At 44.7% G+C, this 144,179-nt stretch overlaps 1 protein-coding gene across 1 annotated transcript; it reads right to left on the reverse strand.

Annotated features, from left to right (window-relative positions):
* Positions 1 to 26,657: 26,657 nt before the first annotated feature.
* LOC143767221 (uncharacterized) lies at positions 26,658 to 103,859 on the reverse strand. The gene is made up of 11 exons (XM_077255371.1): positions 103,780 to 103,859; positions 89,417 to 89,566; positions 89,108 to 89,287; positions 88,905 to 89,028; positions 88,730 to 88,821; positions 65,488 to 65,637; positions 65,184 to 65,363; positions 64,978 to 65,101; positions 64,801 to 64,898; positions 63,492 to 63,582; positions 26,658 to 29,469 (listed from the first exon to the last, which is right to left on the reverse strand). The coding sequence occupies exons 2-11, from the start codon at positions 89,492 to 89,494 to the stop codon at positions 27,857 to 27,859; spliced, it is 2,730 nt and encodes a 909-aa protein (XP_077111486.1). The 5' UTR covers positions 89,495 to 89,566; positions 103,780 to 103,859; the 3' UTR covers positions 26,658 to 27,856.
* Between the last annotated feature and the right edge of the window lie 40,320 nt (positions 103,860 to 144,179).

Genomic DNA, 144,179 nt, shown 5'->3' on the forward strand with positions numbered 1-144,179 from the left:
GGCAGCCCCACTATAGGCAGATCCTGAAGTATAAGGCAGCACCCCATAGGCAGATCCTGAAGTATAAGGCAGCCCCCCTATAGGCAGATCCTGAAGTATAATGCAGCACCCCTATAGGCAGATCCTGAAGTATAAGGCAGCCCCCTATAGGCAGATCCTGAAGTATAAGGCAGCCCCCCTATAGGCAGACCATGAAGTATAAGGCAGCCCCCCTGTAGGCAGATCCTGAAGTTTAAGGCAGCACCCTTATAGGCAGATCCTGAAGTATTAGGCTAAATAAAAAAAAAAAACAATAAATAAATACTCACCTCTCTTCCTCCTTGTTCCAGCGGTGCTCCGACCTCCCGCTCATCTTCTGACAGCGGGCGCTGGGTGGTGACGTCATCGTGCCCACTGTCAGTGTTGGTGACACCAGACGCTGACGGGGATGATGGGAGAAGGAGCGCAGGCCAACGCTCCTTCCCTCATCAGTGCGGTGATGGGCGGGGGGGCCCACCCACTACTGGCACCAGGCCCCTGGGCGGGGGGCCCACCCACTACTGGCACCAGGCCCCTCCTGGCCTGCTCAGGTCAAGTGCGGTCTAACCAGAGATTTGTACAGAGGCAGTATAATGCTCTCATCATGTGTATCCAGACCTCTTTTAATGCACCCCATGATCCTGTTTGCTGCTGCCTGGCACTGGCTGCTCCAGGTAAGTTTATCATTAACTACACCATGCTCCAAAGTATTATGCAAATTATATTTTTCTCGGATTTTCCTAAGTAGTCAGTGCAAATGACAGTCAGTCTAGTAAAAGTCATCACCCGTTAGAGTATACATCGAATTTTATTGAAGAAACCTCCCAGTGATAACAGTATAATCTCCAAAACGCATGAAAACTCAAAATGCACTGTTCCAAATTATTAAGCACAGTAAAATTTCTAAACATTTGATATGTTTTAAAGAACTGAAAATGCTCATTTGTGGAATCTGCAGCATTAGAGGTCACATTCACTGAACAAAAAAGCTATTTAACTCCAAAACATCCTAACAGGCCAAGTTACATGTTAACATAGGAACCATTCTTTGATACCACCTTCACTATTCTTGCATCCATTGAACTTGTGAGTTTTTGGAGAGTTTCTGCTTGTATTTCTTTGCATGAAGTCAGAATAGCCTCCCAGAGCTGCTGTTTTGATGTGAACTGCCTCCTCTTAGATCTTTTGCTTGATGATACTCCAAAGGTTCTCTATAGGGTTGAGGTCAGGGGAAGATGGTGGCCACACCATGAGTTTATCTCCTTTTATGCCCATAGCAGCCAATGACACAGAGGTATTCTTTGCAGCATGAGATGGTGCATTGTCATGCATGAAGATGATTTTGCTTCTGAAGGCACGTTTCTGCACTTATACCATGGAAGAAAGTTGTCAGTCAGAAACTCTATTTACTTTGCAGAGGTCATTTTCACACCTTCAGGAACCTTAAAGGGTCATAGGCAGCATCAATAGTAAAAAGTTGGTCACACAGGGTTAATAGCAGCGTTAACGGAGTGCGTTACACCGCGGCATAACGCGGCCCATTAATGCTGCCATTAACCCTGTGTGAGCGCTGACTGGAGGGGAGTATAGAGCGGGCACTGACTGCGGGGAGTAAGGAGTACTGTGCCCGTCGCTGATTGGTCGTGGCTGTTTTGCCGCGACCAATCAGCGACTTGGGATTTCCGTGACAGACAAACAGAAAGACAGACAGAAAGACGGAAGTGACCCTTAGACAATTATATAGTAGATTGCTGCTGAGCCCTTGGTGGCTGTGATATGGAGAGATAGGGACACAAAGGGATTTAGATATGGAAACTATGAAGAAAAGATAGCCCTGTACGCAGACGACGTGTTATTGTTCTTGGAAGATGCGCAGGAGTCTTTGGGGCCGTTATGAACAGTATTACAAAATTTTGGGCTCTCTCCAGATTATCTATTAATTGGGATAAGTCTTTGTTGTTGCCCACGGACGTGGCAGCAGCTCTGACCTTAGACCCTGCGTGTACCCTTGAGAGTGGTACATGAGTTTAAATATCTGGGCATCATGGTTTCGGACAAAATAGAGGATTACAGTATGTGCAGCTCAACAAGACTCCTTTGCTTGGGAAGTTCCAGCAGAAGATTGGGGCCTGGATGAAGCTAGTTCTGTTCGCAGGTAGAGTAAATTTGATCAAAATTATACTTATACCTCAGCTCCTATATATATTGCATAATGCTCCAGTGTGGCTGCCTCAGAGTACATTTTATAGGATCAATACTCTATTTAGGGACTTAATTTGGAAGGGTGGACGGGCACGCATCAAATTGGAACATCTGCAAAGGGCAAAGGATGAGGGTGGTCTGGCAGTCCCTAATCCATGGATCTACTATACAGCATCCCAATGCCAACATATGGTAGGTTGGGGAGAACCAGAACAAAGTTCTTCAGTGGGGATAATCATTGAACACGCAGTAGTTAACGGCCCATTGTTAGCCAGTCTAGAAGCAGGCAGATTCAGAATTAACTCTGTCATGGTTCCCAATGGCAGGGACATAGGCAAAAACAGGACTAGCTCTAGGAAGATGGAATCTAAGCTGACCGCGATGCTGAACCTCACGCACAACTACCAGTGGCCGGGGAACGTACCTGCGTTTTATCCCTAGACGTCTCGCACCAGCCGGAGATCTAGCTACCCCTAATAGAGGAAACACAGACCTGGCTTGCCTCCAGAGAAAACCCCAAAGTGATAATAGCCCCCAACATATAATGACGGTTAGTTAAGAGGAAAACACATACGCAGGATGAATACAGGTTCAGCAAAGAGAGGCCCACTAACTAGATAGCAGAAAATACAAAAGTGGACTTCGCGGTCAACTCAAAACCCTACAAAATACCATCCTGAAATGACTTTAAACTCCGGTATCAACTCATGACACCGGAGTGGTCATTTCAGTTCACTAGAGCTTCCAGCAGCAAGATTCATATAAATGCACGCTGGACAAAAGGTACAACTGATCCAAATGGACGCTGGACAAAACTTTCACAAAAGGTACAGATGATCCAACTTATCTGAATCAGCAGACTAGGAGCAGGTAGCAAGTAACAGAGGAGCTCTGGCAACATTGATAGCCGGCAAGTAAATGACTGAGAAGCCAGACTATATAGGAGACTCCCATTTCCTGATAGGAACAGGTGCACTGGAGATAAAAGACAGAAGTCAACCAGTACCACCAGTAGCCACCAGAGGGAGCCCACAAACAGAATTCACAACAGTACCCCCCCCTTGAGGAGGGGGCACCGAACCCTCATGAGAACCACCAGGGCGATCTGGATGAGCCCGATGAAAGGCGCGAACCAAATCAGAGGCATGAACATCAGAGGCAGTCACCCAAGAATTATCCTCCTGACCGTATCCCTTCCATTTAACCAAATATTGAAGTCTCCGTCTGGAAATGCGAGAGTCCAAAATCTTCTCCACGACATACTCCAATTCACCCTGCACCAGCACAGGAGCAGGAGGCTCAACAGAAGGAACAAACGGTACCTCGTACCTCCGCAACAAAGACCGATGGAAGACATTATGAATAGTGAAAGCTGCTGGTAGGTCCAAACGAAACGATACAGGATTAAGAATCTCCAAAATCTTATAAGGACCTATGAACCGAGGTTTAAACTTAGGAGAAGAAACCTTCATAGGGACAAAACGAGAAGATAACCACACCCAACGCGAAGACGATTACCAGCACGACGATGACGATTAGCAAACCCCTGAGTCTTCTCCTGGGACAACTTCAAGTTGTCCACCACATGACTCCAAATCCGGTGCAGTCTATCCACCATCGTGTCCACTCCAGGGCAATCCGAAGATTCCACCTGGCCAGATGAAAAACGAGGGTGAAACCCCGAATTGCAAAAGAAAGGAGAAACCAGAGTGGCAGAACTAGCCCGATTATTAAGGGCAAATTCTGCCAACGGCAAAAAGGCGACCCAATCATCCTGATCAGCAGACACAAAACACCTCAAATAAGTCTCCAAGGTCTGATTAGTTCGCTCTGTCTGGCCATTCGTCTGAGGGTGGAATGCAGACGAAAAAGACAAATCAATGCCCATCCTGGCACAGAACGCCCGCCAAAATCTAGACACAAATTGGGATCCCCTGTCAGAAACGATGTTTTCCGGGATACCATGTAAACGCACCACATTCTGAAAAAATAGAGGAACCAACTCAGATGAAGAAGGCAACTTGGGCAAGGGTACCAAATGAACCATTTTAGAAAAACGGTCACACACCACCCAGATGACGGTCATTTTCTGAGAAACCGGAAGATCCGAAATAAAGTCCATAGAGATGTGCGTCCAAGGCCTCTTCGGAATAGGCAAGGGCAACAACAATCCACTAGCCCGAGAACAACAAGGCTTGGCCCGAGCACAAACATCACAAGACTGTACAAAAGTACGCACATCCCGAGACAGGGAAGGCCACCAGAAGGACCTGGCCACCAAATCTCTGGTACCAAAGATTCCAGGGTGACCTGCCAACACAGAAGAATGAACTTCCAAGATGACTCTAGTGGTCCACTCATCTGGAACAAACAGTCTCCCAGGCGGACAACGATCAGGCCTATCCGCTTGAAACTCCTGCAAAGCACGTCGCAAGTCTGGAGAGACAGCAGACAATATCACCCCATCCTTAAGGATACCCGTAGGCTCAGAATCACCAGGGGAGTCAGGCTCAAAACTCCTAGAAAGGGCATCCGCCTTCACATTTTTTGAACCTGGTAGATATGAGACCACGAAATTAAACCGGGAGAAAAACGACCAGCGCGCCTGTCTAGGATTCAGACGCCTGGCAGACTCAAGGTAAATCAGATTCTTGTGATCAGTCAAGACCACCACCTGATGCCTAGCACCCTCAAGCCAATGACGCCACTCCTCAAAGGCCCATTTCATAGCCAAGAGCTCCCGATTACCAACATCATAATTTCGCTCGGCGGGCGAAAATTTTCAAGAAAAGAACGCACATGGTCTCATCACCGAGCAATCGGAACTTCTCTGCGACAAAACCGCCCCCGCTCCGATCTCGGAAGCATCAACTTCGACCTGAAAAGGAAGTGAAACATCAGGCTGGCGCAACACAGGGGCAGAAGAGAAGCGGCGCTTAAGCTCCCGAAAGGCCTCCACAGCCGCCGAGGACCAATTGGCAACATCAGCACCCTTCTTAGTCAAATCCGTCAAAGGCTTAACAACACTTGAAAAACCAGTTATAAATCGACGATAGAAATTAGCAAAACCCAAAAATTTTTGAAGACTCTTAAGGCAAGTAGGTTGCGTCCAATCACAAATAGCCCGAACCTTGACAGGATCCATCTCAATAGAAGAAGGGGAAAAAATGTACCCCAAAAAAGAGATCTTCTGAACCCCAAAAATACACTTTGAACCCTTTACAAACAAAAAATTGGCCCGCAAAACCTGAAAAACCTTCCTGACCTGTTGAACATGCGACTCCCAGTCATCAGAAAAAAATCAAAATATCATCCAAATACACAATCATAAATTTATCCAGATATTCACGGAAAATATTGTGCATAAAGGACTGAAAAACTGAAGGGGCATTAGAAAGACCAAAAGGCATCACCAGATACTCAAAATGGCCCTCGGGCGTATTAAATGCAGTTTTCCACTCATCTCCCTGCTTAATCCGCACCAAATTATACGCACCCCGAAGGTCAATCTTAGAAAACCATCTTGCCCCCTTAATACGAGCAAACAAATCAGTCAACAGTGGCAAAGGATACTGATATTTGACTGTAATCTTATTCAACAGCCGATAATCAATACAAGGCCTCAGGGAACCATCTTTTTTACCCACGAAAAAAAAAACCTGCTCCTAAAGGGGATGAGGATGGACGGATATGTCCCTTTTCCAAGGACTCCTTAATATACTCTCGCATAGCAGCATGCTCTGGCACAGACAGATTGAACAGACGACCTTTAGGAAATTTGCTGCCAGGAATCAAATCTATAGCACAATCGCAATCCCTGTGAGGAGGGAGCGAACTAAGTTTAGGCTCAGCAAAAACATCACCGTAGTCAGACAAAAATGCCGGGACCTCAGAGGGAGTAGATGAAGCAATGGAAACCAAAGGTACTTCCCCATGAGCCCCCTGAAATCCCCAGCTTAATACGGACATTGTCTTCCAGTCAAGAACTGGATTATGAGTTTGTAGCCATGGCAATCCAAGCACTAAGACATCATGCAAATTATGCAACACAAGGAATCGAATCACCTCCTGATGGTCTGGAGTCATACACATAGTCACTTGTGTCCAGTATTGAAGTTTATTCCTAGCCAATGGCGTGGAATCAATACCCTTCAAAGGGATAGGGACTTCCAGAGACTCTAGACTAAACCCACATCGCCTGGCAAAGGACCAATCCATAAGACTCAGGGCGGCGCCAGAGTCCACATAAGCATTCACGGTAATAGATGATAATGAACAAATCAAAGTCACAGATAAAATAAACTTAGACTGCAAAGTGCTAACTGCAAGAGACTTATCAACCCTTCTTGTGCGTTTAGAGCATGCTGATATAACATGAGCAGAATCGCCACAATAGAAGCACAACCCATTTTTACGCCTATAATTCTGCCGTTCACTTCTGGACAGAATTCGATCACATTGCATATTCTCTGGTGCCTGCTCAGAAGACACCGCCAAATGGTGCACAGATTTGCGCTCCCGTAAACGCCGGTCAATCTGAATAGCCATTGTCATGGACTCATTCAGACCTGTGGGCGTAGGAAACCCCACCATGACATCTTTAACGGCGTCAGAGAGACCCTCTCTGAAATTCGCCGCCAGGGCGCACTCATTCCACTGAGTAAGCACAGACCATTTTCAAAATTTTTGACAATATATCTCAGCTTCATCATGCCCTTGAGAGAGGGCTATCAAGGCTTTTTCAGCCTGAATCTCCAAATTAGGTTCCTCATAGAGCAACCCCAGCGCCAGAAAAAACGTATCCACATTGAGCAGCGCAGGGTCCCCTGGCGCCAATGCAAATGCCCAATTCTGGGGGTCACCCCGCAGCAAGGAAATAACAATCTTAACCTGCTGAGCGGGGTCTCCAGCGGAGTAAGATCTCAGAGAAAGATACAATTTACAATTGTGCTTAAAATTCAAAAAACGAGATCTATCTCCAGAAAAAAACTCTGGTATAGGAATTTTAGGTTCAGACATAGGAGCATGTATGACAAAGTCTTGTATATTTTGAACCTTAGAAGCGAGATTATTCAGATTTGAAGCTAAACTCTGGATATCCATTTCTCAGCAGCTGAGATCTGAGCCATTCAGGGATTAAGAGGAGGGAAAAGCAGCAGACAGCAATTAAGGCTAGACAGACTTCAGAGTAAAAAAAAAAAAAAAAGGTGTCAGAAACTTCTTTTCTCTCCTTCTTCAGCCAATACTTTTAACACAGTTAGGCCGGCTATACTGTCATGGTTCCCAATGGCAGGGACATAGGCAAAAACAGGACTAGCTCTAGGAAGATGGAATCTAAGCTGACCGCGATGCTGAACCTCACGCACAACTACCAGTGGCCGGGGAACGTACCTGCGTTTTATCCCTAGACGTCTCGCACCAGCCGGAGATCTAGCTACCCCTAATAGAGGAAACACAGACCTGGCTTGCCTCCAGAGAAAACCCCAAAGTGATAGTAGCCCCCAACATATAATGACGGTTAGTTAAGAGGAAAACACATACGCAGGATGAATACAGGTTCAGCAAAGAGAGGCCCACTAACTAGATAGCAGAAAATACAAAAGTGGACTTCACGGTCAACTCAAAACCCTACAAAATACCATCCTGAAATGACTTTAAACTCCGGTATCAACTCATGACACCAGAGTGGTCATTTCAGTTCACTAGAGCTTCCAGCAGCAAGATTCATATAAATGCACGCTGGACAAAAGGTACAACTGATCCAAATGGACGCTGGACAAAACTTTCACAAAAGGTACAGATGATCCAACTTATCTGAATCAGCAGACTTGGAGCAGGTAGCAAGTAACAGAGGAGCTCTGGTAACATTGATAGCCGGCAAGTAAATGACTGAGAAGCCAGACTATATAGGAGACTCCCATTTCCTGATGGGAACAGGTGCACTGGAGATAAAAGACAGAAGTCAACCAGTACCACCAGTAGCCACCAGAGGGAGCCCACAAACAGAATTCACAACATAACTCCCAACAATACCTATGATGGGGAAAGTCTGGCAGAAAATTAAGCAATGGAGGGGAGTAACAGAATTTACGAGATATATGCCGATTTGGTTTGATCCTAGATTGGCAGAGCTTATGAGATTACGGGGGTTCAGTCAGTGGAGGCGCATTGGCATTTGGTTCGTGTCTCAGTTGCTTGATGGGGATGTTATTAAAACATTTGAAATACTTAGGACTGAGTTTCCTTTGACTCGGAAGATGTTCTTTCAATCTTTGCAGTTGAGACACGCCTAAATTGTTAAAATGGGGGGTCGCGCGTGATTCTGCAATCCGATAGCTTGTTGAATCTTATTGTGCCTCGGAGGAGTACAAGGGGATTTATTACTTTAATATACAGGGGTCTGATGGATACCTTTTTATTGAAACATCCGTTAAGGATAAAGTAAAAATGGGTGGCAGAAGTGGGTCCCTTGTCGGAGTCCCAGTGGGAGTCCATACTTCAATATATCCCCAGGGCTTCCTTGAGTGAGGCTAAGAGGGTGTTGCAGCTATACCTGGTTTATAGGGTGTACAGGACCCCGGTATGGATGAGGAAGGAAGGACTGAGAGGTGACTCGTAATGTCCATGGTGCAGTGAGGAAGGTGCAGGTTTGCTACATATGATGTGGTCGTGTGTTCGTCTCCAACCCTTTTGGGTGAAGGTGCTTAAAGGGAACCTGTCACCCCCAAAAGCGGTTTACGCATTTACTCCTGTCAGCTCCTGAATCAAATTAAAGGAAACCTGTCACCCCCAAAATCGAAGGTGAGCTAAGTCCACCAGCATCAGGGGCTTATCTACAGCATTCTGTAATGCTGTAGATAAACCCCCGATGTATCCTGAAAGACGAGAAAAAGAGGTTAGATTATACTCACCTAGGCGGGGGGTCCAATCCGATGAGCATCGCGGTCCGGTCCAGGGCCTCCCATCTTCATAGGATGAAGTCCTCTTCTTGTCTTTACGCTGCGGCGCAGGCGTACTTTGTCTGCCCTGTTGAGGACAGAGCAAAGCACAGCTGTGCGCAGGCACCAGGTCTCTCTGACTGCAGCGTGAAGACAAGAAGAGGACATCATCGTAAGAAGATGGGAGGCCCCGGACCGGACCGCGACACCCATCAGACCGGACCGCAGCGGGACCGCCCCTGGGTGAGTACATTATAACCTTTTTCATATCTTTCAGGATACATCGGGGGCTTATCTACAGCATTACAGAATGCTGTAGATAAGCCCCTGATGCTGGTGGGCTTAGCTCACCTTTGATTTTGGGGGTGACAGGTTTCCTTTAATTTGATTCAGGAGCTGACAGGAGTAAATGTGGTGCGTAAACCGCTAACGTGCCTTCTGGCTGTATGGATGATATTGCTACAGATGAATGTGGAAGGTTGACTATTGCTAGATTGTTGTATGCTGCGAGGAAGCTTATTGCGATGCATTGGTTAGATGAAAGACCACCGAGTAAAAAGGAATTTATTAACAAAATACATTTTATTGTCCTTATGGAAAGAAATAGCTACATCAAGAAAGGTCAGAAAACAAAATTTGAAAATGTGTGGGGCGGATGGATGGATTACTCAGGCGTGGCGTCTGCTGAGTTATTGCAGAGTAGAAGGGGTGTTGTTTAGTTGCTTCTGGAGGGACTTCTACATGTACTGTTGTGCTTTTGTAAAGCTTGGTATCATTTTTCAAGAGGTGATGTCGTCAGATGGTTTTATTGGATAATGAGCAGGGGATGGGGGGGGGGTTGGTTATGGGGTAAGGGTCCTGCTTTCGTAAAATGAAAATGTATTAATAGGTTTTGCATTCATTCTACCTGTCTGGAAAATGTGTCAGACTGTGTTACTGCGTGTCATATGCTTTAATAAAAACTATTTGATTTTAAAAAGGGGTGGCCGAATAGTAGGTTTATGCACCACAGCAAGCCTTTGAAGGATTCTACACCTTGAGGTTCGAGTGACTCCAGAGGCACCAGCAGCTACAAATAACTGCTGCTTTGTAATAGTATTTTGGCAGCTGCTCTCTTAATCCAATGAATTTGACTGGCAGAGTCCTTCCTCATTATGCCTTTATCTGCATGAACTCTGTCCTGTGTTTCAGTCACAAATCTTTTCACAGCATGATGATCACTCTTAAGTTTTCCTGAAATATCTAATTTTGGCCTGCTTAATAATGTGGAAAATCATTTTTAAGTAGTTTTCCTTTAATTAGAATCACCTGGAAAACTAATTATCACACGTGTTTAAGATTGATTTCAGTGATCCATTGAGCCCTGAGACACAATGCCATCCACGAGTTTATTTGAAAAACAAAACAATTAAATCTTTATGACACTAAAATCCAATTTGCATAATAATTTGGAACACATTGTAGGATCCCCAAGCCCTTCTCCATGTCATATTTACCCAGTGATTTCACATTCAGTGTGTAATGGTGATATTGATTCCTTCTTCCCATGTGTATAACCTTACATTTATCATTGTTAAACCACATCTGCCACAGGAGAAAAAAATTGCGAACTTTAGAAAATAAAGAACCATGATTCCCAGGAACTAATTTCCTGGCCAGAGGCTACTGTCATGATCTCTGCAGGCAGAGATCATAGCAAGCCTATAGAGGGACAAGCTCTCGGAAGATGGAACTATACTGACCATGAACTAAGCCTGCCGCGCAACTAGAAATAGCCAGGTAGCATTTCCTAATTATCGCTAGATGCCCAGCTCTGGCCTAAGACCTAAATAGCTAGCAGAGGGAAATATAAGACCTGGCTCACCTCTAGAGAAATATTCCAAAGAAGACAGTAGCCCCCCACATATAATGACGGTGAGTTCAGATGAAACAACAAACGCAGCAGGAAAATAGTCTTAGCAAATTTGAGGTCCGCTTACTAGATAGCAGAAGACAGATAGTATACTTTCATGGTCAGCAGAAAAACACTAACAAAACACCATCCAGAGATTACCTTAAACTCTGGCATTAACTCATAACGCCAGAGTAGCAATCCCTGATCAACGAGAGCTTTCCAGACACAGTAACAAAACTTCAGCTGTGAACTGGAACAAATAGGCAAAACGAAACATGGACAAAAGTCCAACTTATCTAGTAGTTGTCTAGAAGCAGGAACAAGCACTGAGAGGCATCAGATAACATTGTTGACCGGCAAGAAACCACCAGAGAAATGAGCTTAAATAGCGACACCCACTACTGATGGAACCAGGTGAAACAGGAAAGAGGATGACAAGTCCAATTCCACAAGCGGCCACCGGGGGAGCCCAGAATCCAAATTCACAACAGTACCCCCCCCTCAAGGAGGGGGCACCGAACCCTCACCAGATCCACCAGGGCGACCAGGATGAGCCCTATGGAAGGCACGAACAAGATCAGAAGCATGAACATCAGATGCATTGACCCAAGAATTATCCTCCTGGCCGTAACCCTTCCAGTTGACCAGATACTGGAGTCTCCGTCTGGAAACACGAGAGTCCAAAATTTTCTCCACAACGTACTCCAACTCACCCTCAACCAACACCGGAGCAGGAGGCTCAACTGAAGGTACAACAGGTACCTCATACCTGCGCAATAACGACCGATGAAAAACGTTATGAATGGAAAAGGACGCAGGGAGGTCCAAACGGAAAGAAACAGGATTAAGAATCTCCAATATTCTATAAGGGCCGATGAACCGAGGTTTAAACTTAGGAGAAGAGACCCTCATAGGGACAAAACGAGAAGACAACCACACCAAATCTCCAACACAAAGCCGAGAACCAACACGACGATGACGGTTGGCAAAACGCTGAGTCTTCTCCTGGGACAACTTCAAATTGTCCATAACCTGCCCCCAGATGTGATGCAATCTCTCCACCACCGCATCCACTCCAGGACAATCCGAGGATTCCACCTGACCGGAGGAAAATCGAGGGTGAAACCCCGAATTACAGAAAAACGGGGACACCAAGGTGGAAGAGCTGGCCCGATTATTGAGGGCGAACTCTGCCAATGGCAAAAAAGCAACCCAATCATCCTGGTCAGCAGAGACAAAACACCTCAGATATGTCTCCAGGGTCTGATTAGTCCGCTCGGTCTGGCCATTAGTCTGAGGGTGAAAAGCAGATGAAAAAGACAAATCTATGCCCATCCTAGCACAGAATGCCCGCCAAAATCTAGACACAAATTGGGTACCTCTGTCAGAAACAATATTCTCAGGAATACCGTGCAATCGGACAACATTCTGAAAAAACAGAGGAACCAACTCAGAAGAAGAAGGCAACTTGGGCAGAGGAACCAAATGGACCATTTTAGAGAAACGGTCACAGACCACCCAGATGACAGACATCTTCTGGGAAACAGGCAGATCTGAAATAAAATCCATCGAGATGTGTGTCCAAGGCCTCTTAGGAATAGGCAAGGGCAACAGCAGTCCGCTAGCCCGAGAACTACAAGACTTGGCCCGAGCACAAACGTCACATGACTGCACAAAGACTCGCACATCTCGTGACAGGGAAGGCCACCAGAAGGATCTTGCCACCAAATCCCTGGTACCAAAAATTCCGGGATGACCTGCCAATGCAGAAGAATGTACCTCAGAGATGACTCTGCTGGTCCAATCATCCGGAACAAACAGTCTATCAGGCGGACAACGATCCGGTCTATCCGCCTGAAACTCTTGCAAGGACCGCCGCAGATCAGGAGAAACGGCCGACAAAATTACTCCCTCCCTAAGGATACCTGTGGGTTCAGAATTACCAGGAGAGTCCGGGTCAAAACTCCTAGAAAGGGCATCTGCCTTAACATTCTTAGAACCCGGTAGGTATGACACCACAAAATTAAAGCGAGAAAAAAATAAAGACCAGCGCGCCTGTCTAGGATTCAGGCGTCTGGCAGTCTCAAGATAAATCAAATTTTTGTGGTCAGTCAATACCACCACCTGATGCCTAGCCCCCTCGAGCCAATGGCGCCACTCCTCAAACGCCCACTTCATGGCCAAAAGCTCCCGATTCCCAACATCATAATTCCGCTCTGCGGGCGAAAATTTGCGAGAAAAGAAGGCACAAGGCCTAATGACGGAGCAGTCGGAACCTTTCTGCGACAACACTGCCCCAGCTCCGATCTCCGAAGCGTCAACCTCAACCTGAAAAGGCAGATTCACATCAGGCTGACGCAACACAGGGGCAGAGGCAAAACGGCGCTTAAGCTCCTGAAAGGCCTCTACAGCATGAGGGGACCAATTAGCAACATCAGCGCCTTGTCTGGTCAAATCAGTCAGTGGTTTAACGACATCCGAAAAACCAGCAATAAATCGGCGGTAAAAGTTGGCAAAGCCCAAAAATCTCTGAAGACCCTTAAGAGAGGAGGGCTGAGTCCAGTCACAAATAGCTTGCACCTTGACGGGATCCATCTCAATGGAAGAGGGAGAAAAAATATACCCCAAAAAGGAAATTTTCTGGACCCCAAAAACGCACTTAGACCCCTTCACACATAAAGAATTAGACCGCAGAACCTGAAAAACTCTCCTGACCTGCTGGACATGAGAGTCCCAGTCATCAGAAAAAATCAGAATATCATCCAGATATATTATCATAAATTTATCCAGAAAATCGCGGAAAATATCATGCATAAAAGACTGGAAAACTGAAGGGGCATTAGAAAGACCAAAAGGCATGACCAAATACTCAAAGTGGCCCTCGGGCGTATTAAATGCGGTCTTCCACTCATCCCCCTGCCTGATCCGCACCAAATTATACGCCCCACGAAGATCAATTTTAGAGAACCACTTAGCACCCTCTATACGAGCAAACAAATCAGTAAGCAATGGCAATGGGTATTGATACTTAACAGTGATCTTATTCAGAAGCCGATAATCAATACATGGTCTCAAAGAGCCGTCTTTTTTTGAGACAAAGAAAAACCCAGCTCCCAAGGGAGAAGAAGATGGACGAATATGTCCCTTTTCCAAAGACTCCTTTATATATTCCCGCATAGCAGCATGTTCCGGCACAGACAGATTAAACAAACGACCCTTTGGATATTTACAACCCGGTATCAAATCTATGGCACAATCGCACTCACGGTGCGGAGGTAACGACCCAAGCTTGGGTTCGTCAAAGACGTCTTGATAATCAGAGAGGAACTCAGGGACTTCAGAGGGAATGGAAGACGAAATAGAAACCAAAGGTAAGTCCCCATGAATACCCTTACATCCCCAGCTCAACACAGACATTGCTCTCCAGTCCAAGACTGGGTTGTGAGACTGCAACCATGGCAATCCCAGTACCAAATCGTCATGTAAATTATACAGCACCAGGAAACGAATAATCTCCTGGTGATCCGGATTGATACGCATGGTTACTTGTGTCCAGTATTGTGGTTTATTATTAGCCAATGGGGTGGAGTCAATCCCCTTCAGAGGAATAAGAGTCTCCAAAGGCTCTAAATCAAAACCACAACGATTGGCAAAGGACCAATCCATAAGACTCAGAGCGGCGCCAGAGTCAACATAGGCGTCCGTGGCAATGGATGACAAAGAGCAAATCAGGGTTACAGACAAAATAAACTTAGACTGAATGGTGCCAATGGAAACAGACTTATCAAGCTTCTTTGTACGCCTAGAGCATGCTGATATAACATGAGTAGAATCCCCACAATAGAAACACAATCCATTCTTCCGTCTAAAATTCTGTCGCTCGCTCCTGGACAGAATTCTATCACACTGCATACTTTCTGGCGTCTTTTCCATAGACACCGCCAGATGGTGCACCGGTTTGCGCTCCCGCAGACGCCTATCAATCTGAATAGCCATTGTCATGGACTCATTCAGACCTGCAGGCACAGGGAACCCCACCATAACATCCTTAACGGCATCAGAGAGACCTTCTCTGAAAGTTGCCGCCAAGGCGCACTCATTCCACTGAGTAAGCACAGACCATTTACGGAATTTTTGGCAGAAAACTTCAGCTTCGTCTTGCCCCTGAGATAGTGCCATCAAAGTTTTTTCTGCCTGAAGTTCCAAGTGAGGTTCCTCATAAAGCAAGCCCAAGGCCAGAAAAAACGCATCCACATCGCGTAACGCAGGATCCCCTGCTGGCAATGAGAAGGCCCAATCTTGAGGGTCACCCCTGAGCAAGGAAATCACAATCCTAACCTGCTGAGCAGGGTCTCCAGCTGAACGAGACTTCAGGGACAAATAAAGCTTACAATTATTTCGGAAATTCTGGAAGCTAGCTCTATTCCCTGTGAAGAACTCCGGCAAAGGAATTCTCGGGTCAGATACCGGAGCATGTACCACAAAATCTTGTAAATTTTGTACTTTCGTGATGAGATTATTCAAACCCGCAGTTACACTCTGGAGATCCATTATTGTCAGGTGCACACAGAGCCATACAGAGATTAGGAGGAGAGAGAGAAAAAAAGACTGCAGCAAGGCAGACTGGAGGGAGAAAAAAAAAAAAAAATTTCCAGCAGACTTCTTATAACTCTCCTTTCTCAACCTGGGTCTTTAACACTTTATTGGCCGGTCAAACTATCATGATCTCTGCAGGCAGAGATCATAGCAAGCCTATAGAGGGACAAGCTCTCGGAAGATGGAACTATACTGACCATGAACTAAGCCTGCCGCGCAACTAGAAATAGCCAGGTAGCATTTCCTAATTATCGCTAGATGCCCAGCTCTGGCCTAAGACCTAAATAGCTAGCAGAGGGAAATATAAGACCTGGCTCACCTCTAGAGAAATATTCCAAAGAAGACAGTAGCCCCCCACATATAATGACGGTGAGTTCAGATGAAACAACAAACGCAGCAGGAAAATAGTCTTAGCAAATTTGAGGTCCGCTTACTAGATAGCAGAAGACAGATAGTGTTTTTCTGCTGACCATGAAAGTATACTAACAAAACACCATCCAGAGATTACCTTAAACTCTGGCATTAACTCATAACGCCAGAGTAGCAATCCCTGATCAACGAGAGCTTTCCAGACACAGTAACAAAACTTCAGCTGTGAACTGGAACAAATAGGCAAAACGAAACATGGACAAAAGTCCAACTTATCTAGTAGTTGTCTAGAAGCAGGAACAAGCACTGAGAGGCATCAGATAACATTGTTGACCGGCAAGAAACCACCAGAGAAATGAGCTTAAATAGCGACACCCACTACTGATGGAACCAGGTGAAACAGGAAAGAGGATGACAAGTCCAATTCCACAAGCGGCCACCGGGGGAGCCCAGAATCCAAATTCACAACAGGCTACTCCTGTGGAACAAGATGAACCCACTAGGAAAATTAATAAAATAATGTAGACCCAGGAGAGATTACAAGAGGGGCAGAATCCAGAGCTTAACCTGCACAAAGGAGAGAAAAATCTCTAGGAACAAGGAAAGAATATCCTTTCCAGCAGGGCAAACCAGGGCTCTCCCTGTTAGGGGTCAAGTTCCCGCCTCTGCACAGGGGGAATCTCGGGCCATCTCCACTGCGGCCTCCCATTCTTCTCCTGCCGCAGTGGAGTTTGCTCAGTGGAGACGTCGGTCCCAGCATTTCGCTCAGTCTGACTGTGCAAAAGAGTTACTGCTGCCTTTCCAGCTTCTGCCATTGCAGCCAGTACTGGGCAGCGGCGAGCGGACGTTTTTGGGACCAAGTCCTACTTTTCCCCTTCTGAGCATGCCCAGGGTAAGATCTCTTGTTGGTCACATGCTTAGATACTGCAACAAATCCCATTGGTCCTCTAGGAAGGTCCTGAAGGTGCTCAACTTATGTGGCAGCCTAGCATTGGTCCTTCTGGGAAGGTCTTGTACATGCTGCAGCTATAAAAGGTTTGCATGACCGCACGGCCATGCGCTAGTGTACATTAGAAAACATGTTTGTGTTGATGAGTGCAAGTCGTTCTTTAAACATCCCCTCCCTTGTGTATGACTGCTCGCAAAAGGTGGATGTCTTGTCTAGCGCCCAACTAAGCTATCAACATTAAACATACCATACAGCGTCTATTGCTGTGACCACCAGTGCGGTGCCGCGTGCTAATAGAGCACTTCTCTAACCCAAGTCTGGGTGGTTAGTGGCGTCCGCTAGTGCGGCACTGCTTGCACTCTTGTGCTTTAACTTACTATTATTAGTTATAGTCTGACACCCAGTAGCGGTGTCGAGCGCAAGTGGTCTAGACGAACTCTATTCCCGAGTCTTGGGATTGAGTTCTATGACTCCTTGCTTGCGCTCTGTGACGTAACAGAGTTCACTTCTACCGCCACATAGTGCCACCATTTGCCAGCAGCAGGTTCTCTCCTGCACGGTGGACCCCGGGCTGCGAACGCACCAAATATCTCACTATTTACTCGGTGCGTTCCGCCAGTCATAACACATGTATTCACACCTTTGTATGTGGAATTTGTGGTGTGAACTTATATATGTGTGTCACTGTCTGAGTGACAGATGACAGATGAGCGAATGAGCAGCTGCTCACACAGAATGTAACGTAAGAGTAACGTGGAATGTATATGTATGAAAGAAGCCTCATGGTACAGTGCCTTGCGAAAGTATTCGCCCCCTGGAACTTTTCAACCATTTCCCACATATCATGCTTCAAACATAAAGATGCCAAATGTAAATTTTTGGTGAAGAATCAACAACAAATGGAACACAATTGTGAAGTTGAACGAAATGTATTGGTTATTTTACATTTTTGTGGAAATTAAAAAACTGAAAAGTAGGGTGTGCAATATTGTTTGGCCCCTTTACTTTCAGTGCAGCAAACTCACTCCAGAAGTTCATTGTGGATCTCTGAATGATTCAATGTTGTCCTAAATGCCTATTGATGATAAATATAATCCACCTGTGTGTAATCAAGTCTCCATATAAATGCACCTGCTCTGTGATAGTCTCAGGGTTCTGTTTGAAGCACAGAGAGAATCACGAAGACCAAGGAACACAACAGGCAGGTCCGTGATACTGTTGTGGAGAAGTTTAAAGCAGGATTTGGATACAAAATGATTTCCAAAACTTTAAACATCCCAAGGAGCACTGTGCAAGCGATCATATTGAAACGGAAGAAGTATCATACCACTGCAAATCTACCAAGACCCGGACGTTCCTCTAAACTTTCATCTCAAACAAGAAGAAGACTGATCAGAGATGCAGCCAAGAGGCCCATGATCACTCTGGGTGAAGTGCAGAGATCTACAGCTGAGGTGGGACAGTCTGTCCATAGGACAACAATCAGTCGTTCACTGTACAAATCTGGCCTTTATGGAAGAGTGGCAAGAAGAAAGCCATTTCTCAAAGATATCCATAAAGAGTGTAATTTCAAGTTTGCAACAAGCCACCTGGGAGACACCCCAAACATGTGGAAGGTGCTCTGGTCAGATGAAACCAAAATCAAACTTTTTGGCAACAATGCCAAATGATATGCTTGGTATAAAGGCAACACAGCTCATCACCCTGAACACACCATCCCTATTGTCAAACGTGGTGGCAGCATCATGGTTTGGGCCTGCTTTTCTTCTGCAGGGACAGGGAAGATGGTTAAAATTGATGGGAAGATGGATTGAGCCAAATACAGGACCATTCTTGAAGAAAACCTGTTGGAGTCTGCAAAAGACCAGAGACTGGGACGGAGATTTATCTTCCAACAAGACAATGATCCCAAACATAAAGCAAAATCTACAATGGAATGGTTCACAAATAAACTTATCCAGGTGTTAGAATGGCCAAGTCAGAGTCCAGATCTCAATCCAATCGAGAATCTGTGGAAAGAGCTGAAAACTGCTGTTCACAAATGATCTCCATCAAACCTCAGACCTCGAGCTGTTTGCCAAGGAAGAATGGGCAAGAATTTCAGTCTCTCGATGTACAAAATTAATAGAGGCATACCCTAAGCGACTTGCAGCTTTAATCGCAGCAAAAGGTGGCGCAACAAACTATTAAGTTAAAGAGGCCGAATAAAATTGCACGCCCCATTTTTCAGTTTTTGAATTTCCACAAAAATTTAAAATAACCAATAAATTTTGTTCAGCTTCACAATTGTGTTCCACTTGTTGTTGATTCTTCACCAAAAATTTACATTTGGTATCTTTATGTTTGAATCATGATATGTGGGAAAAGGTTGAAAAGTTCCAGGGGACCGAATTCTTTCGCAAGGCACTGTATATAATGAAATATTATTTACTCAACATATATTTCTATATTTCTTTAGAATTTATTATTTCTTGATGTAGTTAATAGTGGATAAGTGCAATCACACATCAATATGGTTTATCAAGAAAATCTACATCTAGAACATTTTTTCCAAATGATAATTTTATGGTATTCAGTGTTTTTTTTAAAATGGTTACATAGATGGGTAGGGTACACATCTTCAGACAAGTATATGGCATACAGCTGATTTGACAGTTATAAAATAATTATTTTTAACCCCTTAATCGCATATGACGTACTATCCCGTCAAGGTGACCTGGGACTTAATTCCCAGTGACGGGATAGTACGTCATAGCCGATCGGCCGCTCTCACGGGGGGAGCGCGGCCGAGTGTCAGCTGCCTATCGCAGCTGACATCCGGCACTATGTGCCAGGAGCGGTCACGGACCGCCCCCGGCACATTAACCCCCGGCACACCGCGATCAAACGCGGTGTACCGGAGGTACAGGGAAGCATCGCGCAGGCAGGGGGCTCCCTGCGGGCTTCCCTGAGACGATCGGTACAAGGGAATCTACTCACCTTGTACCGAGCGTCTCCTCCCTGCAGGCCCCGGATCCAAAATGGCCGCGGGGCTGCATGCGGGTCCTGCAGGGAGTACTTCCGGGTCCGGAGCAGGCTGCAGTTGAAAGCTGCAGCCTGCAGCGATGTGAGTGAGAGCGCCGATCTGATAGAGTGCTATGCAAACTATCAGATCGGCGATCTGTGATGTCCCCCCCTGGGACAAAGTAAAAAAGTAAAAAAAAAAATGTCCACATGTGTAAAAAAAAAAAAAAAAAAAAAATTTCTAAATAAAGAAAAAAAATATATATATTATTCCCATAAATACATTTCTTTATCTAAAAAAAAAAACACAAAACAATAAAAGTACACATATTTAGTATCGCCGTGTCCGTAACGACCCAACCTATAACTGTCCCACTAGTTAATCCCTTCAGTGAACACCGTAAGAAAAAAAAAAAAAAGAGCCAAAAAACGCTTTATTATCATACCGCCGAACAAAAAGTGGAATAACATGCGACCAAAAAGACGAATATAAATAACCATGGTACCGCTGAAAACGGCATCTTGTCCCGCAAAAAACGAGCCGCCATACAGCATCATAAGCAAAAAAATAAAAAAGTTATAGTCCTCAGAATAAAGCGATGCAAAAATAATTATTTTTTCTATAAAATAGCTTTTATCGTATAAAAGCGCCAAAACATAAAAAAATGATATGAGATATCGCTGTAATCGTACTGACCCGTCGAATAAAACTGCTTTATCAATTTTACCAAACGTGGAACGGTATAAACGCCTCCCCCAAAAGAAATTCATGAATAGCTGGTTTTTGGTCAGTCTGCCTCACAAAAATCGGAATAAAAAGTGATCAAAAACTGTCACATGTCCGAAAATGTTACCAATAAAAACGTCAACTCGTCTCGCAAAAAACAAGACCTCACATGACTCTGTGGACCAAAATACGGAAAAATTATAGGTCTCAAAATGTGGAGACGCAAAAACTTTTTTGCTATAAAAAGCGTCTTTTAGTGTGTGACAGCTGCCAATCATAAAAATCCGATATAAAAAACGCTATAAAAGTAAATCAAACCCCCCTTCATCACCCCCTTAGTTAGGGAAAAATAATAAAATTAAAAAAATGTATTTTTTATTTTTATTTTCACGGCACTGCGTTGTAAACTGTAGTTAAACACTTGGGGGTTCAAAGTTCTCACAACACATCTAGATAAGTTCCTTGGGAGGTCTAGTTTCCAATATGGGGTCACTTATGGGGGGTTTATACTGTTTGGGTACATCAGGGGCTCTGCAAATGCAACATGACGCCTTCAGACCAATCCATCTAAGTCTGCATTCCAAATGGCGCTCCTTCCCTTCCGAGCTCTGCCATGCGCCCAAACAGTGGTTCCCCCCCACATATGGGGTATCAGCGTACTCAGGACAAATTGGACAACAACTTTTGGGGTCCAATTTATCCTGTTACCCTTGTGAAAATATAAAACTGGGGGCTAAAAAATAATTTTTCTGAAAAAAAAAATGTTTTTATTTTCACGGCTCTGCGTTATAAACTGTAGTGAAACACTTGGGGGTTCAAAGCTCTCAAAACACATCAAGATAAGTTCCTTAGGGGGTCTACTTTTCAAAATGGTGTCACTTGTGGGGGTTTTTAATGTTTAGGCACATCAGGGGCTCTCCAAACGCGACATGGCGTCCCATCTCAATTCCAGTCATTTTTGCATTGAAAAGTCAAATGGCGCTCCTTCCCTTCCGAGCTCTGCTATGCGCCCAAACAGTGGTTTACCCCCACATATGAGGTATCGCTGTACTCAGGACAAATTGAACAACTTTTGTGGTCTAATTTCTTCTCTTACCCTTGGGAAAATAAGAAATTGGGGGCGAAAAGATCATTTTTGTGAAAAAATATGATTTTTTATTTTTACGGCTCTGCATTATAAACTTCTGTGAAGCACTTGTTGGGTCAAAGTGCTCACCACACATCTAGATAAGTTCCTTAAGGGGTCTACTTTCCAAAATGGTGGCACTTGTGGGGGGTTTCAATGTTTAGGCACATCAGGGGCTCTCCAAATGCAACATGGCGTCCCATCTCAATTCCAGTCAATTTTGCATTGAAAAGTCAAATGGCGCTCCTTCCCTTCCGAGCTCTGCCATGCACCCAAACAATGGTTTACACCCACATATGGGGTATCAGCGTACTCAGGACAAATTGTACAACATCTTTTGGGGTCCATTTTCTCCTGTTACCCTTGGTAAAATAAAACAAATTGGAGCTGAAATAAATTTTGTGTGAAAAAAAGTTAAATGCTCATTTTTATTTAAACATTCCAAAAATTCCTGTGAAACACCTGAAGGGTTAATAAACTTCTTGAATGTGGTTTTGAGCACCTTGAGGGGTGCAGTTTTTAGAATGGTGTCACACTTGGTTATTTTCTATCATATAGACCCCTCAAAATGACTTCAAATGAGATGTGGTCCCTAAAAAAAAATGGTGTTGTAAAAATGAGAAATTGCTGGTCAACTTTTAACCCTTATAACTCCCTAACAAAAAAAAATTTTGGCTCCAAAATTGTGCTGATGTAAAGTAGACATGTGGCAAATGTTACTTATTAAGTATTTTGCGTGACGTATCTCTGTGATTTAAGGGCATAGAAATTCAAAGTTGGAAAATTGTGAAATTTTCAAAATTTTTGCCAAATTTCCATTTTTTTCACAAATAAACACAAGTTATATCGAATAAATTTTACCACTAACATGAAGTACAATATGTCAGGAGAAAACAGTGTCAGAATCGCCAAGATCCGTTGAAGCGTTCTAGAGTTATAACCTCATAAAGGGACAGTGGTCAGAATTGTAAAAATTGGCCCGGTCATTAACGTGCAAACCACCCTCGGGGCTTAAGGGGTTAATTTTGGTTTTTACAAATGAATTTTTTCATAAAATAATATTTTTTGGGTATTAAGGGGAAATGTATTTTTTAATCTTGATTACATCATCACATTTCATCAATACTTCACACATTTTAGGTAGAAATATTAATAAGGTACTATTGGGTATAATAGCATTAAGTATTATAAAAGTCATTTTTTCTACTCTGCATTTGTCATCAACATATAAAGGCCTTATTTATATTTTTTATTTTTATTCTTACTTCATTTTTATTCTTTATCTCAAGAAGAAAAACATCAATATTTAATAAAGTAAGGTCTACTACAAGAATATTGCTTCATTAAATATAGTGATCATATGGTTTCATTATAAGAAAAATGTAAAATGTTTTAATTTTGAGTTAAATACAACAATTCTTTCATTCATTCATATATATTCTTATTTTGGTTCGTGGCTATACATTCTTACATATTAGTCTAAGGGCTCCTTCTCACTTGCGAGAAATACGTGCGAGTCTCGCAGGTTAAAACCAAGCTCTCGCATCAGCACTCCAGAGAGGAGCGTGCGGCTGCATAGCAACACATGGAGCTGCATGCTCCGCTCCCAAGTGCCGGCACCAGAACTTGGTTTTAACCTGCGAGACTCGTACGTATTTCTCACAAGTGAAAAGGAGCCCTTATACATAGAGTTTGGTAATAAAGCAGGAAAAACGTGTTAAATGAAAAAACACACTGGCATCTAAAGGTAATTACACCTATGAAATAAAAATATTCTACCTCATGAAGAATATGGTTAATAATGTATTATCAATTATTATTATTTTTTCCAAATATAATTTCCATATTAATGTTCTGATAATAATTATATGGATATTATTGATTGCTATGGTACGCTGTGATATTATAGGTTAGGAAAATTACCAGATTTGGTATAGAATAGGGAATGAAGACTTCAATCAAGATACTGGAGTTATGTTAATAAAGAGTTTTCCTATTCCTAAATTCAATTGATTCTTAAAAGTTGCAATAAGAAAAAGCCGCTATCCAAAAGTTCCACAAAGTAACAATGCTATGATTTCTGAGTAATAATAGACTGTGTCAATTGCAATTCATGTCACCACTGACAACTACAACTGCAGTATTCATCACTGACAACTACAACTGCAGTATCCATCACTGACAACCATGATTGCAGTATCTAAACTGACCTCAATTGGAGAGAACGATGATCCTATGATGCTAAAACGAACTGTGTTATCACGTTTTTATCACGTTCCAGTGGTTTCCTATCACCTATAAAGCTTCCATGAAAGCTGGTGAACAATAAGGTAATTGTCAGGAAGCTACAACCCTGACATGCGTCCTGTATATTAGTACCAAGAACTGGTTATGGTGCTATGTTTAGGAAGGAAGAATCAATATAACCCTTGCTGTGCTGACCAAAGATGTCACACCTGTTCCAAGACCAATGCGGATGATATGGAAGGATTCCAGAAATATCCAAGGCAAGCCAATGTAAGTCCAGGTCTCTAAAGGTGACACTGCACAAATATTAAAGCTACATTTCATCTACAAACTTTGTTTTCTTATCAACATTTGAATTTATGGACTTTGATTGACACACGGTCTCTACAATATCTACATGCTAACAGCCATTTCAAAAGAATTATAATAAAGATTGTTTTAAAAGAACCAAGAAGACAGAATACATCAGATGATGATGATGATCAGACCCGAGATGCTTCAATTATGTATAGGGAAGTATAATTATATATTTTATTGGTCACGGCTTACCATAACATGAATTTACATATCATTATGTTATTGATCATGTATAACAATATTATTATTATGGACATTAAATTATTTTACCAATGAAGAAAGAATATCTTATCAATATATCTACTTTGAGGGTTCCAATCAATGTCTGTCACCCTCAAAAGGGGGAATTGTTAAATATTAATTAAATTATTGAATTATTATTGTACTCAATTCTGTACTGAGCCTCTTGGAAGGTTTTGCTAATATTACAAAAGCTATTTCTGTATATTTAGCTCAGAGTAAAAGTTAACACCATATAGAGAGAACACGTGCTCTATTGGACATATATAATCATGGCTCTTAGGAAGGGGGCTGTCACCTTGGGGCTGTCACTTGGAGGCTATCCCTTTGGGCCTCCTCTTTTACTCTCTATGGACTTCAGACTCCACACAGAAGGAATGAACAGCTGGTAGCCATGTGCTTATGAAGACTTCTACCATACTCCATGACAGAGACAGATGCCATTTACCATTCAGGAAAGATGGGGAACAAACTTTAAATATGGAAAAATAGATAATCTCTTTGTAACTATTTCATCTATTTTTATGTTTTGCTGCAATGATGCTTTTTGATGGACAATCCAATAAACCACTACAATTTTTTATGATATCGCACCTGGTAAAGAGTCCTGATTAAATAAATATACAAAAAAAGTATATTTAACATGCTTTAGCCTTAAATTTAGGATTTTCACAGTGGATAAGAGAAAACAGACACCATAATTTGTTATGCAATTTCTCTTGAACGCAATGATACTACATATGTGGTCAAACACTTTCGTTTGGGCTCGTGTCAGGGATAGGAAAGAAAAGAGTTATTCGTCTGGAATATATTGAAAATGCCATGACGTATTAGGAAAGCCCCTGAAATATGAAAAAAATCAGAAACCCCCAAACAAGTGACCCAATTTTGGAAACTAAACCCCGCAAGGAATTCATTTAGGGGCATATTGAGCATTTTTAACCTAAAGGTGATTGACAAAACTTTAAAAATTTGAGATGTGAGAAAGAAAAATTACATTTTTTCCACTAAAATACTGTTAGCACCAAATTTATAATTTACACGAGGGGTAATGGGAGAAATTGGATCCTGCAATTTGTTATGCAATTTTTCCCGAATGTGGCAGTAGCTCATATGTGTTTGCACAGTGCTGCTTGACCACAAGCAGGGATTTGATGGGAAGAAGCGCTACTTAAGGCCCCGTCTCACTAAGCGATTTACCAACGATCACGACCAGCGATACGACCTGGCCGTGATCGTTGGTAAGTCGCTGTGTGGTCGCTGGGGAGCTGTCACACAGACCGCTCTCCCCAGCGACCAACGATCAGGGGAACGACTTCGGCATCGTTGAAACTGTCTTCAACGATGCCGAAGTCCCCCTGCAGCACCCGGGTAACCAGGGTAAACATCGGGTTACTAAGCGCAGGGCCGCGCTTAGTAACCCGATGTTTACCCTGGTTACCAAAAAAAACAAACACTACATACTCGCCTTTCGGTGTCCAGGTCCCTTGCCGTCTGCTTCCTGCTCTGACTGAGATCCGGCCGTACACTGAGAGCAGAGCGCAGCGGTGACGTCACTGCTGTGCTCTCACTTCTCACTGTACGGCCGGCAGTCAGTGAGAGCAGGAAGCAGACGGCAAGGGACCTGACGGACATCAGATGGTGAGTATGTAGTGTTTGGTTTTTTTTACATTTACGCTGGTAACCAGGGTAAACATCGGGTTACTAAGCGCGGCCCTGCGCTTAGTAACCCGATGTTTACCCTGGTTACCAGTGAAGACATCGCTGGATCGGTGTCACACACACCGATTCAGCGATGTCAGCGGGGCCTCAACGACCAAAAAAAGGTCCAGGCCATTCCGACACGACCAGCGATCTCGCAGCAGGGGCCTGATCGCTGGTACGTGTCACACATAGCGAGATCGCTATGGAGGTCGCTGTTGCGTCACAAAACTTGTGACTCAGCAGCGATCTCGCTAGCGATCTCGCTATGTGAGACGGGGCCTTTAGCTTTTAGAATGCAGATTTAACTTGAATAGATTATGGGCTCAATTAGCTGAGCCCCTGAGGTGCCAGAACAGCAGAAACTATCATAAGTGACACCATATTGGACACTTCACTACCTAAGGTATTCATCTAGGGGAGTAGTGATGGACATGGATAAATCAGAATGTTTTTCTCCATCATTCAACAATTGTGTCATAGTTCTGTTGTGTGTACTAGCCTCATACTGTATTGGGAGCATCATAAGGTGTGTGATGGACACTGTGGGAGGTCATCATATTATGATGTAGGACTAAGGGTGCTTACTATGTATAGGAAAATAAACCGTGGAGGCATAATACTATCAATGTGGGGGGCTTCAGTAAGGCTAAATGTAAAACCGCAAGAAACGAACTGGAATGTAAGTTGGTATACATGCAACGTGGAGGTGCATGCTCACATGGGCCATTAAACAGACAAGTCCTAAAATAAAAGCAAAATGAGCAAATAACTTGTAGTAAGTAAATAAATGGCAACAGTGCATGTAAATATAACACTGGATACTTAGTTATCATTGTTTAGGTAAAAAAAAAGACTTACAAGCCATCTCACCATGACAAAGTGACCCTAACAGACAGTCCTTACCTTTAATATTAAATCCTTGCCATGTGTCAAATGAAGTTAATATGAATGTATACCAACTTGCACTCCAGTTTATTTCATTTGTTTTTTTCTTTAGGCAGAGTCAATCGATATGTTTACACTGATTGTAATCCAATCTACTCTATAAAGTGATGAATGCCCATTGATCCCCTTGACATTTCTTTTTCTTCTCCTTACTTTCCATCCTTGGAGATTCTTGCTTATGCATATTCTACGTCGATTTCATGATATTTGCACCATAATTATCTCTTTATTCATATGCTTTGATTCTTTATGTAATTAAGTCTCTACATTACTATCTCTACATTTCTCTGCTTTTCTTCTTTAAGGCTTTGATTTTCTGTTCATTGTTATATTATGCTGTTATGAAATTTAAAAAAACTTTCAATTTGAGAAAAAAGAAAAATTGCTACTTTCCTGTATGAGTTTTCAGATGTGTAACAAGATTTGCTTTCAGATTAAAACATTTCCCACATTCTGAACATGAAAATGGCTTCTCACCTGTGTGAATTTTCTGATGTTTAGCAAGTTTTGATTTAGTACCATAATATTTCCCACAATCTGATCATGAAAATGGCTTCTTCCCTGTGTGTTTTTTTAGATGTGCAACAAGATGTGCTTTCTGAATAAAACATTTCCCACAATCTGAACATGAAAATGGCTTCGCCCCTGTGTGAATTCTTTGATGTCTAACAAGGGTTGATTTCTCTGTAAAACATTTCCCACAATCTGAACATGAAAATGGCTTCTCCCCTGTGTGATTTTGCAAATGTGTAACAAGATGTGCTTTCCGAGTAAAACATTTCCCACAATCTGAACATGAAAATGGCTTCTCCCCTGTGTGATTTTGCAAATGTGCAACAAGATGTTCTTTCCGATTAAAACATTTCCCACATTCTGAACATGAAAATGGCTTCTCCCCTGTGTGAATTCTCTGATGTGTAACAAGAGTTGATTTCCCTGCAAAACATTTCCCACATTCTGTACATGAAAATGGCTTCTCCCCAGTGTGAATTCTCTGATGTCTAACAAGAGTTGGTTTCAATGTAAACAGTTTCCCACATTCTGAACATGAAAATGGCTTCTCCTCTTTGTGAATTCTCTGATGTATATCAAGAGTTGGTTTCAATGTAAAACATTTCCCACATTCTGAACATGAAAAGGGCTTCTCTCCTGTGTGAATTCTCTGATGTTTAACAAGTAAGGATTTCTCACTATAACATTTCCCACATTCTGAACATGAAAATGGCTTCTCCCCTGTGTGATTTTGCAAATGTGCAACGAGATGTGCTTTCCGATTAAAACATTTCCCACATTCTGAACATGAAAATGGCTTCTCCCCTGTGTGAATTCTTTGATGTCTAACAAGACTTGATTTATCTGTAAAACATTTCCCACAATCTGAACATGAAAATGGCTTCTCCCCTGTGTGAATTCTTTGATGTATAACAAGACTTGATTTCTCTGTAAAACATTTGCCACATTCTGAACAAGATAATGGCTTCTCTCCTGTGTGAATTCTCTGATGTATAACAAGATATGCTTTCTGATTAAAACATTTCCCACAATCTGAACATGAAAATGGTTTCTCCCCTGTGTGATTTTGCAAATGTGCAACAAGATGTGCTTTTTGAATAAAACATTTCCCACAGTCAGAACATGAAAATGGCTTTGCCCCTGTGTGAATTCTTTGATGTCTAACAAGAGATGATTTCTCTGTAAAACATTTCCCACAATCTGAACATGAAAATGGCTTCTCTCCTGTGTGATATTTCAGATGTGCAACAAGTTGTGCTTTCTGAATAAAACATTTCCCACAACCTGAACATGAAAATGGCTTCACCCCTGTGTGAATTCTTTGATGTCTAACAAGAGTTGATTTCACTGTAAAACATTTCCCACAATCTGAACATGAAAATGCTTTCTCCCCTTTCTCCCCTATGTCAGCTATTTCATGTTCAACAGCCCTTTTGTGACTTTTGCTTTGCATAGCTGTCTTTGATGAAGCAGAAAAAAGGACTTGCTGTAAAGGATTAGATGAAAGATTTTTTCTGATGAGATCCGGAGGTGCATTTGGTATAATGACATGTTCTTCACAAGTATCTGATATGATACCAAGATTATCTGCTGAAAAATTTGAGAATATCAGACATCCCTCTGAGCTCCTGGTACAGTCATCTGCGAAGAGTCAAAAATGATTTTATTATTTGTCGGTAACATTACATTGTAATTATATTATTGTATACTTTATAGCATTTGTGTGCAAACTGTAATACAATACAATTATTGACAGACTAAGGCTAAGTTCACATTTGCGTATATGTGCGCAGTGTATCATCTGCATGCGCAAACGCATGCCAAAACACATGCAAAAGCATGTTTACGCAGCGTTTTTTATCCTCATCAGCTTACTAACGACGGCAAAAAAAGCGTGTGCATGCGATTGTATGCATTTTTGCCTACGTTTGCATTGTTTATGCGCATGCGTTCGATATCTCCAGGAGGGTATTATCAATGGGCATGTCTCAAAACAGTTCCTGGACACGCACAGTCCAAAGTACGCAAGCACATCAAACGCATGCGTACGCTTGTCTTTGTGTACGCATGTCTTTGCGTATCAATGCGTTCCCATAGACAGTAATGCGTTTTTTTAACTCACTCTATCCGCAATCATCTGCATGTGCATGGCTGCGCATAATTGATGCCTCAAAAAATGCAACATGCTGCATTCATCGGACACTGATGCACACCGCGAAACAACGCATGCGTACACATCCGCATGCGAACGCGTGCAAACGCATGTCCCTGCATACACCATGTTAAAAATATGTACGCATGACGAATGCGGATCTAATGCTGCGCACAGATACGCAAATGTGAACCGGGTCAATAGACAATAAAGAGGGACTAAGATTAAAGTGATAGGTCACCAGGTAATGTCCTTACTAGTGATGAGCGAAAATACTCATTACTCGAGATTTCTCAAGCATGCTTGGGGGTACTCCGAGTATTTTAGAGTGCTCGGAGATTTATTTTTTATTTCCGCAGCTGAATGATTTACATCTGTTAGCATAAGTACATGTGGGGATTCCCTAGCAACCAGGCCACCCCCACATGTACTTATGCTGGCTAACAGATGTAAATCATTCAGCTGCGGCAATAAAAACTAAATCTCCGAGCACTAAAAAATACTCAGAGGACCCCCGAGCATGCTCGAGAAACGAGTGTATTCACTCATCACTAGTCCATACAAATGTTCACTTCTCTATCATAGCCATCTTTTCAGTTCATGTTTCCCGGTGTCTGTCGTGAATCTGATAAAGTTAAATGTTGAGAGGAAACTCATAAAAGGGATCTGCAATCAGTTTTATTAGGAGATTCCTTCTCATATATTCTCCGACTGGTACAAGCACAGCACTATAGCACAGACCAAAGCACATTGGCGCAGATTGGTCATGTTCACAAGTCATGTCTTTGGAGAAAAAGTAAGGTTTTTTATTTTTATATATTTTTACTGACGTAATTAAACAGTGGATACAAGAAAGGAGAAAAAGTCCTTCATATTCTTATATATGTCATGCAAGCCAACAGAAACATTGGCTAAATATGGGAGCACCAGGGGATCTGAAAAAGGATTTGCAGCAGTGTCCTATGCAAACATAGTTGTCTGTCCCTGGTTCTTTTGTAGATTACTTAATCTTACATTGGTGCTTTAACCCCTTAACCCCCAAGCTTTTTTAGATTTTGTGTTTTCGTTTCTCGATCCCCTTCTTCCCTGAGCCATAACTTTTTTATTTTTCCGTCAATATGGCCATATGAGGGCTTATTTTGTGCGGGACAAGTTGTACTTTTGAATGACATCATTGGTTTTACCATGTCGTTTACTAGAAAAGAGGAAAAAAATTCCAAGTTTGGTGAAATTGCAAAAAAAGTGCAATCCCACACTGGTTTTTTGTTTGGCTTTTTTGCTAGGTTAATTAAATGCTAAAACTGACCAGCCATTATGATTCTCCAGGTCATTACGAGTTCATAGACATCAAACGTGTCTAGGTTATTTTTTCTTTAAGTGGTAAAAAAAATTCCAAACTTTGTTTTAAAAAAATTGCACAATTTTCCGATACCCATGGCATCTCCATTTTTCATGATCTTGGGTTGGGTGAGGGCTTATTTTTTGCGTGCTAAGCTGGCATTTTTAATGATACCTGACCAAACTTACTAACGACTTAAGGTACCTTCACACGAAACGACTTTGTAACGATATCGCTAGCGATCCGTGACGTTGCAGCGTCCTCGCTAGCGATATAGTTTAGTTTGACACGCAGCAGCGATCAGGATCCTGCTGTGATGTCGCTGGTCGCTGAATAAAGTCCAGAAACTTTATTTGGTCGTCCGATCGCCGTGTATCGTTGTGTTTGAAAGCAAAAGCAACGATACCAGCGATGTTTTACTCTGGTAACCAGGGTAAACATCGGGTTACCAAGCGCAGGGCCGCGCTTAGTAACCCGATGTTTACCCTGGTTACCAGCGTAAAAGTAAAAAAAACAAACAGTACATACTCACCTGCGCGTCCCCCAGCGTCTGCTTCCTGACACTTACTTGAGCGCCGGCCCTAAAGTGAAAGTGAAAGCACAGCGGTGACGTCACCGCTCTGCTGTTAGGGCCAGAGCTCAGTCAGTGTCAGGAAGCAGACGCTGGGGGACGCGCAGGTGAGCATGTACTGTTTGTTTTTTTTACTTTTACGCTGGTAACCAGGGTAAACATCGGGTTACTAAGCGCGGCCCTGCGCTTAGTAACCCGATGTTTACCCTGGTTACCCGGGGACCTCGGCATCGTTGGTCGCTGGAGAGCGGTCTGTGTGACAGCTCCCCAGCGATCAAACAGCGACGCTGCAGCGATCGGCATCGTTGTCGCTATCGCTGCAGCGTCGCTTCGTGTGAAGGTACCTTTACTTACAGCCAAAGCAAACAGACAATTCTCTATATTCCTCCTTCTAGACCTGTCCTCTGACTTCGACACAGTTGACCACTGCTTCCTACTACAGATCCTCTCTTCCTTTAGTGTCAAAGACCTTGCCCTGTCTTGGATCTCCTCATACCTTACCAACCGCACATTTAGCGTTTCCTACTCCCATACTACCTCTGCATCTAGCCCCCTCTCTGTTGGTGACCCTTAATGCTCTGTCCTAGGGCCCTTACTCTTCTCAATCTATACACTCGGCCTGGGTCAACTCATAAGGTCCTATGGCTTCCAGTACCATCTATATGCTGAAGACACTCAGATCTACCTCTCTGGCCCAGATGTCACCTCTCTGCTCTCCAGAATCCCAGGGTGTCTATCAGCCATATCCTCCTTCTTCTCCTCTCGCTTCCTCAAGCTCAATGTGGACAAATCTGAACTAATTATCTTTCCTCCATCTCGCACATCTACCCTACCTGATCTATCTATCAAATAGCTGCTGCTGCAGTGTGGTATCGTGCAACCTCCACCAGGGGGAGCTGGTTCAGGAAAAGAGGTTGTACACACAGCACAGCAATACTGAACAACAACACAGGTGTCACAGGTAATGCAAGAGAAGTCAGACAAGCCAAGGGTCATACACATAGAGGTAAGCGCAGTACACAGGGGAAATCAGAAGAATGGTCGGGGACAAAAAAGAAGTCAGAGCCTACCGGGAACGTGGTAACAAAACGTGAGACGTAAGACGAAGTCGGGATACAAGCCAAGGGTCAGAACAAGTCATAAACGGGTACAGGCAGTCAGAGGCAAAAAGGAACACTAGTACTAGTGACCAGGTCAGGTGATCAAGCCATGCAGCATGAACTATAGCAGACACTGGGCCACAGACTGCAGAGGACTTAAATAGCTCAGCCAGCTTTAAAGTGAGGCAGAGGGAATTAACTCCCACATGACCAGTCCAGAGACAAGACAGCTGAATATAAACACAGAACTGGATCATGACACCCTGTCCTTCAAACCGCACATCCAAGCTCTTGCCACCTCCTGTTGCCTCCTGCTCAAAAATATTTCCAGAATCCTTTCCTCAACCCTCAGGCTGTGTGCACACGTTGCAGATTTTTCACTTTTTTTCGCTATCAAAACGCGAAAAAAACGCATACATTATGCATCCCATCATTTAGAATGCATGCCGCAATTTTTGTGCACACGATGCGTTTTTTTCCATGAAAAAACGAATTGCGGTAAAAAAAACACAGCATGTTCATTAATTTTGCGGATTTTTTGCAGATTTCCCACTATATTATTACATTGGGAACCTCCAGAAAAATCCGCAAAACAAAACGCACCAAAAACGCGGTAAAAAAACGCGCAAAAAAAAGCATGCGGATTTCTTGCAGAAAATGTCCAGTTTCGCTCAGGAAATTTCTGCAAGAAATCCTGAATGTGTGCACATAGCCTCACTCTACCAAAATGCTTGTGCATGCCCTAATCATCTCCCGCCTCGACTACTGCAACATGCTCCTCTGTGGCATACCTTCTAACACTCTCGCACCCCTCCAGACCGTCCTTAATTCTGCTGCCCGACTAAATAATCTCTCTCCTCGCTACACTCCTGCTTCCCCTCTTTGCAAATCCCTTCACTGGCTCCCAATTTCCCAGCGTATCCAGCTTTAACTACTAACACTGACCTACAAAGCCATCCATAACCTTTCTCCTCTGTATATTTCCAAACTAATCTCTCAATATCTTCCCTCACGCAATCTCCGTCCTCCCAAGACCTCTTTGTCTCCTCCACGCTTATTCGCTCCTCACCCAATCGCCTCCAAGACTTCTCCCGACTATACCCCATCCTCTGGAATTCTGTGCCCCAACACGTCCGGTTATCCACCACATTTGGATCCTTCAAAAGAAACCTGAAAACCCACCTCTTCAAAGAAGCTTATAACCTGTAATGACCACACGGCCACCTCAACACCATCGGAGCTAATAGCTAATGCACCCCTCAACCTACTGTTGTATTTTGATGTAACCCCGTCTCATGTACAGCACCATGGAATTAATGGTTTATATATATATATATATATATATATATATATATATATATATATATATATATATATATATATATATATATATATATACATACATACACACACCGTGTGCAGAATTATTAGGCAAGTTATATTTTGATCACATGATACTGTTTATACATGTTGTCCTAACTCCAAGCTGTTCAGGCTTGAGAGCCAACTATCAATTAAAGGGAACCTGTCACCCCCAAAATGGCTGGTGAGGTAAGCTCACCGGCATCAGGGGCTTATCTACAGCATTCTGTAATGCTGTAGATAAGCCCCCGATGTTACCTGTAAGAGGAAAAAAAAGAGGTTATAATATACTCACCTGGGCGATCCCGCTGCTGGTCTGCGGTCAAATGGGCGTCTCAACAGGGCAGACAAAGTACTCCTGCGCCGGAGTAGCGGCACGAAGACCAGAAGAGGACGTCATGGAATGAAGATGGGAGGCGCCGGAGCGGACCTGAGACACCCATCGGAGCGGGACCACCCCTGGGTGAGTATAATCTAACGTCTTTTTCTTCTCTTTCAGGTAACATCGGCGGCTTATCTACAGCATTACAGAATGCTGTAGATAAGCCCCTGATGCCGGTGAGCTTACCTCACCATCGATTTTGGGGGTGACAGGTTCGCTTTAAGTAAATCAGGTGATGTGCATCTCTGTAATGAAGAGGGGTGTTGTCTAATGACATCAAAACCCTATATAAGGTGTGCGTAATTATTAGGCAACTTCCTTTCCTTTGGCAAAATGGGTCAGAAGAGAGATTTGACGGGCTCTGAAAAGTCCAAAATTGTGAGATGTCAGCTGATGAACTCCGATGAACTTCCTCACTGCAACTAAGTGCTACACACTGCAGGATCAATAAACTCCTGTGTCATTGTGAGCCTCCTGTCTTTGAGAACAGTCACATATTTCAGTGAATGCTCTTAAAGTCATCAGGATTGTCATGGGGCATCATGGATAATCTCTTCACTTCGGACAAGTGAGTATATGGTTGTTTTTGGTACAGGGGACAAGGGCATCAGGGACTAGGCGTTAAGGTGAGTATAATGTGTTTTTTTCATTTTCAAATAAATGTGTAAAACCGTGTGGTCATTTATTTAAAATAAAGGACTTTATTCTGGATATTTTATTATTTTCAGCTTGAATATGTGGTCAGTAATGTGGACGTCTTCTAGACGCCTTACCATTACTAACTCCTGGGCTTCATGTCAGCTGCCAAAACAAGGCTGACATAAATCCCCCCCATCTATCACCCCGCTTGCTGCCGCATCAGAGCAAGTAGGAAGAGCGAGACTAAGCTCCAGATTTGGAGCATCTTATTGATGTGCCATTTCTGGAACGGCTGAGTGCTATTGTTTTTAGTCTGGGATGAGGCCATTAACCATGGTCCTTTCCTAGGCTGTCAATATCAGCCTGCAGCTGTCTGTTTAGCCTTTACTGCTTACTATTTTTTAGGGGAACCCTACGTCAATGTTTTTCTGGGCCCCCCTGTAAACTAGCCAGAAAAGGCCAAGCAAAGGGCTGTGAGCTGATATTAAAAACCTGGGAACATTTATGGCTATTGGCTCCTTTCCAGAATATTAACATCAGCCCTCAGCTTTCCATCTGCTGGTTATGAAAATTATGAGGAAGCACATAACATTTTTTAAATAAATGAAAAAATAAAAATGTCATTGAGGGAGCCCACCAATATGAACAAGAATAACCACACGTGCGTCATTGAGGTATTGAGGTGCACATAGAGTTCTGCCAGTTGGGGTACATGCCGAAATAGCAGCGCTTTAGACTTTGGACGCAGCTCACCTGCGCTGAGTTCAAACTGCTGCATTCTACAATACAAGCACAGTGGATTGGATGGTTTAAAGTGCTCACTAGTGATGAGTGAATGTGCTCACCACTACTCTGTACTCGCCCGATTATCACTATGCTCGGTATACTCGGCGAGCACTGAGTATTTCTGGGATTTTTCGGCGGGAGCACGGGTCTCCGCTCTGCAATTCTGGCGCTTTTTAGAGCACCAATGTCAGTGCAGGGATTGTCAGCCATGCACCGTAATGCCACAACCATCTTTGTTGTGGTATTACAGTGATTGGCTGGCCGCACAGGGTCATTACATCTATAAGAGACTTGGCGCCGCCCTGCATGCCGCATTCTGCTATGGACTTATCTAGTGTAGGGAGAGCTGCTGCCGAGATAGGGTCAGAATCGTCCTTGTAATAGTTAGTGTTGGTCTGCAACTGTTCAGTCCACAACTCCTGAGAAACCAACAGTCCTTTTTAGGGCTAATTCGGGGGTCCAGAGATTGCAGAGCTAGGTAGGCAGAGGAGTCTATGTGCACATATCCACATCAGTGAAAGGCCTGCAGGCACTGTATGTGCGTACATAGCTCCCACTGCATCCCTCCCAAAGCTCCATACCTGCCTGCTTCTGCTTATTTACTACATACCTAGCTGCAGTTTTCTTTTTTTTTTTAAATTAATCAGAAACCCCCCAAAAATGTATACAGTCTGTTATGTCAGACTGAGGCCTGGTGTATCTGTTTAAAAATCACAGTTTCGCAGGCATACGTAGCATAGTTCAGTGTGCTAGCCTTGTTCTACTCTTTTCTTTATTATTTCACCAAAAAGCAAAAAAAAATTTTTTAATACAGTCTGTTCTGTCAGGCTAAGGGCTGGTGTTTCTGTGTTTGAAAAATCGTATTTCGCAGGCATACGTAGAATAGTTCTGTGTGCTAGCCTTGTTCAATTTTTTTTTATTTTTTTTTTAAATTCACCAAAAAAACAAAAAATAAATTTATACAGTCTGTCAGGCTGAGTTCGGGTGTATCTGTGTTTGAATAATCGTATTTCTGCAGGCATACGTAGCATAGTTCTGTGCGCTAGCCTTGTTCAAATTTTTTTTCTTTAATTCACCAAAAACCCAAACTAAATCTATAAAAGTCTGTCAGGCTGAGTCCTGGTGTATCTGTGTTTGAAAAATCGTATTTTCGCAGGCATACGTAGCATAATTCTGTGTGCTAGCCTTGTTCTACTCTTTCTTTTTTTTTTATTTATTTATTTTTAAATTCACCAAAAAGCAAAAAACAAATTAATACAGTCTGTTATGTCAGGCTGAGGCCTGGTGTATCAGTGTTTGAAAAACAGTAGTTTCGCAGGCATACGTGGCATAGTTCAATGTGATAGCCTTGTGCTACTCTTTTTTTTGTTTTAAATTCACCAAAAGCAAAAAAAAAATTTAATACATTCTGTTATGTCAGGCTGAGGCCTGGCATTTCTGTGTTTGAAAAATCGTAGCTTTGCAGGCATACTGATCAGATATAATTTAGCTCCAAATTAATACACTTGTGTTGAGCTTTTGAAATAGTGCAGTAGTCCATTTAAAACGGCAAGGGACGGGGAAGTGGTGGTGCATGCAGAGGACGAGGACGTGGCCAAGCTGAAAGTGGGCCACAACTTCGACCTTCCTGTCCCAGTTTCTAGGGGAACGCAGCACACCACTAATGAAGCCAGAACAGTGTGAAATGGTTGTTGGTTGGATAGCGGATAATGCTTCCAGTCACTTAGCCACCACCACCATGTCTTCCGCACGGTCAAGTCGGAGTAGCCGTGAGTGTGGCCCAGATATGCCTCACCCTGATCCTCCTTCCTCCCACCATGCCAAGTGCCCTGAGACAACTGATCCCACACTGGGACACTCCGAAGAGCTGTTCAGCTTTCCCTTTTAAGATTCCGGACTCTCAGCCGGTCAACTTGAAGTGGGGCCAGATGAGATCGCATGTAGCGATGCCCAAAGCTTTGACCAGCCACGGTCACACAGAGGCGATGGTGGGAAAGTGTTACAAGAGGTGGACGATGATGAGACAATTGCCAGAAAGTCAGGAGGAGCAGCAGGGTGCAGATGTGGAAGATGAGGCGGAGGATGACATAGTGACTGCCCCAACCTGGCAGGAGGACATGCAGAGCGAGGACAGCAGCACACATGGGGAAGGAGGCATATCACCCCAACAGGCAGGAAGAAGCAGTGTGGTGGCCACAGACAGAAGGTGTGCATCCGTTCACTGTAACACCAACATGAGGGAAGTTGTCATTCCAACTGTTAGATCTTCCCAAGTCTGGTTATTTTTTAAAGACTCTAACGATAACCCAAAACAGGCCATTTGCAGCACCTACCATGCCCGCATCAGCAGGGGTAGCAAAACTACCAGCCTGACCACCACCAGCATGATCAGGTACATGGCAGCAAAGCACCCGACTTTGTGGGCCGAATCCCAGGCTCCAGGAACACTGTCTGCAGGTGACACCACTGCTTCTTCCACTGTTCTGCGTAGAAGCCAACCCCCGTCCACCATGCATGTAAAAATGCCTCTAGCCCTGCACCTGTTGTTGCCCACAGTCAAGCAGCACCATCATCAAACCCGTCCACGTCTTTGTCCCAGCACAGCCTTCAGTTGTCTATACCCCAGTCATTGGAACACAAGCGGAGATACCCAGCCAACACCCCACAGGCCAAAGTCCTAAATTCTAACATTTCTCTTCCACTTGCGCTAGAAATGTTGCCTTTTAGGCTCATTGAGACAGAAGTTTTCCGCAACCTGATGGTGGTGGCCATCCCAAGGTACTCGGTTTCCAGTCACCATATTTCTCTTGATGTGCCGTTCTGGCATTACACCAGCATGTGTCCCACAACATTACCTGTGCCCTCAATAATGCGGTTACTGGGAAAGTCCACCTAACCACGGACACGTGGACAAGTGCTTGTGGCCAGGGACAGTACATCTCACTGACGGCACACTGGGTTAACATAGTGGAAGCCAGGACCCAGTCGGACCTTGGGATGGAACACATCCTCCCAACGCTGAGGATTGCGGGCCCTAAGTCAATCAGGGTTGCTCCCCACAGTGTACAGCTCCTGCACCTCTTCCTCTTCAGCCTCCAACTCTGAAATCAACACATCAGTCAGAAGCTGGAAGCACTGCATCACTGCCTCAGCCAAAGGGCAACAGACTGCGCTGAAGCTAATCTAGCTAGGTGTCAAACCGCACAATGCAGAAGAGTTCTGGACAACGCTGAAAGCGCATTCAGATATTTGGATGACACCGCTGAACCTACAGCCAGGCATGGTCCTGTGTGACAATGGCCGGAACCTGGTGGTGGCTCTGAGCCAAGGTGAGCTCACACACACCCATGTGCTTAACCTCGTGGTTCAATGTTTTCTGAAAAGTTACCCGGAGCTGCCGGATCTGCTAGTGAAAGTACGCCATCTGTCTGCCCATTTTAGAAAGTCAGCTATAGCTTCAGCCACCCTTGCAGCTTCCGGCTCACCGACTGGTGTGTGATATCCAAGCGTGCTTGAACTCTATTTGTGAGCATAAGAGGGCAGTTGTTGACTACCAACATCAACAAGGCCGTCAATATTCAGTTGAAACTCCACACATAAGACCTTAGGAGTGGGCATGGATGTCAGACATATGTACCATCCTCCAAAACTTTGAGGACTGAACCAAGCTGGTGAGCGGCGATGACGCCATAATTAGTGTCACCATCCCATTTCTCAGCATTCTGAAAACCTCTCTGCTCACAATTAAAGAGGATGCATTGCAGGCAGAGCACGAGGACATGGATCAAGGAACCATACAGAGAGATTACACTCAGCACAGCCTCATGTCTTCCAAACATGGATTGGTAAGCAATGAGTAGGAGGAGGAAGAACAGGAGCTACTTTCATAAGCTATAGACGGTACTACAAGCACAGCTGTAATACTATCTGGTCAGCGGGGATGGCCTGAGGACAGGGAGGAGGAGGATGAGGAGGACAGGATGGTCAGTCGTCCTGATGGTGAGAACACGGAAGTCTTGCCTGTTAGACTACTTTCACACTAGTGTTTTTGGCAATGCGTCGTTTAGGAGAAAAAACGCATCCTGCAAAGTTGTCTGCAGGATGCGTTTTTTCCCCCTAGACTAACATTAGCGACGCATTGCAACGTATGGCCACACGTCGCAACCGTCGTACGACGGTTGCGTCGTGTTTTGGCGGACCGTCGACACAAAAAAAGTTACATGTAATGTTTTTTTGCACGTCGTGTCCGCCATTTGCGACCGCGCATGCACGGCCGAAACTCCGCCCCTCCTCCCCGAACCTTACAATGGGGCAGCGGAAGCGTCGTAAGACTGCTTCCGCTGCCCACGTTGGGCATTATTTTCACAATGCACGTCGGCACGTCGTTGTTTGATTTAATTATGATTTAGCTTTATGTTTCCTCATTCTCCACCACTAGATCACCACGCTGAACGTGTTCTGTGCTGCTACAGGCAGTCCATTTCTTGGCAACGGTGTCTATGAGGCCCATAGTATGTTTTTAAAAAATGTATCCCCCATGGGGAATTGTTTGTCAGCCTATACACTTAGTGTATGGGCATTACGAGTCTAGGAGACCCGCTCCTTTAAATTGGGCCTAGTTTTTAATGAGGTCTTCCTCCACCTCTCATCATTTTTCACCACTAGATCACCATGGTTCACGTGTTCCGTGCTGCTACAGACAGTTAATTTTTTGGCAAGGATGTCTATGATGCCCATAGTATATTGTAAAAACATTTAACCCCCATATGGGCATTACAAGTCTAGGAGACACTCTCCTTTGTAATGGGACAGTTTTTTCATGAGGCCCTCCTTCATGTTTCTTCCAAGGGGGGATTGGGGTGCGTGCAAATTTGGGTCAAGGCGGCCCTTGCATTCAATTCATAAAGAAACAGTATGGCAGGACCAACTGAAGAATGTGAAGTGGGATTTCCTGTGGCCATCCAGTACCTGGGTTCAAAGGCTTATTGGGGTGCATATGACTTGATAGCAGGGCAGGCCTTGCAGGTAATACATAAGAAAACAGTATGGCAGGACAAACTGAAAAATGTGAAGTGGGTTTTCCTGTGGCCATCCAGTACCAGGGTTCAAAGGTTTATTGGGGTGCATATAACTTGATAGCAAGGCAGGCTTTGCATTCAATGCAACATTTTTTCAGGAAGCCCTCCTGTACCTCTCGTGAAAGGGGTATTGGGGTGCGCTGTAATTGTTGGCAGCCCAGCCACTCACTTCATAGGCAATAACAGCATAGGAGACCCACTGTTTAATAATGGCCCTTTAAGAATAGTAATGCCGCCTGATGCCCCTCTAAAAATAGGCTTTGAGACTTTAAGCCTGAGTCCCTCTTTCATAAATAAAACAAGATGTGACTCCTTATGTGTCACATACCACATGGCCAGCTAGGGTTGTTAAATGTTGCAAGGACATTTCTCAGTGAATGCATTTGTATTGGTTGAAAGGAATATAAAAGTTGAAAATCACATCAAAAACGCTGCGTGTGAACATAGCCCAAGTGTTGGAGGAACATTTCGGTCTGGGGTAAATTATTTTGCCTTTTATACAAGTCATTAGCCTGGAAAGGATGTACCCTAACATATTTCCCAGCAAAATCCATTTTGGTTTTGTTTTTGTACGCTTTTTGGTGCACCTGTAAAGATGGTGTGAAATTCTGACAACATTGCTTTCAGCTGTGATCTAGGAGTCAGAAATGCTTCCAGGGGCGATCCCCATGATGTTCCTGTGTCATTTGATCAGTGTTTTCCATTTTCGTTTTTAGACTTTAAAAGGACCCCCAGGGGGATCGAAGTAAAAATACTCAGTTTTTCCATAGACTTACATTGGGCTCGTTGCTCGGGTCGAGTACCTGAGTATTCCAATTTGCTCGACTCGAGCATTTCAGTGCTCGCTCATTACTAGTGCTCACCACACACTAGATAAATTACTTGGGGTGGTGTCTATTTTCCAAAATGGGGTCACTTGGGGGTTTCCACTGTTTAGGCACATCAGGGGCTCTCCAAATGCAAGAAGACACCCACTAACCATTTCATGAAAGTGTGCGTTCCAAAACATCAATGCTTCCTTTCTGAGCCCTGTTGTGTACTCAAGAGAAATTGAAGAAAATTGTGTTTCATTTTCTCCTGTTACCGTTAATTTGGGGCTAAAATGCATTTGTGTGGGAAAAATGTGATTTTTTTATTTTCACAGCTCTATGTTATAAACTTCTGTGAAGCACCTGGAAGTTCCAAGCATTTACCACACATCTACATAAGTTCCTTGAGGGACGTTTCCACCATTTAGGCACATCAGGGCCTCTCTAAACGCTCTTGATTCCAGCCATTTTTCGGTTCAAAAATTAAAATGATGCTTCTTCCCTTCTGAGCCCTATTGTGCATCCAAACAGTAGTTTTCCCCCACATGTGAGTTATTGGTGTACCCAGGAGAAATTCCACAACAGATTCTGCAGTTTATTTTGCTTCTGTCACCCTTGTGAAAGTAAAAAAAAAAAAAATGTGTTTAACCCCTTTACCCCCCGGGGGTGGTTTGCACCTTAATATCCAGTACATTTTTTACAATTCTGACCACTGTCCCTTAATGAGGTAATAACTCTGGAACGCTTCAATCGATCCCGGTAATTCTGAGACTGTTTTCTTGTGACACATTGTACTTCATGAAAAGCACATCCAGCCCATAAATGGCAGCGCTTCCCAGGACTCACATTCAAAGATGATATTTCATATTATATATATTATATTTTTGAATTTTATACTAGTAGGATTTGTACTGTGTTTTTATGATACCTGAAGAAGGATATATACTGTATCCGAAACGTGTTGTATCTCTTCTATTTTAAGCTATGAAATAAAAAAATATGAAATATCATCTTTGAATGTGAGTCCTGGGAAGCGCTGCCATTTATGGGCTGGATGTGCTTTTCTTGAATTACTCATCCTGTGTGAGCCTTACTCTGGCTCTTTCACTTGGATCCACCCGAGGCAAGCTGCAAGCCCTGTATATTGAAAAGTATCTCAGAGGGAATTTTGAGGATACATAATCTAAAGCCATTTCAGTCTTTTATCAGGTGAGTGCATAAAATTGTGCACCCTCTAAAGACTATAATATTGTGTTTACGCACTTAGGGCGCCGCGATTTTTCTGTTCTTCTCTCCCAAACAGGGTTTTTTGTATATTGTACTTCATGACAGTGGTAAAATTTCTTTGATATGACTTGCGTGAAAAAAACTGAATTTTGGCAAAAATTTTAAAACATTTCGCAGTTTTCCAACTTTGAATTTTTAAGCCCTAAAATCACAGAGATATGTCATAAAAAATCCTTAGTAAGTAACATTTCACACATGTCTACTTTACATCAGCATAATTTTGGAAGCAAAATTTTTTTTGTTAGGGAGTAATATGGGTTAAGAATTGACCAGCGATTTCTCATTTCTACAACATAATTTTTTAAAGGACAATTTCACATTTGAAGACACTTTGAGGGGTCTATGATAGAAAATACCCAAAAGTGACACTATTCTAAAAACTGCACCCCTCAAGGTGCTCAAAACCACATTCAAGATGTTTACTAACCCTCTGCTTCACATGAATTTTTTGAATGTTTTAAAAAATGAACATTTTAAAAAAAATTTCACAAAAAAAAATTACTTCAGATCCAATTTTTTCATTTTCACAAGGATAGCAGGAGAAATTGGACCCCAAAAGTTGTTGTGCAATTTGGACCCCCCGAGGAACTTATCTAGATCTGTGGTGAGCATTTTGAACCCCCAAATGTTTCACAGAAGTTTACAACGTAGAGGCGTAAAAATATAAAATCATATTTTTTCCACAAAAATTATTTTTCACCCCCAATTTTTTATTTTCCAAAGGGCAACAGGAGAAACTGGACACTAAAAGTTGTTGTGCAATTAGTCTTGAGTACGTGGATATCGCATATGTGGGAGTAAACCACTGTTTGGGCACACAGCAGAGCTCGGAAGGGAAGGAGCGCCTATGACATTTTTAATGCAAAATTGGCTGGCATTGATATTGGTGCTAGCTGGGATCTCACCAAGGTCACGACAGCTCACACAGGCAGGGAGCGCAGCCTCAGTGACTGGAGGTAACCTCGATAACGTCACCAACAGTCACTAACGCTGTGCTCGCAACAGTTCATTCCCCGATGGTTCTCCAAGATGCGACCGTCCAGGCAGAAAAGTATTAATCCCCAGACATGGATTACAGCGTGGGACAGAACAAACGACAGGTGAGGGATATTGTTGTTTTTTTTAACTTTAGTTATATTACAGGAGAACGAGGGCTTCGGTGGAATAGATGTTAGTTTAGTATAACTGTTTGTTATTTTAAAATAAAAAGGAAAACTATGTTTTGTTTTATTTCTAATAAAGACTTTATTCTGGCTGTGTGTTTATTTACCATATAACTGTTGGATTAGTAATGGATAGGTGTATTATAGACACTTCTCGATTACTAAGCCGTGAGCTTCATGTCACTTGACAATACAAAGATGACATCAAACCCACAAATATGAGCCCCACTTGCCACCACTGCAGGGCAAGTGGGAAGAGCTGGGCAAAGCGCCAGAATTGGCACATCTAATAGATGTGCCTTTTTTGGGTAGCTGCGGGCTGCTATTTTTAGGCTAGGGGGGCAATATCCATGGCCCCTTGCCAGCCTGAGAATACCAGCCCCCAGCTGGGAGCTTTAGCAAGGCTGCTTGTCAAAAAAAAAAAAAAAATCGGGGGACCCCACGTTTTTGTAAATTATTTATTTAAATAACTAAAAAAAAACAGCGTGGGGACCCCCCTATTCTTGATAACTAGGATAGGCTGATGTGAGTAATAATCCCATCAGCTGCCACCTGCTGTCTCTTTTATCACTTAAATATAACTCTCATCATTCTACCCCAATCGCCGACAGAGCAGGGGAGAATGATGAGACCCTTGTTCAGCACCCGCTCACTGTAATGCTTCTTCCCTGGTGCCCGTCCATGTGGTACTGATGCGGCACGTGTGCCGCAAGGTTTACACACACGGACACTGAAATCTCCAGTACCGGAGGCCTTATAGCTGGTTTTTATGTTTGGCTGCTGTCAAACACTAAGATACGCTTTTTATTGAAAAATAGAATTATTCTTACCGTTAATTCGGTTTCTAGGAACCTTCCACGACGGCATACGGAGGTTGCCTCTTTGCCCTAATGGGGAACAGGAAATGGAGAGGTTAAAAGGCCCTCCCACCTCCCTCTCACCAGTGACTTATAACTGAAAACCATAGCACCGGTTTACCTTGAATCCCAGATTTAAATCCAGGAGTATAGGGAGGGAACTAGCGCCGTCGTGGAAGGTTCCTAGAAACCGAATTAACGGTAAGAATAATTCTATTTTCTCTAGTCACCTTCCACGACGGCATACGGAGGAATACCAACTGATTGGCGCTAGGGAGGGACAACGGCCTGGAGTACTTTCCGGCCGAAGGCTAAATCCTTGTTGGGCATTACATCCAATCTGTAATGCCTGGAGAAAGTATGCAATGAAGACCATGTGGCTGCCCTGCAGATTTGCTCTGCTGATGCACCTGCTCTTTCTGCCCAGGAGACTGAGTTTGATCTAGTCGAATGAGTCTTGATTCCCACTGGAGGAGTTTTGTCTTGAGCAAGGTATGCTTCTGCTATTGCTTTCTTTATCCAGTTGGCAATAGTACTTTTGGCTACCTTTTTTCCCTTATTTTGTCCTGATGGATGGATAAATAGATTGTGGTCAATTCTGTAAGAACTCGTTTGTTCTAAGTAAAACAATACAGTGCGCCTGACATCCAGCATATGGAATCTCTCTTCTTTTGAATTTGCAGGATTTTGGCAAAAAGAAGGTAGAATAATTTCCTGGGAGCGGTGGAAGTCCGATACGACCTTTGGAAGAAAGGAAGGGTCTAGGCGCAGTACTATAGAGTCATCTCGAATGGATAGGTATGGTTCTCTTATTGAGAGAGCTTGTAATTCTCCCACCCTCCTTGCTGATGTAATAGCCACTAGAAAAATTGTTTTGTAGATTAGGTTTTTCTGGGAGCAGGAGGATAATGGTTCGAAGGGGGGACCTGTAAGCCCCTGTAACACTAGGTTGAGATCCCAGAGTGGTACTGTTATTTGCGTCTTAGGGTTCATTCTAGAAGCCGATATCATGAATCTCTTGATCCAGCGATGATTTGCCAGATCCTGATCAAATATTGAACTGAGGGCGGACACCTGGACTTTTAAGGTGCTAGGCCTGAGGCCTATTTCTAAGCCCTTTTGCAAAAAATCTAGAATTTTTGAAATATTCGGGTTGAAGGGATCCGGCACCTCAGGGAGACAAAAGGATGAGAATTTCTTCCAGATTTTATTATATATTGCAATGGTTACCGGTTTCCTAGATTTTTGAAGTGTGGAAACCACTGCTTCTGATAGTCCTCTGGCTCTTAATATTTGGGCTTCAGTAGCCATGCCGCCAGATTCCACTTGTGGGCATCTAGGAGATGGATTGGTCCTTGAGAAAGAAGGTCTTCTTCCATCGGAAAGTGGAGCGGCCCATCCACTGGAAGGTCCACTATCAGGTTGTACCAACTTCTCTTGGGCCACATCGGAGCTACCAATATGGTAGGTGTTTGTTCCTCTCGCACTTTCTGTAAGACTTTCGCCAGTATTGGAATCGGTGGAAACGCATAAGCCAGCCGAAAATTCCACTTCTGGACTAGCGCATCCACTCCTTTGGAGCCGTCCCTGGGGTTCAGAGAGAAGAAAGCTTCGACTTTCGCATTTCGGCTGGATGCAAAGAGGTCGATTTCTGGGAGACCCCATTTGTTCACCAGCATTTCGAAACTCCGGTTGCTCAAGCACCATTCCCCCGGATGTATGTCCTGGCGACTTAGATAGTCTGCCTGAATGTTGGATGAGCCTTTCAGGTGAACCGCCGTCAGAGATAAGAGATGTCTTTCTGCCCAGGAGCATAGTCGGGCAGATATGTTCTTCAGGCAATTGTTTTTTGAACTGCCCTGATGTCTGATGTGGGCCACCGTGGTCACATTGTCCGAATATATCCGAACGTGATGTCCCTTGACAAGATGACCTCCTTCCAGTAGGGCTTCTTCTACAGCTTTTAGCTCTCTGTAGTTGGAAGACTTCTTGCTTGTTGACTGGTCCCAGAGGCCTTGGAAAGGGCTGTGATTTATCATGGCCCCCCATCCTCTTTTGCTGGCGTCTGTTGTAACTGTGGTCAGTGGGACTTGCGTCCAGCTGAGCCCTTTTTGTAAATTTTTTGGGGACATCCACCATGCCAGGGAGGCTTTGACACGACCTGGTGTGTACAGTTTTTTGTTCAGAGAACTGGGATGACCATCCCAATTCTGCAGGATATGTGCCTGAAGAATTCTGGAATGGGCCTGGGCCCATGGTACCGATTGAATGCAGGCTGTCATCGAGCCTAGAAGAGACATGCCTTCTCTGATTGTGGGGGATCTGGTGTCCCTGAATGTTTTGACCTTTGATAGAAGGGTTAGACGGTGTTCCAATGGGAGGAAGGACATTTGTCTTGCAGAGTCCAGGAGAACTCCCAGGAATTTCCTGCATTTGGAGGGTCGTAGGTGAGATTTTTCCAGATTCGGCACCCATCCAAGAGATGTCAGGATTTCGAGAGTCTTGGATACATGAGACTCCAAGGCCTGTTTGGAAGGAGCTATTAACAGAAGGTCGTCTAGATACGGCACTATACAGACGCCTTGCCTCCGGATAAAGGAGACTACCTCCCCCATTATTTTGGAAAATACCCTTGGAGCCGAGGAAATTTCAAATGGGAGGACGTTGAATTGATAGTGCTCTATCAGACGCCCTCTCTGTACAGCGAATTTGAGATATTGGCGATGTCTTTGGTGAATGGGGATGTGAAAGTAGGCATCTTTCAGATCGAGAGTGGCCATGAAGGAGTGTGGACCTATCAAGGCAATGGCATTCTTCACTGATTCCATCTTGAATCTTCGGTACTTTATATGCCGATTGAGATTCTTTAGATTTATAATGACACGGGACTCGCCTGATGGTTTGGGAACCAGGAATAAGCGAGAGTAGTGGCCTCGATCCCTCTCCGATTCCGATATCTGGGATATCGCACCTGACATCTTTAGGGCCCTGAGACCGGACGCCAATTTTGATTGATCTATCAGGGAAGGTAGGGAGGTGACTTTTAGACCCCGTGGGGGGGAGGAAATGAATTCTATTAGGAGACCCTCTTTGATGACATTGAGGATCCAGGGGCAAGAGGTGATGTTTTGCCACTGGGAGTAAAAATTTGAAAGTCTCCCCCCCACTGGATCGAAGTCACCGTTTCTCCTGTTGAGACTGCTGCTGCTGTTGTTGAGGGAAGAGGATGTTTCTCCCCCCTCCCTTCGGGTAACTCCACCTCCCGGACTTGCCTTTCCCTCTCTGAGAGGTTTGGGCCTGAAAGGGACGAAAAAACTTCTTTTTGGGAGTTTTTTGTTCTGGGAGGGCTTTCTTTTTATCGGTTGCTTTCTCCAAGATGTCATCAAGAGAAGGCCCGAAGACGTAGTTACCTTTAAATGGTATGGCGCATAACTTGGCTTTGGAGGTGATATCACCAGACCACATTTTTAACCACAGCGCCCTTCTGGCCGAGTTAGTCTGTACTAACGACCTTGCAGCAATTCTGATAGTTTCCATCGAAGAATCTGCTAGGAAACCCGTGGCTCTAAGGAGAATAGGAAGGGAGTCTAATAATTCAGCTCTTGAAGTGCCCTGGGATATGTGAGACTCCAGTTCACCTATCCAGCGGAATAGAGCTCTAGCCACGCATGTTGATGCGATATTAGCTTTGAGGGCTACCGAGGAGGTCTCCCATGATTTCTTTAATAGACTCTCTATCTTCCTGTCCATCGGATCCTTTAATTGTGACGAGTCTTCGAATGGAAGAGCCGTTCTTTTAGCCACTCTTGCCACCTGAGAGTCAACTTTAGGGACATCCCATTTGGTCATTTCGCCTTCTAAGGGGAATCTACGCTTCATCTCGGATGGAGTACTGAGGCGTTTTTCAGGTAATTCCCACTCTTGGTCAATCATATCAGAAATATTCTGGTGGATTGGAAACCCCACCCGTTTACCCTTAGTTATGCCACCAAACATCTGGTCCTGTACGGACTGGGGTTCTGGCTCCTCCTCCAGCCCCATAGTACTGCGTACTGCGGCTACTAAGTCCTCAATCCAGTCTGAAGAAAAGAGATATTTTCTGGCCTCAGATGTAATAGAGGATGCAGATTCCTCCTGACGACCTGAGGATGAGGCATAAGAGAGGTCTGACTCAGATTCAGAATCCTCTTCCTGGATCTTCCTTTTTTTGGCTGGAGAGGGTTGCGGAGGGGGTGGCGGAGGGGGTGGAGGGGTAAAGGCTGCTAGGGAGGATTGCACCTCTTGCTTGACCAGGGACCGGATTTCCTCTAGTAAAGAAGGTTGCTCTGCCCTGACAACTTTGTCAGTACAGGTCCTGCAGAGTTTTTTCTCCCATGAAGGTGGCAGCTTAATATTACAGACGGCACACTTCTTTTTAATAGTAGTTTTGGGGGTAGACCTTTCTCCCTGCAATGAGAGGGGAGAGAGAGAGTGACCAAGGATACCCCAAAGTAACTATCTAAGGACCCCTGTCCCTGCGGCACTTACTGTGGCAGGGGCAGCGCTGGGCTTTGCAAGCGCAGGGCAGGTACTGCTCTCCATGATAGGAACGGTCTTACCTGCGACGTTTTCTGGCAGGTTTTATACGCAGCGGTATGCACCTGCCCCCAGCGATGTGGATACACCTCTTCCCCTCCATGGTCCAGCGTGGAGGACGCCGTCCTGCACGAGACACCGCCGGCGGAAGTGCCTCCAGGGAGCGCAGAAAGGACCGGAAGTGACGCGCGCGATCACTTCCGGGTTGCCAGCAGCATGTTGGAGGGGAAGGAGACCGGAGAGCTCCAGGAGGACTCCGGTCAGGAACACTAGCCTGCTTTGCCCTCACGGGCAAGGCTAGGCACAGGTCCCGAGGACACCGCAGCACGGCGCAACGGGAGCAGCATAGGAGGGGAGGTAAGATACGACCCCATGCTGCCCGGTTACACACAAGCCGACGCTTGTCAGATGCAGCAGTCACCGGCCACCACTGCATACGAAAGTAAACCTCTCCTGTCCCATGGGGAACAGGAAAGACACTGGTGAGAGGGAGGTGGGAGGGCCTTTTAACCTCTCCATTTCCTGTTCCCCATTAGGGCAAAGAGGCAACCTCCGTATGCCGTCGTGGAAGGTGACTAGAGAAAAATTGTTTTTGCATCCCCATATTTTGAGAGCTATCATTTTTCCATATTTTGGCCCACAGAGTCATGTGAGGTCTTGTTTTTAGCAGGACGAGTTGGTGTTTTTATTGGTTCCATTTCGGGCACATGACATATTTTGATCGCTTTCTATTACGATTTTTGGGAGGCAGAATGAACAAAATCCATCAATTCCGAAATTTTGTTGGGGGGGGGGGGGCGGGGAGTTATGCAGTTTCGTGTGTAGTAAAATTGATAAAGCAGTTTTATTCTTTGGGTCAGTAAGATTACAATGAAACCTCATTTATATATTTTTTGTGTTTGGGCACTGCTTTTATACAATAAAAACTAATTATAGAAAAAACTATTTTTGCATTGCTTTTTTCTGAGAGCTATAACTTTTTTTTCCCACTGATGAAGCTGTATAGCAGCTTGTTTTTTTTGCGGGACAAGATGATGTTTTCAGTGGTACCATGTTTATTTACATCCGCCTTTTTAATCTCGTGCTATTCCACTTTTTGCTTGGCGGTATGACTATAAAGCATTGTTGTTGTTGTTTTTTTATGGTGTTTACTGAAGGAGTTAACTAGTGGGAGAGTTTTATAGGACGGGTCATTGCGGACACGGCAATACCAAATATGTACACTTTTATTGTTTATATTTTTTTCATTTAAATATATATTTTGAGATACAATATCTTTTGATTTTTTAATTATTTTTTTTATATACCGTATATACTCGAGTATAAGCCGACCAGAGTATAAGCCGACCCCCCTAATTTTGCCACAAAATACTGGGAAAACTTATTGACTCTAGTATAAGCCTAGAGTGGGAAATGCAGCAGCTACTGGTAAATTTCAAAAATAAAAATAGATACCAATAAAAGTAAAATTAAAATTAATTGAGATATCAGTAGGTTAAATATCCATATTGAATCAGGAGCCCCATATAATGCTCCATACAGTTCATGATGGACCCCATAAGATGCTCCATACAAAATAAGCCCCATATAATGCTCCATACAGTTCATGATGGGCTCCATAAGATGCTCTATACAAAATAAGCCCCATATAATGCTGCACAAAGGTTAATGATGGCCCAATAAGATGCTCCATTGAATATTATGCCCCATATGCTGCTCCATAAAGTTTAATGGCCCCATAAGATGCTCCATAGAATAATTTGCCCCATATGCTGCTCCATAAAGGTTGATGGCCCCATAAGATACTCCATAGAATAATATGCCCATATAACGCTGCTGCTGCGATTGGCCCCCCGGCACTTGCGATATTCACCTTTCCCCGTTCCACCGCCGCGCCGCTGTGCCTGCCGCGTCTTCTGGCTGTGACTGTTCAGGCAGAGGGCGCGCATTAAACACGTCATCGCGCCCTCTGACCTGAATGTCACAGCCAGAGGACCCGGAAGACAGAACCCAGCGGTTGAACGAGGACAGGTGAATATTGCATGGCTCACCCTCCCCCGTCATACTCACCCTCCTGGCACGATCCCTGCTTCTCAGATGGTCTCCGGCAAACACCAGCAGCTTGTTCCTGTGTTCAGTGGTCACATGGAACCGCTCATTAAAGTAATGAATATGCATTCCACGCCTATGGGAGTGGAGACGCGTCCATATTCATTACTTTAATGAGCGGTACCACGTGACCGCTGAACACAGGAAGAGCTGCAGGCGCCAGAGACCATCTGAGAAGCAGGGACGTGCAGAGGCCATGTCAGGAGGGGGTGAGTATGATGTGACAGCCTCCAGCTCCTGCCGCTCCCCCTCCCCCGCCGACCCCCTGTGACAATGACTTGATTGTAAGCCGAAAGGGGCACTTTCAGCCCAAAAAATGGGCTGAAAATCTCGGCCTATACTCCAGTATATAACTCTGATCAGGACAGTCCTACACTGTCTAATTTTCTTTGTATTATTGCATTCTGTGCAAGCCGGGGTGTGGCCTCCCTTTTCTGAGCTAGGAATTGTATATAAGGCTTCCCCAGTCTGGTGTTTCACTGGTTGGGCCCAGTCCCTTTGTCTGCCCTTATTCACACTGAGGTCAACATTGACACATGAATAACAACTTATATGACTAAACACCATGGTAACTCATAATATGACAAAAATCTGTACCATAGGTGAAAAGGACCAACAAGACCTATCATCACGATAAGCACATAATGCGGAAAGAAAAAAGATGACAAATGGTCACACACAATAAATAGAAATACTATAAACTTTATTAATAGCATACCACAATATTAAAACCAGGTGAAAGGAGGGAAGGTAGTAACAGCACAAAAACCTCTGTTATAGAGTTAACAGGAAGGGTGCCACCAGGAATACCAGTCCTACAGGCTTATACATTATCAGAGTAGAAAAAATAAGCAAAAATAGGAAACAAATAGTAAAAAACTAAATAAACAAAAATAATAATTTGATCCTACTGCAGTCAGGAATACCAAGCCAAATAACAACAGTTCACATATAAGATAGGTAAATACAAGAACCGCTATAGTGCTAACCTAATTGAAGTCCCATAGCCTATCAAACAAACATAGTAGATATTATTGGAGCAAGGTACCCACCGCACAGAGGACTGTAGTACTGGAGGCACGCTTCCACCCCAACGCGCGTTTCGGCGATCACACCTTCATCAGGGGGCATTGACACATGGTAAGGTTTTAATATTAGACAGTGTAGGACTGTCCCGATCAGAGTTACCGTGGTGGGATGGCTTTTATGCTATTTTTGATCAAATCCAGTATTACTAAAAACTCTTATTTAAATGAACTTTTTGCTTTTTATTTACTTAGTTACTGCAGGGTTTTTGCTCATTTTTTTCTCTTGTAGGTTTTGTATGAAAAACAGTAGTTGTGGATGATGCAAATGAGGACACCGACCATTTACTATTTGGGGATGCAGCGTGGCTACCAAAAATACACGTGTGAGGAGAACGTGTAGGAGGATAGATGGAGCCTTGGTCATATAGCTGACTAGCGTGCTTTTCCCAAATGAATAGTTTGTGTTGCTTCAAGTGTTTATGAAGAGATGTAGTTCCTAGTCTTTTCTGGTGTAATCCAAATGGGCCTGCGATTATCTTGCCACTGCTGAAACATCTAGCCTCCTGATGAACCTACAAGATGAGGAAACGCGTCGAGGTAATGGGCTGCACGTCCAAGCATGAATGATAAGTTATCAATTTGTTCTGTTATATATTACAGGGTTCTCCCTTTAAATTTACATAACGGATGCTGTTTGTGTTAATATACAGTAGCTTAAATCATACTAAGCTTGTACAGAGACAACTAAGGAGAGACAGGGAGAGCAAGCATTAAGCAATGGTGCCACATATCATATCTAGGGTGCCAACCTCCAGTTTGGCAGTACCAGCCTAGGTACTGATCTAAGGTTCCACAGGTTATTTTGGTGTTGCCTGGGACTTTTATCCCACTCAGCATCTCAGACCTATCTGCAGGTCTATTGGATTCACATATCACATTATCTTGGGCAGATCTACGCCACTGATTAATAGTGTGCGTCAGCTGTAGGTCACCAGATAAGACTATCCTATTTAGGTCTACTGGATTTATATATCACAGTACTTTGTACAGATCTACACCATTGTATATACTACCCTATATAGGGATTTTTAGTGCACTGGATTTTTTTTTAAATAATGGTTTGTATGCATGGTCACCTTGTCTAATACTCCCTTACTCATAACAATAACAGTTTGGAAAAAAGTATAGAGATTTTTGAAAGCATTTGTAAGGTGGTCACAGGACACATCATGGATGGGAGATATGTAGCCCGTATGGTGCTGAGAGTGTTAATAGAGTGTGGCGAGCACTGGCTTTATGAGCAGTCATAGAGATGGGTGGGACTGGCTGCTCACATATCTCCATCCCAGGATGTGGTGTGGCAAATATAAGCAAGTCTAGCTGTATCATTATAGCACAATGTGTTGAGGTAAGAAGTCTTCCTGTGTGATGTCCTAAGACTGAGTTGATATACTCATATATAGAAAAGTCAACCAACAGCACTCAGAAGATCAAGGTGCAAGCTCTAAAGTCCATGGATCCAATTGGACCAATACTCACAGATACTGAAAAAAAGAGCAGCATCCGTTCCAGGTGAAAAACGTAACAAAGTCTTTATTCTGCCATCACATCATTCAACGTTTCGGCCAAGCATGGCCTTTGTCAAGTACTTGACAAAGGCCATGCTTGGCCGAAACGTTGTATGATGTCATGGCAGAATAAAGACTTTGTTTTGTTTTTCACCTGGAACGGATGCTGCTCTTTTTTCAGTATTTGTTAGCTGTTATACTCAGTCAGCACCAATAGCACTGGCATGGCCTGCCGCCATGAGGTCCGTGAGCCTGGGGGCCCAGTGTCAGTGCCCAGACTGTATGATGACGGAAGGTGCCGAGTTCCCCAAATTTGGGCAGAGGGTAGGTATATAAGAGGACAGTACGACACATCATTGATGGGAGATATGCATCATGGAGGTGGTTGTCTTCAGTGATGTAACTCCTTAAGCAAGATCCAGCATGCATGGTGCCGTAAGTGTTAAAAGGGCATGGCAAGGTCCGAGTTATCAAGTACTCCTAGAGATGGGTAGGACTGGCTGCTCACATATCACCTCCCTGAAGCGTGATATAAGAAGTCCAGTTGTATCATTATGGCAAAATATGTAGAGGTAAGAAGTAGATATGAGCGAGCGTGCTCAGATAAGGGGTTGTCTGAGCATGCTTGAGTGCTAACCGAGTGTCTTCGGTGTGCTTGAAAAATATGTTCAAGTCGCCTTGGCTGCATGTCTCGCGGCTGTTCGACAGTCGCAACATATTCATAGGTTGCCTAACAAACCTTATCTGTGCACGCTCGCTCATTATCAATAAGAAGGCCTTCTGAGTGAGGTCTTCAGACTAAGTATACTGGATGCTATTCAGCCCGAGTATCCTAGACTATCACTAACGTGCCGTTATTTGGACTGTTTTCTTTGTTTTGCCTGTACTGCAAGACCGTTTATTTAGTTGCTTGTGTCATGGTTTATGGATTCTTAATAAACCAGCCTGGACGCTTTACATAAACCACTTCCTGTGCCTACCTCAAGCGCAAGCAAGTAAGTAGGAATTTTACACTGCTTCTATCATCTGCTCAGTGAAGAACAAACAGGACTCAGATGACACACAGATATCAGATGAAGATACAAAAGGTGCATTGGGGTCCTTTTGGGTTCGGATATATGTCCATTCTTAGAATGATATTCTTATTTTATAGTTAGTCAAATTGACATGAATAAAAAAATTCAACCATTTTTAGTCACATCATTTGTCGATCATCATAAAAATGTGTTTGCTTAATTGTATCGGTTTTTATAATTATACAAATTATATCATGATTATTGTAATTGTTCTAGGTCTTTATTTTATATTATAATGTACTGCAATATAGAGATATCTGTGTATACCAGTATATATGTACCAGTACATGTAAAGAAGAATGCTATTGAGGTTTTTGGCATAGAAAATTCTCTTGAACATAGCAGTGAAGCCTCTAACTGGCTGGTAAGGTTTCTGTCTTGCATATCAGAGGTTACTGTGCAGAATATTTCAAATATAATTTCATGCCAGTCATTTGTATCCCATTTGGTATGGGATTATAAAACCTGCTTCCTTTGTGTTGCAATAACAGGAAACCTGGATCAGAAAATTGTCCAGCATTCTCAAAACCTTAAGAAGAAAGCTGGCATCTAGCTCAAAAAGTGGACAAGCCTCAAAAGGCTGTGACAGATGTCACACCTTGAGCCAGCTAAGCTCAGGACAAAGGCTTGCTTGCAATATAGAGTTACGCTGAATTGAAGCTGCCAAAGAAACCTTAAAGAAACCTTCTTATACATTCTAGAAACATAATTCCATAAGGTGTTATGGAGATATTATACAGTCTAGCCGTGAATCGGGTATATTTCCAAGAACCCCAGAACATGGCAAACGCTTGCCTGGTTCTTGACCCATTATAGCACCCTGGGGTGCAACGAAATGTAAAATGCCTAGTTGGAGCCAAATATCAAAGCAATGTTTGGCCTCAGCACTTAGCAGTGGCCCTTCCGAATCCAATGGAGTCAAAACCACCTCCCTATGACAGTCCATTAAGGAGTTATGACCCGTTTTTGGTTTTGGAGTTTTTACCTGTTACATGCAACGGGAGGGGATTTAGGTCCTGCCTAAGTGGCAGGAGGGAAGTAATTCAAAGGGGTCAAATGCTTGTGCAAACCATGGCCTATTGCTTTTTTTCCGGGGAGGCCATGACGACATATTGTGTTTGGAGAAGTCAAGGAGCAGAAGGGACTACCTGCCTCTCGTGTGGCAGCCCGTCCCCCACAAGCCATGCCTTTCATCTGACTGGTAATTGACTCATATCCTCTGCATCCTGTGTACTACCTCTGTTTATATTTGCATATCTGACCACTGTATATGTATAACCATTGTGTATATAGTGCTTTGTCTTGTGTGCTCTTAAGGCGATTAAATATATAATTTTACCTTGGGGCTGCTCTTATCTCGATCTATGAACTCACATATCCGTATTCTCAGCAGAACTTTCCATGCTACCAGAGCTGGTTTCTGGCCCAATATAATCCTGCTAACTGACCGGGCTTATATCTAACTAGCTGTTTCCAGCCAGCTAACGCTCGGCATGCTCATTGCTATCTAATTAAGGCTGCTAGTGATTAAACTAAAGTAAATAATGACAACATTCAATAGCGCTTACGCAGGTGGTAAATTGACTTAAAATTAAGTTAATAACAATAATAATAATTAAAAATCAGAATAATACTAATACATTTTATTCACAGTGTAAAATCAAAAGCAAACTGGATTCGTGTGGTAATGTGTGGGGACGCAGCCTCATGTGGTCATGTGTGAGGACGGAGCCTCGTGTGGTAATGTGTGAGGATGGAGCCTTGTGTGGTAATGTGTGGGGACAGAGCCTCGTGTGGTAATGTGTGGGGATGGACCCTCGTGTGGTAATGTGTGGGGACAGAGCCTCGTGTGGTAATGTGGTGGGGGGGCAGGAGTATGTGTGGTAATGTGGTGGGGGGCAGGATTGTGTGTGGTAATGTGGTGGGGGAGTGGGATTGTGTGTGGTAATGTGGGGGAGGGATTATGTGTGGTAATGTGGTGGGGCGGCGGGATTGTGTGTGGTAATGTGGGGGGAGGGATTGTGTGTGGTAATGTGGTGGGGGGGGCGGGATTGTGTGTGGTAATGTGGTGGGGGGGCGGGATTGTGTGTGGTAATGTGGTGGGGGGAGGGATTGTGTGTGGTAATGTGGTGGGGGGAGGGATTGTGTGTGGTAATGTGGTGGGGCGGCGGGATTGTGTGTGGTAATGTGGTGGGGGGCGGGATTGTGTGTGGTAATGGGGTGGGGGCGGGATTGTGTGTACAACTGCACCAAGCTGACATTATGTGTCCCCATAGGGTGTGGAACGTCAAGTTGGTACAATTGTATTGGTGAGGCGGGTTTGTCACATGTGATGGCAGCGGTGGGATTCTGCGTGATCCCTCTTGTGCCGTCCTTCACAGTTACAGACACTGACATGCTTCCAAATATGTTTAGAAACATCCATTGTGCACAGTGACCTGTGATGGACAGGACTGTGAGTAAAGAGCCATCTCCTCTGCAGCAGCTTAGAAACCTGTCCTGGATGTAGTGGAGAAACATTCGTACAAAATACTGTAAAAAACAAAAAAAAGACTGAAAAACTAAAAAGTCACAAACTTTTTGCGGAACTTTTTGGCATTTTCACACCAGTCTAAGGAAGGTCCACCAAAGTCGATAGAGCATAAATAGGGCTTGCTGGTGCCAGCCAAAATTCATTGCTAGGGGCGTAACGTACACATTAGAAATGTTGCACCAATCCGTCCTTGACTTGGGCACCATTTCTAGCGAGGAGCGTGCCACAGGGAAGAAGAAGTGTGTGTACACCTGAATGAATTCAGCAGAACTTACCCCACAGACTCCCTTCATTAAAGACTGGTGTGCACGGTGTCAATCTTGAGAATATTGTCCAATACTTATTTTCGTTTTTTAGACTCTGGGCCTAAAAACTAAAAAGGCAGGTATTTGCTAACAGAAGCAATTACTTGCCTGTTTTAGTTGACGCTGGGTCAGAGTGATCACTGACCACTCCTGCCAGTAATTCAGTTTCTCCACGTCAGCAGAGAAGCTCTTCTTCTTCCAGGCTGCTCTGTCGACAGTTGACAAGGCATGACTTCCAATATCATGATGATTGATAGCAGGCTTCCGGCAGTTAACCCCTTAGTGACAGAGCCAATTTGGTACTTCATGACCGAGCCAATTTTTACAATTCTGACCAATGTCACTTTATGAGGTTATAAGTCTGGAACGCTTTAACGGATCCCTCTGATTCGGAGACTGTTTTTTCGTGACATATTGTACTTCATGTTAGTGGTAACATTTCTACGATATTACTTGCGATTATTTATGAAAAAAAAGCGGAAATATGGCAATATAAAATGTTGCAATTTTCAAACTTTGAATTTTTATGCCCTTAAATCAGAGAGATATGTCACACAAAATATTTAATAAATAACATCTCCCACATGTCTACTTTACATCAGCACAATTTTGGAGACAAATTTTTTTGTTAGGAAGTTATAAGGGTTAAAAGTTGATCAGCGATTTCTCATTATTACAACAAAATTTACAAAACCATTTTTTTTTTAGGGACCATCTCACATTTAAAGTCACTTTGAGGGGTGTACATGACAGAAAATACTCAAACTTGACACCATTCTAAAAGCTACACCCCTCAAGGTGCTCAAAACCACATTCAAGAAGTTTATTAACCCTTTATGTGCTTCACAGAAACTGAAACAATGTGGAAGGAAAAAATTAACATTTAACTTTTTTTTGCAAACATTTTACTTCAAAACCAATTTTTTTTATTTTCACAAGTGTAAAAAGAGAAAATGAACCACAAAATTTGTTGTGCAATTTCTCCTGAATACGCCGATACCCCATATGTGGGGATAAACCACTGTTTGGGCGCACGGCAGGGCTTGGAAGAGAAAGAGTGCCGTTTGACTTTTTCAACTCAGAATTGGCTGGAATTGAGATCGGACGTCATGTCCCGTTTGGAGAGCCCGATGTGCCTAAACAGTGGAAATCCCCCACAAGTGACACCATTTTAGAAACTAGACCCCTTAAGGAACTTATCTAGATGTGTGGTGAGCACTTTGAACCCCCAAGTGCTTCACAGAAGTTTATAACGTAGGGCCGTGAAAATAAAAAAAAAAAAATATATATATATATATATTTTTTTTTTTTACACAAAAATGATTTTTGGCCCACAAATTCTTATTTTTACAAGGGAAACAGGAGAAATAAGACCACGAAAGTTGTTGTGCAATGTCTCCTGAGTACGTCGATAACCCATATGTGGGGGTAAACCGCAGTTTGGGCGCACGGCAGAGCTTGGAAGAGAAGGAGTTCCGTTTGACTTTTTCAATGCAGAATTGGATGGAATTGAGATCGGACGCCATGTCGTGTTTGGAAAGCCCCTGATGTGCCTAAACAGTGGAAACCCCCACAAGTTACCCCATTTTGGAAACTAGACCCATTAAGGAACTTATCTAGATGTGTGGTGAGCACTTTGAACCCCCAAGTGCTTCACAGAAATTTATAACGTAGAGACGTTAAAATAAAAAATCTTTTTTTTTTCCCCTCACAAATGATTTTTTTAGCCCCCAATTTTTTTATTTTCTCAAGGGTAACAGGAGAAATTGGACCCCAAAATTTGTTGTCTAGTTTGTCCCGAGTACGCTGATACCCCATATGTCGGGGGGGGGACCACTGTTTGGGCACACATCGGGGCTCGGAAGGGAAGTAGTGCCGTTTTGGATTGCAGACTTTGATGGAATGGTCTGCTGGCGTTATGTTGCGTTTTCAGAGCCTCTGATGTGCCTAAACAGTAGAAACCCCCCACAAGTGACCCCATTTTGGAAACAAGACCTCCCAAGGAACTTATCTAGATGTGTGGTTAGCTCTTTGAACGCCCAAGTGCTTCACAGAAGTTTATAATGCAGAGTCGTGAACATAAAAAATATTTTTTTTCCCACAAAAATGATTTTTTTAGCCCCCCAATTTTTTATTTTCCCAAGAATAGCAGGAGAAATTGGACCGCAAGAGTTGTTGTCCAATTTGTTCTGAGTAGGCTGATACCCCATGTGTGGGGGGGGACCACTGTTTGGGCACACATAGGGGCTCGGAAGAGAAGTAGTGACGTTTTAAAAGCAGACTTTAATGGAATGGTCTGCGGGTGTCATGTTGCATTTTCAGAGCCCCTGGTGTACCTAAACAGTAGAAACCCCCCACAAGTGACCCCATTTTGGAAACTAGACCCCCCAAGGAACTTATCTAGATATGTGGTGAGCATTTTGAGAGCCCAAGTGCTTCACAAAAGTTTGACGCAGAGTCGTGAAAATAAATAATCAGTTTTTTTTCCACAAAAATTATTTTTTAGCCCTCAATTTTTTGTATTTTCGCAAGGGTAACAGGAGAAACTGGACCCCAAAAGTTGTTGTCCAATTAGTCCCGAGTACGCTGATGCCTCATATGTGGAGGTAAACCACTGGGCGCGCCGCAGAGCTCAGAAGGGAGGGAGCACCATTTGACTTTTTGAGGGCAAAATTGGCTGTCGCGTTTGGAGACCCCCTGATGTACCTAAACAGTGGAAACCCCCCCATTCTAACTCCAACCCTAACCTCAACACACCCCTAACCCTAATCCCAACCGGATCCATAATCCTAATCCCAACCCTAACCATAACCCTAATCAAAACCCTAAGCCCAACACACCTCTAATCCTAATATCAACCCTAACTGTTGTGAATTCTGCTCTTGGGTTCCCTCCGGTGGTTGTTGGTGGTAATGCAATTGTCCCTGGATTGCAATCCTGGGCAGGTGTCTCTGCTGATTGCAGCTCTGAATGGACTATTTAGGTCTGCAGGATTCATTAGTCATTGCCAGTTGTCCATTGTTCTTGGAGGTTTTGCATCTCTGTCTGGTTCCCCTGCCCTGCTGCCAAAATCAGCAAAGATAAGTGTCTGGTTTTGTTTCTGTAACACACATGCAGTGTGTTTTACAATTCAGTACTATTCATTGTTTTTCTTAGTCCAGCTTTGACTGTGTTTGGATTTATTCAGTCTAGTTGGATTCTCTGGAGATGCAGATATACATATTTTAATACTGACCGCTTAGTATTCTGTCCTATCCTTTTCTATTTAGCTAGAGTGGCCTCTTTTGCTAAATCCTGTTTTTCTGCCTGTGTGTGTCTTTCCTCTTATACTCACAGTCAATATTTGTGGGGGGCTGCCTATCCTTTGGGGTACTGCTCTGAGGCAAGATAGAATTCCCATTTCCATCTATAGGGGTATTTAGTCCTCCGGCTGTGTCGAGGTGTCTAGGATGTGTTAGGTACACCCCACGGCTACTTCTAGTTGCGGTGTCAGTTTAGGGATTGCGGTCAGTATAGGTTCCACCTACTCCAGAGAAAGTCCATGCGGCTCCAAGGTCACCAGATCATAACACCTAACATCAAACCTAACCCTAATCCCAACCCTAACCCCAAACCTAACCCTAATGCAAAACCTAACCCTAATCCAAACCCTAATCTCAAACCTAACCCTAACTTTAGCCCCAACCCTAACCCTAACTTTAGCCCTAACACAACTCAGTTTAGCCCAACTACAACCCTAATTGGAAAATGGAAATACATACTTTTTTTTAACTTTATTATTTTTTTCCAACTAAGGGGGTGATAAAGGAGGGGTTATTTACAATTTTTTTTTATCTTGATCACTGTGATAATATCTATCACAGTGACCAAAATGAAACAAGAGGAAGAATCTTCCTCTGCGGCCGCAGATCACGGCGGGAGCACTGTGTATGCGCCCGCCATTTTCTTACCAGAGGAAGAAGCCGGTGGCCAGGAAGGGAAGCAGGAGGACCCAGGGACACCGGTAAGTATGACAGGGTCCCCGATCCCCCTATTTCTCTGTCCTCTGATGTGCGATCACATCAGAGGACAGAGTGACACATCGCAAAACAGGCGATCGCAAAACAGGGGTCGGTAAAAACCAATCCCGATCATGTTCTTTGGGGTCTCAGCTACCCTCGGCAGCCAAGACCTCTAGATCTGCCAGGTGCCGGCTGGCACACGCACTGCGCATGCGCCCGCCATTTTTTGCCGGAAGAAGATGGCGGTGCCCATTGGGAAGCACGAGGAGCAGCGGGAGACACGGGTAAGTATTGGGGGGGGGATCGGGGACACAATTTCTTTGTCCTCTGGTGTGCGATCACATCAGAGGACAGAGAAATGAAATGGCAAATCGCGTTTTTGGGGGGTTCTTTTGCGGTTGCCAGTAAACGGTTAATCGATACCCGGGGGTCGGTAAAAACCGATCCGAATCATGCTCTCTGGGGTCTTGACTAGCCCCGGCAACCGAGACCGCAGAGAAAATCCGACTCTGGGGGCGCTATACACTTTTTCCACAGCGGCATTAATTAATGGTGCTGTGGTTTAAGTACCCTCAACTACCGCCGTTAAAAGGCGTATCAGCGGTCGTTAAGGGGTTAAACTATCAATGAGCATGACATCGGCAGTCATGCCCTGTCAACAGAGCAGAGTGGAAGAATAACCGAAACACCAGTAAGAGCGGCCTGTGACAGCTCTGTGTTCTAGAGATCGGCAGCAGGCACAAAAGGCAGGTAGGGAGCAACTACCTGGAGATAGCTCTTAGCAAATTGTAAAAAAAAAAAAAATTTACGGTATTCCCCATAGTGAATATGCCTCTATATCAACATCAAAGTTACACAGGAAAAAAAACTCTGAACAAATACTCTACAAGCCAGTGACTACTTAGAGCCTGTGACTTCTCTGCATTTAGTGGTCACTACTCACTTGTGGTGTTGTCTGTAGGAATCTCCTCCTTACACCGCTCATCACCCCTCACATATGTCTCTGTAGTATTAATAGGAGGCAGATCTTCACCCTGAAAAAAATATTGTAAAAAAAGTCACAGATGAAGACGTTTGAAAAGATCCAGACAGCATCTAATGTCTATGATCAGCTTTATCCTGTCATCTCCACCAGGTATAAAACATACACTGAATGGCCACATTACTAGAGACACCCATCTAGTAACACGTAGGATCTTATCTGCCATTCAGAAGCTCAGATATTAATCACATGATAGATTGCACAAGGTGCTGAGATTTTTCCCCAGGAATACTGGCCCATGCCAACAGGATAGGTTCTTGCAGTTGCCGTAAGTTAGATGAAGGTGCTGAGATGCTCTGAGCAACCAATTCTACCTTGTCTCAGAGATGCTTCATAGGGTTAAGACCTGAGGACTTCGAAGGCAGGAAAACAACGAAAACTCACTGTCATATTCCTGGTGTAAAGGAATGGAAGATCCAGGAACCTTCTGAAGAGAATTGATATATGACATAATATATCCTGTAGTATCACAAATATATCTTTCTTACAGGACCCTGATGAAAAGTCCTGTACTATATGGCTAGTGCTATAATTTATTGTAGTCACTTTTTTGTGATAGTTATAGACTGTAGGCAGCTGGGCAGGGGAGAGTTTCAGAGGGTCAGTCCTGCACCTGGGTAGGGGACAGTTACAGAGGGTCAGCCCTGATGCTATGCAAAGGAGGGTTACAGAGGGTCAGCCCTGCCGCTGGGCAAAGGAGAGTTACAGAGGGTCAGCCCTGCATTTGGGCGGGGAGAGTTATAGAGGGTCAGCCCTGAAGCTGAGCAGGGGAGAGTTACAGATGCTCAGCCGGGCAGCTGGGCAGGGGAGAGCTACAGAGGGTCAGCCCTGCAGTTGGGCAGGAGAGAGTTACAGAGGGTCAGCCCTGCAGTTGGGAAGAGAATTGGGAGATGTTTCTAGGTAGTTTCCTGTGTATTCAATAGAGTGTAGTTGTAGTGCATGTTTCCAATGTGGGGCTCTGTAGAGTGAGATTGTGCTATTGCATAACATTAGGTGTGTACTCCAAGCATGACAGTTTCATAGAAATACATGCTGTCATGCTCAGGTTGGTAGTCCCACCAGCCAGTTCGACCATTGTGATGCAATCCCCATCTGAGTTAAACGTCTGATTTTTCCTTATACTGGAGGATAAAACAAGACTGAACTTTAGACCTTTCACAGCTGTTTACAGCTCATATGAAAGATCTCATGACACCTTCTCTCCATCTACCTGATGATCTTGAGGAACATTGGGATCTTCTTGTTTACAGTCCTGTGGAAGAAGAGGATGGGGACATCTCTCTGGTGCTGTCTTCTTACTGGATAGAACTGGAAGAAACACATACAGGCACTGAATTCATTCTTTACAGATAATTATAGGCCGTGTATATTTAGTCTTGTCTATTACCTGGTGATGTGAGGGGCTGGGGAACCTCCATCATGACGTCCTTGTACAGATCTTGGTGTCCTTCTAAATATTCCCACTCCTCCATGGAGAAATAGACAGTGAAATCCTGCCACCTTATAGGAACCTGACACATACAATGATAGAGTCAACCCCCGATCCCTTCATATAGTTGCTGTACAATGTCCCAGCATTCCCAGCAGTGTCACCTCTCCAGTCAGCAGCTCAATCATCTTGTAGGTGAGTTCTAGGAGCTTCTGGTCATTGATGTCCTCATGTATAAGGGGGTGAGGTGGAGGTCCCGTGATTGGGCTCAGGGGTCTTCCCCATCCCTCAGACACAGGGGCCTGACAGTGGTCACTAGAGGTCTTCTTCACTACTGTGTAATCCTGGTTATGGAGACACATTAATAAATCTCACTACAGACATTCCCAGAGTCCTCATCTCTCCAGTTCTGTCCGTCTGTTATTCCCATAGATAAGAATAATGTAATGTGACATCAGAATCTCTCACCTCTCCAGTAAGCCGGAAGAGGATCTCTAGGGTGAGGTGTAATATCCTCTCCGCCATCTTGTCCCTGTCCCTATCCATCCTTGTAGGGTCACTCATGAGAAGTCTCTTATATAGAAGTTCTCCACTGAGAGGATTCGATATTGTAGTGATCTGAATGGGGAGAAGATAACGATGTAACATCATAAAGATCCCATGTAAGAAATCTCCGGAGCTGTTACCGGCGTCACATGATCACTACATCAAGTCATGGCCCCGTCCTGCCCCCGATATACAGTAACACACAATCCTGATTATAGTCTCATACAGCGATTTATCACAGAATATCTACAATCCAGCACAAAAAACACAGAACAAATCTAAAAGGAAAATCCAAATTATCTGAATCTTTATTAACTATTTCATGAGAACAAGACACAAAGTTATAAAGTGCAGGGAACATCCACAGAGATCGGGACGGCAGAACCGGGGACGTCAGTAACAAATAATAATAGAACATTAATATAAACTACAGAAAATTGTAAGCCCAGTAAATGTGATTGTCCCAGAAAGGCGCTGCATAAATCGAGAAAACCGAGAAGGGGATTAGTGTCAGCGCAGAAATTATACTAATGACTAAAAAATGAAGTATAGAAGTGCGCACACATAGAGCGGCCAATGTAACAGAATCGCCCGATCTACCAATAAAAAAAAAGGATTAACCTGATCGCTAAACAGCGTAGCGAGAAAAAAATCAAAACGCCAGATTTACAATTTTTTTTTGTCGTCGCAACATCACATTAAAATGCAATAACGGGTGATCAAAAGATCATATCTGCACAATAATGGTATCATTAAAAACATCAGCTCGGCGTGCAAAAAATAAGCCCTCACCCAACCTGAGATCACGAAAAATGGAGACGCTATGGGTCTCGAAAGATGGCGCAATTTCTTTTTTTTCATGTTAGCAAACTTTGGAATTTTTTTCCACCACTAAGGCTACTTTCACACTAGTCCGTCGGTACGGGCCGTCGCAAACCGTCGGCCCGATGTACGGATGGACAGTGTGTTAATTAAGCACAACAGGGGCAGCAGATGCAGTTTTTCAACGCATCCACTGCCCCATTGTAATGTCCGGGGAGGAGGGGGCGGAGTTCCGGCTGCGCATGCACGGTCGGAAATGGCGGACACGACGCACAAAAAAAGTTACATGTAACTTTTTTTGTGCCGACAGTCCACCAAAACACGACGCATCCGTCGCACGACGGATGCGACGTGTGACCATACGTCGCAATGCGTCGCTAATGCAAGCCTATGGAGAAAAAACGCATCCTCCGGGCAACTTTGCAGGATGCGTTTTTTCTCCAAAACGACGCATTCCGATGTACAGCAAACAACGCTAGTGTGAAAGTAGCCTTAGATAAGAAAGAACCTAGGCATGTTTGGTGTCTATGAATTCGTAATGACCTGTTTTAGTTTTAGTATTTAGTGAACCTAGCAAAAAAGCCAAACAAAAAACAAGTGTAGGATTGCACTTTTTTGCAATTTCACCACACTTGGAATTTTTTTCCCCCGCTTTTGGTACATGACATGCTACACCAATGATGTCGCTCAAAAGTACAACTCATCCCCCCAAAAATAAGCCCTCAAATGGCCACATTGACTGAAAAAAAAAAAGTTATGGCTCTGGAAAGAAGGGGAGCGAAAAACGAAAACTCGAAAAAAGCTCCAGGGGTGAAGGGGTTAAAATACTTGTCTTTCATGAACTACTTCTATTCAATCATATATAGTACTTTTGTTCCTTTTCTTGGCTGTACACAATTCTTAAAGGTTCTGTGATGCAGTGACACCTGTTACAGGTAGGGGGCTCTGCATGGTCTTCCCAGAATACGCATGGAGGAGTATTGAGGCCATAGGAATGCATGGCAGTCGCAGGCATAACTATGGTGATGAGACAAGGTCTGGCATTATTGTGAATGGCCGGTATGTGTGTCGCACAGGAAGATTCTCTGCGCTGTCAGCCTGAAGTAAGGTTGTTCTGGGACCTGTAGTCCTACAGTAATTGTGTTGTTTTAGAGGGAGGCTGGCAGGGCTAGTTCTGGGAGCTGGGCGGGTTGAGCTAGCCATACACACACACCACCCATCTATGGGAGTGGTTACAAGTATGTAATGTGACCAGGGTGAGGGTCACATGGTTCCTGTGCATGGACCTGAATGGTTCTGGGCTGGAAGGTCCCGTGAGAGGAAAGGCCTGGGTGTTGGGAGGTCCCGAGTGTGGACCGGATCCGTGAAGAGCACCTGATGAAGCCGAGGTCCTGGAAGGCCTCTGTGTTGTGAGGTTCTGGGAATAGGACTGGATCCCTGAAGAGCACATAGGGAGGCCTTGGACCTGGGGGGCTGTGTCTTGGACGGTCCCAGGTGGGGACGGATGTCCTGAATAGCGCAGAGAGCGCAGCCGCGTGTGCAGAATCCGTGATGGCACTGCATTGGAGGAGCTACAGCCCACCTGAGGATCTGGACTGACTGATGTGTGCCTGCCAAGCAAGTTGGTGATCCCAGTCCGGCAGTTTCTGTAGGAGAGAGGACTAACAGGAGTTCATCGTGTGGAGCAGGAGCTCCAGAAAAGTAATACCCGGGAAGAGGGCTATCATAACAGCAGAGACGTATCTGCCAGTGGAAAAGACCGTTGGTGCTTGCTGTGTTCCACGGACATTGATGAACTGTTCAGCGTACGGTCACCCATGGTAACTGGATGAAGTGAGAAGTCCAGCATCTTTAGTGTCTGTGAGTTGCAGCCGTACATGAAATGTATATAACAAACTGTGCATGTCCCGGTTTATGCTGCACAAAATAAACTGGATGGATTGTTTAAATGAAAAACCGTGCCTGTCTGAGTGTATCCCGCTGCCAAGTGAATGTCCCCAACACATGCGGCGAGCGCTATCTCAGTTCTTTATTAGTGATGAGCGAGTATACTCGTTGCTCGGGTGGTCTCCGAGTATTTGTTAGTGTTCGGAGATTTAGTTTTCATCGCCGCAGCTGAATGATTTATAGCTACTAGCCAGCCTGAGTACATGTGGGGGTTGCCTGGTTACTAGGGAATTCCCATATGTAATTAAGCTGTCTAGTAGCTGTAAATCATTCAGCTGCGATGTAAACTAATTCTCCGAACACTAACAAATACTCGGAGATCACCCGAGCGTGCTTGGGAAAACCCGAGCAACGAGTATACTCGCTCATCACTATTCTTTATATATCAATTGTTCCAGAGCCATCTATTATTTTTTGTTACATGCTCCACTTTGGTGCTTTTAATTCATTTAACCCATTATTACTTTCTTATTATTTACACACCATTTTGCAGTACTGCCCCTTTTATTTCCAGTACATGTAGTAGAGTGAGACTGGAAACAAAGAAGGGAAAAAAGGGAGGAGAAGGAAGATATTGAAAAGACCATACAAAGAGAGACAGAATTAATAAAGGAATAAATATAGATAGATCAACAATAACATACAGACAAACTGACATCATTCTGGTCTGTATGTAAAAAGTAATACAAAAAAAAAAGATTGCTCTCAGTGGGAAAAACAAAATAATAATTTTGTAGTTACGATACCTTTTAATTGCTAACATAAATAAAATAAAGTTTGTCATAGAAAATATTAAAATCTTTAAGGCGCACTAGAGGGGTTATTCACACTCCTCCCTCCTCCGCTGTCACTGAGAATGGCAGTAGCAAAAAAGGGCTTACAATCCACAAATCTCTTTTAGTAGTTAAATTATACATTTATTAACATGTAGGAAATTAGTAAGACTGAGATGTATAGATGGGAGAGCGGTGACAATCTTAATTAAAATGCATGCAGCTCATTTTAGGACATAGGACCCCTGCGGTGAAAAGGTGGATGTTTATTGTGCAGGGACAAAGAGTTATAGATTGGACGAATAATTAAGACAGGAAAAGGTCTTTTGAGAGGGTACTGATGTTTACACATAGATAAAAAAGTGGAAAAGGTTTTTTAAGTTTTGACAGGAAGAGAAGCAAATATTTAACTCCCTTTAGAGATATCTATTGTTCCTCCCAGGTGCACATTCCTTTCACCAAAACATCTTTGGCAGATGCTGAGGCACCAGTGGGGAGTTATGAATATCGAAATTTGTATGGATCCAGTAGCGATGGCACATACATTTTCAAATTCAGTGCTAATGGGGAAGGGTATGCATTTTTTTTTTATAACTAACACAGGGGTGGGGAACGTCAACTGGTACGGCCGACAGCCACTTTGCCCTTTTTTGGCCACAGGCCCTTTAATTCTTCAAAGAATTAAGCAGACACCTGGGGTGTTTTATAATATCCGCATTCTAATTGGCTGACATTCTTGTTATTGCTCTCCTGCCTGAATCGCCCATTTTGCTGGCAGCGGAGCTTCAGATTGGCATAGAGCCGCCGTGCACACGCTTTGAGTAAGCACAATCCGTGACTGAAAATAGAAATGACCAATTGGCTTTCAGTTTCGACTTTTTGGCGACCAATAGGATTGCTTAAAGTGAAAGAGAAGAGGTAAGGGGTGGGGCCGCTGTGGAGGACTTGGGAGGACGGCTGGTAAACACTGAGCACCTCGTATCGGAGAGACTGAGACGGGAGCGGTGCTTGCAGCCTGGAGACAGCAGGGCCTGTGCCGGGGTACGTTCTGTACTGGGGAGGCAGTGCTTCTGCATTACAACTACAACTCCCAGCATGCCTTGGCAGCCTGTTGTGCTGGGACTTGTAGTGTTGTGGTCTCTGGTGCTGACCACATGGGTGCTGCTGCCATCTGGAGGGATGGGGTGTGGTAGAAGCAGCAGCACATATCTGGTGTAAGGACTCTGCAGCTGATATTGTGCAGCAGGAGGTGATCCTATACATTTATGATTATAATTTTTTTGTAACTTTGTAAACCATTAAAATATTCGTTATAATACGTAAATAATTAATAATCTTTATTTATATAGCGGCAACATAAATAAATATAAAAAGTATATATAATATATGAAATATATAAAATATATAGTCCAAGGAGCTGCACTGGGTCTCGGGTGTTTGCTGCAAATAAAAAGACAATACCGCCCTTTTTGTTCAGTTTTAGATAGATATATATAAAAGAGGTTGATATTTGCGCTAAAAGAACGAATATAGCAAAAATTCCTTCGGGCACTCCAAAGCCAGTCACGTGCAGCATCACGTGATCGTGACGTCACGCAAGGTCCTGCAGTTTCCTGCACCTTGTTGGTTACATGCCGGTTTTGATACTGCCCGCACCCGATATTGTCTTACTAAACCACAGGGGCGACTGTCACCGGCCGGGACGGCGCCCCCACCATTAAGGAATCCATCTTGCTCTGAAATCCTGCGATGAAAGAAGCCACATCGCACTAATCAAGTACGCACAAGCACTTTACTTGCAGATCGCTAGGACCTTCTCCAATTGGGATTATCAACCCAGCGCTATCTCTTCATGTACAGGTAATTTAACAACTATCTCCTGTCGCAGTATTTATAATTTACTAATTGGTATATCCCACTTAAATATATTTTAATAGGAACCTTTGCCATATTCGGTCTTTTAGCGCAAATATCAACCTATATATGTATATATTATTAACCAATTTTCCAGAAACATCATTGTGACCCCCATATGTCACAAAAAACCATAAACATCCTCCTTATAGATCATAGTTAATAGAAGAGAACAAAGGAAGCTTTCTCAAATATATAAAAGCGATAAATATAGTTCTTACCGATAACGGTATTTCTCTGAGCCCATGACGGCACCACGGAGAGAGGGGATCCGCCCACCAAGGACAGGAAACCTACAGATAAAAAGGCGGTACCACTCTCCCGCATCAGTTGTTTACTAGAGAACGATGGGAGACTATGGAACAGCTTATTAGTTTCAACATTACTTTATATTAACTTAATTGAGATACCACGTGGCCTATCAAAAAATAAACTATGGCACTATATTAACGTGCACACCCATAAGTGAAGGGAGGGAATGTACGGGTGCCGTCATGGGCTCAGAGAAATACCGTTATCGGTAAGAACTATATTTTTCTCTGTCGCCCATGACGGCACCACGGAGAGATTTCATAGATTGTACATTCAGGGAGGGACCACCGCTTCCAGAACCCTTTTACCGAAAGTAAGGTCCGAAGAGGAAATAAGGTCCAATCTATAGTGTCTATAGAATGTGGAAGGTGATGACCAAGTAGCGGCTCTACATATCTGATCGATAGAGGTTCCGGCCTTCTCCGCCCAAGAAGCCGCCACTGCCCTCGTTGAGTGAGCCTTGACTTCCCCTGGAACAGACACTCCACTTGACGAATATGACAAGCTGATAGCGTCCGTGACCCATCTTGCCAAAGTGGATTTGGAGGCTTTTTTCCCCTTTCGGGGACCCTGAAAGCATACAAAAAGAGAGGCATCCTCCCTACTCTCTCTAGTGGCTTCTAAATATTGTATGAGACATCTCCTTACATCTAACGTATGTAATGCTTCCTCCTCTTTATTTTTAGGGTTAGGACAGAAGGAGGGAAGAGAGATCTCTTGAGTTCTATGGAACCGGGAAGCCACTTTCGGGAGGTATGCAGGATCTATCTTGAGAATAACTCTATCCTCTAAAACCTGAGTGTATGGAGGGTTAGCAGATAAAGCTTGTATGTCGCTAATCCTACGAGCGGATGTGAGGGCAACCAGCAGGGAAGTTTTGAGGGATAGGATTTTTAACGGGGCCTCCTCCAAGGGTTCGAAGGGAGGTTTAGTCAGGGCTCTAAGGACCAAATTTAAATCCCATTGAGGGGAGGTTTTAATTGGAATTGGCCTTGATCTGCTTGCTGCCCTGATAAACCTTGAAACCCACCGATTCCCTGCCAGATCGTAATTAAACAGAGCTCCCAATGCTGCCACATGGACTTTCAGTGTACTCGTGGCTAAACCGATCTCCAACCCCTTTTGTAAAAATTCTAATACAGTTTTAAGGGGAACCTTTTCTCCTACTTTGGAACCTGATGATGATGATAGGAATTTCTTCCATATCTTCCCGTATTGTTTTGTCGTGACCGGTTTCCTACTTTGTAAGAGAGTGGATACTAATGCTGGTGAAAATCCTCTATCCTCTAGTAGCTTCCTCTCAAATGCCAGGCCGTCAAGTGTAAGTTCATAACTTGTGGATGGTTGATCGGCCCTTGGGAGAGCAAGTCTGGGAGGTCTGGGAGTACCCACGGGTCGGATATCGACATTCTCCTCATCCAAGAGAACCAAGGTCTCTTCGGCCAGAACGGGGCTATCAAGATTACATGAGCCCCGTCCTCCCGAATCTTCCTCAGCACTGCCGGAATCAGGGCAAATGGGGGAAATGCGTAAGCTAGATGATGCCGCCATGGAATCAGAAACGCATCCAGGGCTACCGGGTTCCCTTGAGGATTTATGGAGCAAAAGGAGGTTACTTTTTTGTTTGTGTTGTTGGCAAAGAGATCTATGTTGGGAACCCCCCATTTTCTTGTAATCTGGGTAAATACCGTCTGATTTAGCTCCCATTCTCCTTGCTTTAAACTGGAGCGGCTTAGAAAGTCCGCTTTGAAGTTGTCCACCCCCCTTATGTGTAGACTTGTCAGGGATAAAAGGTTGCTCTCGGCTATCTGAAAAATTTCGTTGGTTACCTCCATCAGTTTTTTGGAGCGAGTCCCCCCCTGGTGATTCAGGTATGCTACTACCACCCTGTTGTCCGACATGACTCTGACGTGGTGGGAGTGAAGGGCCCCCAAGAATTCCTGGAGGGAGAACTTGACCGCAAGGAGCTCTTTCATATTGGAGGATTCCTCCCGCAGGGATGTTGGCCAGGTGTTTTGAGCTACTAGGTCGCCTAAATGAGCCCCCCAGCCACTGGGGCTTGCATCTGTCGTCAGTATCTTTGAGATTGGGATTACCCATGGGACTCCCTGGGAAAGATTCCTTAGTGATGCCCACCAGGTTAGTGACTGAGTTGTTTTTGGAGATAATCTCAACCGACTTTCTAAATGCCCTCCCAGAGAGATCTCTTCTGATAAAATCTGCCATTGAAGGTGCCTCGAATGGAGCTGCGCCCATTGGACCGCCGGTATGCACGAAGTCATGGATCCTAAGAGGGACATAGCCTGGCGTAGTGTTATAGAAGGGAGGGCTTGTATTTTGGCCACTCGTCTTATCATGCTTTGTATTTTTTCCTCTGGAAGACGGCACTCTTCCTTTATAGAGTCCAGTATTAGACCCAGATATTCTTGGACCTGGGAAGGTACCAGTCTGGACTTTTTCAAGTTTATCAGCCAACCCAGATCCTGTAGGGACCTTGTCACTGTATCCAGCTGATTGCTGCAGTGTTGGGGGGAGGAGCCTATTATCAAAAAATCGTCCAGGTATGGTACAATCAAGGTGTCTTGCTCTCTGAGATGAGCCATTACCTCCGAAATTATTTTTGTGAATATTCTCGGGGCTATTGCCAGTCCGAACGGTAGGGCTGAGAATTGAAAGTGGCGTAATGTCCCCCTGACATGAACTGCTATCCTGAGAAACCTCTGGTGATCTATGTGGATGGGGACGTGATAATAGGCATCCTTCAGGTCCAGGACTACCATAAAACACCGAGGAAAAAGCATTTTTATAGAGGATTTTATCGTCTCCATCTTGAATGGTTGAATCTCTAGGTATTTGTTTAGGCTCTTCAGGTTTATGATAGTCCTGTAAGACCCATCTGGTTTTTTTCTCAGGAATAGAGGGGAATAATAACCTTGTTCTCTTTCTTGTGGAGGGACTTCTAGAAGAACCCCCTTGTCCACTAGTCCTAGGACCTCGTTCTCTAATGCCCATTGTTCTTCCGCTGAAGACTTTGGAGAGGTTATTGAAAAGAAGGGACGAGGAGTTCTCAGAAATGTTAGCTTTAGACCTGATTTTATTATGCCCAGGATCCATTGGCTGCATGTAATCTTTTCCCAGGCCGGGAGAAAGAGTGACAATCTCCCCCCCACCCGGGGCCAACCTTCATTGAGAGGGTTTCTTGTTGTCGCCGGGGTTTTTATTAAACAGGTACCCTTTATTTCTGTTTTTCTTATCCTCCCATTTTCCCTGGTTTCTCCCTTGCTTTTTACGGAAAAACCTCTTGCTCCGAAAGGGCCGTTTGTAAGCGGGGAAACCCAGGGCAGGAAAAGATTTCTTTTTATCTCCTGCCTTCTCCAGGATGTCGTCCAGGGTGGGGCCAAACAGAAATTCCCCTTCACAAGGAATAGTGCATAATTTAGACTTCGTCTGTAAGTCCCCTGGCCAGCACTTAAGCCAGAGGGCGCGCCTTGCCGCGTTAGAGAAGACCGCTGACCTGGCAGCCAATCTAATAGAATCAGCAGAAGCATCTGCTAAAAATGCGGCCGCCCCTCTTAGTACCGGCAAGGTGTTCAGTATGGAGTCACGGGACGCCTTCCCCTTTAGCTGGCCCTCCAGTTGGTCTAACCAAATCATTAATGAACGGGACGTGCATGCGGCTGCGACTGCTGGCTTTAGACCTCCTCCAGATGCTTCCCAGGCACTTTTGAGAAAAGCATCCGCTTTTTTGTCCATAGGGTCTTTTAAGACCCCCATGTCTTCAAAAGGAAGGGCAAATTTTTTAGACGCTTTAGCAATAGCTACGTCTAGCTTGGGGGCTTTTTCCCAGAAGGAGCAAGATTCGTCTTCAAAGGGGTACTTCCTTTTTGGCGTCAATAACACCTTTCTCAAGGGTTTCTTCCACTCCTTTTTGATTAGTGCGGAAATAGTTTCATTGAGTGGAAAAGCCCTCTTTTTCTTTTGCTCAAGACCTCCGAACATGATGTCCTGAACCGACCTTTTGGGGTGAGAGTCTACTAACCCCATAGTGCTCCTCACTGCTTTAATGAGACCATCGGTGTCTTCTAAGGGGAAACAGCTGTGACCCCCAGAGGAAGAAGACGATGACGAAGAAGAGGAGGAGGAGGTGGAGGAGTCAGATGAATCTGAGTCCGCACTATCCTTGTCTGTATTAGACACCGGGGACGGAGACCTATGTTTAGTCTTCCTCCTTTTTTTTCCCCTTTTCAGAGACTTAAAGGTGTCTTCTACCTGATTCTTAATCAGGGTTTTGAGGTCAGCTGCAAACCCGGGAAGCCCCTCGGATACTGTTTGTTGTATACATATACTACAAAGTCTTTTCTCCCAGGTATTTGGAAGATCTTCTTTACACAGGGCACAAATCCTATGCTTGGTTTTCCCTAAGCTCTTCTTTCCCTAGAGAAAAAGAGACAAATAATACCCTTACTGTCTCTAACTTTCACGAAGATCACTTACCACCTCCAGGACCCATAAATACCGGTTGAGGATGCTCCATGTCCGTCTTTTTCCCCGATGCCGTACTGGACCCCTTGCTATGTTGGGACCTTTGGCGTTCTTTACCGGTGGTGTCCTGGTGTCCTTTTTGCTGTCGCCGTTTTTGCTGCTGCTGCGGCGATGCTGATGGTGGTGGTGGTGACTCAGGTAAGGGTGATGCCATGTCACTCATTCTGATTGCAGGTATGGCCTCACGTAGGCTGCTGTCAATCGACTGATGATGCGGCTGACCGCCGCTCTGCTCTGGCCGCTGATGCTGTGCTCTGCGCCGGTGCCGTGCTCTGCACTAGTGCTGCGCTCTGCGCTGGTGTTGAGGCTTGTGCCGCTGCTTGCGCTGCGGTCTTTCGCCTCCTGATGACTGGAGCCAGGTCCATTTTATATCGCCGCGCTTCTCGTGGCGCGCTTGCGCAATAGCTGCCCTCGTTCCCGGCGCCTGCGCAGAAGCGCCCATCCGGTGCCTGCGCAGAAGCGCCCATCCGGCGCCTGCGCAGAAGCGCCCGCAGAAGCGCCCATCCGGCGCCTGCGCAGAAGCGCTTAGAATCGAACGCCGCCGGCGGCTGCGCAGAAGCGCCCACCCGGCGCCTGCGCAGAAGCGCCCATCCGGTGACTGCGCACACGCCATTCGGCGCCGCAGGAGCTCCCGCACACGCGCGGGCGGCCCAAGATGGCGCTGCCCATGGCGCCCATGAAACGCTGCCTCTCCGGAGCTCCCGGTTTGCTTGCAGCCTGCATGCGCGGTCCCTGCACGCCTCCTGGCCATGCAGTGTGCAGACTGACGCTTGAAGGGGGGAGAGCCGCGCTACCTCTCCCGCAACCACAGAGGGACCCCCCTGGATGTTGCCGCTGCTGCATCTTACCTAGGGAGGTGACCGCGAACTCCATGTCACCTCCCCCGCACACCCTAGAGGCCCACTAGCCCCAGCGGTGGCGCTTCGGGTCACCACACCAGCCGAGGCAGAGGGACCCCAGCTGCCTGAGTCGGACTGATTGGCCCCGGAATCCCACGATGTCTTCTTCTGGTGAGTCTGTAGGTCTCCCATCAAGGACAGGAAACCAACTGATGCGGGAGAGTGGTACCGCCTTTTTATCTGTAGGTTTCCTGTCCTTGGTGGGCGGATCCCCTCTCTCCGTGGTGCCGTCATGGGCGACAGAGAAAAATTTATTAGTTACAAAAAACACTCATACAAAAAAGACCAATAAAATAGACATGATACAAAAACACATGAACACGTTATCTGTAAATACCCGTGTACAGAACACAAGAGTGTAAAGAAAGACACCAGGATTAATAGAGGAGCGTACCACATAAACCATTAGCTGTACATGTTCTTAATGTGGACCATAACTAAGGTGCTACCAAGCCAAAATCTCCATGTGTAACTATGAATAAAATACTATGTCTATCACCCTCTGTGTGTCCTATGCCATATGGACACGAGTGGTGAAAGAGCTATAGACCATGCGTTATGTGCACCCTAAGGTCCTAGACACAAAAACCTTGTGGACCCTGGAAACGCTAGTGGTCCTGAAAAAACGGTTATCATATTGAACACATGGGAGGCTGGTCTCACCTGGTATGCGGACGCTCCAGCACGCACCCCGACGCACGTTTCGCTACCTGTAAGTACTTGCTTTATCAAGGGGAATAGTGTGGATTGAGAATGGTTTTCAGGACCTTATATCGTCCTGACAACGGTCATGTGACCATCATGTGATGGTAACCACCCCCCGGCCGTGTTGGACGGCGCACGCCCACATCACTGCAGTCATCTCCCCGCCCCCGCCCGGACCTGCCCAGCCACACATAGGAGCAGGCACCGATAGGTCCCGATCCCATGCGCAGATGGGCGCCGCCGGACGAGAGCGGGTGACCGACCCCAGTAACACTGTTAGTGCGCACCACGGCCAGGGTGTATATAAGGTGACCATATGCTAGATAAAAACTAAAAAATACATGTGTGACACATCAATAAACGATAGAGGTTCTCCCATATAGCAGGGGGTCCAAACTTTTGCAAAAATTCTCCCAATATATTGGTATTGTCCGATCTTGTGTTCCAAATAACCATATAGATCTTTTGCTGCTTGTAGCATATACGGGACTAAGTCATATTGCAGTATTCACTGCTCACTATGGAAGACACCTGCATCATGTAGAACTAAAAAATGTATCCATGTGTGGCACATAAGTATACGGTGGAGGCTCTCCCATGCGACAGGGGGTCCAGACTTTTGCAATTGTTCTCCAATATGATGGTATTGTCCAATCTTATGTTCTCAAGTGACCATATAGATCTTATGCTGCTTGTAGCATATGCGGAACTTAATCATATTGCTATATTCACAGCTCACTATGGAAAAACCTGCATCATGTGAAACAACAACAAATAAAAAAAGTGTGATTAAAACCAGACACAAAAACACATACAAATAAAATACAGGATGGTAAAGGGGAAAAACAATAATATATTGGATGGGGAGATAATTCTACAAAAATGCAGCGAAATTCAGGGATTCATTTAGCCCAGCCGGTTTCATAGTTCCCAATGTTACAATCCATCGCAATTCACGTTGCGCTAACAGCTTTTTAACATCCCCCCCTCTAATGCCAGTGTGTATGACATCTATACCTCTTACAAAAAAATTTTTTGGATTGCAATTATGTACCATACGGAAGTGCCTCGGTATTGTTTTGAGGGATGACACATCTTCTACTGTTGCCGCAGCCTCAATGTCACGCACGTGCTCTCTAATGCGTACTCTTAACTCCCTAGATGTTAACCCGATATATATAAGAGGGCAACCACAAGTAGCGTAGTAAATTACATTCTGTGTACTACACGAGATATACTCCCCTATTTTGTACTCTTTATGATCCACTGACGCAAAAGATGACGTTTGGCATGTATTACTGCATGCCAGACAGTGACCACATTTGAAAAATCCTTTTCTGGGTTGTGTGTTGCCAAAATACTTTTTAGTTGGGGCCACATAGTGGCTCCTGACCAATAGGTCTCCAAGATTTTTTGCGCGTCGGGAAGTCATAAGAGGTCTGTCTGACAGAAAGGGTCTCAGGGAGGATTCCGCCCCAAGCACAGGCCAGTATCTAGTCAATATGTCTCTCATGCTGTCCCACTCATGGTTATATGTCGAAATAAATCGTATGTTGTCATCCTTTTTCTTATGCTTTTTTTGATACAACAGAGAGGTGCGGGACACTGACTTGGCCTTATTATACCCGTGCTTAATGCACCTCCGACTATAACCTCGATGTTGAAACCGTTCTCTCAAGTCTGAAGCCTGCATTTCGAATCTCTGGTCTGTCGAGCAGATCCGCCGCATCCTCAGGAACTGTCCAACCGGGACGGCCCTTACTGTAGACTGGTTGTGCGCAGTCGTGGCGTGAATCAGTGAGTTGACAGACGTTTCTTTGCGAAAGACATCAGTCTGGATGGTGGATGTGTGGTCCACCTCCAGGCTAATGTCCAGAAAGTCAATTTTGGTCCTGTTATATTTGTATGTCAACTTGATGTTATAATCATTTCTATTCAGATCCGCCATGAACTCCTCCAGCTGCTGCACTGTCCCCCGCCAAAACATCAAGATGTCATCAATATAGCGTAACCAGCACAGCACATGGTCCGCGGCCCCCGACCCGGCGTCACCGAAAACCAACCTCTCCCAGAAACCCAAAAAGAGGTTAGCGTACGCCGGGGCACAGGCCGCGCCCATGGCTGCGCCGCGCTTTTGTTGATAAAACTGATCTTTAAAGGTGAAGAAGTTGTGCGTGAGGACAAAGTGCAGCAGCTCAAGAATGAGCTCACACAGGGGGCCGTCCAAGTTGGAGGTCCCGAGGAAGAAGCGGACCGCCCGAATACCATCATCATGGTTAATGCAGGTATACAAGGTTTCTACATCAGCTGTTACTAGAATAATATCACGACCCACAAAGGCACCGTCAACCCTCGTGAGGACATCCGTCGTGTCCTTAACATAAGAAGGTAAGGTCTCTACAATTGTTTTTAAATAATAATCAACAAATTTACAAATGGGGTCACACAGACCACCTATTCCTGACACGATCGGACGTCCCGGAGGATTGACGGCGTCCTTGTGCACCTTTGGGAGTAAGTAAAAGGTAGGTATCTTTGGGAATTTGACACTGAGGCCCTCAAAAACTTTTTTGTCAATGACCCCCGAATCTAAAGCTCTCAGTAAGATTTTTTGGAGTCGTGCAGAGAAGGACACCACTGGGTTATATCCTATTTTTGTATACACATCATTATTACGTAACTGTCGATAGGCCTCCCGTTCATATTTGGCCACTGGCCAGATCACAATATTCCCTCCCTTGTCAGCCGCTTTAAATACAACATCATCCATGGATTGTAACTGGCGGATGCTATCTCTCTCTGCATGGGTCAAATTGTCGTACCGGCGGTAAGTAGACAGTTTCTTCAAATCATTGCTCACTAATTTAGTGAAAACATCTACCGCCGGGCAGAGTGACAAGGGAGGGAAACTTGTAGATCTGGGAAGAATATCTCTGGGGAACCTACCTTCCGTAGTTGGAATCTGTTCCTCCAATAATTCCTCCAAAATTCTTATGGTGTCTCTCTCTGCAGCACTCCAACCTTCCAGGTCATTACCACCTTTGCTGTGCAATTTTTTTAGAATAAGCTTCCGCGAAAATAATTGAAGATCTTTCAAAGCCGTAAAATAATCATATTTATTAGTGGGAGAGAATGAGAGGCCCCTACTCAACACCCGCAACTGTGTTGGGGTGCGTGCTGGAGCGTCCGCATACCAGGTGAGACCAGCCTCCCATGTGTTCAATATGATAACCGTTTTTTCAGGACCACTAGCGTTTCCAGGGTCCACAAGGTTTTTGTGTCTAGGACCTTAGGGTGCACATAACGCATGGTCTATAGCTCTTTCACCACTCGTGTCCATATGGCATAGGACACACAGAGGGTGATAGACATAGTATTTTATTCATAGTTACACATGGAGACTTTGGCTTGGTAGCACCTTAGTTATGGTCCACATTAAGAACATGTACAGCTAATGGTTTATGTGGTACGCTCCTCTATTAATCCTGGTGTCTTTCTTTACACTCTTGTGTTCTGTACACGGGTATTTACAGATAACGTGTTCATGTGTTTTTGTATCATGTCTATTTTATTGGTCTTTTTTGTATGAGTGTTTTTTGTAACTAATAAATTTATCGCTTTTATATATTTGAGAAAGCTTCCTTTGTTCTCTTCTATTAAATATGTATATATTAGTTGTAGAAAAGTGTTTACTGAGTGCGTAACTGCGCAGGTCCCTGGGTTTCCCATAACTCACGATAGGGCAGTCTGACATACATATATACACTGTTCAAAAAAAATAAAGGGAACACTTAAACAACAGAATATAACTCCAAGTAAATCAAACTTCTGTGAAATCAAACTGTCCACTTAGGAAGCAACACTGTTTGACAATCAATTTCACATGCTGTTGTGCAAATGGAATAGACAACAGATGGAAATTATTGGCAGTTATCAAGACACACTCAATAAAGGAGTGGTTCTGCAGGTGGGGACCACAGACCACATCTCAGTACCAATGCTTTCTGGCTGATGTTTTGGTCACTTGTGAATGTTGGTTGTGCTTTCACACTCATGGTAGCATGAGACGGACTCTACAACCCACACAAGTGACTCAGGTAGTGCAGCTCATCCAGAATGGCACATCAATGCGAGCTGTGGCAAGAAGGTGTGCTGGGTTTGTCAGCCTAGTGTCCAGAGGCTGGAGGCGCTACCAGGAGACAGGCAAGTACACCAAGAGTCATGGAGGGGGCCGTAGGAGGGCAACAACCCAGCAGCAGGACCACTACCTCAGCCTTTGTGCAAGGAAGAACAGGAGGAGCACTGCCAGAGCCCTGCAAAATGACCTCCAGCAGGCCACAAATGTGCATGTGTCTGCACAAACAGTTAGAAATAGACTCCATGAGGATGGTCTGAGTGCCCGACGTCCATAGATGAGGGTTGTGCTCACAGTCCAACACCGTGCAGGACGCTTGGCATTTGACACAGAAAACCAGGACTGGCAAATTTGCCACTGGTGCCCTGTGCTCTTCACAGATGAAAGCAGGTTCACAACTGAGCACATGTGACAGAAGTGACAGAGTCTGGAGACGCCATGGAGAAGGTTCTGCCGCCTGCAACATTCTCCAGCATGACCATTTTGGCAGTAGGTCAGTAATGGTGTGGGAAGGCATTTCATTGGAGGGCCACACAGCCCTCCCTGTGCTCGCCAGAGGTATCCAGCCAGACTGCCATTAGGTACCAGGATGAGATCATCGGACCCTTTGTGAGAGCATATGCAGGTGCAGTGGGCCCTGGGTTCCTTCTGATGCATGACAATGCTAGGCCCCATGTGACTGAAGTGTGTCAGCAGTTCCTGCTTGATGAAGGCATTGATGCTACTTACTGGCCTGCCCATTCCCCAGTCCTGAATCTAATCGAGCACATCTGGGACATCATGTCTTGTTCCATCCACCAATGCCACATTGCACCACAGACTGTCCAGGAGTTAACTGATGCCTTAATCCAGGTCTGTGAGGAGATCCCTTAGGATAATATTCACTGCCTCATTAGGAGCATGCTCAGGTGTTGTAGGGCGGTCATACAGGCACGTGGAGGCCTCACACACTACTACTGAACATTTCCTTGTCTTGAAGCATTCCCACTGAAGTTGGATCAGTCTGTAATTTGATTTTCCACTTTGATTTTGAGATGCATTCAACTCCAGACCTCCATGGGATATTAGTTGTGATTTGCACTGATCATTTTTAGGTTTTTCGGTTCTCAATGCATTCCACTATATAATGAATAAAGATGTACAACTGGAATATTTCATTCAGTGATATCCAAGATGTGGGATTTTAGTGTTCCCTTTATTTTTTTTAGCAGTGTACAACTCGTATACAGTGGGGAAAAAAGTATTTAGTCAGCCACCAAATGTGAAAGTTCTTACACTGAAAAAGATGAGAGAGGCCTGTAATTGACATCATAGGTAGACCACAACTATGAGAGTCAAAATTGAGAAAACAAATCCAGAAAATCACTGTCTGATTTGGCAAGAATTATTTTGCATATTATGGTGAAAAATAAGTATTTGGTCACCTAAAAACATGAACGATTTCTGGCTCTCATAGACTTGTAACTTCTTCTTTAAGAGACTCCTCTTTCCTCCACTCATTACCGGTAGTAATGGCACCTTTTTGAACTTGTTATCAGTATAAAAGACACGTGTCCACAATCTCAAACAGTCACACTCCAAACTCGACTATGGTGAAGACCAAAGAGCTGTCGAAGGACACCAGAAACAAAATTCTAGCCCTGCACCAGGCTGGGAAGACTTAATATGAAATAGGCAAGCAGCTTGGTGTGATGAAATCAACTGTGGGAGCAATAATAAGAAAATGGAAGACATACAAGATCACAGATAATCTCCCTCGATCTGGGGCTCCACATAAGATCTCACCTCGTGGGTTCAAAGTGATCACAAGAATGGTGAGCAAAAATCCCAGAACCACACAGGGGGACCTAGAGAATGACATTCATAGAGCTGGGACCATCGTAACAAAGGCTACCATCAGTAACACACTACGCCGCCAGGGACTCAGATCCAGCAGTGCCAGATGTGTCTCCCTGCTTAAATCAGTACTTGTCCGGGCCAGTCTGAAGTTTGCTAGAGAGCATTTGGATTATCCAGAAGAGTATTGGGACAATGTCATATGGTCTGATGAAACCAAATTAGAACTGTTTGATAGAAACAAAATTTGTCATGTTTGGAGGAGATAGAATGCTGAGTTGCATTCAAAGAACACCATACCTACTGTGAAGCATGGGGTGGCAACATCATGCTTTGGGGCTTTTTTACTGCAAAAGGACAGGACGACTGATCCGTGTACATGAAAGAATGAATGGGGCCATGTATCGAGAGATTTTGAGTGCAAACCTCCTTCTATCAACAAGGGCATTGAAAATGAAACGTGGATGGGTCTTTCAGCATAATGATCCTAAGCACACCGCCAGGGCAACGAAGGAGTGGCTTAATAAGAAGAATATGAAGGTCCTGAAGTGGCCTAGCCATTCTCTAGATCTCAACCCTACAAAAACCCTTTGGAGGGAGCTGAAAGTCAGTGTTACCCAGCGACAGGCTCAAAACATCACTACTCTAGAGATATGCATGGAGGAATGGGTCTACATACCACCAACAGTGTGTGCCAACCTTGTGAAGACTTAGAAAAAACGTTTGACCTCTTTTACTGACAACAAAGGATATATAACAAAATATTGAGATGAACGTTTTTAATGACCAAATACTTATTTTCCACCATTATTTGCAAAATTAATCTTGCCAAATCAAACAAGGTGATTTTCTGGATTTGTTTTCTCAATTTTGACTCTCATAGTTGTGGTCTATCCATGTCAATTACAGGCCTCTCATCTTTTACTTGCACAATTGGTGGCTGACTAAAGACCTTTTTCCCCCACTGTCTAATATAAGATTTATATTTTGCTCACTTTGCAAGGTCGCTTGTAGACAACATTAACGGTGCATTTGCACGGTTACTTTTTTTTTGTCTGTGGCTTTTGCAAAACTGCACAATGGGCGTTATTTTTCCAGCCATCACATTAGGTGGGAGTTATTTAAATGTTTGAGTAAATATAGTTGGCTAATGTTTAAGTAAATAATTTTATACGGCCCCCCAACGCTATTACAAAATTCCAAATGGCCCATGGCAGTAAAAAGGTCCCCCACCCCTTCTGTAACACATGCTTATGAGCCCCAAAATCAACAGTGACCACATAACTGACAACAGCCATGTCATGCTTGGTCTCTGGTGAAAGGTAAAATTTTAATGAAAAACATGGCAGCGATCTAGAACTTCTGCGATCGTGTGGAAGGAAGATGTCTCATAACTTGGTAATTTCATAAAATCCAGAAGGGCTGACAACAGCACACAACCCGGCCCACATGAGATCATCAAGGGGGAGGGGGATTGTAACTCAGCTGCTGTTAAAAGGTCAAGCCGAATTATGATCTGGGTTCTGCAGAGAGATGCCTATCAGTGCAATCCTGTTTCTCATTCACTGGATGTTTTTCAATCAAAGTGATCTCCTTCACTAGCTGAATTATGTCTGTGTTTAGCATAGTAAATTTCTTTACTAGGCTAATCCTTGCTCCCTGCAAAAAAGAGGATGTGACAGCACCACCAGCAGCAGTGTCACCGAGTATCTCCACAGAATCCCATGGAAGCCTTCAGCTGTTCGTCCCCCAAACACTAGAGAGAAAATGAAAGGACCTCTCTATCCACCCATGAGCCCTGGTCATCAACTAAATCTCTGGATTTGATGCCGCTATTTCGGCCTTTGGAGATGGACAGTTTTAAAAAACTGATGGTGGTGGCCGTCTCACAGTACGTGGTTCCCAGATCAGTACCACATAACCACCGATACGTGGACCAGTAAGCACAGCCATTGATATATCTCCCTAAATGCCCACTGGGTAAATGTAGTAGTGGCTGGGCCTGATGGAGAAGGCATTGTAACACGTCCTACCACCACTGAGGATTGCTGGACATTTCTCTGCCCATGTTCCCTCCTCCTCCTACTCTGCTTCCTCCACCACCTCCTCATCTGGTTTGTGGAACACCTGCAGCACCAACTTATTGTCAACTTATTAACGCCAAGTTATTTTTTGACAAACAGCATGGCTCAGAATGGAAAGAGCAATATTAACATTTTGGAACACAAATTGGCTAAAATAGATTGTGGGTACCATGTCACATTCGCAGGACATCTAAGGTGCCCAAACAGCAGAAAATTCCCTTCAATTGATCCCATTTTAGAAACTACACCCCTCAATGATTGTATCAAGAGTAGTGATGAGCAAATATATTCGTTGCTCGGGTCTTCCTAAACACGCTCGGGTGGTCTCCGAGTATTTGTGACTGCTCGGAAATTTATTTTTCTTCGCCTCAGCTGCATAATTTACGGCTGCTAGCCAGCTTGATTACATGCGGGGATTCCCTAGCAACCCCCACATGTTCTCATGCTGGCTAGCAGCTGTAAATCATGCAGCTGTGTCAACAAAAACTAAATCTACGAGCAGTCACAAATACTTGGAGACCACCCGAGCGTGCTTGGGAAAACCCGAGCAACGATTATATTCGCTCATCACTAATCCAGAAGTATAATGATACAGGAAAGATGTATAAAGAGGTATAATGAGCATTATGAATCAATAGGTACTACACATAATTTTGTAACATTAGGTCATCATTCTGAATATGTAAAGTAAGCTGCGGAGACACCATCACGTGTTTCTCAACGCAAGCAATGAATAGCCAGGCCTTTCTCCGGGAAGGAACAACCACGGGAAGGGCAGCATCCAATAAAGGAGAATATCCAATAAAGGAAGACCACCTATGCCAAGCATGGTATCCATCCACAAACAGCTGTTTCGGGGTTTTTGCCGCTCATCAGTGTGGAGTAGGAAACTGGCTATTAGGAGCAGTGCCTGGTGAAAGGAAAGGCTATGAAGGAACAGATGAATGACCTCGGGGAGACCAAAACATCCAACACTGCGGAGACACCATCACATGTTTCTCAACGCAGTGATCCAGAACACTGCCCCCATCCCTTATGGGAAATATGCAAACGCATGTAAAGTAAGCTGCGGAGACACCATCACGTGTTTCTCAACGCAAGCAATGAATAGCCAGGCCTTTCTCCGGGAAGGAACAACCACGGGAAGGGCAGCATCCAATAAAGGAGAATATCCAATAAAGGAAGACCACCTATGCCAAGCATGGTATCCATCCACAAACAGCTGTTTCGGGGTTTTTGCCCCTCATCAGTGTGGAGTAGGAAACTGGATATTAGGAGCAGTGCCTGGTGAAAGGAAAGGCTATGAAGGAACAGATGAATGACCTCGGGGAGACCAAAACATCCAACACTGCGGAGACACCATCACATGTTTCTCAACGCAGTGATCCAGAACACTGCCCCCATCCCTTATGGGAAATATGCAAACGCATGTAAAGTAAGCTGCGGAGACACCATCACGTGTTTCTCAACGCAAGCAATGCCTGGCTATTCATTGCTTGCGTTGAGAAACACGTGATGGTGTCTCCGCAGCTTACTTTACATGCGTTTGCATATTTCCCATAAGGGATGGGGGCAGTGTTCTGGATCACTGCGTTGAGAAACATGTGATGGTGTCTCCGCAGTGTTGGATGTTTTGGTCTCCCCGAGGTCATTCATCTGTTCCTTCATAGCCTATCATTCTGAATATGTCATCAATAGTGTTGAATGCAAGTGCTCACTACTTGAGTTTGCATTGGGTGCACGAGTGACATGCTCAAATCACCGCCCTGCGTGTTTTGTGGCTGTTAGACAACAACAACAAAAAAAATGGTTTACTCTTGTATGGCTGGCAATCCTACATGATTTTTGACTAAGAGCCGCAAAACATGCAGGGCAGAGACTCGTGCATGTCTGTGGAGCACCGACGATACTCAGTGCATACTTGAGCACCCAATGCAAATTTGAGTAGCACTTGCGCTCATCACTAGTTGTCAAATCGTCTTTTTTTTTTCAACTTGTGAAAAAACCCTAACCTCAAACCAAACAGAACACTAAGCCCAAACTTAACCGTAAGCCCAACACTAACCCAAAGGCCATCTGCAACCTTAAGCCCAACCCTAACCTTAACTGCAAAGAATTAAAGAAAGAAAAACTCTAAAATAAAAATAAATCATCCTGACTACGGGGGTGTGTGATATACTAATTATTGGCTTTTGATCATTGTGACAGGGAGAAGGAGAGACCGGGGGGAGGGGGGGGGACATCATTTGTCTCTCTTCTGACATGTACAGCATGTCATAACAGAGAGAAATGACTTTACTAGCTGCCACTTTTTCTTGCGTGATGACCATTATTCATTTAATAACGGCAATCACGTGTTTAGGGACAGGAAAATCCAGCTGTGATTGTGTTCGGGGTTGGCACTATACTTTTATTCCCAATTGCCATTTTAAAACAGCAATGAGGGAATAAGACCCCTTAGCGGCCTTTTTAATGCATACTGGCGGTGATTAAGTGGTTAATTAGATAAGTAGTGTGAACGTTTTAAAGTTGTATTGTTCCCATATCCATGTAAGATCAGACACCCCTTGTCCCCCTGTCTCTGGAGCAGATTAGTCAAATTATTTAGCAAGTCATAAATTATCCTAGCAGATTTGGTCCTGTGTGGAGGGGATCACATATATTTTTGTTCCCAGACCCTGAGATGTTTTTCTGATTTGAAGTTTCCTTTTAATTTAACAACTTTCACATTGGGCAGGGGAGTGTTACAGAGGGTCAGCCCTGCAGCTGGGCAGGGGAGAGTTACAGAGGGTCAGCTGGGCAAGAGAGAGCTACAAAGGGTCAGCCCTGCAGTTGGGGAGAGACTTGGGAGATGTTTCTAGGTGGTTTACTGTGTATATAATAGAGTATAATATATATATATATATATATATATATATATATATATATATATATATATATGTATATATATATATATATATATATATATATATATATATATATATATTGTAGTGCATGTTTCCAATGTGGGGCTCAGTTTCATAGAAATACATGCTGTCATGCTCAGGCCAGTTCGACCATTGTGATGCAATCCACGTCTGAGTTAAACGTCTGATTTTTTCCTTATACTGGTGGATAAAACAAGACTGAACTTAAGACCTTCCCAGCTGTTTACGGCTCATATGGAAGATCTCATGACACCTTCTCTCCATCTACCTGATGATCTTGAGGAACATTGGGATCTTGTTTACAGTCCAGTAGAAGAGGACGGGGACATCTCTCTGGTGTTGTCTTCTTATTGGATAGAACTGGAGGAAACACATAAAGGGACTGAGTTCATTCTTTACATACAGATAATTATAGGCCGTGTGTATTTAGTCCTGTCTATTACCTGGTGATGTGAAGGGCTGGGGAACGTCCATGATGACGTCCTTGTACAGATCTTGATGTCCTTCTAAATATTCCCACTCCTCCATGGAGAAATAGACGGTGACATCATGACACCTTATAGGAACCTGACACATACAATGATACCGTCATCCCCGATCCCTTCATAGTTACTGTATAATGTCCCAGCATTCCCAGCAGTGTCACCTCTCTAGTCAGCAGCTCAATCATCTTGTAGGCGAGTTCCAGGATCTTCTGGTGATTGATGTCCTCATGTATCCGAGTGTGAGGTGGAGGCGTCGTGATTGGGCTCAGGGGTCTTCCCCATCCCTCAGACACAGGGGTCTGACAGCGCTTACTAGAGGTCTTCTTCACTACTGTGTAATCCTGGTTATGGAGAGACACATTAATAAATCTCACTAGAGACATTTCCAGAGTCCTCACCTCTCCAGTTCTGTCCATCTGTTATTCCCATAGATAAGAATGATGTAATGTGACGTCATCAGAATCTCTCACCTCTTCAGTAAGCCGGAAGAGGATCTCTAGGGTGAGGTGTAATATCCTCTCCGCCATCTTGTCCCTGTCCCTAGCCATCCTTGTAGGGTCACTCAGGAGAATTCTCTTATATAGAAGATCTCCACTGAGAGGATCCGATATTGTAGGGACCTGAATGGGGAGAAGATGACGATGTAACATCATAAAGATCCCATGTGAGAAATCGCCGGAGCTGTTACCGGCGTCACATGATCACTACATCCAGTCATGGCCCCGTCCTGCCCCCAGTATAACACACAGTCCCATTATAGGCACATACAGAGATTTATCACATAATATCTCCAATCCAGCATCAAAACCACAGAACAAATCTAAAAGGAAAATCTAAAGTAAGTGAATCCTTATTAACTATTCCATAAGTTATAAAGTGCAGGGAACATCCACAGGAATCGGGACGGCAGAATCGGGGACGTCAGTAACAGATAATAATAGAACATTAACATAAACTACAGAAAATTGTAATCACAGTAAATGTGATTGTCCCAGAAAGGCGCTGCATAAATTGAGAAAACCGAGAAGGGGAGTAGTGTCAGGGCAGAAATTATACTAATGGCTAAAAAATGAAGTACAGAATTGCGCACACGTAGAGCGGCCAATGTAACTGACCCTGCGGCCACATGTGCACAGGGTCAGAGTTATCAGGATCTACAGAAAAGAGGACAGATGTGGAGGATATTAACCCCTTATACAGGAGTTACCCAGTACAGGTATTAGAGAGGGACTGGGAGTGAAAAAGGGGGAGGGACAATAATGAAAAGACCACACAAAGAGAGAGATAATTAGAAAAGGATTAAATATAAAGCGATCAGCAATACAGACAAACTGACATCATTGTGATCTGTATGTAAAAACTGATCCAAATGTGATCCTCAGAGCACACAGTCACACAGTCTGTCACATGTATACAAGATGGTTGTAGTTCCCGTTTCCCAGCCCTGATTCTTCATCTCTGGATCCAATCTGCTTTCTTCCCGAATTCCTCCTGCCTGAGCATCTTTCACTAAGTCTCTGCCTTTCTTCCCTGAGTGAACAGTGGTCTCCATCGGGCCAGCACATTCTCTGCCTCCTCTTTTTCCCGGCATGGCATGGTGTGTCTCACATCTAGCCTTCACTGCACTCATCATTGACAAGGCCTGATTTGCAGTCACGTGACCCGCTCCACCTGCGAAGATGAGGCGCAGGGTGTGTTCGCCTTCTACCTGCATCCAGTGACTGCTCCATTTTCGGCAATGATACTTTGTGACAGAGCAGTTCTGATTGGCTCACTGGAGATTAAATAGTTCTCTCTATTGGTTTGATGGCACCCCCCCTATGAAGGCTAGCGCAGAAACGCGTTTTGGGGCTGACGGCATCCCGGCATGAGGAACATATGGATAAATATTAGTCCTTCACTTTTTCTCTTCATGTTTCCAGCCCTTATTCCCAAACTCTAGCTTTACCTCACTATATACCAATATTACTGGGCTTGTGTGTTATTGGTTGAATTACATTGTTCTCCCATTATGTACTTATTTGTATACATTGTTATTACACCATCATTATAATGTACTCGCTACCCCTCCTGCTGTGTTTGTCGCTCTCTAGTGTTTCCCCTATATTTAACCCCTTACTGACATTGGGCGTACTATTACGCCGACGTCCGTATCCCCTGCTTTAATGTGGGCTCTGGCGCTGAGCCCACCTCAAAGCCGGGACATGTTAGCTTTTTTGAACAGCTGACATGTTCCCGCAATAGGCGTGTGGAATCGCGATCCACCCGCGCCTATTAACTAGTTAAATGCCACTGTCATGGTAGGCACGGTACTGTATAAGGAACGTGCCTCTGACTGCAGAGCCCTTAAGGGATAGCTAGATGGGAAAACTGTGCAGTGCCCAATTCCCCCCTCCCACTACTTCCCCAGGTAATGTCATGATTGGGACGCCCAGCGGACCAACCGGGGAGAAGAGGGGAGTCTGGCCACACCCTCAGGGGTTAAGTTCTAGTGACGGGACCAGGTTCTCCCTCTTTCTCCCCGGCTGACCCTTGGAAGCTGTTGTCCCGAGGACCCCCAGGATCTCCGCTGCAGCCATGTCTGAAGCATCGTTTGAGGCCCTGCGGCAGAGAGCAGCACAGGAAGGTGAGGAATGGTTAAGAGACTTTGTGCCCAGCCAGGGGACTCACCTCCCTGTGCCCTCTCAGGACCCACTCTCTTCGCCGCAGGCCTCCCCCTCTTCCCCCAGGGCGCCATCTGTCCCTGGGCCCCAGTCATCTCCCACAGCCGCTGAGCCCCCATCCATTTCTGTGCTGCAGAGCTCATCGGCTCTGCATGCTCCCGCACCCCTTCTGGCCTTCCCTGCATTGCCCAGGCCCCCACTCCAGCCTGGACCGCTGGCCTTCCCTTCATCCCCCGGGCCCCAGTCTGCCTCCGGGCTCTCCCCCCGACATAGAGGCTGTGCTACCCTGTCCCCGTTTACCTGCTCCCCGTGCTGGTCACCGCTTCCATGGCTGCAGCCGTGGGTGCTGGCAGGCGCTCTGCTCGGTCCTCCCGCCCCCTGGAGCAATCCGGCGCTCCATAGCTGGCGTGCCCGCTCCACCACCACCTCATCTGCCGTCCATATCGTTGCTGCAGGCGGCGCCATGCAGGGGCCGCGGTCTGCAGCTTCCAGGGCCCGAGCCCAGACAGCCAGCAGGCCCTGCATTCTGCGCACAGGCGAAGCCCCACCCACTCCCGGTTTGCGGACCCGAACTTCCGGTCCTGCAGCCGGAGCTTCCCTCACTCCCTCTCCCTTCTTCTCGGTGCCCAGGCCTAATTACCTGACAGGCCAGGACAGAGCCACGCCACGGAGCGCTGCAGCGGCCCCAGCCACACCAGGGCTGCTCCACCGTGGACTTCTGGCCACCCCACTCCTGGCCCGCCATGTCCCCCCAGCAGGCACATCAGCGTTGCCTGTGCAGGGGGGGGGGGGGGGGGGGGGCGGGCGGTCAGGGACCAGAGCCCACCATACGGCCGCAGAGCACGATGACCGGTCTAACCGGACCGGCCAGCACGCTCTGCAGCCCGGAGAGTACGCACCAAGCACGCACACAGTCGCACCAAGCACGGGCACAGCTACAATAAATTATGCGCCGCCAACACCCCCATGGTCCCAAACGCAAATTGCAGACAGTTTCCTATCAGCCCCCGCCCTTTTAAGCTCACCCCGCAGTGCAAGTCTAACAGTCGCTGTGCCTTCCCTCGCTCTAAACCCTACCCCGCCACTCACGCCCCATAGCCAGAACAACGACCCCCCTACCCCCGAATTAAATGCCCCCAACACAACCCCTAGACAGGGCAATCGCAGGTATAGATGCCGCAGATCGTCCTCACCCTCATCAGTAGAGTCCCGCAACCGTCCTCGCTGTCCCTCTAGCTGTCGGCATTCCCACTCCAGTCGCCGACACCACTCATACAGGAGCCGCCATAGATCCCGCTCCTGCAGATGGCTCGCCATCCACGAACGACGGCTCAGACACATCGGGGAGTCATGACGGGCGGTGCCTGTCGCATACTGAGAGACGGCGGTCTCACCGGTCACCCAGAGTGGCTACCCGGTGGGAACAGACATTGACACCCCCCGTCACCGACCAGGCGGAGGTCGGAGCCCCAGTAGCCTCTTGTCCTCAAGCACACGACAGATCTCATCCGTCACGTGCTCCGTCTCTGGCTGCCGCACAGGGAGAACTACCATACATACCTCCCCGGTCCACCAGCCAGCACCGAACCATTGAGGCAATAGAAGCCGGAGAACCTCCCCCTCCAGGAGTCGCTCGGCACCAGATGCAATGCAGCAGAATACATCCCCGTGCCACGGCGCTGGCCTGCCATCTTCATCCTTCCGGGCGGGCGGTCAGCACCAGGACAGCGCCACGGCGGGAGCCAGAGTCCCTCCGTCCGGAGACACTCTGCCTGCATCTGACAGCGGTGAATTCCCTGATTTCGGTGAGCGCTCTACAATACAAAATATGGGAGAAAGCGAGCTAGCATACGCTATAAAGGCCCTAGTGCAGCAGTTGACTCGCCCAGGCGTACCAACTGACACTAGCACCACCCAAACAGCTAGTCTTCACAAGGATGTATTTTTCTGTGGTGTTAGCCCATTGGGAGCGCACGTAGACTTAGAGACAAAGCAGAAAATATGGGATAATAAATACGAGCGGCTACAAGATAGGAACAAACCAAAAATAGCGCAAACTATGAATAACTGGCTTAAGGCTTTCACGGTTCTTGGCTGCATCATGGGTCAAAAGCACCCAGAACACTGTTCCGAATTATTTATTTATCAGGACCTAATTTATAATTCATATAAGTGTCACGGCGGGTCTGCATGGAAGCGATACGACGAGGAGTTCCGCAGGCGGTTGGCCATGCAACCAGACTTGGGCTGGGGGGTAAAAGCGACGGATGTATGGTAACGACTCATGCTGTCCCCAAAACAGCCCCCCTTTTCAGCAGCGACCACTTATCACTCAGCAGAAGCAGGCCAGAATGCAGTGGTCGTACGCGGACCTGGGGCCTGCTTACTGTTTAATGATGGATACTGCCGTTTCCACGGGTCCTGTAAATATAGACACGAATGCTCCTCCTGCGGAGGCGGACACCCTGCATCCAGGTGTACCCGCCAAGCAAACAGAGCGCCTGCGAGGTTTAACCCCAGTGAACGTAACCGCAATGGGCCCATGGCTAAACCGTTATCCCAATAAAAAGCGGAGCAGCAGCCATATTTCGGTTTCAAATACGGCTTTTATATCCCCTTTCGAACCCAGTCCCAATTTAAAAATCGGCACGCGAATTCCCCGAGATTTTACAAAAAGAAGTAGAACTGGGCTCGATGGCGGGCCCATTAAAATCATTGCGTGCTCCATCACTGACTGACAGCCCGAGTGAATCTTCACCCAGGGCTACCAGCCAATCCAACCAACAGGAGCCGGTTTCATCCTTCAACCGAAGGGTTTACAAATGAACTACACAGGAGTCGGAGTTCCTCCATTGTCGGATGTCACTCCTCCTGCGACACACAATCGGTGTGCGTGGTATGACCAATAATGAATTAATGCCGAACGAGGCAGTTACTTAAATCGATGCCGAAAAAGGAGGTTACTACAACTATGACGAATCAATGATAAATCAATGCCGAACGAGGCTTTTACGGCAAATGAGAACAAACTACACTGGAGCAGGAGTTCCTCCATCAATGGGAGTCACCTTGCCAGAATCAGATAGCGGTGAGTGTTTTCATTTTGGCGAACTCAATGGTCCTGGGCTCATCGGACGGTGGAACAAGGGTCCCTGAGGTGGACTTTGAGAACGGTGGAATATGGTTTCATAATGCGGACAATGAATACAGGTCCCTGGGGATGGGCTCAGAGGACAGGAAATTAGATTATTAATGGGCTTGACATATCTCTAACCAGAAAATAGCAATCATCCAGCTTTGCATACGGTTTCTTCAACATACTAGAAATATCCAGTCACGATAGTAACATCAGTCAAGCTATGGGGTGCCCAATTGGAAAATACGAACATCAGAATTTTAACCAAGCAGCTGAGAACAGCAAAAAACCCATAAACAGCATGTCCTCTTCTTCTTGACAGCCAGTACTCGCGCTGTTGCGCCGCCTAGCACTATTATGCCTCAAACACAACATCTGGTGCCGTGCCAGATTTACAGCGACTGTAGATGATAAAATTGTTAACTCTTTGTTATCTTCCGATTGGAAGGCCTTCAAAGTTTTCCTTCCTTCCCAATGCGCAGCCATCGGGCCTACAGCGTCCTGCTTCCCTCTAGGCCACGGTGGCCAATCACTGATGCCCTTAATCCGTGCTTCAGTGACACCGGCTACTCGGCAGGTTTACGGTAAGGCGTGGGAGGAGTGGTGCTCGCTAACTCAAGGAAGACCAGTCGATAGGTGCGACCGGATGTTAGTAGAACTCTTAGAACGGCTCAGGCGTAGAGGTGCGTCAGGGACATTAGCGCAGCGTCATCTATCGGGAATAGCTTTCTTCTTTCTGCTGCTGGGGTGGGTGGACGTAACCAAATATTTTTCATCAAGCAAGCCGTTAAAGGCTGGAAAAGGCTTCAACCTAGTCAGGAATGCCGTCGCCCAGTTTCCTTAAGGCTACTGCACGACATAATTGCAATATCTTCATCAGTGTGCAAGTCGCAATACGAGGCAACACTGATAGCTGCAGCGTTCGCTATCGCCTTCTTCGGAGCACGTCGCTTCAGCGAAAAAAAAAAAAAAAAGCGGCATCAGTAGGCTGGTTAATCAACGAAGGCAGTCGGCGTTGCCCCGAAAGAATATGGGACACATTCCTTACGAATAGGGGCGGCTACCGAAGCAGCTAGAGCGGTGGTGTCGGAAGTCGAGGTGCAGAGAATGGGCCGCTGGAAATCTGCATGCTTTGCCAGATACATAAGACCAGACCTGCTTTAACACTTTTTGTCTCTTACAGGCAGCTTTAAGCCCACAGTTTGGGTAGTGAGGCATTCTTTTGTCTACTGGGTGTACGAAAGAGCCAAACGGCGGCCGGGCGGAGCAAATTTTGGCTTCCCGAAGCTGGAAGTCAACTGGAGAGGCATCAGAGGGCTTCGGTGGCATCAGATCTTCCCGGAGACGGTCGACATCGTCAAGAGGGCCAAGGGGCCGGTGGTTCTGGTGCCGGAGGCAATGATTTGGGCAAGCGAAAAGGGGCCGAGCTGTACACAGTAATGTCAACAGATATTGAGCGGCTTGTTCGTTTATTACCGGATATGGTGGTGGTGTGGTCTGAGATAATTCCTCGAGCGGTTTGGCACAGAGCCAAGGACGTGAAAGCCATCGAAAAATCAAGAAAAAGGATTAACACAAAGATGTCGAAGTTTTTGAGAGAAAATTACGGCATTGTGGTTCGCCACCAAGAGCTAGAAGGGAACAATTTAGCGTTACTAAGACCGGACGGCATCCACTTCACGGACGTCGGGCTCGACATATTCTTGACGGGTTTGCAGGATGGGGTTGAACAGGCTCTAATGCTGCTGTGTGGGGGTCGGAGTCCTGTGAAGGTCATACACATGATCCTCCATGGCGGTAGGTAGAGGGGGGCAAAGGTTCGTAACCTCTCATCGGCTTGCTGGCCCAGCGGTCATCGGCGGGGCCTTCAGCAATGAGTGTGTCGCGAAATGTAATTGCCCTTCTCTACTTTGCAAATAATAAACTGTGACCGACCTGTTCAACCCATCCAGGTTTGTCTGTATCTTTTATTACGGAGTGGTGGGACGGGGGAAGGCACTGGTTACGACACACGAGTCTCTGCAGTCTGGTAGGCACGGTACTGTATAAGGAACGTGCCTCTGACTGCAGAGCCCTTAAGGGATAGCTAGATGGGAAAACTGTGCAGTGCCCAATTCCCCCCTCCCACTACTTCCCCAGGTGATGTCATGATTGGGACGCCCAGCGGACCAACCGGGGAGAAGAGGGGGGTCTGGCCACACCCTCAGGGGTTAAATTCTAGTGACGGGACCAGGTTCTCCCTCTTTCTCCCCGGCTGACCCTTGGAAGCTGTTGTCCCACCCTCCCTCCCTTATAAACTGGTGAATGTACTGTGCTATTATTGTTAAAATGTTTTAAATTATTTAAAAAAAATAAAATAAAATTTGATCTTTTTATATACGTCACAGCGGTAGGTAGAGGGGGGCAAAGGTTCATAACCTCTCATCGGCTTGCTGGCCCAGCGGTCGTCGGCGGGGCCTTCAGCAATGAGTGCGTAGCGAAATGTAATTGCCCTTCTCTACTTTGCAAATAATAAACTGTGACCGACCTGTTCAACCCATCCAGGTTTGTCGGTATCTTTTATTACGGAGTGGTGGGACGGGGGAAGGCACTGGTTACGACACACGGGTCTCTGCAGTCAACTCTGACAGTGGCATGTAACAAGCGCTTCCGGCCATCGGGCCAGAAAGACGTGCAACGCTGACCCCTGTCACATGATCGGGGGTCATCAATGTGTCGGCATGACAATCAGAGGTCTCCTTAAGACCTATATGGTTGCTGATGCCAGATTGCTGTGATCGCCACCCTGTGGTCGGCGCTCACAGCAAGTCTGCAATTCAGCTACATAGAGGCAATCTGAGCATCGTCTATATGTAGCAGTGCCTTTCAAGTTGTGGCTGCTTCTAGCATCCCATGGAGGCTATTGAAGCATGCCAAAAGTAAGAAAAAAATGTTGAAAAAAAAAAAAATAGAAAAAGTTCAAATCACCCCCCTTTCACCCCATTCAAAATAAAACAAAAATCAAACAAACACATATTTGGTATCGCCACGTTCATAATTGCCCGATCTATCAATGAAAAAAAGGATTAACCTGATCGCTAGCGAGAAAAAAATCAAAACGTCAGAATTACATTTTTTTGGTCGCTGTGACATTGCATTAAAATGCAATAACAGGTGATCAAAAGAACGTATCTGCACAAAAATGGCGTCATTAAAAACGTCAGCTCGGCATGCTCTCACCCGACCCGAGATCACGAAAAGTGGAGACGCTATGGGTCTTGGAAAATGGCACAATTTTTTTTTTTTTTTTTTTTAAGCAAACTTTGGAATTTTTTTTTCCACCACTTACCGTACTTATTTTCCACTATTATTTGCAAAATGAATATTGCCAAATCAAACAAAGCGATTTTCTGCATTTGTTTTCTTAATTTTGACTCTCATAGTTGTGGTCTACCTATGATGTCAATCAGGGCCGTCAATCAGGGCCGGACTGGGACTACAATTTAGCCGTGGCATTTGAAGGTACACAGGCCCACTTGTCACATGGTGACTGTATAATATCTTTGTACACTTGTAGGTTATAAGAAGTGAGGGGAGTGTAACACGACTATATAACATATAATCACAGATGTATCCAGCATTACAGCTCAGTCCTATTTATTGCTTTTAGTTGCAGTACCAAGAAAAGCTGCTACTTTACCTACATAACTGGATCTCGTAGATTATGAAGGGATTGAGACCACCAAAGGCTATGGAACCTCATTCTGATGCTGCATATACTTTGCCTACAGCCACTTTTGGTTCCGCTGCGCAGCACAAGACCCGGTGACACTGAAGAGCGGTGACATCAGTAACGTCACCGCTCTTCAGATATTCCGGGTCTTGCGCTGAGCTCGGCGACTGTGAAGAGCGGTATTGTTACTACCGTCACTGCTCTTCAGAGTCGCTGGGTCTCGCCAGGTCTGGTCTAGTAGTGGGCATGTCTGATAGACACCTCTCCATTACTTACACCAGGTATTGATAGCATCTGACAATACACAGCTGCCATCAATCCAAAAAATCATTACACATACCAGAATTAAATGCTTTGGCGACTGAGAAAAGCAGTAGAGTTAGCGCTATTCCCAGGCGCCAGGTGCTAACTACAGCTGTCATCATCCTTGCCTGGTCTCCCTGCGAAGCATTTCTGCTGTATTTACATGCGCTGATCTCAGGCCACTAAACGAGTGTGATCGACAATAGTGAAGTCGTTCGCTTGTTTCCCGGCCTCTTTACACCAACTGAGAAAGAATGAAGGGAACAGAACAATCACGATAAGATCAATCTGTCCCCATACAGTATCATGTTATCAGCAGCACTTCTACAGTTTACACCGGCTATGTGCTGCTGAGAACAAGGATTTCTGTACCCACATAAACAATCCAATCACTCGATGAATAGGCAGCATTTTGCTTGTTTAGTATTATATACCCCATAGTCCTTCATATATTATAATGTGCACCACAGTCCTCCATATAGTATAATTCACTCCTCAGTCCTCCATATAGTATAATACACTCCTCAGTCCTCCACATAGTATAATACACTCCTCAGTCCTCCACATAGTATAATACACTCCTCAGTCCTCCACATAGTATAATACACTCCTCAGTCCTCCACATAGTATAATACACTCCTCAGTCCTCCACATAGTATAATACACTCCTCAGTCCTCCACATAGTATAATACACTCCTCAGTCCTCCATATAGTATAATACACTCCTCAGTCCTCCATATAGTATAATACACTCCTCAGTCCTCCATATAGTATTATACACTCCTCAGTCCTCCATATAGTATTATACACTCCTCATAGACCTCCACATATTAAAATACACTGCAATTCCTCCATATAGTATGATATACTCCTCAGTCCTCCAAATAGTATAATACATTCCTCAGTCCTCCAAATAGTATAATACATTCCTCATAGTGCTCCATATAGTATAATGCACCGCCATTGTCATCCATGTAGTACAATTCACTTCCCATAGTATAATGCACCCTATAGTTCTTCATATAGTATAATGTATTCCCCATAGTCCTCGATACAGTATAATGCAGCTCACATATACCGTGTTTCCCCGATAGTAAGACAGCGTCCTACATTCCTTTACCACTCAAAAGTCCCACTATGTCTTACTTTCGGGGGGGGGGGGGGGGGTGTCTTACATTGGAAAAAAAACCTGTGTGGTCGCTGGAGAGCTGTCACACAGACAGCTCTCCAGCGACCAACTATGCGAAGTCCCCTGGTAACCAGGGTAAACATCGGGTTACTAAGCGCGGGGCCGCGCTTAGTAACCCGATGTTTACCCTGGTTACCAGTGTAAATGTAAAAAAAAAAAAGAAAAAAAAAGTGAGGTGTCATATCTTGTTTTTTCCAGAGGTGATTTTGGAGTTTTGGGGCTGTCGGGACAGAATACAGTGGCTCTTCCTTTGCCTTTTGGTGTTTTTAATCCTTCAGAAAGATACAGTTGACTTCCATCTCCAAGTTCTAATCGTCGTGTTCCGGAGCGGCAAGCAGCGGCCAGCTTCATCTACTCCACCCCGCATGGACCCGCCGCCAGAGCTGGCCTACTGCAGCCTGCACTGGGGCGCCCTCCGGCGAAGCGACGATTAGAACTTGGAGATGGAAGTCAACAGTATCTTTCTGAAGGATTAAAAACACCAAAAGGCAAAGGAAGAGCCACTGTATTCTGTCCCGACAGCCCCAAAACTCCAAAATCACCTCTGGAAAAAACAAGATATGACACCTCACTTTTTTTTTCTTACATTTACACTGGTAACCAGGGTAAACATCGGGTTACTAAGCGCGACCCTGCGCTTAGTAACCCGATGTTTACCCTGGTTACCAGTGAAGCCTTCGCTGAATCGTCCGCATCCCGCAGTTAATGCAGCAAAAGGTACCGGAACGGCTTATATTTTTCCAACGTACAGTACTATGTCTTACTTTCGGGGGTGCGTCTTACATTAGCCGACCCCGCTAAAACCCCCACTACGTCTTACTATCGGGGGTGTCTTACTATCGGGGAAACACGGTAGTATAATGATGCCACCCCAGAGTATAATGCAGCCACCCCACAGAATATATTGTAGCCCCGAGTATAATGTAACCCCCTAGAGAATATAATACAGCCCCTCATTATTATTATTATTTATTGTTATAGCGCCATTTATTCCATGGCGCTTTACATGTGAGGAGGGGTATACATAATAAAAACAAGTACAATAATCTTAAACAATACAAGTCATAACTGGTATAGGAGGAGAGAGGACCCTGCCCGCGAAGGCTCACAATCTATAAGGGATGGGTGAGAATACAGTAGGCGAGGATAGAGCCTACTGTATACCCTCATATAGTATAATGCAGTCCCTGCATATATAATATATGGTAGCCCCCTCATAGAGCATAATACAGCACCCGATAGAATGTAATGCAGCACAGCCCCCATAGAATGTAATGCAGCACAGCCCCCATAGAATGTAATGCAGCACAGCCCCCATAGAATGTAATGCAGCACAGCCCCCATAGAATGTAATGCAGCACAGCCCCCATAGAATGTAATGCAGCACAGCCCCCATAGAATGCAATGCAGCACAGCCCCCATAGAATGTAATACAGCACAGCCCCCATAGAATGTAATGCAGCCAGCCCTCATAGAATGTAATGCAGGCCCCCCAATAGCCCCACAATCCAGTTATCACTCAGTGATATATTTAAAAAAAAAACAACACACCTCTCCTCGTGCCCAGCGCTGCTCCTGGCTCTGGTCTCAGCAGCTGCAATCTGCCCGGTTACACAGCAGGTGCGCGATGATATGACATCATTGCGCACCCGCAGTGTCAGAGGCAGAGCAGGGAATGATGGGAGAGGGAGTGTCAGCAGACATTCTCTCCTCCATCATTGCATTCAACTGTACCGGCGTCATAGACAGCGGTATAGTTGAATGCGGCGGCACTGGCTTGTGAGTCGGCAGCGGGGGAGTAAGCGCTGGCGAGCGGCCCACGACTGCCACCGGCCCATCTGGCATTTGCCAGAACAGCCCGATGGCCAGACCGGCCCTGATGTCAATTACAGGCCTGTCATCGTTTTAAGTGGAAGAACTTGCACACTTGGTGGCTGACGAAAGACTTTTTTCCCCCACTGTCTAATATAAGATTTATATTTTGGTCACGTTGCAGGGTCACTTGTAGATAACATTGACGGTGCGATTGCACGGTTACTTATTTTTTTGTCGGTGGCTTTTGTACAACTGCACAATGGGAGTTATTATTCCAGCCATCACATTAGGTGGGAGTTATTTAAATGTTTGAGTAAATATAATTAGCTAATATTTAAGTTAATAATTTTATACGGCCCCCCAACGCTATTACAAAATTCCAAATGGCCCTTGGCAGTAAACAGGTTCCCCACCCCTGCTGTAACATATGCTCATAAGCCCCAAAATCAATAGTGACCACATAACTGACAACAGCCATGTCACGCTTGGTCTCTGGTGAAAGGTAAAATTTTAATGAAAAACAGGGCAGCGATCTAGCACCTCTGTGACCGTGTGGAGGGAAGATGTCTCATAACTTGGGAATTTCATTATATCCTGAAGGGCTGAGATCATTAAGGGGGGGGGGGGTTGTTGCTGCTGATAAAAGGTCAAGCCGAATTACGATCTGGGTTCTGCAGAGGGATGCCTATCAGTGCAACCATGATTCCCGTTCGCTGGATGTTTTTCAATGACAGTGATCTCCTTCACTAGCTGAATTATCTCTCTGTTTAGCATAGTAAATTTTTTTACTAGGCTAATCCTTGCTCCTTGCAAAAAAGAGGATGTGACAGCACCACCACCAGCAGTGTCACCGAGTATCTGCACAGCGTCCCATGGAAGCCCTCATCTGTTCGTCCCCCAAACACTAGAGAGAAAATGAAAGGACCTCTCTATCCACCCACGAGCCCTGGTCATCAACTACAGCAATTCAAAGTGCAGACTTCTCCCCTCAGCTCTTACATGAGGAGCCGGCTGTACCCTAATGTGCAGAGTCCCGGTGCCCCCCAGGACTGAGTCCTGTCCCCTCTATCACACAGTCCCTGCTCCCCCATTACTGCTCACCAGTGCAGACTTCTCCCTTCAGCTCTTACATGTGGGGCCGGCTGTACCCTAATGTGCAGGGTCCCGGTGCCCCCCAGGACTGAGTCCTGTCCCCTCTATCACACAGTCCTGCTCCCCCATTACCGCTCACCAGTGCAGACTTCTCCCTTCAGCTCTTACATGTGGGGCCGGCTGTACCCTAATGTGCAGGGTCCCGGTGCCCCCCAGGACTGAGTCCTGTCCCCTCTATCACACAGTCCTGCTCCCCCATTACCGCTCACCAGTGCAGACTTCTCCCCTCAGCTCTTACATGTGGAGCCGGCTGTACCCTAATGTGCAGAGTCCCGGTGCCCCCCAGGACTGAGTCCTGTCCCCTCTATCACACAGTCCCTGCTCCCCATTACCGCTCACCAGTGCAGACTTCTCCCCTCAGCTCTTACATGTGGAGCCGGCTGTACCCTAATGTGCAGAGTCCCGGTGCCCCCCAGGACTGAGTCCTGTCCCCTCTATCACACAGTCCCTGCTCCCCCATTACCGCTCACCAGTGCAGACTTCTCCCTTCAGCTCTTACATGTGGAGCCGGCTGTACCCTAATGTGCAGAGTCCCGGTGCCCCCCAGGACTGAGTCCTGTCCCCTCTATCACACAGTCCCTGCTCCCCCATTACCGCTCACCAGTGCAGACTTCTCCCCCCAGCTCTTACATGTGGAGCCGGCTGTACCCTAATGTGCAGAGTCCCGGTGCCCCCCAGGACTGAGTCCTGTCCCCTCTATCACACAGCCCCTGCTCCCCCATTACCGCTCACCAGTGCAGACTTCTCCCTCAGCTCTTACATGAGGAGCCGGCTGTACCCTAATGTGCAGAGTCCCGGTGCCCCCCAGGACTGAGTCCTGTCCCCTCTATCACACAGTCCCTGCCCCCCCATTACCGCTCACCAGTGCAGACTTCTCCCTTCAGCTCTTACAAGTCGCTGCTTCCTACACAGAAAACCCTTCACTTCCTACAAGCCCCCATCCTCCTCCTCCCCCATGTGACTGATCACATGACTGTGACATCATCACAGGTCCTGGAAGCAGAACTCCACAGGGTTCCAGAATTAAGGTTGTGTCTAGTTTGGAGTTGATTTTTCGAGGCCTTATTTTATCAGCTCCACTCTAGACAGCTCGCTCCTGAAGTGACTAGATCGCAGTGAATATTTTGTGGTCCTCAATCCAGCAACTCCATTGTAGCTGATTCACCATTGAGCTGTCTAGATCAGAGTGGATTTTTGGAGGACCTCCTTGTAGCCTCATATCTGCATACCTCCCAACTTTTGAAGATGGGAAAGAGGGACAAAGTTTGCGGCGCACAAAGCGCGTTGCGGCAACTTTTAGGCCACGCCTCTGACCACACCCATTCATAATCAGTCACACCCATATCCACGTCCCAACCACACCCATTTAGCACTGCTGATCACACTGTTTCATATACAATAATTATAAACAAAAAAATATGGCCACACAGTGCCCCATACTGTATAATGGCCACACATGATGCTCCATACTGTATATTGGCCGCACATGATGCTCCATACTGTATAATGAACACACATGACGCTCCATACTGTATAATGGCCACACATGATGCTCCATACTGTATAATGGCCACACATGATGCTCCATACTGTCTAATGGCCGCACATGATGCTCCATACTGTATAATGACCGCACATGATGCTCAATACTGTATATTGGCTGCACATGATGCTCCATACTGTATAATGGCCACACAGTGCTCCATACTGTATAATGGCCGCACATGATGCTCCATACTGTATAATGACTGCACATGATGCTCCATACTGTATAATGACTGCACATGATGCTCCATACTGTATAATGACCGCACATGATGCTCCATACTGTATAATGACCGCACATGATGCTCAATACTGTATACTGGCTGCACATGATGCTCCATACTGTATAATGACCGCACATGATGCTCCATACTGTATAATGACCGCACATGATGCTCCATACTGTATAATGACCGCACATGATGTTGCATACTGTATAATGACCCCACATGATGCTTAATACTGTATACTGGCTGCACATGATGCTCCATACAGTATGACTGCACATGATGCTCCATACTGTATAATGACTGCACATGATGCTCCATACTGTATACTGGCTGCACATGATGCTCCATACTGTATAATGGCCACACACAGTTCTCCATACTGTATAATGATCCCACATGATGCTTAATACTGTATAATGACCCCCCTCCTGTATGCATGGCTCATATTCCCCCCTGTATGCATGGCTCATATTCCCCCCCTCCTGTATGTATGGCTCATATTCCCCCCTCCTGTATGCATGGCTCATATTTCCCCCTCCTGTATGCATGGCTCATATTCCCACCCCCCCTATGCATGGCTCATATTCCCCCCCCTCCTGTATGTATGGCTCATATTCCCCCCCTCCTGTATGTATGGCTCATATTTACCCCCTGTATGCATGGCTCATATCCCCCCCCCTCCTGTATGCATGGCTCATATTTCCCCCTCTGTATGCAAGGCTCATATTCCCCCCCCCGTATGCATGGCTCATATTCCCCCCCTGTATGCATGGCTCATATTTCCCCCCCTGTATGCATGGCTCATATTCCACCCCCTCCTGTATGCTTGGCTCATATTTCCCCCTCCTGTATGCATGGCTCATCTCTCCAATCGCCCCCCCCCCCCGGCTCCCCCCACGCTCCCATCTTGAATGGCGCGGCTTACCGTCCTCCTTCATCCCCCCTACCCTGTCCCTCATACTTACCTGTTCCTCACCGCGCGGCCATCCCTCTCGCTCTGTCCCGACTCCCGGCTCAGCACCTTCTTCCTGGGTCAGCGGTCGTGTGATACCGCTCATTAAGGTCCATGAATATGCGCATATTCATGACCTTAATGAGCGGTACAACGTGTCCGCTCATTCAGGAGCGCTGCAGAAGCCGAGACAATCGCTGGAGCAGGGTGAGTATCGTCTTCAAGGAGGGTGGGAGGCGGGCGGGGTCGGTCGGGAGGTGACCCAGCTTTTATATAAAAAAAAAAACAACAACAAAAAAACAGCCACAAACCTTGCTCAGGTGCCACCCCCTGCATTGTCCCCGCCAAGGCACGTAGTGTGGGTCAACTAATGTCCCGCCCGGGATCGCGGGGCTGACTGTCACAATCAGGACAGTCCCGCGGGATCCGGGACGGTTGGGAGGTATGGATTTAATCTGTACAGTTTGGTGCTGAGGTGACTGGAATTGAGTTTTTCAAAGAGTGAGCGGAGCTTCGCAGGGAGAAACAGAACAGAGTGCAGGAACAGAGTCCTCATAATTTACAACATTGGATGGGAGTGGATTTTTTGAGGACCTAATTTTAGCAACTCCATTGTAGCTGATTCACTATTGAACCGTCTAGATTGATAGTAGATTGTGGATTGATAGAAGCTGCCAGGTGGGATTGTGTTGTGTCCCTCATCTGCTGGATCCATTGAACTCGTCCAAGGACTATTTCTATATTTTCCCTGGCATCGGATTGCCGGACTTGTTTCTCCTGTTGTGGACTCATTGCACACTCTCCAGAATTACCTTCATTTGTGCTGTTCCATTTTCCCTGTTCAAATAAATCTCATTGGATTGATCATCAGCCTGGTGTCACTTCCTGTTCTGTCACACACCCCATCACAATAACCACTAAAACTTTATTTTTACAGGCCACTTGGAACGCAAAACCACCACAGAAGGTTGTGATGCACCAAGATTACCATAGAAACACTGCTGTGACCTAATAAAATAGTCTGTAGGAGGAAAACGATCCACATTATTACAGATCTATTATTGTGGATATTTGTGCAAATGCTTCTGGATTTTTAAAAAAGATTTATCAAGAAACCACAATGTTTACACCTTGATAGAGATCAAGCAGCTGGATACCTGTCATTAATGCCACAACAAGCTTCTCTCAAACTGTTTAATTAACATAACTATAAATAACAAAACATTAACAAAGGCAAAAAAAATGTGTACCAGAATAACCTGTGATTTTAGTTACATATAAAAAACATCTATATGTATAAATTACTTACATTTTTAAAATACAAAACGTTAATTCGGACTTTAAGATCTTTCCAAAAATTCTGGCTGACAGATTACAAAGAATTATCCCAAATTTAATTTCGCCACAGCAAACTGGATTCATACATGGGAAATCCATTACATACAACATTCAGAATGGCTCTGGGAGCCATATCCTATAGTAGAGTGCATAAACACATGAGAACTATCGTGGTTAGCCTAGACGCCGATAAAGCGTTCGATAGGGTGGCGTGGGGTTACCTACATGATCCGTTATCATTTAGAAAATTTGGTTCGTGGTTCTGTGAGGCCGTCAAATCAATTTATAAAAACCCTTTATCTAGGATGTCTGTAAATAACACTTTATTTAGGCCCTTTGAAATCCAACGGGGGACGTGCTAGGGTTGCCCTTTGTCTCCCCTCCTGTTTAACTTAGCATTAGATCCATTCCTGAGGACGCTGCAGAATGAGGCGACATTTGAGGGGGTAAGAGTGGGAGCTGCATCTATAAAGATCTCAGCCTTTGCTGATGACGTTCTATAATTCATTGCCAACCCAGCTCAGGCAATCCCGGCTATCATGAATATTTTAGAGAAATTTGGCAAATGCTCTGGTTTTAAGGGTCCCTTTCCACTTGCGAGATAAAAAACGGTCCGTAATCTGGACCGAAAAAACGGATGGAACGTATGCGATTTTCATGCGAGTGTCATGCGAGTACAATGCGATTTTTAATCGCATCATCCGTATGACATCCGTATTACTGTCCGATTTGTACGCACCGGTGTCCTTTGAAAAGCCGGCAATTCAGCGCGGTGTACAGTAAAATCACACTGACAGGTTAGAATAGAGTAGATATATACACATAGAATAGGTATATATACATATATATATGTCAGTGAGACACCTATATATGTATATTTATATTTAATGCAGCGCTAGATAGCATAAAAGCAAAAAGGAAGAAGGAAAAAGACACTGCTATAAAGGAATGCACACCATCAATTATATGAACATACAAAACAACACTTTATTGGCATAGATATTAAAAACAATTAAAATCAATACGTCACTCCAGACCATCTGGACAGTACAATACATATATACACAAAATAGTGTGCAGCCTATCAATAATTCCCATTTACATGGGTATTTGTAATAATAGCATCCTACCTAATGGCTCATGGGGAATCTGAAAAGCCACACAAGCTCCCATATATATATAAGTCCGAGCTTATAAGGGCAAAGTGCCCACCAAAAGAATGCAACCCACCTATGTGTATTTGAGACAAGCTGAGATGTCCAGAGGGCCGAGTAGACCGTGGCCCCACGCGTATCGCCTCCTAAATGAGGCTTCGTCAGGGGAAGTACCTAACCTGCCAATACAACAGTGTATATATACATGCCTCATAATCGCCTCAAGCACCTACTGGTGTATCAGAAATCATCTCGTAGAAACGGGGCCAGCGTGTAACTCCCCACCGGAAGTGGCATGCCCCAGAAGGCCCAGCGGCCAAGTGCACAGAGCGCCTGCGCCTGCAGAACCCCATGCGATGTATTGATAGTGATGACAAAAGCAGGGCTGACGCGTCACTCCCAGCCGGAAGTGACATGCCCCAGAAGGTCCGGCGATAAAGCGCATAGAGCATCTGCGCCCGTGTAAAATGGGTAATAGCACAAAAGTCGCGCATGCTCAGTAAAGTGCACAAAGGCGTACTTGAGAGTACAAGATTGAAAAATAAAGTGCATACAATCACAGTGCACATACATGGATAAATAGATCTCGCATGCGCCATAATGTCCCAACCGGTTATCAAGAATGAAACAACCCATCAACACCCATAAAATATATATATATATATATATATATATATATGGAGTGATATAGTTTTAATACGTGGCGTACCCATGAAATATCAAACAAAAATAGCCAGGATGAGTGAATTGGATTGAATAACCTCATCTATATGGACACAGTACAGGAACAAACCATAAGATTAGATTGGCACACACACCAGAGATATTAGGGTGTAAACAAGGATACCAATGTGCCCAATTGGATGAAATATACAGCCCCACTGTGTGCACCCGGGTGTAATTCCCGAGCACACACAGATGGGGGAGACGAAAAAGAAGAAAAGGGTAAAAAGTAAGAGGGCTCCCACATCAAGTAATAACTCAGCAGACATACATGAGAATAGGGGGGTTACTATAAAAATTGTATTAATGCATTAATACCAGGAAACAACAAAGAGTATGTAAGACAACCAAACAATGGTATACATATATGTAACCACACCAAATACCCTGATACACACCCACAATTGATAACCGCACTGCTCCTCAATGATCCGCATACGGTCACAACCATATATACCTGACACATATAAACCACATGTATACACAGTATCACATGGACCACATGACCACAGCGTATCACATGCACCACCACAAATGAATAATAATACAAAATAATCCATATTATAAATATTTATTTATTGCCTGTAATATATCAAAAATATGAATAAAGGTTTCTTAATATATATAAGAGCAAACGCTTTTTTTTCCCCCAATAGAATAGGTTTATAATATATAATGTATGGTATATACTAAAGATTTTAAAATGACCTGGTTGTCCATCCTCTAGAACCAATAAAAGTAGAGGGTATGGGGATGACGGGAGAGTGCTTGTTAGAGGGGGAGAAAAGAAGAAGGAAACAAATATATAAGTCAAAACCCACAAGGGCTCCAGGATTATACCAACCCATCCTAACAAAAAGGATCCCCATGAGCCAATCCGAGTCACCTAGGTAGCCCCCCATGAGCCAAGGCCAACCAATATATAGCAAGACCATGTTACAAATTCCTTAAAAAGTCCTAAAACAGATAATCCCAAAGAGGCGTCCATCCATAGTGCTTATTTTAGTATGTATCCTAGGTATTTGTCCTGGGTATTTATCCACTTATTGCTTCAACTCCATGCCATATAAGATGTTCCGATGGTCTTCCAATTAATAGTTTAGCCAAGGAAACCGGTGAATAATAGCTCTTCATTTAGACCTGTAGGGGTAACAGATCCCAAGTTAAAAATCCACCGCGATTCAACTTGAAGTAAACGTTTCTTGGGGGAGCCCCCCCTCTCCGACATAACGACTTTTTCCAATCCAACCACCCGTGTGTCAGCTACACTACAAGAATGGTAGGCTAAAAAGTGAGCCGCTACCGGGGTCAGGGTCCTTCCTTTCTCCAAATCACTTCTAGCCAGGTGTATTGTGGAGAAGTGCTTTTGGACCCTTCGTCTCAGTTCCTGAGAAGTCTGGCCCACATAGACCATCTCACATGGACAAATGAGGGCATAAATGACACATCTAGTCTTGCAGTTAATATATCCCCCAAGCTTGTATATTGAACCATCAATGGGGTTTTGAAAAAATTCTCTGGTTGGGCCCATATGAGGACAAAGGTTGCAGTCTCCACAAGGAAAGGAGCCCCTAAGCCTCAACCCACGATTAAGACGGGTAGTCTGTCGTCTATAGTGACTTTGAACCAGGAGGTCCCTCAAATTGGGTGCCCTCCTGGCTACAAGAAGAGGATGCTTACCCACAATGTTGGAAGTATTCAAATCCATGGTAAGAATACCCCAATGCTTACGTAGGATGTTACCCAATTGTGCCCAGTGTGTATTGTAATTAGTTATAAACCTAGGCACATTGTCCCGTGTCTTACGTACCGTATTCAACAAGGATTCTTGTGTCTGCGTTCTCGCCCTCTGAAATGCCGAGGATATACACTTCTGGGGATAATTTCTCTCCTTGAACCGAGAAGTCAGTGCCAGGGCCTCCGTCCTAAAGTCATCATCACGTGTACAATTTCTCCTCGTTCTTAGAAATTGTCCAATAGGTACTCCACATTTTGTGTGCTGGGGATGGAAACTTCTAAAATCCAGGAGGCTGTTTGTTGCCGTTGGTTTACGATACAATTTGGTAGTAATCATGCCATTGTCCATCACAACCTCCAAATCCAAAAAAGTGACTGAAGAGGAAGATATCGAAAAAGTCAAAAAGATGTTATATGGATTCTCATTAAGCCTGTTCAAAAATGTCCCACACTCAGCCTCAGTCCCGGACCAGATGAAAAACACGTCATCGATAAAGCGCATCCAATGATGCACTTTATCTTTGAACTCATCAAGCATATATACCACCGTGGCCTCCCACCATCCTAAAAACAGGTTGGCTAGGGCTGGGGCACATCTGGCCCCCATAGCCACGCCTGAGGTCTGGAGGTAGTATGTCCTATCAAATGTGAAGTAATTGTGCTTAAGGACAAACTCCATCAGGTCCACAATTAACGAATCGTGCATTCGATCAGAATGTTCTGACTGATCCAGAAAGTAAAGGATTGCCTTAACCGCATCCTCATGGTTAATATTAGAGTAAAGGGCCTCTACGTCACAAGTAACCAGTAACGTATCACTTGATAACACAATGCCCTGACATCTACTAATGAAATGAGAAGAGTCTAATGTAAAAGAGGGTAACTTCTTGACCAGGGGCTGCAAGAAGTGATCAACATAAATGCTGATTTTTTCGCATAGACTCCCAATACTGGCCACAATTGGACGACCCGGTGGTTTCTCAAGATTTTTATGCACCTTGGGGAGCATATAAAAGGTAGCTGTTATTGGGTGATCAACCCACATAAAATTAAACTCCTGACCATTAATGATCCCCAAGTCACGGGCCTTTTCCAACAGGCCCCTCAATTTAGCCGAAAACACCCCTGTAGGGTCAGATGGCAATTTCCGATAAAACCGGGTATTACCCAGTTGGCGATGAGCCTCCTCCAAATAAAGGGTGTGTGGCCACAAGACCACATTACCCCCTTTATCAGCCTCCTTTACCAGGAAGGCAGGGTTAGATTTCAAATTTGCAATAGCTCTTTTTTCCTCTTTTCCTAGATTATTCGGTGTACCCGAAAAGGGGCGTATTTGGAGAATATCTTTTTTAACCAACTCAAAAAATACCCTTATAGCCGGTACTAAAGAGAAGGGAGGGGCCACCATAGATTTATTTTTATGGGGAAAGCGCTCCTTACCACTCTCGATTGTATCCTCCTGTAGCAATTGTAGCAAGTCCTGTAATACTTGTCGATCCGTCTGGTCCAACCCATCCTTGTCTCGCGGTCTGTTATGTAGAACTTGTAAAACCAAACATCTACAAAAGTCAAGAAGGTCAAGGTCAAGAAGTTACCCTCTTTTACATTAGACTCTTCTCATTTCATTAGTAGATGTCAGGGCATTGTGTTATCAAGTGATACGTTACTGGTTACTTGTGACGTAGAGGCCCTTTACTCTAATATTAACCATGAGGATGCGGTTAAGGCAATCCTTTACTTTCTGGATCAGTCAGAACATTCTGATCGAATGCACGATTCGTTAATTGTGGACCTGATGGAGTTTGTCCTTAAGCACAATTACTTCACATTTGATAGGACATACTACCTCCAGACCTCAGGCGTGGCTATGGGGGCCAGATGTGCCCCAGCCCTAGCCAACCTGTTTTTAGGATGGTGGGAGGCCACGGTGGTATATATGCTTGATGAGTTCAAAGATAAAGTGCATCATTGGATGCGCTTTATCGATGACGTGTTTTTCATCTGGTCCGGGACTGAGGCTGAGTGTGGGACATTTTTGAACAGGCTTAATGAGAATCCATATAACATCTTTTTGACTTTTTCGATATCTTCCTCTTCAGTCACTTTTTTGGATTTGGAGGTTGTGATGGACAATGGCATGATTACTACCAAATTGTATCGTAAACCAACGGCAACAAACAGCCTCCTGGATTTTAGAAGTTTCCATCCCCAGCACACAAAATGTGGAGTACCTATTGGACAATTTCTAAGAACGAGGAGAAATTGTACACGTGATGATGACTTTAGGACGGAGGCCCTGGCACTGACTTCTCGGTTCAAGGAGAGAAATTATCCCCAGAAGTGTATATCCTCGGCATTTCAGAGGGCGAGAACGCAGACACAAGAATCCTTGTTGAATACGGTACGTAAGACACGGGACAATGTGCCTAGGTTTATAACTAATTACAATACACACTGGGCACAATTGGGTAACATCCTACGTAAGCATTGGGGTATTCTTACCATGGATTTGAATACTTCCAACATTGTGGGTAAGCATCCTCTTCTTGTAGCCAGGAGGGCACCCAATTTGAGGGACCTCCTGGTTCAAAGTCACTATAGACGACAGACTACCCGTCTTAATCGTGGGTTGAGGCTTAGGGGCTCCTTTCCTTGTGGAGACTGCAACCTTTGTCCTCATATGGGCCCAACCAGAGAATTTTTTCAAAACCCCATTGATGGTTCAATATACAAGCTTGGGGGATATATTAACTGCAAGACTAGATGTGTCATTTATGCCCTCATTTGTCCATGTGAGATGGTCTATGTGGGCCAGACTTCTCAGGAACTGAGACGAAGGGTCCAAAAGCACTTCTCCACAATACACCTGGCTAGAAGTGATTTGGAGAAAGGAAGGACCCTGACCCCGGTAGCGGCTCACTTTTTAGCCTACCATTCTTGTAGTGTAGCTGACACACGGGTGGTTGGATTGGAAAAAGTCGTTATGTCGGAGAGGGGGGGCTCCCCCAAGAAACGTTTACTTCAAGTTGAATCGCGGTGGATTTTTAACTTGGGATCTGTTACCCCTACAGGTCTAAATGAAGAGCTATTATTCACCGGTTTCCTTGGCTAAACTATTAATTGGAAGACCATCGGAACATCTTATATGGCGTGGAGTTGAAGCAATAAGTGGATAAATACCCAGGACAAATACCTAGGATACATACTAAAATAAGCACTATGGATGGACGCCTCTTTGGGATTATCTGTTTTAGGACTTTTTAAGGAATTTGTAACATGGTCTTGCTATATATTGGTTGGCCTTGGCTCATGGGGGGCTACCTAGGTGACTCGGATTGGCTCATGGGGATCCTTTTTGTTAGGATGGGTTGGTATAATCCTGGAGCCCTTGTGGGTTTTGACTTATATATTTGTTTCCTTCTTCTTTTCTCCCCCTCTAACAAGCACTCTCCCGTCATCCCCATACCCTCTACTTTTATTGGTTCTAGAGGATGGACAACCAGGTCATTTTAAAATCTTTAGTATATACCATACATTATATATTATAAACCTATTCTATTGGGGGAAAAAAAAGCGTTTGCTCTTATATATATTAAGAAACCTTTATTCATATTTTTGATATATTACAGGCAATAAATAAATATTTATAATATGGATTATTTTGTATTATTATTCATTTGTGGTGGTGCATGTGATACGCTGTGGTCATGTGGTCCATGTGATACTGTGTATACATGTGGTTTATATGTGTCAGGTATATATGGTTGTGACCGTATGCGGATCATTGAGGAGCAGTGCGGTTATCAATTGTGGGTGTGTATCAGGGTATTTGGTGTGGTTACATATATGTATACCATTGTTTGGTTGTCTTACATACTCTTTGTTGTTTCCTGGTATTAATGCATTAATACAATTTTTATAGTAACCCCCCTATTCTCATGTATGTCTGCTGAGTTATTACTTGATGTGGGAGCCCTCTTACTTTTTACCCTTTTCTTCTTTTTCGTCTCCCCCATCTGTGTGTGCTCGGGAATTACACCCGGGTGCACACAGTGGGGCTGTATATTTCATCCAATTGGGCACATTGGTATCCTTGTTTACACCCTAATATCTCTGGTGTGTGTGCCAATCTAATCTTATGGTTTGTTCCTGTACTGTGTCCATATAGATGAGGTTATTCAATCCAATTCACTCATCCTGGCTATTTTTGTTTGATATTTCATGGGTACGCCACGTATTAAAACTATATCACTCCATATATATATATATATATATATATATATATTTTATGGGTGTTGATGGGTTGTTTCATTCTTGATAACCGGTTGGGACATTATGGCGCATGCGAGATCTATTTATCCATGTATGTGCACTGTGATTGTATGCACTTTATTTTTCAATCTTGTACTCTCAAGTACGCCTTTGTGCACTTTACTGAGCATGCGCGACTTTTGTGCTATTACCCATTTTACACGGGCGCAGATGCTCTATGCGCTTTATCGCCGGACCTTCTGGGGCATGTCACTTCCGGCTGGGAGTGACGCGTCAGCCCTGCTTTTGTCATCACTATCAATACATCGCATGGGGTTCTGCAGGCGCAGGCGCTCTGTGCACTTGGCCGCTGGGCCTTCTGGGGCATGCCACTTCCGGTGGGGAGTTACACGCTGGCCCCGTTTCTACGAGATGATTTCTGATACACCGGTAGGTGCTTGAGGCGATTATGAGGCATGTATATATACACTGTTGTATTGGCAGGTTAGGTACTTCCCCTGACGAAGCCTCATTTAGGAGGCGATACGCGTGGGGCCACGGTCTACTCGGCCCTCTGGACATCTCAGCTTGTCTCAAATACACATAGGTGGGTTGCATTCTTTTGGTGGGCACTTTGCCCTTATAAGCTCGGACTTATATATATATGGGAGCTTGTGTGGCTTTTCAGATTCCCCATGAGCCATTAGGTAGGATGCTATTATTACAAATACCCATGTAAATGGGAATTATTGATAGGCTGCACACTATTTTGTGTATATATGTATTGTACTGTCCAGATGGTCTGGAGTGACGTATTGATTTTAATTGTTTTTAATATCTATGCCAATAAAGTGTTGTTTTGTATGTTCATATAATTGATGGTGTGCATTCCTTTATAGCAGTGTCTTTTTTCTTCTTCCTTTTTGTATGGTATTATCACTGCTGTTTGCACCCTCTAAATTGTACATAATGTTATGGCTGTGCGCCGATTCTTTTTGATATCTAGATAGCATAAAAGCCGCTAATTCAATTGCCGGCTTTTAATTTCTCCTTCACAAACCCGACATGATATGAGACATGGTTTACATACAGTAAACCATCTCATATCCCCCTTTTTTTTGCATATTCCACACTACTAATGTTAGTAGTGTGTACGTGCCAAATTTGGGTGCTGTAGCTATTAAATTTAAGGGTTAACTCGCGGAAAAAATTGGCGTGGGCTCCCGCGCAATTTTCTCCGCCAGAGCGGTAAAGCCAGTGACTGAGGGCAGATATTAATAGCCAGGAGAGGGTCCATGGTTATTGGCCCCCCCGTGGCTACAAACATCTGCCCCCAGCCACCCCAGAAAAGGCACATCTGGACGATGCGCCTATTCTGGCACTTGGCCACTCTCTTCCCACTCCCTGTAGCGGTGGGATATGGGGTAATGAAGGTTAATGCCACCTTGCTATTGTAAGGTGACATTAAGCCAGATTAATAATGGAGAGGCGTTAATTATGACACCTATCCATTATTAATCCAATTGTAGGAAAGGGTTAAAACACACACACACACATGATTACAAAGTAGTTTAATGAAATAAAGACAGCGGTTGTTGTAATAATTTATTGCTCTCTCAATCCATCAGGAACACCCTCGCTTGGCAACATAATAAACGCACAAGATACATACCCTCAGATGTCAGATCACGTCCCACGATGTAATCCATCTGAAGGGGTTAACTAATATTACAGGCAGGAGCCCTGCAAATGCAGCTGTGCTCCCTGCCTGTAATCCCCAGCGAATGAATGAAATGTAGGTCATTGACCTACATTTCCTTCAGTCGCGGTGATGCGCCCCCTGGTGGATGTCCTCATATGACCTGGAGCGTGGGAAAAAGTTCCCAGGCTGCAGTTTATGAGAACATCCACCAGAGGGCGCCTCACCGCGACTCAATGTAAGTACAGATCCTGCTTTCCTTTCAGCACCCGGGGGATTACAGGCACCAGTGAGTGGTTTATCGCAGCTCGTGCCTGTAATATTAGTTAACCCCTTCAGATGGATTAACTCGTGGGACATGATCGGACATCAGAAGGTATGTATCTTGTGCGGTTACTATTTTGCCAAGCGAGGGTTTCCTGATGGATTGAGAGAACAATAAATTATTACAACAACCGCTGTGTTTATTTCATTAAACTACTTTTAAATCATGTGTGTGTGTTTTTTAACCCTTTCCTACAATTGGATTAATAATGGATAGGTGTCATAATTGACGCCTCTCCATTATTAATCTGGCTTAATGTCACCGTACAATAGCAAGGTGGCATTAACCCTTCATTACCCCATATCCCACCGCTACAGGGAGTGGGAAGAGAGTGGCCAAGTGCCAGAATAGGCGCATCTTCCAGATGTGCCTTTTCTGGGGTGGCTGGGGGCAGATGTTTTTAGCCACGGGGGGCCAATAACCATGGACCCTCTCCTGGCTATTAATATCTGCCCTCAGTCACTGGCTTTACCGCTCTGGCGGAGAAAATTGCGCGGGAGCCCACGCCAATTTTTTCCGCCATTTAACCCTTTATTTCAGCAGCTACAGCGCTGAAATTTTGCACATACACACTACTAACATTAATAGTGTGGAATATGCAAAAAAATGGGGATATGAGATGGTTTACTGTATGTAAACCATGTCTCATATCCTGTCGGGTTTGTGCAGGAGAAATGAGAAGCCGGCAATTGAATTAGCGGCTTTAATGCTATCTAGTGCTGCATTAAATATAAATATACATATATAGGTGTCTCACTGACATATATATATGTATATAGACACATTCTATGTGTATATATCTAGTCTATTCTAACCTGTCAGTGTGATTTTACTGTACACCGCGCTGAATTACCGGCTTTTCAAAGGACACCAGTGCGTAAAAATCGGACAGAACTCGCATGGTGCGAGTGCTGTGCGATTTTTTTCTCGCACCCATTGACTTGCATTGGCGAGTCTCGTCCGAGAATCGCAGCAATACGCAGCATGCTGCGATTTTTTTCTCAGCCGATCCAGATTTTTCTCAGTCCGATTTCGGCTGAGAAAAAAATCGCAAATCAAAAGACACCTATTAACTAACATTGGTCCGAGTGCAATCCGATTTTTTATCGGATTGCACGCGTCCGTTTTCCTCGCAAGTGGAAAGGGACCCTAAGGTTAACTATGGTAAATCTGAGGCCCTGGCGGTTTTCAGGTCTGGGAGGTTGGGTGATCCCTTGTTCCCATTTCATTGGAGTCAGGAATCTATTAAGTATTTGGGGATACGGTTGCCTGCGGACCCATCCATTCTATATAGAGTCAATTATAAACCACTAATTTCCTCCATAATTAGTCTCCTCCATTCGTGGAAACATTTCACATTGTCATTCTCCGGTAGATGTCATTTAATTAAAAGGATAGTGTTTCCTAAATTGTTATATGCTTTTCAGACGCTGCCCCTCCTCCTGTCTAGAACAGATCTTAGTTTATTAAACTCAAATTTCCGTAAATTTATTTTGGGGGGTTGGAGGTAGAACGCGCATAGGCCTTGTAAAACTTCAGGCGACAAGGGCAGAAGGCGGAATCAATTTCCCCGACTTGGGAAGATATAACCTGGCAGCTAATTTTAGATATGCCATTGATTGGATAAGGGGTATTTCTCATTTTGCTAATGTCGGCCTGGAACAACGATTCTACCCACATATCTCGTTGTCGGCATTGTTACATCTGAATGGGGAGGGTCTTCCAACGGAGATACAGGAACACCCGTCACTGTGGTAAACCATACTGACTTGGAGACGCTGTAGAAGGATCTGTAAATTAAGGGCTGGTCTATCCCCATATCAACCATTCCTGGGTAATCCTGGATTCTTGAAGGGCACGGCACCATCTTTCTATAAACATCTGGCCTCCCAGGGTTGTAAGCAAGTAATCGATCTACTAGATCTTAAATTCTCGGTGTTACCCTTTGAAACAGCATCGCAGGGTTTCACACTATTTAGCAATAGTCCTTTCCTATTCCTTCAGGCGCGTAGCTTGGTACAGAAGTGTCAGTCGATCGGAGGGGTGGGGGAGGGGAGGATTAACCTAGATGGGTTTATCAGAAATGCAAGATCCCAACCGGCTTCTATAAGTAGCATTTACTCGATGATACGCAAAAAATGGCCATGGGAAGGGAAAACCATGGGAGTGGCAAGGTGGTTAGAGGACCTCCCGGGCCTCAGGGTGGAAGATCTCCTTGATGCTACAATGGCGCAAAGAAAAATTTTGTCATATAGTAGCTACACTGACATGGCACTTTTAATATTACACAGAGCCTACACCACGCCTTGTCTGCAATCCAGGATGTGTCCCTCCACCATTTACTTGTGTTCTAAATGCAAATCTCGCAACACTGATACATACCACCACTTGTGGAGTTGTTCGAAGATTCAGGAGTTATGGGGTGTTGTTCATGATGAACTGCAGAGACTGTGTGGAATCAGTTTCACGCTTACTCCACAATGGGCCATTTTTAACATTCTAGATGAGGCACATCACAAATTGCCCAGACACATCAAAGCAACACTCATGATATGGGCTTCGGCAACCAGGAAAAGCATATTGCATCAATGGTTGAATCCAACAATCCCATCGCTCTCTCTTATCCGCACCAAAATTCAGTTCATATTTAGAATGGAGTGGATGGACGCATTGACCAACAAGGAGAAGATGTCAGGTAGATTCCTATCTACATGGTCTACTTTCATTCCGTCTCTTCCTCTGGAGACTAGGGAAAAGTTGAGAGCGCAATTTGAAAACACCCAATGGTATTTATTACAGCGGATAGGTGGCAATACACCAATTTCATAACACATTTCGATTGTTGTGCGCATGCAGAGAAAGGGTGTTGGGTTGGGGAGGGTATGGGGCGGGATATGGGTTACAAAAATCATTTTGTTACTATTGTTTGTTTGTTTTGAAAAAAGTTTTAAAATCTAATAAACAGATTTACAAAATAAAAATACAAAACGTATCAAAAAAATGTAACATTACACAAAACATTTTGATCATAGTTACTGCCATTAGAATGAGGTCTATATGTAGTAGTACACTAAGATGTCACGCATCATGCATCATTTTTTAGACCTGTATCCCACAATCAATGGAGCACTTCTGAGATATGAAGATTTTGAATTTATATTGCGCTCATGGTGTGCAGGAGTAAGAGGAGAAATCACATGGATTAGGTCACAGAAGGAGGCACAATCTGCTTTCAATGGTTTTTCCACAAACAAAATACATTTTTTAAAATAGATCTTGGGATAAGGCAAGCGTTCTTTCAGCTTTCCCCGCACATTACAATACTTTGCTCTGCCCTCAACAGTGCAGAGAGAAGTGCACCTGTGCAGGAGCACAATGCAGGAGAATGTGTGTATGACATAGGACGCGTTATCCAAATGAAGCAGATGAGGACGCCATTCACAAGATAGGAGGCGTTGTGCCAAGATCAGACCAGACTGCCACTCCAGTGAGAATAAATGCCATTTCTGACATTATACAGATCGGCCTGGGGACTTGCACACAGCCTTATGGAATAAGGTATATATGGGCTTACGGTGGTGGCTGCAGCTTAAATGAGAAAAACTTAGTAACAAATTTACTTTAACCAAGAGGATAAAGGATGACCAATATGTGTTGATTTGTAAGTTCTCTCTTTGCTCCTTGGGTATCAACGAGGATATAAGAAGTACCCATGCTTTTTGTGTGAATTTGACAGCCGGGATAGGACTCATCACTGGAGCCAAAAAAAAGTTTGAACAACGAGAACATCTTTGCAACCTGGACTCAAGAACATAGTTTCCAAAAGTTAACTTTATCCCACAAGAGTTCTCTTGCCACCACATTACATTTTTTAAAATTCCCATTTGGACAACTTTCCTGAAAAAAAGGTGCTGTTAGCAAAGAGCATGGAGAAAGATTTCATGAGGATATTTAGGAGATGGAATGTAAAAATGATGGGGAACAACTGCTGGAGACTTCACAGAGGACATCCCCACCTTCTATTAGAGAAAGATGGAAGGTGAACATGATGGGGACGACTGCTGGAGGCTTCACAGAGAAGATCGGCAGCCTTCTATTACAGAAAGATGGAAGGTGAACATGATGGGAGACAACTGCTGGGGGATTCACAGAGAAGATCGGCAGCCTTCTATAAGAGAAAGATGGAAGGTGAACATGATGGGGACAACTGCTGGAGGCTTCATAGAGATCAGCAGCCATCTATAAGAGAAAGATGGTGAACATGATGGAGGACGACTGCTGGAGGCTAAACAAAGAAGATCCACAGACTTCTATAAGTGAAAGATTGAAGTTGTGAAGCGTCCAGTAGTCATCCCCCTTCAAAGACGGTCCACAGCCTTGTATAAGACAAAAGGGAGCGAGAGAAGCTTTGAAGGGAATAGTAGCAAGAATTAACTTCCAATAATGTTGCCAAATTAATGTAGAACACATTTTTATATACAATAGGGTAAATTTGTGGGTACAATAAAGAGGTCTCTTGTACATACAGCTTGTACCCAATTTTGTGTGCATTTTTTAGGGGGACAAAATCAATACTTAATGGTAATTATTTTATTTTTTTTTTTGGGGGGGGGGAGCGGAGAGGCATGTATAGTCATTACCTTAATGAGCAGGGCCATGTGATCGCTCAGCCGGAAGAGCTGCTTGTGCCGTAAGGAACAAGATGCAGTGCCAGCGAAGGCGTTCAGGTAGGTGAGTATAATGTGTGCTGGAAGCCAGCAGCTGCACAGGCTTTAGCCACAGCCGCCGGCTCCTGCCTCTGTGACCTGCTTCTCCCTCTCTCTTTCTGGGACAATGACTTGTGTATAAGCCGAGGGGGTGTTTTCAGCACAAAAAAAGTGCTGAAAAACTCGGCTTATGAACAAGTATATACAGTATATAGATCTGACAGTTATCTAATTTGTTTGCGGGTTTTAGGCCATGGTCACACCTTCAGTATTTGGTCAGTATTTTACCTCAATATTTAGAAGCCAATGCCAGGAGAGGAACAATCAGAGGAAATGTATAATAGTGTCGTGATAGCCCCTTCCAAGAAGAGCTAATTTGGGTTGAGATGTAAGGGGTTGACTATTTTACCCCTTTAAACACGTATTGTCACGCCGTAAGCGGCGTTAAAGGGGCAGGACGGCGTACTGGGACCCGCACCTGTCCCTACCACTTTAATGGGGCCCTGGCTTTCCCTTATCTCGGGGGTACCTATGAAGGTTAGGAGGCCCGAGCCCTGTCTCCTGTACAGGCCCTATTAGTGGCCCCCTCTCCCCCCAAAGGAGGTGGACCGCACCACTGTAATTATACAACAAATAACAGGGTAAACAGACAAGGTAACTAAAAGATCCAAACTCACCAAATGCTCACACAACCACAGAGGAAACACAGAGAAGGGAAGAGAAGGAATAAACTTAGGAAGGAAAACAGGTTTAACGTGCAACCAAAACTGCAGACACCAATCTCTGTAAATAAACCTCCAACACCTCTCTCCATCAACCTCCAAGCCAGGCAGTAGAACTGATCACTGTCACTAGCTGAAGTCAGGACTGGGTCTATATAGAGGATCAGATTACAAGATCCATTTCAGCTGAGAGACCCAGCTCTCAGCAACTCAGAAATAAGGGTTAACTCCTGCACTGCTGGCACAAAGCAGCTAGGTCAGAAAACAGGTGAAGAGCTTCTGTTCACTGTGTGTGAACGAGGCCCAGAGCGCTGCGGTTCTCTGGAACGTCTCTGTTGCGGTAGCCCCGTGACACGTATATTGTTGTACTTGTATGTGTATATTTATTTACTAGATGGTGGCATGATTCTAACGCATTGGGTATTCTAGAATATGCATGTCCACGTAGTATATTGCACAGTCCACGCAGTATATTGCCCAGCGACGTAGTATATTGCCCAGCCACATAGTATATTGCCCATCCACGTAGTATATTGCCCAGCCACGTAGTATATTGCCCAGCCACGTAGTATATTGCCCAGTGACGTAGTATATTGCCCAGTGACGTAGTATACAGCACAGAGCCACGTAGTATATTGCACAGCGATGTAGTATATTGGCCAGTCACGTAGTATATTGCCCAGGTACGTAGTATATTGCCCAGCCATGTATGTCACAGGTTAAAAAATGAAAAATAAACATATACTCACCTTCCGAGAGCCCCTTGTAGTCCTGTCGCTTCCGGTCCCAGGGTTGGTATGAGCGCAGGACCTGTGATGACGTAGTCGCGGTCACATGACCGTGACGTCATGGCAGGTCCTTCTCACGCAGGCGCGCAGGACCTGTGATGACGTCGCGGCCGGAGCGTCGCGAGGAGCGGGAAAGGCGGCGGAAGGTGAGTATATTATGATTTTTTATTTTTGTTATTATTTTTAACATTAGATCTTTTTACTATTGACGCTGCATAGGCAGCATCAATAGTAAAAACTTGGTCACACAGGGTTACATAGTTACATAGTTATTAAGGTTGAAGGAAGACTTTAAGTCCATCTAGTTCAACCCATAGCCTAACATGCCTAACATGTTGATCCAGGGGAAGGCAAAAAAAAACCATGTGGTAAGGGTAAGCTCCACATTGGGGAAAAAAATTCCTTCCCGACCCCACATACGGCAATCAGACTAGTTCCCTGGATCAACGCCCTATCAAAGAATCTAATATATATACCCTGTAACATTATACTTTTCCAGGAAGGTATCCAGTCCCCTCTTAAATTTAAGTAATGACTCACTCATTACAACATCATACGGCAGAGAGTTCCATAGTCTCATTGCTCTTACAGTAAAGAATCCGCGTCTGTTATTATGCTTAAACCTTTTTTCCTCCAGACGTAGAGGATGCCCCCTTGTCCCTGTCACCGGTCTATGATTAAAAAGATCATCAGAAAGGTCTTTGTACTGTCCCCTCATATATTTATACATTAACATAAGATCACCCCTTAGCCTTCGTTTTTCCAAACTAGCCCCAAGTGTAATAACCTATCTTGGTATTGCAGACCCCCCAGTCCTCTAATAACCTTGGTCGCTCTTCTCTGCACCCGCTCCAGTTCAGCTACGTCTTTCTTATACACCGGAGACCAGAATTGTGCACAGTATTCTAAGTGTGGTCGAACTAGTGACTTGTATAGAGGTAAAATTATGTTCTCCTCATGAGCATCTATGCCTCTTTTAATGCATCCCATTATTTTATTTGCCTTTGTAGTAGCTGCCTGACACTGGCCACTGAATATGAGTTTGTCATCCACCCATACACCCAGGTCTTTTTCATTGACGGTTTTGCCCAGAGTTTTAGAATTAAGCACATAGTTATAAATCTTATTACTTCTACCCAAGTGCATGACCTTACATTTATCCCCATTAAAGCTCATTTGCCATTTATCAGCCCAAGCTTCTAGTTTACATAAATCATCCTGTAATATAAAATTGTCCTCCTCTGTATTGATTACCCTGCAGAGTTTAGTGTCATCTGCAAATATTGAAATTCTACTCTGAATGCCCCCTACAAGGTCATTAATAAATGTTAAAAAGAAGAGGGCCCAATACTGACCCCTGTGATACCCCACTGCTAACCGCGACCCAGTCCGAGTGTGCTCCATTAATAACCACCCTTTGTTTCCTATCCCTGAGCCAGCTCTCAATCCACTTACACATATTTTCCCCTATCCCCATTATTCTCATTTTATGTAACAACCTTTTGTGTGGCACCGTATCAAAAGCTTTTGAAAAGTCCATATACACTACATCCACTGGGCTCCCTTGGTCCAGTCCGGAACTTACCTCTGCATAGAAGCTGATAAAATTAGTCTGACATGAACGGTCCCTAGTAAACCTGTGCTGATACTGGGTCATGAGGTTATTCCTCTTCAGATACTCCAGTATAGCATCCCTTAGAATGCCCTCCAGGATTTTACCCACAGTAGAGGTTAAGCTTACTGGCCTATAATTTCCGAGTTCAGTTTTTGTCCCCTTTTTGAATATTGGCACCACATTTGCTATACGCCAGTCCTGTGGTACAGACCCTGTTATTATGGACTCTTTAAAGATTAAAAATAATGGTCTATCAATGACTGTACTTAATTCCTGCAGTACTCGGGGGTGTATCCCATCCGGGCCCGGAGATTAGTCAATTTTAGTGATTTTTAGATGCCGCCGTACTTCCTGCTGGGTTAAGCAGGTAACCTTTAATTGGGAATTTTTATCACTAGTCATATTGGCTGCCATGGGATTTTCTTTTGTAATTACTGATGAAAAAAAGTCATTCAGCATATTGGCTTTTTCCTCATCCTCATCCACCATTTCACCCAGACTATTTTTAAGGGGGCCAACACTATCATTTTTTAGTTTCTTACTATTTATGTAGTTAAAGAATATTTTGGGATTATTTTTGCTCTCTCTGGCAATGAGTCTCTCTGTCTCAATCTTTGCTGCCTTGATTTGCTTTTTACAGAATTTATTAAATTTTTTGTATTTATTTAATGCCTCCTCACTACCTACTTCCTTTAATTCTCTAAATGCTTTCTTTTTGTCACTTATTGCGCCCCTTACAGCTCTATTTAGCCATATTGGTTTCCTCCTATTTCTAGTATGTTTATTCCCATACGGTATATACTGTGCACAGGTCCTATCCAGGATGCTAATAAACGTCTCCCATTTTCTTTGTGTACTTTTATGTCTCAGGATATCGTCCCAGTTAATTGCACCAAGATCCTCTCTCATCTGTTGGAAATTTGCCCTCCTGAAGTTTAGTGTCCTTGTCACCCCTCTACTACACATCTTATTAAAGGAGACATGAAAACTTATTATTTTGTGATCACTATTCCCCAAGTGACCCCCAACCCTTATATTTGATATGCGGTCTGGCCTGTTGGTTAATATTAGGTCTAGCAGTGCCCCCCTCCTTGTTGGGTCCTGAACCAGTTGTGAAAGGTAATTGTCTCTCATAGTTGTCAAAAACCGATTACCTTTACTGGAACTGCAGGTTTCTGTTCCCCAATCTATTTCAGGGTAGTTGAAGTCCCCCATAATAATGACTTCTCCTTGAGTCGCAGCTTCATCTATTTGCTTTACGAGGATATTCTCCATTGCTTCCATTATTTTTGGAGATTTATAACAAACCCCTATCAGTAATTTATTTTTTCCCCCTCCCCTTATCTCCACCCACAGGGACTCTACATTTTCATTAGATTCACCTATATTATCACGCAGGATGGGTTTTAAGGTCGATTTTACATACAGACACACCCCACCCCCTCGCTTATCTGTACGGTCATTTCTGAAAAGGCTATAGCCCTGCAAGTTAACAGCCCAGTCATGGCTCTCATCCAGCCATGTTTTGGATATCCCCACCATGTCATAATTATGCTCCAACAACATTAATTCTAATTCGTCCATTTTGTTGGCGAGGCTTCTGGCATTAGTATACATGCATTTGATGTTCCTCTCTGTACCTCTATTCTTTCTTAAATTACTAACTGTTCTAACCCCACCCCCCATGCCACCGCCACCCCCAACTTCCTTATTTGTGCCCAGGTCTCTATCTGCACTATCTTCCCCTCCTATAAAATGAATACCCTCCCCCCCAATCCCTAGTTTAAACACTCCTCCAACCTTCTAACCATTTTCTCCCCCAGCACAGCTGCCCCTTCCCCATTGAGGTGCAGCCCATCCCTAGCGTAGAGCCTGTAGCCAACTGAGAAGTCGGCCCAGGGTTAATAGCGGCGGTAACGGAGTGAATTACCCGCGGCATAACGCGGTCCGTTACCGCTGGCATTAACCCTGTGTGAGCGGTCACTGCAGGGAGTATGGAGCGGGCGCCGGGCACTGACTGCGGGGGAGTAGGGAGGGACTAATTGGACTGTGGCCGTCGCTGATTGGTCGCAGCAGCCATGACAGGCAAATGGCGAGACCAATCAGCGACTTGGATTCCATGACAAACAGAGGCCGCGACCAATGAATATCCGTGACAAACAGAAAGACAGACAGACAGACGGAAGTGACCCTTAGACAATTATATAGTAGATTTCTATATTTTATGCCGTTGTTACGTGTTGTCGTGTATTCCATTATGTCATATTGTCTATGTACTATATGTTATACTAGGAATTAATAGGGACAGAGAAGTTTGGGAAAGGGTCACTAGATGGGGGCACTGAGCTCACTGTATAGTAGGTTTAGCTGTAGGACATATAAGAGTTAATTGTAGGTGGGGATAGTTGGGGAATAAGGCAGGAATATTTCCTAGTGATAGGTAGTAGGGGCTAGACCCCTGTGTGCTTGGGTGGCCTATGGCCTGAGCTGCTTAACTTCCCCATAACGTTCAAGATTATGACCAGACGTCCAAAGGGAAACTTTAAGTAGAGGGTAAGGAAGAAAGCACAGTATGAGCTGCGGAAGAGAAGAGACTGAGGAAGATGATATAAGAAGATAGAGAGAGAGAAAGACACCGTAAAAGTGCACGGGCAGGTCAACCATTTACATGGTAGAGAACTATGGAAGTAGTACATCAGAAGTCTGGTGCGAAACAGGCAGAAGGCTACAGCGTAGTGACGTTCTACCGGGCACCTCGTCCTGCGGAAACACTTAGTGACACAAAAGAGGAGAGAAGGGAAAGATAGAGAAATGCGCTGTCTATATTGTGAAGACGATGTGCTGTGTTCTAAGGAGAATAAATCCGTTTTGTTAAAAGTTGCTTTGGATTGTGCCTCCAGTCCTTTGAAACCAGGGATGGCTGTGACACAAAGCAGTGAAGAGGTAGCTGACAGCACCATGAGTACCAGAAGTGTTGGTTCAAAGAAGGGACCCTGTTGGGCTGCAGAGAAAGGCTTGGGTAAGCAGTACCCCAAATGCTCGGCTATGACTTCTAGCCTGTCCGTTTATTACAGAGACACATATGATCTCCAATCTGCCATTATTGGTTCAAATTAAATAGATGTGGTGCATCGGAGGCAAGAAAATAACACACAGCCAGTGTCTGACATTGTTCAATTCTTGCCTGGTTTTCCCAATTTTTTGGACTGGCTGACCTTCATTTCTTAAAGTAATGATGGCCACTCGTTTTTCTTTACTTAGAATTTGTATTATGGCAAGAAAAAAGCAGCTAACAGTCTGTTCAGTGGGACAGGACTATCAGCTGTGTATCCACCAGACTTCTGCTCAACACAACTGATGGTCCCAACCCCATTTATAAGGCAAGAAATCCCACTTATTAAACCTGACAGGGCACACCTGTGAAGTGAAAACCATTCCCGGTGACTACCTCTTGAAGCTCATCAAGAGAATGCCAAGAGTGTGCAAAGCAGTCATCAAAGCAAAAGGTGGCTACTTTGAAGAACCCAGAATATAAGACATAATTTCAGTTGTTTCACACTTTTTTGTTAAGTACATAATTCCACATGTGTTAATTCATAGTTTTGATGCCTTCAGTGTGAATGTACAATTTTCATAGTCATGAAAATACAGAAAAAACTTTCAAATGAGGTGTGTCCAAACTTTTGGTCTGTATTGTATATATATATATATACACTCACTGGCCACTTTATTAGGTACACCATGCTAGTAACGGGTTGGACCCCTTTTGCCTTCAGAACTGCCTCAATTCTTCGTGGCATAGATTCAACAAGGTGCTGGAAGCATTCCTCAGAGATTTTGGTCCATATTGACATGATGGCATCACACAGTTGCCGCAGATTTGTCGGCTGCACATCCCTGATGCGAATCTCCCGTTCCACCACATCCCAAAGATTTCATGTTGTTTACGCCAAATTCTGACCCTACCATCCGAATGTCGCAGCAGAAATCGAGACTCATCAGACCAAGCAACGTTTTTCCAATCTTCTACTGTCCAATTTCGATGAGCTTGTGCAAATTGTAGCCTCAGTTTCCTGTTCTTAGCTGAAAGGAGTGGTACCCGGTGTGGTCTTCTGCTGCTGTAGCCCATCTGCCTCAAAGTTCGACGCACTGTGCGTTCAGAGATGCTCTTAGGCCTACCTTGGTTGTAACGGGTGGCGATTTGAGTCACTGTTGCCTTTCTATCAGCTCGAACCAGTCTGCCCATTCTCCTCTGACCTCTGGCATCAACAAGGCATTTCCGCCCACAGAACTGCCGCTCACTGGATTTTTTTTCTTTTTCGGACCATTCTCTGTAAACCCTAGAGATGGTTGTGCGTGAAAATCCCAGTAGATCAGCAGTTTCTGAAATACTCAGACCAGCCCTTCTGGCACCAACAACCATGCCACGTTCAAAGGCACTCAAATCACCTTTCTTCCCCATACTGATGCTCGGTTTGAACTGCAGGAGATTGTCTTGACCATGTCTACATGCCTAAATGCACTGAGTTGCCGCCATGTGATTGGCTGATTAGAAATTAAGTGTTAACAAGAAGTTGGACAGGTGTACCTAATAAAGTGGCCAGTGAGTGTATATATATATATATATATATATATATATATATATATATATATATATATATATATATATATATATATATATATATATATATATATATATATCTATATATATCGTCTAAGGGGCACTTCCGTCTGTCTGTCAGTTTGTCTGTCACAGAAATCCCACGTCGTTGATTGGTCAGCGACGGGCACAGTCTGGCCGCGAATTCGCCCCCTCCAGTCAGCGCTCACACAGGGTTAAAGGCTGCGTTACACCGCGTTATGCCATGGTGTAATGCAGTCCGTTAACGCTGCTATTAACCCTGTGTGACCAACTTTTTACTATTGATGCTGCCTATGCAGCATCAATAGTAAAAAGATCTAATGTTAAAAATAATAATAATTAAAAAAAATCATTATATATATCATTATATACTCACCTTCAGGCGCCTTTCCCGCTCCTCGCAATGCTCCGGGCCATGCATTGCGGTCTCACGAGATGATGACGTAGCAATCTCACGAGACCACAATGCATTCTTGGGACCGGACCGGAGCGTCGCGAGGAGCATCGCTAAGCACCTCGCCTGGATCCGGGGCCTCCGGAAGGTGAGTATACAACTTTTTATATACTACGTGGGCTGTGTTATATCCTGTGTGAGCTGTGTTATATACTACGTCTCTGTGCTATATACTACGTGGGCTGTGCATTATATTATGTGGCTGTGCAATATACTACGTGGCTGTGTTATATACTGCGTGAGCTGTGCTATATACAAGAGCTGTGCAATATATTACATGGCTGGGCAATATACTACGTGGCTGTTATATACTACGTGGGCTGTGTTATATACTATGTGGGCTGTGCTATATACTACGTGGCTGTGTTATATACTGCGTGAGCTGTGCTATATACTACGTGGCTGTGCATTATACATGGCTGGGCAATATACTATGTGGCTGTGCAATATATTACGTGGCTGTGCAATATATTACGTGGCTGTGCTATATACTACATGGCTGTTATATACTACGTGGGCTGTGTTATATACTATGTGAGCTGTGTTATATACTGCGTGGGCTGTGCTATATACTGCGTGGGCTGTTATACACTGCGTGGGCTGTGTTATACACTACGTGGGCTGTGCTATACACTGCGTGGGCTGTGCTATACACTGCGTGGGCTGTGCTATATACCACATGGGCTGTGTTATACACTGCGTGGGCTGTGCTATATACTACGTGGGGCTGTGCTATATACTACGTGGGCTATGCTATACACTGCATGGGCTGTGCTATATGCTACGTGGGCTATGCTATACACCGCGTGGGCTGTGCTATATGCTATGTGGGCTGTGCTATATGCTACGTGGGCTGTTATATACTACGTGGCCTGTGCTATATGCTATGTGGGCTGCGTTATATGCTATGTGGGCTGTGGTATATTTCTCTGCTGTATCTGTGCATCATGAATCGTGGTATGTGTTAAAGAGGGGGCCCACTTAGACTCTTTCGCCCGGGGCCCTCAAAAACCTGGAGTCGGCCCTGACTTCACTGATTGGTCATGCCTGGCCGGCAGAGAACCACCAGCGACAGGCGCAGTCCGGCCGCGAATTGGTGCGGAATTTGAACCACGCTTCGCTAATTGGTCACGCCCGGCCGGCCAAATCCTGTGTATAAATTGCATTATTCTGAAAACTTCATAAATAAATTACATACATATTCTAGAATACCCGATGCATTAGAATCGGGCCACCATCTAGTATATATATATATATATATATATATATATATATATATATATATATATATATATATATATATATATATATATATATATATATATATATATATATATATGCACACATACACATGCATATATACATACATACACACACTGCACAAAAAAAAAATAAAGGGAACACTTAAACAACAGAATATAACTCCAAGTAAATCAAACTTCTGTGAAAGCAACACTGTTTGACCATCAATTTCACATGCTGTTGTGCAAATAGAATAGACAACAGATGGAAATTATTGGCAATTATCAAGACACACTCAATAAAGGAGTGGTTCTGCAGGTGGGGACCACAGACCACATCTCAGTACCAATGCTTTCTGGCGGATGTTTTGGTCACTTTTGAATGTTGGTTGTGCTTTCACACTGGTGGTAGCATGAGACGGACTCTACATCCCACACAAGTGGCTCAGGTAGTGCAGCTCATCCAGGATGGCACATGAATGCGAGCTGTGGCAAGGTGTCTGTCAGCGTAGTGTCCAGGGGCTGTAGGTGCTACAGGCCACTACACCAGGAGATGTGAAGGGGCCGTAGGAGGGCAACAACCCAGCAGCAGGACCGCTACCTCACCCTTTTTGCAAGGAGGAACAGAAGGAGCACTGCCAGAGCCCTGCAAAATGACCTCCAGCAGGCCACAAATGTGCATGTGTCTGCACAGTTAGAAACGACTCCATGGGGATGGTCAGAGTGCCCGACATCCACAGATGGGGGTTGTGCTCACAACCCAACATCTTGCAGGATGCTAATGCCAAAAAATGAGTACCAAGTACTCACAGACCACCATACTACAAGAGATAAAATTAATAAAGTTTATTGAAAAAATGTTATAAAATTGTACATCATACTATATGAGGATATCAGAAGACTCAGTCTGAGTTCCATATTAAGCAGCAGTTATATACATCTTGTTAAGCATTGTAACTATATGTTATATCTTAGTGCTAATCAAAATATAGCTCATAAAAAACCCTTTAAGGTAATTTTATAATGTGTTGTACCCGGATGATAAGAGCTTCAAATATAATGAGCACCTCAAGAGCAGTTGGAAAATTAAGTCAATGCTTACCCATCATAGATGCCGCTGTAGGAACGTTCCTACATACATTTGTCCACTATTTTTTGAATTTGTGGAGTATGGTTAGAGAAGCAGTTACGGTAATGCTTCTGGCTGAGATTGGATATTTATGCTTTTTGTATCTATATTTTGACATATCTTGCAGGATGCTTGGCATTTGCCACAGAACACCAGGATTGGCAAATTCGCCACTGGCACCCTGTGCTCTTCACAGATGAAAGCAGGTTCACACTGAGCACATGTGACAGATGTGAGAGAGTCTGGAGACGCCATGGAGAGTGATCTGCTTCCTGCATCATCCTTCAGCATGACCAGTTTGGCAGTGGGTCAGTAATGGTGTGGGGTGGCATTTCTTTGGAGGGCCGCACAGCCCTCCATGTGCCAGAGGTAGCCTGACTGCCATTAGGTACCGAGATGAGATCCTTAGACCCTTGTGAGACCATATGCTGGTGCGGTTGGCCCTGGGTTCCTCCTAATGCAGGACAATGCCAGACCTCATGTGGCTGAAGTGTGTTAACAGTTCCTGCAAGATGAAGGCATTGAAGCTATGGACTTACCCGCCTGTTCCCCAGACCTGAATATGAATGCTGTGCGAGAATCACAGTCAGTAGATGAATGCATCACCAGAATCGCTATTAGGCCGGGGTTACACTTTCAAGTGCAAAGCGAGAAACTCACGCCTCAATACCCGGCACATGCAGCTGCACACTCCGGTCCCGAGTGCCAGTGGCAGTGCCAGGTATTGAGGCGAGAGACTCGTGCGAGTTTCTCGCATTGCACTCGCAAGTGTGACCCCGGCCTTAGTAAATGAATGCAGTGCCAAAACCACCATCACCAGATGAATACAGGGATAGAACCACATTTCCTCCTCTGAATACTGCCCACAGATTAACATCTGTCATATACAATAAAAGTCCTTATGACTTTTGGCTCCACAAGGAGCTTACCTTTCCCACTTCGGCAGCAGGGTGGTGGCGGCAGCAGGGTGACAGCTACAGTAGGGAACCAGTTGCAAAAAGGTGACCGCCTCAGCTGGGTGACTATCTTTCATCAGTTATGACTACTCTCTGTACAAGTCCCCTATAAAATGTAAAGTGCTGCAGAATATGTTGGCGCTATAGAAATAAAATTATTATTATTAGTTATGGATTGGTACGGTCACTACATGAATCTATAACCAGATCCACTGTCAGTAAATGAATCAAATTTCTCCATACTGTGCCCCCACTTCTCCATATTGTCCCCCATGCTCTCAGCTCTCCATAATGTCCCCTGTTTCCATCTATACGTACTGTTCCACTACTTCTCCATACAATCCCCTCATACTCCCATTTCTCCATGTGGTCCCCACATGCTCCCAATTCTTGGTTCTGTATCTCCATTTCTCGATATTGCTCTCTATGCTCCATCCTGTTCTCCCACTTCTCTATTTTGTCCTCTACGCTTGCAACTTTCCATACTCTCCCCCCACTTCTTTATATTGTACACCCAATTCTCCATTCGGTCCACCTATGGTTCCATTTCTCCATACAGTCCCCCCACACTCCCACTTCTCCATAATGTCCCCCACTTCTCAATATGGTCCCCCCATGCTCTCTCATCTCCATACAGTGCCCCTACTTCTTCATACAACCCCCCACACTTCCACTTCTCCGTAAGGTCCTCAGATGTTCCCAATTCTCTATTCTGTTCCCCCATATTGTTCTCTACACTCTCTAAACTGTCTCCCCATTTCTTCATATTGAACACCCACTTCTCCCTTTGCTCCCCCCCAAGCTCCCATTTCTCCAAATGGTCCCCCACACTTCTCCATGTCCTCCACTTCTCCAAATGGTCCCTCCACTCCTCCATATTGTCCCCCATGCTCTCTCCTCTACATACTGTCCCAACACTTCTCCATTTGGTCTACCCACCCCCACATTACTCCCTCTCACAAAAGCACAATGCATCCTTGCCCTCACTGCGGCTCAGTGATCACAGCAGCAGAGCGATGAGATCAGCAGTGTGTCCACTTCATCACTCCACTGCACATGGGGCCGGGGAGATGACGAGAGCTCTCCTACCTCCAAGTACAGGGAAAAGGGAGCTGCATACTGTGCAGCCCCGGCATAAGTATATTGGCGTACTGTGCATACAGATATAGTTAAGAGTAGCGTAGCTCCGGGTGGGCGCCCTGTGGTAGGCCCCCCTTGACCACGGGGCATGTGACAACCGCACCTTCTTCCATCCCGGTAGCTACGTTACAGGCCCCTGCCATTTAATATTCTTAGCTTGGTAATGACAGATTAAAATGCACAAACAGAATAGGGCTTAGACATCTTATATAATGCTCGGGTGTCAATTAATATTAGCACTTGTAATATCAGCTCACAGGGTGAAAAATGTCTCCTTTTTCATGCCGCTAGCAGGACTAAGATAAATCAAATTTACTGTACAATCTGAATCACCACCTCTCAACCATACTGTGCAATTTTCCATTCCCTATTTATACAAATCTCAGCTCTCCCGCAATTCCATAGGTTAAAAATAAGATTTCAACAGTTAAAGAATAAATGAATATAATTAAAAACAGTTTTATAATCACATTTCTAGTAATGATTGGTAACAAGTTTGAATGATTTATCCTACGCTTCTCTGATCCAAATGTCCTGATATCAAGCGTTGTGACACGCTACTGTAAATGATCAGGACAACTGTCAAGACAACTCTTTGTTTCTTATCTGATCTCATCCAGTGGTGTACGGCCAATGTCGGCAAACCATGCGGCCAATGTGGAGCCTATGAGCCTGGGGTTGGAGCGGGGGCCCAGTGTGAATAACTGTCTCAATTCCAATGGTATTTGCATCCTCAGGCCATAGATACAGTTGTATATAATGGTGGAACATGGAGAAATCAGCTGCTTGTTCCATCATTCTACAATTGTGTTTCAGTTCTGGTGCGTCGATACAAAATCCACACACAGATAACTGGAGGAGCACAGCGTAGGAATCTGTACTGACTTGGTTGCGGTTGAGGTAGGCACATGATGCGGTATTGTGGAAATGGCCAAGCAAGTTTAATAAAGTTGCATAAATCGCTCTGGATACTCAAAACAAATGAACAGCCTTTTCCGGCACAAAGTGAAAAGCAAACAGGAACAAATGCACAGTCCATATAATAATGCAGGTCTGCCCGTTCTGGTCAGTGTCTGTAGATCACACACACATGGAGGTCTCCACATACACACAGACACTGAATGAGGCAGTTGGCCTCTATTGTATTATCCCACCCACGCCTCTGGGATGGGGATATGTGAGCGATCACTCCCACCCATCTCTTATGACCGCTCGTAAAACTCGGCCCAAACAACTCTCTCAGCACTATATGTGCTGGAGCATACTTCCGAGCTCACATCACCGCAGCTAATAGCCGTGATGACACATATCTCCCCTCCAGGACTCGTCCGGCGGCCATCTCACAACAGTTATTGTGTCTGTGCATTTTTCGACAAGGGGAGTGAACACCAAATTGTATTGGGGAGTACTGTGGTGGCCTCATACTGTATTGGGAGACAGGGGGTCCATTATACTGTATTGCAGAGCCCAGTGGTGGTCTCATACTACACTGGAGGACACCATGGGAGCATCATACTGTATTGGGCAGATGATAGTGACCTCATACAGTATTGGGTACACTGTAGCAGCCTCATACTATTGGGAGCACTTTGGGTGCATTATAAGGTGTGTGATGGACACTATGGGAGGTCATCACACCATGATGTTTGACTGAGGGGGTTTAATATTGTACAGGAAAATACACTGTGGGGGCATAATAAAGTGCATTTTGGGGGCTTCAGTAAGGCTTAAATGTAAAACCGAAAGGAGGAACTAGAGTGTAAATTGGCATACATGGAACGTGGAGGTGCAATTCCACATTGGCCATTAAACAGACAAGACCTAAAATAAAAACAAAATGAGCAAATAACATATAGTAAGCAAATAACTGGCAACAGTACATGTAAATAACATGGAATACTTAGTTAACATTGTTTTGGTAAAAAAAAACCATGTCATTCCACCACGAAAAGGTGGCCCCAATCTATATGCTCCTAACCTCTACCATGGAGCAATACCTGGGGCTCATTATACTGTATGGGGCCCAGCCTATACTGTATCAAGCATTATATGGGGCCCATTATACACTGGAGCATTATATGGAGCCCATCATATACTGTATGGAACATTATATGGGACCCATTATGTATGGAGAAATACACTCACCGGCCACTTTATTAGGTACACCATGCTAGTAACGGGTTGGACCCCCTTTTGCCTTCAGAACTGCCTCAATTCTTCGTGGCATAGATTCAACAAGGTGCTGGAAGCATTCCTCAGAGATTTTGGTCCATATTGACATGATGGCATCACACAGTTGCCGCAGATTTGTCGGCTGCACATCCCAAAGATGCTCCATACAAGGCAGGATGGATCCATGCTTTCATGTTGTTTACGCCAAATTCTGACCCTACCATCCGAATGTCGCAGCAGAAATCGAGACTCATCAGACCAAGCAACGTTTTTCCAATCTTCTACTGTCCAATTTCGATGAGCTTGTACAAATTGTAGCCTCAGTTTCCTGTTCTTAGCTGAAAGGAGTGGTACCCGGTGTGGTCTTCTGCTGCTGTAGCCCATCTGCCTCAAAGTTCGACGCACTGTGCGTTCAGAGATGCTCTTAGGCCTACCTTGGTTGTAACGGGTGGCGATTTTAGTCACTGTTGCCTTTCTATCAGCTCGAACCAGTCTGCCCATTCTCCTCTGACCTCTGGCATCAACAAGGCATTTCCGCCCACAGAACTGCCGCTCACTGGATTTTTTTTCTTTTTCGGACCATTCTCTGTAAACCCTAGAGATGGTTGTGCGTGAAAATCCCAGTAGATCAGCAGTTTCTGAAATACTCAGACCAGCCCTTCTGGCACCAACAACCATGCCACGTTCAAAGGCACTCAAATCACCTTTCTTCCCCATACTGATGCTCGGTTTGAACTGCAGGAGATTGTCTTGACCATGTCTACATGCCTAAATGCACTGAGTTGCCGCCATGTGACTGGCTGATTAGAAATTAAGTGTTAACAAGTAGTTGGACAGGTGTACCTAATAAAGTGGCCGGTGAGTGTATATGGAATTCATATTGTATGGAGCATTATTATGGGGGCTCATCATTGTATGGAGCAATATATGGGGCTCATTATTCTTTATGGAGCATTATATGGGGCACATTATATTGTATGGAACATTATATGGGGATCATACTGTATGGAGCAATATATGGGGCTCATTATTCTGTATGGAGCAATATATGGGGCTCATTATACTGCATGCAGCTTTATATGGAGTCCATTATTCCGTATGGAGCAATATGAGACTCATTATTCTGTATGGAACACTATGTGGTACCCATAATATTGTATGGAGCAATATATGAGGCTCATTATTCTGTATTGAGCATTATGTTGTGCCCATAATATTGTATGGAGGGCTATACTGTCCGTTTTCTGAGCTACTGTAGAATTTACAATAGATATGACTCATGTAATGTAAGAAGTGAAATCTTTGGCAATGTACTATACCTATATTTCTCCGCCGTATCTGTGCATCATGAATTGCGGTATGTGTTAAAGGGCCCACTGAGACTCTTTTACCTAGGGCCCACAAAAACCTGAAGCCAGCCCTGCCCACCATGTGTCTTCCACTGCCATGATGGAGTAGCCAAGTGAATCATCCTCGGAGTCACCCGGCAAAATACCCAAATGGAGAGGCTCTCTCTGATCCTGACATCATCCGATATTCCCAGCAGACTGTCACTGCGATTATGGAGGGTAGATTAGCACCAATCCAAGATGGCTGCCACCCTATTCCAGAAATAACATTGGTCCACAGACTCTTGCAGTACATCTGCTCACATTGCTCCCATCCTCATAGCCTGACTTCATCTTCGGAAAGGGCTGACATCACTGCTGAGTTATGGGGTTTGCCTCACGGAAGGCTTCCCTTGCCTCTGGGAACACAGGGGCCCACGTCTTTACAGTCAGTGACACCAAGTCTAAGGCATAACAAGGAGTCACAGGTTCCAGAGGGCTGCATAAATATTAAAATGGGCATGTGTTCTTGACATGGGATTGACCACGCATCATGGGTTTTCCACAGTGCTCTCCTCTCTGCAATCACCTACATCTCACGTCAGCGGCTTTAACCCATCTCACATTAGAGACCAAGAAAACCTGACCTAATCCATACCTTAAGGCTATGTGCACAAGATCAGGATTTTTTGCGTTTTTTGTTCGCGATAAAAACTCAAAAAAAGCGAGAAAAAAAAACGCATAAAAAGCGAAAAAAAACGCATGCGGATTTCTGGCAGAAACGTCCGGTTTTTGTCAGGAAATTTCTGCAAGAAATTCTTACATGTGCACATACCCTTAGGGTATGTGCACATGTCAGAATTTCTTGCAAAAAATTCTTGAAGAAAAGCGGACATTTTCTGCAAGAAATCCGCATGCGTTTTTTTTTTGGTGTTTTTGACGCTTTTTTTCGCGTTTTTTTCCGGAGCTTCCCAATGCAGTAAGTAGCAGGAAAAATGCGCAAAATTAATGAACATGATGCGTTTTTTACCGTGATGCGTTTTTTGTGTGGAAAAAAACGCATCATGTGCACAAAAATTGCAGAATGCATTATAATTGATGGGATGCATATGTCTGCGTTTTTATGCGTTATTGCGTTTTTATAGCGAAAAAACGTGAAAAAAAAGCAACGTGTGCACACAGCCTCATTGGTAAATCAATCCCTCTCGCCAGCATGGTGGTCTACTCTTTCCTCATGGAGTGACTCACATTCCTCTATAACTACCACCGCATCCCCAGAACCACACTACGGTATGTGAAGTATCCGCACCTTGCCTTATGTCACTATTAAATCAAACGAATCATGTAATGCAGTCACCAAACTTTCACTAACGTGACGTTCCGCAGTATCTTGTGGTGCTTCTATATTATGTTTGCATCCCTGTGGCTGCATGACTTGTGGCTGTTAGATGGCCTCAACACGAGGGGATTGTCTGTTGTGATGACAGCATTTAGTTTAATCAGATTTTATTGGTTATACATAACAAAACATAAAAAAAATTTTCACGTGGGCCACGCAGGGCCTCATTGCATACAATAACCAGATTTTTATAATACTGCTCTTGTATATCCAAGTTGATCACAGATGCATTTAAGATAATTTATGCACTATACTCTTTTCTCTGTATTATGTTAAAGATATATCAAGTATAGGTAATATAAGTAAAGGTAAAATAAGTAAAAGAAAGACTAAAACGATAAATATACAACACTGGTGAATATCGCTACCTAACAAGGATATATAAATTCTATTACATATAAAAGTAGGAAGAGGGAGGAGATCATACATGGGATAAGACAAACAAAGGGAGGACAGGGTGGGGAGGAGTAAGGTGGTGGTGGAAATTTTTAGTCCATATTTTCCCTATTCGGAAGGATAAATAGTGGGGATCAAACAAGTGTCTAGTGACCAAATCAATTATTTACCAGTATTGTGAAGTCTTTTCCATTCAGGAAAAGAATTCGGGTGAGTTCCTAAAGAGAATCCAGCTTTGCCACAACTGGACAAACTTTATGTTGTCACCCGTGGCTTCTGTTGATAGAGCTTCCATATGACGGAGATGGAGTTGAGTGACTGATGTCTGCCAGTGTCTGGGAATTATTGTACATGCTGCCAAGTAGAATCTCAAAAGACTACGTCTCTGTGTACCTATAGAGCCTGGGAGCATAGATAAGAGGGCAATCTGGGGGGAGTGGTTCTTTCCCCTGAGATCTTACAATATGCGTTAAATATCCCATCCCAAAAAGGTCTGATTTGGTCACAATCCCACCAAATGTGCAACATCGTACCCCTCTCTGTTCCACATCGCCAACACACCCCCGGCACCGAAGGTAAGATCACATCTAGTTTTGTTGGGACTCGATACCATCTTGTCAAGATCTTGTAATTCCTCTCCTGAATGCACCTGGCCCCGACATCTTGTACGTAAACAAAAATGCTTTCTGTATATCCTCCAAAAAGGTAGTATCCAGTTCGGTTTCTCATGCATGCACAAATCCAGGATCCACTGAACAGAGTGAATGGCTTAATAGAGGACATACAAGGGAAATCAAATGGGAGGGAGGTGAGCTCTGAAGGAATAGGTTCTCAAATGGTGTTGGTGACACTGGTAAGGAGTGACGTCCCCTCTTCTTCCAAAGATTTATAAACGATTTCAACAGTTCGTATTCTAGCCAAGAGAGTTTTTCCAGGAATATTATTTTGAAGTTCTGAGAAGGGAGGAACATCAGGTCCCTTCAAAATATGACTAATGCGAATATCGTCATGACTATACCAACAGAGGAATTTGTCCTTCGTACAACCGGGTGGAAATTTGGGATTTAAGATAATCGGGGTAAGTGGACAGGATGACCGCATTTTATCTAAATTATGCCAGATGTAAATTCAATAGGCTCAGAATCATAAGCTGGTGTTTGAAGTATTGACTCTTCTTGTAGGATGAATATTTACCTCTAATATCAACTCCTACAGTTTATTGTCTGCTATCTTTGCAAAACAGTAAGGGTACTGTCTCACAGTGGCACTTTTGTCGCTACGACGGTACGATCCGTGACGTTCCAGCGATATCCATACGATATCGCTGTGTCTGACACGCAGCAGCGATCAGGGACCCTGCTGAGAATCGTACGTCGTAGCAGATCGTTTGGAACTTTCTTTCGTCGCTGGATCTCCCGCTGTCATCGTTGGATCGGTGTGTGTGACACCGATCCAACGATGCGTTCGCTTGTAACCAGGGTAAACATCGGGTTACTAAGCGCAGGGCTGCGCTTAGTAACCCGATGTTTACCCTGGTTACCGTCGTAAAAGTAAAAAAACCAAAACAAACAGTACATACTCACCCTCTGATGTCCGTCAGGTCCCTTGCCGTCTGCTTCCAGCACTGACTGACTGCCGGCCGGAAAGTGAAAGCACAGCACAGCGGTGACGTCACCGCTGTGATCTGCTTTCACTTTACGGCGGCACTCAGTCAGAGCGGGAAGCAGACGGCAAGGGACCTGACGGACACCGGAATGTATGTACGGTTTTTTTTTTTTTACTTTTACAATGGTAACCAGGGTAAACATCGGGTTACTAAGCGCGGCTCTGCGCTTAGTAACCCGATGTTTACCCTGGTTACCTGGGGCCTTCGGCATCGTTGGTCGCTGGAGAGCGGTCTGTGTGACAGCTCTCCAGCGACCACACAACGACTTTCCAACGATCACGGCCAGGTCGTATCGCTGGTCGTGATCGTTGGAAAGTTGCAGAGTGTGACAGTACCCTAATGTAGGGTCACTAAGCAATGACGTTTACTGATCTTTTGATTACAAGTACCAGGTCATGAAATTTGTTGACTCACATACACTGAAGAATAAACTACAAATAATCAAACAATGTGAGTTGGTCTTATCACCATTCATCTCCTTTACCTGTGAATACCGGATGAAGGACAGTTAACTATAAAAAAGAGGTTATATAACATGAGACAAAAATTAAACAAAGACATCCAGACATCAAAAAGAACCAACAACTCTCTACAGGACAGCAGCCAAAACATCATCAAGATATCACGAGGAACACAGTTTTGTCATTCTACAGGATGTCATCTTAGGGGACCATGGCACCGGCTGGAAGAATACAGCTCTACTCCATTGACCATCGCGAATCCATGGATACGTTTGGAGTAGTCAGGATTTGGACAAACTGGTCACCTGAGCCCCCATGTATACTTTTGGAGTAGTTAGGATTTGGACCCGCTGGTCGCCTGGCTCCATGAAGATGATCTGAGAAACCAGGTTGAGACCCTGTGGTCAATTGGCCTTGTACCTCAAAGGACTGTTATCTTCCTAAGCTTGTCATTACCTTCTCTCGCTGTGCATGCCACAGGTGGGGTAGTCGGCCTTGCAAGCTCTGAAGTCACAGATGTTCTTTTCCTGAAGAGTCAATGGAAGGGTGAGACTAATGTGCACAATCTTAGGTATTTTGCTGTAACTGTTCTGTGCATTATTGCCTGTTTTGTGGTTGAATAAAGTATTGCCACACTGTTTTACCCTCACCCTGTTTTGTTTGAGTAGTATTACACTCAAGGGGAAAGGAGATTGGGCATTTGGTGGGATGATCCCTGGTCCATTCAGTTTCGGCTAGCGGACCAGAACACCCACTAACATCCCCCCATGTCTCCACATCTGTTTGTTAGCCTCAACACATGTTGGGATTCCCTAACTGCCTCAAATCATGCAGCAACAGTAATGTGCCCACAACTCTGACAGGCTGAGAGGTCCCTTTCACTAGCATAAGTGAAACAGCACCTGGTCAGCCCAAAAGGACTGCCACCAGTTCCTTGTTCCATATATGCCTCGTCCTTTAACAGAGTTACATCAGGCCAGAAACTAGCCCTGGTAGCATGGAAGATCAAACCAAGAAATGAACATGTGGATTTGTGTATCGAAATGAAAGCGTAGCCCAAGGTTAAATTATATATTTAATCGCCTTAAGGACACACTAGAAAATACACGATGGTTATACATATACCATGGTTAAATATGCAATACAGGTGAAGTAAAACAGATAAGCAGATGGACCATGTCAATTATCGGTGTGATGTTCGATCATGTACACGCTGGGCCGCATGGTGCATGGGCTACCAAGTAGGTTCTACGTCCTTCACAGCACGTGACTAGACATGACGACCCTTTCGAAGTGGACCACATGTATTGGAGAGAGAGACCGCATGGCCTTACACTAGCTTTAATCACCTTTGGGTCACTCCCCTCTGGACTGAACCAAAATCCCCTCCCCAGGAGGTTTGTAGCTAAATCTCCCCCCCCCCCCCCAAAAAAAGAGATAACTCCTTTCTGGACAGTACTAGAGCGGCGGTTCTGGTGTCATCTGATAATGGGTAGATGGGGCCCGGCCCCAAGACCAAACACAGCTTTGTTATCTGGTTTCTAGTAACTGTTCTATGTATATCTATACCCCTGGGGGCTAGAACGGATCAAGACCCTGGAAGGCGTTGTCAGGCCCAGAGATCACAAAAATGTAACCGGTCTGTGACATACGATAAGCTCTTATTCTCCTTATAAAATCATAGCCGACTCAACAAAGCAGTTTAAACCTCATGATATCCACATGGCAAGCAAGTCTTTTTGTTCTGAGCTGCCACTAACAGCCTTTGAACACTTGGCCCCACCTACTGCTGCTAGGTGGTCGGTTACAGCTTCACCGAAGGGGTTTTTATAATCCCATGTAAATAGGATACAAATGATTAACATGAAATTATATCTCGAAAATTCTTCACACGGTACATTAACTATTTCAACTTTGAACCCATTCTAACCGGTGTGTACCATATGTGCAGGCGTAGGGAGGCCTACACAAGCCTGTGATGCAGTGCCACTCAGCTTTACAGGTCCAAATTTGTCTCGGTGGTCACCGACCCGTCACGTCATCACTTTTGGACAAAAACAGCTCTGCATCTCTAGCTGACCTAAAAGTGTTTCTGAAATACCTACCCAGAGGATCTTCCAGCAAGCCTCCCATTCTCCAGAGAAACCCCGAAACCCACTCCGCAGCTTCCCTATGTGGGGGACTCCCACCATGGGAAGGCCATCAGGATAACAAAAGGTGACACCACCCCAAGATTCAAAGGGAATCTGACTCCACATCCTAGCCGCAACAGGAATACTCTAATGTTAGGGGATGCTTCTCATTGCCAGTGCTCACACCTCTGACTTTCTAATTCTAAACAATGCCCCCTATGCAGTTATGGCAGTTGCAAGTCTCTTTTCCATTCAACTATATATATTATATCTATCTATCTATCTTACCAAGTTGGTTCCAACATGGCCAGTTCTATTAATTTCAGGAACGGAGAATCTCCACTGTTGACTGAGGTTCTGG

This window comes from Ranitomeya variabilis, chromosome 4, assembly GCF_051348905.1.
Source record: "Ranitomeya variabilis isolate aRanVar5 chromosome 4, aRanVar5.hap1, whole genome shotgun sequence".
NCBI classification, from domain to species: domain Eukaryota; kingdom Metazoa; phylum Chordata; class Amphibia; order Anura; family Dendrobatidae; genus Ranitomeya; species Ranitomeya variabilis.

Bases quoted from the DNA above. Each gene is read 5' to 3' on its own strand.
- LOC143767221 (XM_077255371.1), bottom strand. From the start codon at position 89,494: ATGGCTAGGGACAGGGACAAGATGGCGGAGAGGATATTACACCTCACC. The intron at 65,364-65,487 runs GTGAGAGATTCT...CTCCATAACCAG, and splicing joins TCTTCCGGCTTACTGGAGAG to GATTACACAGTAGTGAAGAA. The intron at 65,102-65,183 runs GTGACACTGCTG...TGTATGTGTCAG, and splicing joins TTGAGCTGCTGACTGGAGAG to GTTCCTATAAGGTGGCAGGA.